The sequence below is a fragment of the Muscardinus avellanarius genome (genome assembly GCF_963383645.1).
Source record: "Muscardinus avellanarius genome assembly, chromosome: 6".
In the NCBI taxonomy this organism is placed as follows: domain Eukaryota; kingdom Metazoa; phylum Chordata; class Mammalia; order Rodentia; family Gliridae; genus Muscardinus; species Muscardinus avellanarius.
This window is the reverse complement of record NC_137791.1, coordinates 133,747,509-133,871,092: the sequence shown is the minus strand read 5'-3', so window position 1 is coordinate 133,871,092 and position 123,584 is coordinate 133,747,509. Positions and strand designations below refer to the sequence as shown.

General features: G+C 48.6%; 1 protein-coding gene across 1 annotated transcript; it reads right to left on the bottom strand.

The window, feature by feature from the left end:
- Positions 1 to 2,350: 2,350 nt before the first annotated feature.
- Positions 2,351 to 112,088, bottom strand: SLC2A9 (solute carrier family 2 member 9; the record flags this gene model as incomplete). The annotated part of the gene is made up of 13 exons (XM_080697274.1): positions 2,351 to 2,605; positions 17,352 to 17,479; positions 33,569 to 33,644; positions 35,092 to 35,193; positions 46,510 to 46,620; positions 50,148 to 50,335; positions 56,241 to 56,373; positions 73,655 to 73,800; positions 78,770 to 78,894; positions 89,741 to 89,901; positions 106,241 to 106,339; positions 111,211 to 111,292; positions 111,991 to 112,088. 13 exons carry the CDS (start codon positions 112,086 to 112,088, stop codon positions 2,351 to 2,353), a joined length of 1,704 nt encoding a protein of 567 aa, XP_080553400.1.
- Positions 112,089 to 123,584: the final 11,496 nt, after the last annotated feature.

The window sequence follows — 123,584 nt, the reverse complement described above, 5'->3', positions numbered from 1 at the left end:
TCCAAGAAGGACCGCTCCCTGCAGCGGATCCTAGACTCTGACAAGAGGCGCTGGGGCTGGGATGACGCATCTGATTTAATATCAAGTGGAGAAAAACAGAAGGTGAGAGAAAGATGACTGCAATTGTGTTTTTACATATTCCGGGATTGCAACTGGATTAATAATAGGCAGGAAATGGAGGGACTTGTAAGAAAATGAAAATGGTAGTGTTAGGGAGAAGGAAGCATAGGAGATGATGCGTGTTTTATTGTTTCATTTTTCAAAAATTTTCTTAATGTGGCTCTGCCATCTTTTCCAATGTAATAACACGTAAGAGTAATTCCTGGTCTGTTGTCGCGCTAGCCCTGTCTTATGGCCCATTTTATTGCCATTTTATTGCCTATTTGGGGAGATTCCACCCATCACCCCAACCATCCTTTTAGTGCATTCCTATATCACTGTGTCTCCTTCCCCCAGTACTGGGGGCACTCACGCATAGTCCTTTGATTTTCCATCTTTTCTGGTGAACATGAGCTTATGTAGGTGAGGGGAGTATGGTTTTTTTTTTTTTTTTTTGCTTATAGCTATCTCTTCAGTGCCTCGCTAGTGCCTGGTTATATTTATTGACTGGACACTGGAGCCTCCAAATGAACGGGAACACCCAGAAGTTAAGATTTCTATTTTGTACTTTATTTGGCTCTTTTTATTTTGTCTCAGATGCTTTTGGTCTCCACTTAGCACATTCTCTCTATCTTGACGAACACTATCCAAGATATCCAGCCAAAGTGAAGCTGGAGGGCGGGGTGTCTTGAGTTGGCGATCAAACAAAGGAAAAGCTGGAACGATATTCAGCAGGGAAGTCGAATCAGGACTCAGGCTTGGGCTAAGGCTGCCTTTATCAAGAATGGCCCCAGGAGGCACGCATTTGAAATCTCAGTCCTTGGGAGGCTGAGACAGGAGGATCTTAGGTTTGTGGCCAGCCTTAGCTACTTAGTGAGGCCCTCTGCAACTTAGTGAGACCCTGTTTCAAAATAAAGAATAAAAAATAGGGCTGGGGGCGTGTAGTTTGGAGGTAGAATGCCCACCCCTGGGTTCCATCCCTAGTACTGAAAAAAAATGGCCCTAGGAAACTGAGGAATCCAGACGCACTCCTCTCTAACCCCATTCCTTCCAGGACATTCAAGATTGGACACACTGACCCATGTATACTGTCACTTATTTGTCATTCATACTTTGCTTAGTTCCAGAGGCCAGCAGAAGGAAACAACCCCAACCACAAACCGTGAACACCGATGGTAGGTTGAGGGTTGCTTCAGCCCAAATGACCTGAGTATGTACGGGCTGCAAGAGCCCTTGAACATATCAGATCCAAATACCTTTCTTTTCCTTAAAGTGAGAACTTAGATTCCCTTAGTAGCAGTCAAGAAGCACCACCACGGAGCCTTTGTTTGAACGCACTCAGTGGTGGGGAGCTCACCACCTTTCAAGGAAGCGCATCACATCTTCAGATGAATCTCCTCTAGGCTCGCAAATCTGAGGCTCATGAGCCGATGCCCTCATTCCTGCACCTGAAGCAGACATCCTCAATCGATCACAGAGTTCTTCCCCATCGAGCCTAGGCTTTGTCTCAGCGTTGTCCTCAGTACTGAACTTTAGTCACACAAACAGTTCAGCTTGCGGTCCTGCCCCAGTTTCTGGGAAGCTCTTTCTTAAATCTGCTTCTCCAGGTCTTCTTGGCATCGATCTTCAGTATGTCCTCTGTAACAGTGTGACCTAATTCTTCTTTCCCAGGATACAGCTTGGGAAAGGCAGAATCTGCAAAGTGGTTGGTTGCTGTCAGGCTCTCATAAGTCTAAGATCTTCAAGATAGAGCCAAAGATTGGCCGCAGATTTGTAGGTAGTACAAAGAGTTTCCAATAAATTTTGAAATTCTGCATCCAGCGACAAAGCCAAGGGTCATTGAGACTCCAAGATCAAAGCAGATGGCTAAAGTTTCTAGTGGGAGATCTGGGGCTGGGACCTGGGTCTGAGATTTCCTGTCCATCAGATCCTGTATCAGACCAGACTGTTTTCCTTTGAGGAAAGCATTTCCATATGATTCTCCAATTTCATTTGGAAACCAGCTTAAGTCAGGAAGAAGGCAGGCTATCGATCTGTGTTAAAGAAGGTTGGGTCTGCCACACACAGGGTGGTTCTTTCCGATTTTCAAAAGAGTTTGGGAGAATGGGCTGTGACTAATGGTTGTGATGCTAGATTAGCACAGTCTTACTTAAAAATTCTGAATAAGATAGAACTTGCCTATTTTCAGTCAGTTTTAAGCCTTTCAAACATGGGGAAATGCTTGGTTTTCTGAAATGGAGAGAGCACCCACTCAGACTGTGCTGTTTTTGATACAAAAGTCCGATGCAGAGGTGGAGTCCGGCCCAGGCCCCCCATTCGCCTTCTCATCTGCTGCTGCAGGGTCGCCCTTCTGCTCCGGCGGGCTCGCTTTGCCCCTCTTGGCAAATGCCTGGCTGATTTCTGCATGGGTTCTGTTTTTGGTCTCAGGCAGGACAAAATACAAGTAGGTAGCACCCGCAGTACAAACTGCCGCAAAGACCAGAAAACAGTAAGTGTCCAGACTTTTCTGTGGAAAGACAGAGACAAAAAAAAAAAAAAAAAGAGTCAAATAAACAATCGTAAACTAACCATCTCTGAAAAGATTTTCTTTTCCACAGCTCCCTGTTCATATGTCAATATTCCTGGATCAAACACCACTTGTGTAAAACTGGCTCTGTAAGGGAAGGGAGAAACTGCTTGATGTGTTCTCAGATAAAGCAAGAATACCTCAGCTTTATGCTCAGGTAAAGAAAAGGAAATGTCAGTTTTAATTTTTTTTTTTTTTGTTTTTGCAAATTAGGCATTATAAAGCAATTGCCATAAAAGCAAATTGTAACACTTCCTGAACAACCCCTTATGTTTATATTTACCATTAACAACTTTTCTCCCCTGTTTCTGCTATCCAGAGGGCCAAGCAACGTCACAGGGGAAGAGTAATGGCCCAGGTCATAAGAAAAATCTAGACCATCATTTAGGTCAAGAAAACACCGTTTTTCCCAACATGCCAAAATCCAATTCATTGATTGATAGAGTTTTGCACAAATAAGAGAGGCTAAAAACAAGAGAACTGTTGGATGTGGCCACTGGCTTGTGTGTCCTGGTTAGAACCTTGAGCTTCATGTTCTTGGTCTCCTCCGTAGCTCTTGTACCTTGTTCAGAGACTGGCTTACAAGAGATACTCAATACATGCTTACTGAAGAAAAGGCTTTCCGATTCCACTTGTCAGGGAAGTAACTCTTTTATGCAACAAATATCTATTAATCCGGAGTGTTTTAGTAGACATTCTGGCCTCTGGGATCCAAACCCCATGCCATGCAAGACTTGGAGAAAGAAGAATTTTACTTGCTCACAGTTCTGGAGATTTTAGCCCATGTTATGCCAGCTTCCAAGCAGGCACCAGAGCTGTGGGTTCTAAGGGCAGCATGTCAGAGAACAGAAAGAGAGGTTGTGTCAGATCATGGCAATGGTAGAGAGAGAAGAGGAAATCTGCTGAAACAGCTGGTCATAGAAAACCGTCCCCAGCCAGGTCCCCAGGACTTCCCCTAGCAACCAAGTCCCACCACCAAGCATGGCTGTCTTGTCTATTACATGAGGCCTGGAAAATATTTTATTTATTTTGGTACTGGAGATTGAACCCAGGAGCGTTCTGCCTATTAGCTACACCCCCAGCCCTTTTTAGGTTTTCTTTTGAAACAGGGTCTTATTGAGTTTCTGAGGGTTTCACTAAGTTTCTGAGGCTGGTCTCAAACTTGTGATTTTTCAAATTCAGTCTCTCAAGTACTGGGATTACAGGTGTGTGTCCACACACCTGGCTCTGGGGGACATTTTATATTTAAACCATAACCTAGAGTAAAGGTGACACTCTTTGAATGATGTTTCACAAGAAATACTATCTGGATTTTGGTCAATTCCACTTAATTTTTTGATCTGAAAAACATTTATTTTTGGAGCACAGCACAGCATTTAGGAGACTGATCTCTAGAATATACTCCAGACCCTTCAGACAAAGAACTTGAGTCTTCCTGTCAGTTCTGTAGTTGTAACATAAGAATAATAGTGGTACCTCCAGGGCTGTTGCAAGGAGTAAGTGAAACATTTTCTTTAAAGTGCTGCATGTAGTACATGTTGCACACTCTGGAGTACTTAGCTCTGAGAGCATGCGCCTCCCACTCATTCACAAAGAGCCTGTGAATCATGTATCATGTGGAGGTGTAGGGAGAACTTGGAGCTCTGCTGTTAGCTGGGTGGGATCCACACGCTTGCTTTATTACATGTGGTGACAAAGCTTAATGGTGTCCCATCTAAGACAGAATTTTAATCCACTGAGATTCAGTTCCCTTATTTGTTGCTGAGGCTAACCTTGAACCTGCGATCCTCCTGTTTTAGCCTCCCAAGTGCTTGGATTACAGTCGGGCTCCACCATGCTTGGAAGTTCCCTTATTTGCAACATGGTAATGTATACCCTCATACTGTTTTGGAGATGAAATGACACACATCCAGTTTCTCACTCCATCTTGAGCTGAATGGTCATGGTCATCTGACTTGTCGAGTCCTCAACCTGTTTCTCCTCTGGTCTCCCAGCTCTGTGATGATGCTTCTGTTCGTAGATGGTTTAGATCAATCAAAGCACCTACGGGCCAGTGAGAACCTCCCTACCTCTCCCATAGGCATCGAGCCATCACAAAGTCACGTTGACTCTGCCTGGAAATGGATTCCTAGTCTGAGCACTTGTCACTACTCCCATGGCTACCACTGGGTGCAAATTGCCACCTGTCCTGTTGCAATGGCTTCTCAACTACTTTCCGTCCTTCTCACCTTGACCACTATGACTATTCTCAAGAGAAAAGTCAGAGGGGTCATGTTGGGCAGAGGATAGAACTTATCACTCTCTGCTCAAAACCCACCCTGATGTCCTCAGTCACTCCGAGGGAAGGCAGTGTTCTCACCACGGCCTCTGTGGCAGCCTAGCATGTGCCACTCTTCTTCTCAGATCTCCTTCTCCTCAATTTTTATTTATTTAGTTTTTTGCAGTATTGGGGATGGAACCCAGGGGCATTGTACCTCTAAGCCATACCTCCAGCCCTATTATTTATTTATTTATTTATATTTTTATTTATTTTTGTGGTACTGGGGATGGAATCCCCAACCCATTTTACATTTTATTTGAAAGCAGGGTCTCACTAAGTTGCTGAGAGCCTCACTAGTAGCTGAGGTTGTCCGTGAACCGCCATCCTCAGCCTCCCAAGTACTGGGATTACAAGTGTGTTCCACCACGCTCAGCACTCTCCTCACTTTCTCTGCCTGTTTCAGTGCGCATGCTCACTGTTGTCATCCCAAAGCCTTGACCACACAACTTAGAGGAAGGAATGCTTAATTTCTCACACTTCTGGAAATTTCAAGAGTTCAGTCCATGTTAGGTTGGCACCTATAGAGCTCAGGGCATGGCGATGAGAGGCAGGAAGAGGGAGAGAGCAAGGGCTCTTTCTCATATCATGGAGGCCGGAAGCAAAGGAGAGCAAGCAAGGGAAGGAGGGGCCATTTATAATCCCCAAGGCCATGCCCCTAGGAACCCTCCTTAGCAGTGAAGCCCTGCCTCCAACATGGCTAATTTCTTTTCTGAGGCCTTACATGGCTCCAGCTAAATGGCCCTGATGACTTTCCTCTAATATTATGCCTCACGATCTTTGCACATACTGTTTCCTCTTCCCCCTTCCCTCTTTCTCTTTGGAACTCCTTCTCCTATCTCCCTCTCCTTCATCAGATGCACAGCCACATTTTGGAGCTCAGTAGTGACACAAGGTTGGTGATTTCCACATTGCATTGCTCAGATAGCCGAGGCTGGCATCCTCACAGAGTCCCTTTGCACGTTGGCTGCGGATGTTCACAGAAACGCTGTCAGCAGAGCAAGAAAACTGGAAACAACTCAGATGCTTGTGGACGTGGGATGGGTAAATAAATCAGGATGCATCCCTATAAAGGAGCACTCTCAGGCAGCGAGAACCACACAGCAGCATGGAGTCACTCAACAACATATGCCGAGTGAAGAAACAAGGCTCAGAAACACCATTAATAGATGTTAATAAAAAAGCAAGGCACAGAAACACCACTAATATATGTTAATAAAAATGGCACAGAAAAATATCTTCAGGATGATGCTCTTTGTGTAGGTATAAAAACTAGGCAAAACAAACCAAACACTGTCAAGGTACGTCATGTTAGGAAAGTCAAATCACAAAGAAAACCACAAAGATTAGCACAAGATTCTTGCTGGTGGCGACCCTGGAATTGGGGAGAAGCAGATTGGTCATTTGAGGGTGTCAGCTGGCTGAGGAGGTGTACTGATTTCTTTCCTAACATTTTTATATACATTGTCCTCCATAATTACAAGAACCAAGGTTTCCTATTTTCTATAGAGTCCTTTTCATACTTTGTGTATATAATGCATTTCATAATTATACTGACAGAAGTTACCCCTTTAATATAGGACCCACATGTGAATAAGTATCAAATACAATTTTACCACGAAAAAAGGCCATGTCCCTAAAGAAACAGGATGGACCTTCCCCTTTCTTCTCATTTCTATTTGCTAGAACACAAGGTAACAGAGATCCACCCTGGTGCAGAGGGAAGGAGTCCCAGTGCTCATGATCTCACAGAGCAGGGAGCTGTGTTAGCTCAGATATTAAATGGGAGAGAAATGAAGTTCTGGGCTACTGTACCACTCCTGCCTCAGCCTTCTTCTGTGACCTCTCTGGTGGTTTCAGGTGAATTCTCCGCCCAATCCCTGCTTCCCGGCCAGGGACCACTTCTCCTTCCTTGTGGCTCTGTCCTGGGTTCTTGTTGGACCACATTTCCTCCATCGGTCATCTTCTCTCTAGCTTCTCTAGAGATGGCCTCTTAACTCCAGGGAGGAGGGCTTCTTACTTCATAGCAGGTTGTACATCTTTTCTTTGAGTATATCTAGGATTGGGGATGCTCAGGCTTACAAAAGGACATAAATAGGTGGCTTAAACATCAGACTCTTATTTTCTCAAAGTCTGGAGGCTGGAAGTTCAGGAGTGAGGTGCTGGCCCTCCAGTTCCCCGGTGAGAGCTCTGTTCTTGGTTGTGGTTACAGGGCAGCAAGAAGATGACCGAGTTCTGGTCATCCATCTTTTTCTTACAATGGAACCAATCCCATCATGGGCCCCACCTTCGGAGTCCATGTAAGCCTAATCGGTCTTCCGAACGCCCGTCTCCAAACACCATCCTGTTGGGGGTTAGGGTTTCATGCTGTGAATCTGGGGGACTGGAAACATTCAGCATATAGCAACAGGGAGGCAGGCAGGTGTGCTCAGCTACCCTTCAGGGATACTTCAGAGCTGAGCCTTGAGGGATGAAATTGCAGGGTCTGTGACTGTTTGGGGACTCCATCAGAGATAGGTAGGAACTGTAGACAAGAGATGGGTTTGCAGACCTAGGCCAGCAAGCCTGGCTTGGACTGCAAACCCTATGGAGTGAAGGCCCATCTCTCCTGCTCTCCACTGGACCTTCAGCCTTGGATGGTACCTGGTTCAAGGTAAACATTTTCTTAATAAGAGTGTTGAGCTGGGCTTGGTGGTGCGCGCTTGTAATCCCAGCATTTGGGAGATTGAGACTGGAGGATTGCAGTTCGCAGACAGCCTCAGCTACTTAGTGAGGCCCTTTGCAACTCAATGAGACCCTGTTTCAAAATAAAGAATAAAAAATAGGGCTGGGTCGTAACTCAGAGTTAGAATGCCCCTGGGTTCCATCCCCAGTAGGGCAAAAAAAAAAAAAAAAAACCAAACAAACAACAACAACAAAAAAAAAACACCCAAAAAACAAAAATCAACAACAACAACAACAACAAAAAAAACTGTGCTGTGTGACGGGGCAAATGAATGAACTCAGAGGACTCTTACGGAGACGTATGAAGGAATGAAAAGGCCTAAGTTTGATCATCACGATATAACAAAAATGTAACTCTTCTGTTTAGTTGCACCGACACCCACAGAGCTGGAGCTGAAATTCGGTGCATCCGTAGTGACTCACACCAAGCTCTTGGGTGAGTCACCTGCTGTCATTTAAGAATTGATGGGGAGCCAAGTAAGTGCCTTTCGTTCTGGCAGCTGGGAGCTCCAGTCCTGCAGTGAGCTTTCAAAGGTCCTGCTTTATGGGCAGGTAGACCTGAAGCATTAGGCTGCTCCTGAGGCCAGCAGGAAGGGAGTAAGGATCTTAAGGCAGCTTTCATCTACTGTACACCACGGTTCTCCAGCTACTTTGAAAGATCTAAGAGCTGCCCAGAAGCCTTTGAGGTAGACATAGCCCCGAGGCTGCCTGCATGGAGGAAGTCACATTTAGCAATCTCGCCTACACGTCACCTCCCAGCCTCTCTCTCCTGGCAAGCCTGCACCTCCCCCACCTCCTCCCTCTTCTTACCTGCCCAGGGGACCTGGGAATCACTTTGCACTCCTTTCTTCCTCTCTGCTGTCTGGCCTGCTAACTCCTGATGACTTTGCTCTAAAATATTTAAAAGAGCTCAAAAGACTCTATACTAGCAAAACAAACAACCCAATCAAGAAATGGGCAACTGAATTGAATAGACACTTCACAAAAGAAGAGACACAAATGGCCAATAGATACATGAAAAGATGTTTAACATCATTAGCCATCAGGGAGATGCAAATCAAAACTATGCTGAGATTCCATCTAACCCCAATCAGAGTGGCAAGTATAAAGAACTCAGATAACAACAAATGATGGTGAGGGTGTGGGGAAAGAGGAACTCTTTTATTTTACACTGTTCAGCCGCTATGGGGATCAGTGTGGAGATTCCTTAGAAAACTGGGAATGAATCCACCTTATGATCCAACTATACCACTCCTGGGCATCTTTCCAAAGGGGTTGAAATCAGAGAGCTACAGTAACATATGCATATCCATGTTCATAGCAGCACAATTTGCAATAGCCAAAATATGGAACCAGCCTAGGTCTCCATCAACAGATGAATGGTTTGCAAAATTATGGGAAATAAGCACAATGGAATTCTACTCAGCAATAAAGTAGAACAAAATCATGTCATTCACAAGAAAATGGAAAGACCTGGAGAACATGATGTTAAGTGAGATCAGCCAAGCACAGAAAGAGAAGGGACATATGTTTTTTCTAATATGCTCGAGCTAGGGAGTATTAGGGATACCAGAGGGACTCCAGACAATGGAGGGGAAACCTCAGCAAAGCCAGAAAGGAAGGGTAGGGGAGGAAGAAGGCTGAGGTTGATTAATGAAGGAGCTACATCTGAATTTGTGTAAAAAATATAAATACAGCATGGTTAACCTGGACACTCATTGCATCTTCGCAGTCTTGCCCTTCTTCAGCCTTGGCTACACAGATACCCTCCTCCCTTGAACCTCCTCCTCTGTTTTCTACTTGATTTTTTTGTGTGTAGTACTGGGGTTCCTGGAAGCCCTTCTACCTCGGGGCTACACTCCCAGACCTATTTTATACTTTTTAAAATTTCGAAACAGTGTCTCTTAAGCCAGCGCGGCTGACTTCAAACCTGCACGATCCTCCTGTCTCTGCCTCCCAAGCATGGGGATTACAAGTGTGTGCCACCACGCCCAGCCTACTTAATTTTAAAAAAATGTTTGCTTTTCACATTTGGGTCTTGACATTTTATCCATTTATACCCTTCCCCCCTTTTAAGCTTAGAAGTCTTTCCTTGCACAAAATATCTGATCTATAAAATGCTCTCTCTGGAGGCAACCCCTCCCCCCACCAGAAAGCCCCGGAGGTCCGGGGCACATTGCCCCGACTCCGGGCAGGTGAGTGGCCCAGCGGGGCTCCCCTAGTTGACCCCCCGACCCGGAAGGCCCCTGAGGTCCGGGCCGCATGGACCTGGACCTGACCCCGGGCGGGTGGGCAGGTGCGGGCGAGGCACCCTTAGGAGACCCCCCTCCCACCCGGAAAGAAAAAAAAATTTTCATCGCTAACAAGTGCCTGATCCCACATCCTCCCCAAATATACATACTCTCTTCTCTTATTTTTTAAAAAAAAGGGAAACGAAAAAAGAAAAATATTGGAGAGGGGTTAAGATGGCCCTGGTAGCAGCTAGAATATTGGAGATGCAGACAAAACATATCCATCTGAACTGGAACTTTTGGAAAAATTCCCCGTGAAGGAGGACTGCTGCTTCTCTACATCGTTAAGAATCCTGGACATCACCTGTAAGAAGAGAGGCTAAAGGAGACCTAGGAGGAAGGCGGTAGCAGCAGCAGTGGCCAAGATGTGGGCCTTGGTGGTGGAGACTTGGATTTGGGAGAGGCAGACATCTGATCCAACCCACCCTGATCCTCTGAAGAAATTACTCCAAAGGTCGAATGCTACTGTCGCGCATGCTTAGGAACACTGGACATTATGCGTTATGGGAAAAGAGCTTGGGAAAGATTTGAAATGGTGGAGGCAGTTGCACTGGCAGCAGCAAGTACTCAGGGGAGGCAGAGCTCTGACATAATACACCTGGAACTTTTGAAGAAATTACCTCAGAGGCAGAATACTACCACCACACACCTCGGGAATGAGGGACAACCTGCTGGGTGAAAAGAGTGCTCGGATTGGAGCCTGCTGAGGGGTGAGGCTGGTGCCGAAGCCAGCGAGGCCGGGATCAGAGCCTGCTGTGAGGCAAGGCCACTACTAAGGCCTCCAAGGCCAGGATCGGAGCCTGCCAAGGGGTTAGGCCAGTCCCGGGGTCAGTGAGGCCAGGATCAGAGCCTGCTATGAAGCAAGGCCGGTGCTGGGGCCTCTGAGGTCAGGATCCGAGCCTGCAGAGGGTTTGGGCTGGTGCCAGGGCCAGCGAGGCTGGGATCGGAGCCTGCTGTGAGGCAAGGCTGGTGCTGGGGCCTCCTAGGCCTGGATTGGAGTCTGCCAAGGGGTTAGGCCAGTGCTGGGGCCAACAAGGCCGGGATTGGAGCCTGCCATGAGGCAAAGCCGGTGCTGGGGCCTTCAAGGCTGGAATCGGACTCTGCTGAGGGGTTAGGCCGGTGCCAGGATCAGCGAGACCGGGATCAGAGCCAGCCATGAGGCAAGGCCGGTGTCGGGGCCTCTGAGGTTGGGATTGGAGCCAGCTGATGCATTAGGCCAGTGTTGGAGCCAGCGAGGCTGGGATCGGAGCCTGCCATGAGGCAAGGCCAGTGCTGAGGCCTCCAAGCCTGGGATCGGAGCCTGCCGAGGGGTTAGGCCAGTGCTGGGGCCATTGAGGCTGGGATCGGAGCCTGCTGCAAGGCAAGGTCGGTGCTGAGGCCTCCGAGGCCTGGATAGGAGCCTGCTGAGGGGTTAGGCCGGTGCCAGGACCAGCGAGGCCAGGACCGGAGCCTGCCTAGAGGTATGGCCAGTGCTGGGGCCTCTGGAGCCTGTTGAAAGGTGAGGTCAGTGCAGGGGCCAACGAAGCCGGGATCGGAGCCTGCCATGAGGCAAGGCCACTACTGAGGCCTCCGAGGCAGGGATTGGTGCCAGCCAAGGGGTTAGTCTGGTGCCAGGGCCAGCAAGGTTGGGATCAGAACCTGCTGTGAGGCAAGACCGGTGCTGGGACCTATGAGGCCGGGATCAGTCTCTGTCGAGGGGTAAGGCCGGTGCTGGGGCCAGCGAGGCTGGGATCGGAAACTGCTGTGAGTCAAGGACGGAGCTGGGACTTGCGAGACCAGGATAGGAGCCTACCAAGGGGTTAGGCTGGTGCCAGGGTCAGCGAGACTGGGATCGGAGCCTGTTGTGAGGCTCGGCTGGTGCTGGGGCCTCTGAGGTGAGGAGAGGAACCAGCTGAGGGGTTAGTTTGGTGCAGAGGCCAGTGAGGCCAGGATCGGGGACTCCCATGAGGCAAGGCTGGTGCTGGAGCCAGCGAGGTTGGGATCAGAGTTCTCTGGGTGGCCAGGCCACTACTGGGGCCGTCAAGAGTGGGATCAGAACTTGCAATGCGGCATGCACAGAGAGATAGCACAGAAAATAAAATCCAGATGCTTCCCCTAATTAGCAAGAACTAGGAGGAAAGGGGTAACAGGAGGAGGTCGAGTAGTAGAAAGGGTCCTATTAAGAAGCAATTAAGGTGACCAATCAGAGGGGAGGGGATGGGGAAGGATGGAATCTCTTTAAAACTCATGAGGTACTTAAACAACTATATCAAAGATAATCAACAATTAAGCATGGGATCTAGGGAGGGGGAGGGAATGGGATGGGGATTGGATGAGGGCTAATTAGATGATGTGTGCTTGTATATCCTCTCAAGTCTTGTATTCTAAAGTGATGTGTGATTACAAAAATAATAATAAATAATTGCCCCCCCCACACACAAATAAAATGCTATCTCTGGACAGAAAGGAGGAGGGGACTCAATCCTCCTCAAGACTGTATGACCTTGGGCTTTGGACCTGGTGAGCCTGAGTCACAGCCACACATCCTCAGGGAACAAACCCATCCCCCAGCACCTCTGCTAATGGGGGTGACTGAGAAAGGGCTGAAAGGGCTGAAAGGGCCAGGCCAGGCCAGCAGAGGATGGAGGCTCTGCCCATCCAGTGGCTTTCTCAGAGAGTCCTCTTAGAAAGAAAATCCTCTTCCCAACTATGCAAATGGCCTCCCTTAAGTTGTGTATGCCTTTCTGGGACCAGTTTGGAGGGTTCTGTGCCATGAGCACAGTTTAGGAGAAACCCCTGCTGGTGGGCTGATGCCAGATTGTGTTTGCAGGGACAAGGTAGAGGAACACCAAGGGTCTCACCTTGTGTCCTGATTGCAGGGTGCTTGTGTCCAACTTCCTGTTCACCCAGCCAGGTCTTGTGTCTCAGCCCAGGTGCTGCCTCCTGCAAGCTCCCCCTTCCCACCCAGCCAGTGCCCTCCGCTCCTGACCCAGCCCTCCATGTTCCTTTCCTTAAACCAGGCCTTGTCTCCATTTTTCTTATAAGAACGAAAGACAAAAATAATATGATAATTTTAAAAAAGCATTTGACAAAATCCAACATCCATTTATGATGAAAACACTACAGAGAATTGGAATAGAAGGAACATACCTCAACATCATAAAGGCAATCTACAATAGGCCCAGAGCCAACATCATATTAAATGGGGAAAAACTTTGAGAATTTCCTCTAAAAACAGGAACAAGACAAGGATATCCACTATCACCACTTCTCTTCAATATAGTACTTGAGACTCTAGCCAGAGCAATAAGGCAAGAAAAGGAAATCAAAGGAGTACAAATAGGAAAGGAAGAACTCAAACTTTCACTGTTTGCAGATGATATGATACTATACTTAGAAGACCCAACAAATGCAACCAAAAGACTTATAGAACTGACCAACAAATTCAGCAAAGTGTCTGGATACAAAATCAATCTTAAAAAAATCGGAAGCTTTTCTATATACCAACCATTTATTCTATAAGAGACAGACTCTGCCAGTCACCAGGTCTTCCTACTCACCCCCCAAATCACTTAAACTATAGGGTCTGCTTTGTGTTATGGGCCATGGAAGGCTCTGGAATCTTCCCACTTGGTTGGTAAAGGTGGTTGAGAGTTCAACGTTGACAGAGGGGTGATGAAATCAATTTTCTCCACCTGAGCCCTGGCTCTGCTGGCTTTGAATTGAACTTGAAAAAAGCCATTTAAAGATTGAGGCTGGGACTTCCGGGAAGATGGCGACCGAGAAAAGCGGGGCTTAAGAGCCCCGCTAACAACAAATATCCATTACCACAAAATCAGCGCCTTTCAAAGCCAGAAAACAACATCACCAGAGAAACAAAAAAAATCACCAGGCTCCAGAGAGAAAGCGGACTGAGAACAGAGCCACAGAGGAGATCCTCACGCCTGAGGATGCGGCAGACGCGGCAGCAGCACCATACTGCCGGCGGCACTGGCGAATTCACGGGACAGCCACAGCAAGCCGAGGGGAGCTGCTGCGGAACAGCCAGGCGGGATTTCTTGGTGCAGAGGACATCTAAAGCTCCCAGTGTCTGAGCTCAGCACACGCTGCAGGGATTCAGAGTGGAAATCAAAACCAAGAAAAAAAAAAAAAAAAAAACGCCAGCCCAACAGCCGAGGGCGTAGCAGCGGTGCCATATTGCCACCGGTGGCAGCAGCACCGAATTCACTACAGCTACATCTGCGTACTCAAGAACAGTGAGTCAAATTGCGGGCCACAGCGGAGAAATCCCAGTACTGTACACACTGGGACTTGACCCAGTGGGAGAGGGGCGGTGGCAGTGATATCACACCATGGGAGAACGTGCAACCTGGCACCCCACACAGTCTAAAGCAGCCTCTATTGACTCTCTGGGTCAGAGACTCTGTGATACAACCCAGTAAAGGAGTAGTGGGGTCTGAGATACTACTGACTCGAGATCCAGAACACCCTAAGTGAAGTCATAGTGACCCAAGGGAAGAACCCAGAGAAGGCACAAACTTCCGAAATCATGGGAAAGAGGAATAACAATGGAGCAATGAATGCTCACAACCCCACAACATCAGAACCCGATAAAACAGAAAATCAGAGATTTCTAGAAGATCAAATCAGGAAAATAACTGTAGAAATAATAGAGGTGCTTCAAAAAGAACTCATAGAGAGCCAAAAAGAGATAAAGGATGCAATTAATGAAGTAAAGGCCTCAATTCAAAGCACAAACAACCGATTAGAACACATGGAGAACAGAATCTCGCTCTTAGAAGATGATCATTCCAAAAATGAATGCATAGTTTCTAATCTAGGAAAAAATATCCGACAGCAGGAATCTGATATTGAAGAAATATGGGCCCATTTTAAGAGAGCTAACCTAAGAATAATTGGAATAGAGGAGGGAAAAGAAAGTGAAACCAAAGGGATCAACAATCTCTTCAAGGAAGTAATAGCAGAAAATTTTCCAGACATAGAGCAAGAGGTCGATACACAGGTCCAGGAAACTTGTAGAACTCCCTTTAGACAGGATCGGAGAAGAGGATCCCCACGCCACATAATTGTCAAAATGACCAATGTGGAAGCCAAGCAGAGAATCTTAAAGGCAACAAAAGCAAAGGGCCAAGTGACATTCAGAGGCAAACCAATTAGAATCACTCCAGACTTCCCAAACCAAGTCATGAGAGCCAGAAGGGCTTGGAGTAACATATTCCCAATTCTGAAAGAAAACAACTTCCAGCCAAAAATTTCCTACCCAGCAAAACTTTCTATCAAATTAGATGGAGAAATAAGAAGCTTCCATGACAAACAGAAACTGAAGGAATTTATGTCTTCAAAACCAGCGCTAGAGAAAATACTCAAAGAGATTAACTACAAAGAAGAAATAGGTAACACACATCAGAACTAGAGAAACAAGATTTTCCATCCAACAGACAACTAAGATTGGTTATCTGTGGAGATTCATTATTTATGTTAGTCTTTTACCTATCTCTAAAGGGTATTGTTTGCCTTTATTGTTGTTAATTTTTAGGATTTCTAGTTGGAACATTAATATACCTTCAGATATAGCATTTGGAAATATTTTATCCCATTCTATTAGTAACTGTTAACTCTGTTTACATTGTCTTTGGATATACAATATGTTTTTTATTTTTTAGGGAGTTTGTATACTCTTCTGTTGCCTGTGCCATGGAAATCATAACCAAGAAATCACTGCCAATTTCAATGTTGTGAGGTTTTATGACCCAGATTTTCTCCTAAAAGTTTATAGTCTTAAGATTTATATTTAGGTCTTTTATCTATTTTGAGTTAATATTTGTATATGGGATTAGGTAAGGGTCCAATTTTATTCTTTTCCATGTAATTGTTATTTTTCAACAATATTTAGTTAATAGATTATTATTTCTACCACCAAATGTTCGTGGAAACCTTGTCAAAAATAACTTGACAATATAGGGAAGAATTTAGGTCTAGGCTTTTATTTAACTCCAATGGTGTATATATCTGCCTTTAGAATAGTACTACACTGTTTCAATTATTGTAGCTTTATATGGTTTGAAATCAGAAAATATATATCTTCTAGCTTTGTTCTTTTTCAAGATCGTTGTGGGTACCTAGAGCCCATATTCCATATTAGGATAGATTTTTTTTCCTGAAAAATAAATATATAAATATATGATAGTTTCACCTAAAAAATAGAAAAATAGATTCTCTGGTAAGAAAGAAAGCAAAAAGAAATATTGAAATGTTATCTTTAAGTCATCAAAAGCTTGGTATCAGACAAATGAAACTGTTATGTGAGATTATTATTTTTTATTTGGATAAATTGCTATAATACTAGATGTCAACTACTAAGCCAAGCATAGGAGGGGGGAATAGGGAGAGAACGGGGTGGGGATCGGGTGGGGGCTGACTGGGCAATGTGTGCATGTATGTCTACAAAAGTATGTATCCCACTATGATGTATGGATACAGTGCACCAATTAAAAATAAATATGAAAAAAAAATAAAGATTGAGGCTGATGGAAAAGACAGCTTGATCTGTTCTGTAGGCAGCAGAGGAGGGTGTGGGAGGAAGGGGGGGATGAGCGCTGGCCCTTTGCTGGCCTTGTGCCCTGTGGGGGGCCTTCCTTAGTTTGCATTGCTGATCTCCATCCAGGACTACATTCTTTCTGGGCTGCCTTACTCCTTTGTTTCCTGCACAACCTGACCCCCTCCTAGAGGCCCTCATGGACCACCCATCTTAGACAGCACATCTGTCTCATCACTTGCTGTTCACCATGGGACCTGGAACATGGGCTTTGCTCTCATTGCCCGAAACAGAGCTGGGCATACATCAGGAGCTCAATAGATGCATGTCACACTAATACGTGAGTGAACAAGTAGATTCTTTATCTACTCAACAGAACTTGCGTCTCATTTCTGAGTCTATGGGCATTTTCCTGCCAAGCACTATCTCCCGGGATAATGACGCCATTCGCTGTGTTTGGGGTGGTAATGATGCCATTACGGATGGCTGAGCAGCAGTGTGTATTACAATTATCTTAGGTAATTTGTATAACATGGCGATGAACATGTTGTAAAAATGGTGAGTTGCAGGTCTGAGGTTCGACCCAAGTTTGCTTGCTCACCCCAGCAATGGGTAGCTCACTTCTTCCAGCCCATACACAGTACTTGGGGTCAACTGTAGAGAAGGACAGGAGATGGGAATTTTAGTGAAGCGGTTTCTTCCTGCCTTAGGATAATAGGGTGAGAGGGAGTGGGCCCCCTCCATTCTGTGAGTCTCCCCCCATGGGGGCGGCAGAGTCAAAGGCCATCCCTTGGGCCAGAGGCTCCTCGTCAGCAGTACCTGAATGAACGGGAAGAGGAGCCCCACGGTGAAGTTGGAGAGCCAGTTGACGGTGCCCGCGACAGTGAACGCTGCCGGCCGCTGCGTCTGCTGGAACAACTCGCCGGTCAAGATGAACGGGATGCCACCTGCCACGGGAAGCAGGGGCAGGAATTAGTCACCTGAGCAGTCGCCACCAATGTCTCCCACAAAAGGCAGGCTGAGGACGGTATGTGTGCCGGGGACCCCTCTCCAGGCGAGACCAGCCTGCCTGTGCCAGGATGGGTTTAGGAATGGGCGCCGGAGTTAGGTCACCCTCATCCTTAAGCTCTAAGGTATACGGCCAGTTTCCTGCCCTGGCCCACTGTCTCTCTCAGTATCCTCTGAGTCAAGCCGTGATTCATTACAAATTGAGTATATAAGGCCACTGACATTTACTGGATTCAGATCCTCTTCTTAATGATGGGTTGTGTCCAATAAAACCCAGAGTTGAATGTAGTATAAGTTGAATGTAGTATAAGTCAAAAATGCATTCGATACACCTGAGTCTCCGAGCACCACAGGTTAGTCCCCTAAATGTGCTCAGAACACTGCATTAGCCTACGGTCCAGCTTCAGAAGAGAGTCTGGCACTACAGAACCTCAGCCTGGGAAAAGATCAAGATTCAGAGCAGAGTTTCTGCCATGTGCACATTATTTCTGTACATTTAAAGTCAAGCTGTGGTAAGTCAGGGACTGCCTGTTCATCGTGTTAGGAATATTTCCAGTTGAACCCTCAGCAGAACTGAGTCTTCTCTGTTAGCAGATATTGGCTGCCCCACTCATCCCTGCAGGAGAAAATGAAGCCCAGAGATGTCACTTGACTCGCCCAAGAGTGCCCAGCTCCCAAGTAGCAGTCAGAATCAGGCTGGGGACTCTGGCCTCTGAGTCTCTGGGCGTCCCTGCTCTGGGGAGGCCCCTGCATATCTTGTTCATCTTCTCCTTGGTGGGATGTGCAGTGGCTCCTGTTCCCGAGTGACCCTGCAGCTCAGTGTTACTAGTAACAACGTCATTGACACGGGGGTAGGATGATTCCTTATTCTTTTTTTTTTTCCTCAGTACTGGGGATAGAACCCAGGGGCATTCAACCTCCAAGCTATCTCCCTGCCCCAAGTCCTATTTTTAATTCTTTATTTTGAAACAGGGTCTCACTAAGTTGCAGAGAGCCTCACTAAGTACCTGAGGCTGGCCATGAACCTACGATCCTCCTGTCTCAACCTCCCAAGTACTGGGATCACAAGTGTGCGCCACCACGCCCGGCCATGATAATTCCTTATTCTGAGAGACCGTCCTGTGTGGTTGCAGGTTTATCACCCTCCTCATCACCACGACACCCAACCACCTGCTCACATTTCTACCTACACTGCTGGCTGAGGACCTCTGGGGTCTGCCCCTTTCCAGCCCACATCTCCTGCTCAGTGACCCAGGGCCTGGGGCTCAGCAGGACCATTGGGGTCCCCTTTGCAGCCCTGATGTCCAGCTGGACCCAGCACCATGGCATTCTTTAGACAACACAGGATGGGTGTTGGAAAGAGGACCCCAGAGAGACCGTTACCAAACTCGGCAATCCCCAGGCTGCACTGGTCCCTTCTGCCCACACACAGCACTTCCTTCCCGACAATGAGAGTGTTAGAGGGTGTTGGGGCCACCGTGTGCATGGGTGTTATCCTATCAAATGCATCCAGCAGAGTGGCGAGGAGCGCACTGCAAACATAAGCTGTGGGTCTCAGCTGTAGATTCTCTACTGATGGGCCGCTCCAACCACGCCTCTGCCTCCGTGGGACTCCCCTTGTCCGCAGGAGACAAGTGACTTGTTTATTAAAGGAAAGCGGGTGAATGTGTGAAGAGTACATGAATGATGATATTCAAAGCACAAGCCGCACTCTGGAGGGACAGGGCGACGGGGTCGACCTTGGCCGTGGCCAGCGGAGGGCTCTCCAGAAGGTAGCAGTGACAGTGGACATGTGGCGCCTGAATTCAGGGACATTCCTGACATCCTGTGGGTGAAAGGGTTGGCTCAAGGTCTAGGACAGGGATCAATCTGCCTGGTCATCTGAGTAGACAGGACCCGGATGACTTGGCACGGTGGGCGGGGCCTAAGAAGCAGCTTCCTGCAGACCAAGGAGAGGGCTTCGCTGTTGAAGAGAACCATTGAGGGCTTCCATGCCCGGAGGAGGGGCCCATTGCCTTTTAGAAGGCTCACTGCTCTTTGGAGAAAGGATGGAGGGGCACAGGGGATGCAGGGGCTTGGGGAGCAGTCTAGGGACCTGGGGAAGAGGTGATGGTAGCATCAGGGACTGAAGATTTATCTAATCTTCAGCTCATGGAGTGCTCTGTGTGAACACTGTACTTAACCATAGGTGCTTGGCAAACTGGTCCACCCAGACACCCAGGCTCGCGGAGCCACAGAACCAGAAGCAACTCATGCCTGTCCCTGTCAAGGGATTTCTCTGTTAGCGCTGCACCCTGCTGCCGGCAAGGACTGGACTCCAGCAGGTCACATGGACCCGTCTCCAAGCCGCAAGCCCCCCGACAGGGACCTTCTCTTTTTACCTGGCATCTTTGGCAGACTACAGATGCACCATCGATACGTACATTCTTGAATTAAATGCTCACAGTTTGAGAGCATGGGGTATGCCTTTGCAGCACAGGAAATGGATTCTCTCTATCTTAAAGATATGTACCAAAATGCTTGAGAAGCCGGGTAAGGTGTTGCAAACCCCTGTCATCCCAGTACTTGGGAGGCGGAGACAGGAGGATCGCAAGTTCAAAGCCAGCCTCAGTCATTTATGGAGACTCTGGGCAACTTAGCGAGATACGGTTTCAAAAGAAAAATTAAGAAAAGGACTGGGGGTGTAACTTGGAAGTAGAATGCCCTGAGTTCAATCCCTACTACCATAAAAAAATAGAAGGTGCGAGAATGGTGGTTGCACATTGGAACGTGAAGAGGCCAGCCCCGGGGCTGCAGGGGGCGGAGCATCTCGTCAGGAGGTGTCTGGTCGCATCTGCAGTTGTTCCTGTAGCTGACACAGCCGGGGTCCCCGCAGCTGGCCCAGGGCCTCAGGCCACAGCTCTTCTGGACTGTGAACAGGCCGGGGAGCTGGAGTCCACCTCCCTTGGCTTCCCTGGTGGGTTATAGGGATCTGGCTGAGACGGGGTGGTGGACAGCAGAGTGGAGTCCGGTGGATCCTGGGTACCCAGGGGCCTGGACTTGGTAGATGGCCCACTGGAAGGTCTCAGCGGGAGAGAGGCCCCGTCGGATCAGTGACTTGGAAAGCTGTCTCTGCTGCAGGGTGGCACACACGCCAGGGGAGGGAGTGTGGAGGCCCACAGGGGCTATGGCTGGCAGAGGGGGGCGGCTAAGAACCCCAGGAAGAGAAGAAAACTGACACCTCTCATGTCCCGACCACCTCTGTGATAGTAGCTTGCATTTGCATACGATCAGTCACCCGACAAGAGTGATTCTCCCTCCTGACTACCAAGTATACACCTTGACAGAGACTTCACCCCACTGGGGTTCCTTTCATCTGAATTCTTCAATCAGTTCTTCTTTTAGTTTTTGTTTGTTTCTTTGTTTTTTTGGTAGCACTGGGGGTCAAACTCAGCATCATTTAAACTCTGAGCTATACCCCCTAGCCCTTCTTATTTTGAAACAGGGTCTTGCTAACTTGCTGAGGTTTTCACTAAGTGGCTGAGGATGGCCTCAAACCTGCGGTCCTCCTCTTGCTGCCTCCCAAGTACTGAGATGACGGGCGTGCATCACCGCACCCAGGACTTGCCAGGAAGAGAATGTTTCTAAAGAGTCTCAGAAGTGACAGGCCACGTGAAGCCAAACCAGCCCTGCTAATTTTAACGAAACAGGAGGCACTGCCACATCAGAACAGTATACACCGCTAATTAGCAAGTAAGAAAACGCAACTAAAGTCCAACAAAACAAACCCAGGGTTAACCACGCTCAGGACATGTGGCAAGCTTGGTGAGGTGCTTCAATAAACACGCGGTCAGGTCTTCTTCCAAGAGGCCGGCAGCTTGGCTGCACATACTCTTAGGCACACTTTGACCTCTTCCTCTTCGGATGAGCCAAGGAAGGGAGGCTCTGAAATGAGCACTAGGCACGGAGGTGACTGGACGTGGAAGGATGTTTGCATGAAAGCTGCGGTTATAAAACAGCTGGATTCAGGTCAAAGACCCTGGGATCGGGGCTTGGAACCTGCGTTAACTCATGCCTGAAATCTGGGGCCCTCACATCCTCAGCCTGGGACTTATTTTTCCAGCAAGAGAATGAATGAGTTTCTTATCCACTCAGTGACGGGCTGCAGGGCTGGACCTTGGCAAGTAGCTCTGCCCAGTCCCTGGAGTTCATCTCCCACCGGGACCCGGGAGGCCGCAGCAGATACATTTGATGCTCTGTGACCCCTCACCTCCCAGGATGCCGGGCCCCACATCCACCTCCTGCTGGCATCCCCAGCTGAGGCTCCCTCTGGGTTTCCACTGGCCAGCAGGTGGAACTCGAGAGCCCCTTGTCCCAAACTGGACTGCAGAGGGCTGGATGTCCAGACGCCTCAGCTTCCCAGGGTGCCGGGGTGCCACCATCAAATTCACTCAAACACTCTCCCTGCCTTGTACCCCTCCCTAGTGTCCCCGGGATCATCCCCCCCAAAACTGTGGCCACTCAAGTCCTTTTCTTAGGGTCTCTCCTGAGAACCCCCTAACTTTCCAGAGCCCGGCCCCACTGGAGACTGAGGCCCTCGGGAACTTGCCCTTCCCGAGCGCCTGCTGATTTATAATCTGGACAGCTCTGGCAGCCAGGGTGTCCAATGTGTTCTGGCTTTGAAACAGAGGTCTCATCTCAGCAGCCTCTGCAGCCTCAGCCAGCCGGGGCACTGGCCACCCTAGAGTTTCTCGGTTCTTTCCTGATTCCTGCAGAGGGCTTGCTTACTGCGTGTATGAGAGAAGGAAAGCTGGCGTAGCTCAGATCGCTCCTGAGACACAAATCCAGTCGACTCCAGGAGGGAGGAGCCACCTGGAGGGAGAGCAGGAGTTCGGATGTGAGGTCCATCCAGGGCTCTGTTTAGTGGAGCCAAGGAGGTTTCGCAGGTGGGACCCACCTCGGGGTGAGAGTCTGTTTACAGGGACTAGGTTTTGCTGGTGGGGTCTGAGGAGGCCACTCCACGTGGAAGGGAGTTCCATTAGTGCTGCCTCTGGCTCGGAGAATCCCCGCCCCATCCACACCAAGCTCCATGTGGTCTCCTGCCTTCTCTTTCCCAGAAGGAAGGCCGGCTTCTCCAGAGCTCGTCCCCAGCAGCAGTGGCCTCCTGTGGGTGGCCCAGGGTGGCAGAGGGCAGGAGCGCAGCTGCTCACGGTCGGCCTTGCTCGACTAAGGGCGGCTCCTCTGGTCAATGGCTCTAAGCTCAGGGAGCCAAGCTGCAGCTCATGCACTGCCTCGCCATTGCCATAATTTCTTCAGTGCTTTTCATGAGTGGGAACTTTATTAGGCTTTTTACAGGGACTTCCTTCCTTCCATCCACCCATTCTTCCTTCCTTCTATCCATCCATCCATCCATCCATCCATCCATCCATCCATCCATCTTTCCTTCCTTCCTTCTTTCCTTTCACTCTTTTCACTCTTTCTTTCTCTCTCTCTCTCTCTCTCTCTCTCTCTCTCTCTCTCTCTCTCTCTCCCCCCCCCTTTGGTTTGGTTTTTGTTTTATATTTTTATTTTTTGGTACTGGGGACTAAACCCAGGGGCATTCCACTTCCAAACTACAACTCAGCATTTATTTATTTACTTACTTGCTTATTTATTTGTTTATTTTATTGCTGCACTGTAGTCATACACCTTCATTGAGTACAAGATGGTAGAGGCACCCATGCACACATCACTCATTTAGCCCTTCCGCAATTCCCACCCCATTCCTTCCTCCTCTGTCCTTCTCATTACTTTTTATTTTGAAACAGGATCTTTCTAGGTTGCTGAGAGTTTTGCTAAGCTTGTCTTCCAACCTGTGATCCTCCCCCTTTTCTCATTCTCCCAAGTACTGGGAGTGCAGGCATTACTATAATACCCGCTTAGAGATGTTTTTTTAAAATGCATTTTTTAAAAACTTAGACCCTGCAAGTCCTGCATCTCACCCATGTGACCCTGGCTCAGAGAGGTGAACAGACTTGCCCAAGGTCACATGGCTGTAAATGAGGGCCTGGCCCTCAAACCTGGGGCTAGAAGAGAACAAAGTCCATAATTTCTCTACAACCTCAAGTGGCCCATCTTTGAAGCATGAAATAGCAGAAATGCCATCTCATGGTCTCCTGTTTTTCTCTCTTCATACACTTAGAATACAAGGAATGCTGTATAGACAGAATAATGTGCCTCCCACAAAGCCCAGGACCAGTCCCCAGACCACAAGGGCATGTGATCTTACGTGCCCATCACGTAAGATGTGGCTAAGTTTGAGAGAGTCCTGATGATTGGTGTCTTACACTGAAGTCTGGGGAGGTGGGTACTAGCTGTTCTGCCTCTTCTAGCATCAACAAGAGGGGTGCCCCGCTGTCCAGCCACACCCCTCCCCACTTTCGGAGTCACACCCCCAAGGCATGAAACCAATTCACCCAAGATCTCACTGCAAGCACCCCCCAGAGCCAGCCCAGTTTTCTCCAGGCCTGTACTTATTTAAGGCAGCAGAGGATGACTGTGCAGATGTGTGTGTGTGTGTGTGTGTGTGTGTGTGTGTGTGCGTGCGTGTGCATGCATGTAGACCTGGGTACAGGCATTCGTACTCAACTGTGTGATGGCTCTTTTGCCCACGATTCAATGTAGTAGACAACATTCTTTGTGGAATTAGAACCTGGCCCAGGGACTGTACATTGACATGGCACCCAAGGTCTCATGTGTTAGTGCTACCTGAGATGGGAAAGATGCATCTTTAGATGTTGCACTTTGTGTAGTGTGAACTCTGAGCACCAGTGGCTCTGATTGCCCTAACTTGGCATTTGGGTAACCTTTAGACAGGATGGCCAGGGGACTATATGCTTGGCCTTTGAGTCTACCTGAATGGATGGCCTAACTCCAGCAAGCCACCCGAGGAATAATGCACAAGTTACATAACCTCTCACCAGCTGTGAAATGAAGATGGTAATAGAATCAACCTCCTGATACGTCCTCATGATTAAGTAGAATAATCCCCGGAAGGGCTCAAAATCACACCTATTACACTGCCACTGCTTCTGAAGTCTTATATCATGCTATATTAAAATGTTAATCATGATTGTGTCTGGCTGGTGAGTTAAGATGTTCATTTTTCTCTTACAGCAGAGTTATATTTTAAGATCTTCTGTTGTATATGTGTATTACAATTGCTGGTTCAATTTTGTCTTCAAAATAAGATGTTGAGGTTCTAACCTTCAGTACCCGTGAACTGTGGCTTTATTTAGACAAAGGGTCTTTGCAGGTAATCAAGTTAAGATGAGACTCTGGTGAATTAGGGCAGAACTTAAATTCAGTGACTGGTGTTGTTAAAAGCACAGAGAGTTCTGAAGGACAGAGAAGATGGACGCAGATGCAGGCACAAGATGGAGGTAGAGGTTGGAGCAGGGCTAACAGAAGCCTAGGAGCACCATAGAGCCTTCCCTGGAGGGAATAAGGCCCGGAGGACAACTTAACTGTGGACGTCTTGTGTCCAGAGCTGTGGGAAATTGATTTCAAGTCACCTGGTTCCTTATAATCTGTTACAACATCCCTAGGGAATGAATGCAGTGACCTATATAGGGGAATAAAAAAGACCTCAAGTTATAAACAGAGAAAGGAACCTTTAAAACTAAGGAGTGTAAAGAAATATTTAAGCAAAACTGATGTGGTATAGTTTGAATCTTGAGTACCCCCAAAGACCCAAGAGTTGAAGTCTCGGTCCCCTGTTGGTGGTGCTATTGGAGGTTGTGGGAACTTTAGGAGAATAAGTCTGGTAGGTCTTTGGTTTATTGGGAGTATGCTCTTGAAGGGGATTGTGGGACCCTGGCCCCTTCCTTTTCCTCTTTTTTCCTCCAGGCTTGTTGTATTAGTGGTTTTGTTCTGGTTGATGCTCCCACCATGATGCACTGCCTGGCCACAGGCAGTCAAGCAATGATGAACTGATACCTTTAAAGCTGTGCGCCAACACAGACCTTTTGGCTTTATAAGTTTTCTGTCTCTGGTATTTTGTTATAGTGATGAAAAACTGACCAACACAGGTGTCAAAATAACCTCAGCCCTGAGCTGGCTTTTCTTTTCTTGCCCTGCCTTCCTCCAGTCTAATTTTCCATTTCTCACCCTGCTCTGGATCCCTCGGGGCTGGTATTGTGGCCCCCAGTCCTCTGGTTGGTCCTGTGCTGGTCAATAGGGGCCACTGGCAGGAGGTGAGAAGACTGGAGGGGAGGAGGTTGGGTCTCTCTAGTGACTTTGTAGCAGTTCTGGTCCAAAACAGGCCCATCTCTAGTCATCCTCCTGCGGGGCAGCCCCTCGCATACCTCGGCCTCTTTCTCAGCTACAGGCACACCAGCCTCCTGTCCCCTGTGTCTGCCTGGTTTGGGGATGGGGCAGCTTCCCTCTGCAGTGTGTGTCCGGTGCCTCTGTCTCTCTTTTACTGCTTCTCCTAAGCCTGTCCCGGCTCTATCAACAGTCCGATCATGCACCTCTCTCTAGCTGCAGCTGACTGGGCAGCAGGACCATCTCCTCTGGACCCTGGACCAGTGTCAACCTTATATCGTCTGTTAGAGCTCACAGAGGTCATCTTACAAGGCCAGAGTGTGGAGGCCAGATGTCTATTCTAGACAAGGGGTGCTGATAATCTACACTACACACCAGGGTGAACCCTCAACTTCTGTGTGAAGCCATTTTTTGAGACATTGGTGTGTCTCAAGCCATGGCAGCTAATTTCATTTTACAGGCTTTTGTTTTTTGAGAAATGATGTCTATGTTCCAACTGGATGTTGGGCTGTGTCTCTAAATTTATAGCTCTAATTATTTTAATACACACATACCTATTTCTTCTGCTTAATAATTTCTGCTTAGGAAAGTTAGATATTAATGTACCTGTCCTCCTATCTTGCATATAATTCTCCAACTCTAGAGGGGAGAAGGAGTTCCCTGACTTGATCAGCAGCTGAACTCTGGGCTATTTAATGCAATTGGGTAGAGACCAAGGCTGTGGGTAGGGTTCTCTCCCTTCTTTATTCATTCGTTCATGCATTCACTCATTCTTTCAACAAGTGGAAACTTGTTGAAAGTCTCAGCACCGTGCAAAGACACTTCCTGTGGTTGGCTCATGATGTGGTAACCAGTGTCCCAGCCCGTAGAGCCCGGCCTCCTGCCCTGAGCCTCAGCCAGACACTGAAGGCTCACCACCTCCAACCAAACTCCCTCTGAGGGCGGTGAACAGCGTCTCGAGCCTGCGGGGCCGGGAGGCAGAGGCTGGGCGGATCCAGGCTGACCCACTGCAAGATCTCTGTCCAGCCTCGCAGATGTGGCAGGGGTAAAAGGAATCACATAAACAACATGTGTGCAAACAGCAGGCACTCTGTGCACACGGGTCCCCTCTCCTGACACTGTGTGGAACAGCAACTGCCCACCCAGGTCTGTCGCCCCGTGGGCTCCTTCCTTCGGGATAGGGGATGCTCCTGATACCTTCTCCTGAGGTGTGGTGGGTGTGTGTCTAGAATTAACATCCAGCATGTTTTCACCCCCTTTCACCTGCCTCTCCTCCTGCCTCCCCATCCCAGATGCTCCTCCTGGGACACTGGGTACTGCCTGCCTCTGAGGACCTCACCGTGCTCCCACTGTGTGGGGCCCAGAGCCGGGCTGGGATTCTCCGACCCACTGTGGGAGGGTTCCTGTTGGCCTTGGCCAGCAGCTGGCACATGGAGGGCTTCTGCTCACACTGTCCCTCCCCTGCAGCCACCTACGTCAAGGGCCTCCCATGTTGGGCCATATATGGGTTAAAATGGACATGGGACGGGGCCGGAATGTAGCTGAGTGGCAAAGCGCCTGCTTTGCAGGTGCGATGCTCTGGGTTCGATTTCTGGTTCCAAAAAGACAAAAAAAAAAAAAAAAAAAAAAAGAACTTCTTAAAAACAAATGAACACGGGGTTCTGCAGCTCGTCTTCCTTGGGGCAGGGGCACTGCTGCTCATCTAATCTCCAGCTCCTGAACCCAGGCCTGGCACTGTGATATAATGAAGATGTCAAGATGTCTGGCACTGTGATATAATGAAGATGTCAAGATGTCTGGCACTGTGATATAATGAAGATGTCAAGACATTTGACCTTTGTTCTCAGGAGCCCTTTCCCAACACACCTGGGATTACGCTAATGAGGTAACTTGGGTGGGGCAGGCCCTTAGAAAGAGCCTGGGAGCCGGGCATGGTGGCGCACGCTTGTAATCCCTGCGCTTGGGAGGCGGAGACAGGAGGATCGCGCAGGTTCGAAGCCAGCCTCGCTGGCATAAGAGACCCTGTTTCCAAATAAAAATATAAAATAGGTCTGGGAGTGTAGCCCGGAGGTAAAAGGGTTTTCAGGAACCCCAGTACCATAAAAAAAAAAAAGAAAAAACAAAGAAAGATCCTGGGAGTTTTTTTCCCTTCTTAGAGGGCTGGAAACTCCAGCTCCTCCTCCTGACCTCTAGAGAGGTCTTATTTAATGACCTCCGGTGACCAATGATCAGATCAACCTTACCTACAGGACGAAGCCTCTGTAGAAAGCCCTACGAGAGGCTCGGGGGCCTTCCAGGTTGGCAGGTCATCAAGGTGTGAGGAGGGGGACACACCTAGAGAGGGCAGGGCAGGTCACCCCCACCCCACAACTCTTCCATCTGACAGACTTCAGGGTTATCCTTTACATTAAAGCTGTAATCCTACACAGAGCACGTTCGTGTGTGTGTGTGTGTGTGTGTGTCTGTGTGTCTGTGTGTTACTGGGGATGGAACCCAGGTACATTCTACCTCCGAGCTACACCCCCAGCCCTATTTTTTATTCTTTATGTTGAACAGGGTCTCCCTGAGTTGCAAAGGGCCTCACTAAGTAGTAGCTGAGGCTGTCCTCGAACCACAATCCTCTTGTCTCAACCTCCCAAACCCTGAGAGCACAAGCATGCACCACCACGCCTGGCAGGAGCACAGTCTTAAGTTCCATGAATCATTCTAGGAAACTATCAAACCTCAAGGGGTCTTTGGAATGCTCACATTTGTGCCTGGCATGGTAGAAGTGTGGGTCACCCGGGGACCCCACTTTCGGCTGACATGGGGTAATCTTGCAGGACGGAGCTCTTTAGCACGCGGCTTCTGCACTCAGTCTGGGTAGATGGTATCAGAATTCAATGGAATTGCTGCATACCCAGTTAGTGTTGGAGTTGGAGAAGTGATGTGGAATCTGGTGTCAGAAAAATACACACGTCTCTCGCCAGCGGCATGACAGAGAGATGGGTGTGGTGGCACACAATTGTAATCCCAGTACTTGGGAGGCTGAGAAAGAAGCACGTTTGCAGCCAAGCTTCAGCTACTAAGCAAGGCCCTCCGCAACTGAGACCCCGTTTCAGAATAAAGAATAAAAAATAGGGCTGGGTGTGTAGCTCAGCAGAAGAATGTCCCTGGGTTCAATCTCCAGAACCACACACACACACACACACACACACACACACACACACACACAAAGAAGTATGACAGAGAAGACCACACGCCACACGGCCGGACTCAGTGTGTGTGTGTAAAATGCACAGCCACGTGTGGGGGTGGGGTGGCCAGTGTCAGGCTCGGTGTTCAGCACCCAGGACACAGATGCTAAAGCTGCCCAGCACCTGGGCTCGTCCTTCTGCAATTTTTGTTTTGCTTATTTTGTTTTCTTTGCCTAGCAGTCTATATTCGAAAGAGAAGCCTCATCTAATGACGCAGATATTAACTGCTAGAGTCAATTGCTCCAGGGAAAAAGAATAGGAAAAGCCGTGGCCATCAGTCCTCTTGGTCAGTCATCTTTCTGTAGACTTATAGAACCCAGAACATCTGCTGAGCTTCTCCTAACATCAGAGTGAAGAACAGCGGAGCTGCTGTTTCAGGCCGGGCTTGGGTGAAGCGAGGCCCCTGGCCTGTCCCCCCCGCCAGGAGGCTCCATCCTCTGGGGTGCAAAGATTCTGATTGGCTATCACACCTGGCGACCACCCTTCCTTCAGTTTGCATGTGTCTTTCCCGCCTAGACAGAATCACAAACTCCCCTCCGACATCTTTACTAGGGCACAGACACATAGTCAGGCCTTAGTGAGAGTTTTTAAGCTGAAAAGGCCGTGCCTTCAAGGATCTCCTCTCTGACACAGCGCTCCCTCCTTCCCTGGGCCTCTTCTGTGACAACTCTCTGCTGCTGCCTGGGGCTAAGCACACATGTAAGCTCTGAGGTAAGAAGCTGCCTTTCTTGGTTGGCTTCTTTCTATCACCTAATTTCAACTCCCTGTCAAATCTTTAAACGGGTCTGCTCATCTGAGCTCATCTGGGATACAGCCGCAGGCAAACTCCCGGCTGTCTCCCGGGAGGCCCAGGCTTCTCACTGAATCCTGGAGACCAGCTTCAGGAGAAACCCTGGCTGCATCCTCAGGCCTCTCTGAGCCCTGTTCTCAGCAAGGCTCCCCTGGGGATTTGCTCCTCCCTGTTCCCTTGGGAGGGCAGGGATGACCTCAGGGTCCAAGTGGCAGGGTGGTTCCCGGGGTCTTGAGCTGCTGTGCTGTGGATGTGAGTTTAGCGATACCCACAAATCCTGGTCAACCTGTGGCTAAGGTGGTGGCTAGCAGGGGAGGCCTGGCTGCTGTGTGAGCCCAGGAAAGCTGAAAGCAAAGGAGAGGAGGTGGCTAATCTGTGACGGTGCTGCAGGAGCCTCCTGGGGAGAGAATCTCTGAGGCACTGGCGGGGATCCCAGCCTTGAAATCCCTGGAGACGGAGCAGCCCGCGCACGATGACAAGAGAGCCATGTTTGCAAACACCGGGAGGGGAACTCATTGCCACAGAATTGGGAGGGCTCGGGAACCAAAGAGAAGGCGAAGCTCTGTGTCCTGGGCAGCGATGCCCTCTGGGTGGGCGTGCGGAGGCGGCAAACCTGGCTTATTTGTGTAAAAGGGTGAGGAGAGAGGCCAACCTTTGTTTTGAGACATAGTGCTGACATTTATCATTCTTGGGAATGCAGTTGTGATGGCAACAGAACCCAAGAAGCACTGAAGTCAGGCCACCAAGCACCGAATTCTCTTGTCACGGGGCGGTGTCCCGGGACCCTTTGCAGGGGTCCCTGCCTGGCTACCTCAACGGAACTCTTCCAGGAAGCCTGGCTGGTGTCTTGGCCACTGGCTGTCAGTCTGACTGCAATTTCGCACTCCCAGACAGCAACAGGGTTCAGAATGAAACTGAAAAGCTTCATGCGACAGCCCAGGCCTGGGGGTCTGCCCTAGGGCATATCTGACGCTTCTTCTAAGCCTCACTGTGCTCTGGGCAGCGGCTCTTGCCTGCATCACCCAGGGGTCCCGACTCAGCTGGCATCCGTGAGGCCTGGCCGAGGACACCATGCTACTTACTCCCAAGTCCTTGAACTAGGCTGCAAAATCATGCGTGTTAGAAAATACTGGGCCTGAGGCCTCACCCCAGAGATTACGACTCGGTAACCTTGGAGGTAGCCGGGGATCCTTTTCAAAGGTGTCCCAGGCCTGGCAACGTTGCCCCGATGTTGACCCTATACTACTTCTTTTGCTGTTCTGGCAGTTTTACTGGTGGCTTCTGCTGTCTGGAAACCAAGCCCTTTTTTTTTCTACCTCATAAGCTCTTTCCCTCTCTTCTTCCAAGTATCAAACCTGAGGGACTATAGTATGGATTGCAATTTTTTTTTCAAAAGATAGCTAATCTTCTGCAAAAGATAGGTAGTCTATTAAGCTTTTCCAGACATTTGGTCTCCGACATACACTTTTTTTTTTTCCTTTAAAGTATAAAAGCCATTCATTGTGCAGAGGCAAAATGGGCCAGGGGACAGATCTGACCTGTGGAGTATAAAGTTATCTGTGTGGTAGTGAGTTTCCTATCAGCAGAAGCCATCAAGCCATGGCTGGAGGAGTTTATAACAGGAAAACCACGGCTGGGCCAAGCTTCTAATGAATGACGGGACTAGAAAACCTTTGTGGCCTTTTCCAGACCTGAGAGACCTAAACTCCCGTTTACTCCGGCTCCCTGGAATGCTCTCTCACTTGCTGTGTGAACTCTGGGGTCCCCTCCAGCTCCGACATGGCGCCTGTTCACAGTGAAGCTCTGCAGGTGTTGACACAGCCGTCATATCCACACCAGGCATTACAATTTGAGAATCTGATTTAAGAGACAAAGACCGAGCGAGGCTGCTTCAGACTGGAGCAGGGTCAGCAGGAACTCTGGCGTTTAAAATCTCCAAGTTCGAGCCGGGCGTGGTGGCGCACACTTGTCATCCCAGCATTTGGGAGGCTGAGACAGGAGGATCGCAGTTCGCGGACAGCCTCAGCTACTTAGTGAGGCCCTCCGCAACTCAGTGAGACCCTGTTTTGAGATGAAAAATAGGGCTGGGTGTGTAGCTCGGAGGTAGAATGGTAGAATGCCTCTGAATTCCATCCTCAGTACCGCAAGAAAACCCCAAAAACAAAAAATCTCCATGTTCACCTTCAGCCAAGGAGACCCCTCGCGGCTAGACTCAAATGGCAACAGTATATCTTTCCATGCACAAGCAGGACCCAAGTAGGAGGAAGAGGACCCCGCTCACCCCCACGTAGAAGCAGACCTTCCTCCTCCTACTCAGAATTCTCTGGATAGCCCTTTCTCCTCTAAATAGTTTTTAACCTTGCAAGTCAAATCAAAATGGGCCTAATTCTCAATTATTACCAAACAGCTAATGAGCTTCAGCCAGATTCATGTCTAGGAGTTAAGATCATAGATCCTAAGGCAAGAGCACAAAGATTCAAACCTAGCTTTACCCTTAGCTGTGCACCTTAGGGAAAGTAATTAGTCGGAACTTGGGGTTTTTTTTTTTTTTTTCATCCATAAAATGGAAAGGGAGGCCAGGCTATTCTGACCCATGCTCACAGGGGCCCCTGGTGGGGTGGCGGTCAGGGGCTGGGCCTGGAGCCCGTGCCCCTTCACCTAATCGCCCTCCAAGTCGCCCCCCATCTCTGTCTTCTCAGGACCGCCATGAGCCTCGATGCGACTTGGACATAGAACGTTCCCTGGAAAAGCAGGTGCTGGTGATGCAAAAATGTTCAGAGGTGAAGTCACTGAACCGCGAGGGTTTTAACCCCATCGGTGCACAAGTCCATGGTAGATTCATACTTTGAATGCTTTATTCAGAGGTAACTTAGCAGGTAGGCGTGGGTGGAGAAGGTAGGTCACTGAGGTGTGGCTTTGGGGACCACATGTGTCCCTTCTGTCGCTGAGTGTCTGGTCTCCATGATGTGAGGGCAGTGTCCCTTCCTGCACCCTGCTGCCGCCGCCATCTATGCCTCTGACCTGAGCCTCAATACTCTTTCCTCCTCTACGTTGTTGTTGTCAGGTGTTTTGGTTACAGCCTTAAATGAGTTACACATACCAAGTCCTTAGCAGAATAGCGCATGCACTGGGGGTTAGGATGTCTTGGACATCAGTACTCCATCGTCCACACTAACCCACAACTTCTCTGTGGCGCTGTCTGTTCTTGGTGATCTTCGATTCATCAGAGACCAGTGCTCACAGCTCTCACAACATATTGTACATTATCACCCCTCCCATCTCTGCTGAGCACGTTACCTCCTGCCACCAGCTGGTGGAGCGAAGGCAGCCCACATCATTTATTATGACTACTACTACTACTATTATTATTATTATTATTATTATTATTATTATTATTTTGGTACTGGAGATTGAACTCAGAGGAGTTCTAACTCTGAGCCACACCCTCAGCCCTACTTAATTTTAAGTTTGAAACAGATTCTCACTAGGTTGCTGAGTTTTGCTACATTGTGGAGGCTGTCCTTGAACCTATGATCCTCCTGTTTCAGCTTCCCAAGCACGAAAATTATAAGGGAGTGCCACCATGGCCAGCTGCCCACAGGAACAAAGGGCAGGCTTTGCTTCTCTCTGGGCCCTGGGCTCCCCATGGTACAAGGAAAGCCCCCCAGTTGGTGGGGCCATGAGCCCTGGTCTGAGCACAAGGAAGAAGGGCGCCTTACCTGGCCCGCTGCAGAAGGAAGCAATGATGGCCAGGATGCACAGGGTGCTCAGGTAGGGGATCCAGGGGGCGTGGTCCTGTGGGGAACAGAGATGTGGCTGGTGAGTAAGGACCCGGGAGGAGGGGCCTTAGCTCCTCCTCAGTGCATCAGCGTGACCCTGGACGGGGCACTTTGCACCTGAGTCCCAGTGCCAAGGTTCATGTCAACCATGGAGAAATTGATGACTTCCCCGTAGGTTCACCTGCTGATTTCACAGATGCAGAAAGGCAAGGAGCTGATGTCTGTACAGAGATCAGTCTTCCTGTGGCATCAGGTAGGGGTAAATAAATGACTCACTTGTGCAGACTGAGTGCTTTATCTGAAGCAGGCAATTGGAGAAGTTTTTAAGGGCATTATCACACTCAGAAAAAAATCTCTCTTAGTTATCACTCTTATTATGGGAAGCACCGTATTTATACCTCCACATCCCACAAAGTATGGGGGAAGTGAATTCGTGTTGTGGAGTCTGTCTGGTGGGCAGGGGTCCCCGTGCCCCCAGCACCTCGTCTCTGACAGCCAAGCTATTGTGCACCACGCTAGCTACCACTGTCTCCTTCTAGAATTGCCTGGAACACTAGGACACTTGGCAGAGGATCAGTATGCAGGACTTTGAATATTTAGATTCAGTCTTGGCAACTGTCAGGATTGACCCATTGCTGCACCCTCGGTGTCGAGATGGGGTTGAGATGCCTACTATGTGCTCAAGTAGCTTGGCTTGTCCTGTGCAGTCCAGGGGCAATAGGAAAAAAGATAATGGATGGGGGTTGGAACCCCAGGTCCTGGGGTCTGACCTCAGCTCTGCTGTCATCTTGCTGTGTGGCTTTGGGCAGATTATTCACTTATATTTGTGTCTTAGAGTCCTTTCCTCCATAAGAGGAGAAAATACTGAATTGTAAGGGTGCAGAATCTGGCCATCCTTCGGCTCAAACAAACATCTGTTGGGCAGTTGTTCCATGGGCTTGAAGTGCCTTTTCTCATTTCCCTCTCACAGCATCCCAGGATACAAAAACAGCTGTCCTGTGATAGAGACGGGCCCCTGACACAGGTCTGGTACATGGCTCGCCATCATCTCACAGTGAGTAAGTGGAGAAGCCGGAGGAGGGCAGGGCTCTGCTCCAGGAAACACAGGGACAATCGGGAGGCACCAGATTGCAGTGTCGGACGCCTGTGCGGAAGGGACCTCTTGGGGGGCATCTCGTGCAATCTTCTCTACTCCGCAGATGGGTAAACTGAGGTGCAGAGAGGTGAAAAAGCTTGCCCAAGATAATCAGCAGCAGTGAAAGGACCAGAAATCGGGTCTCTGGTCTCTGAGTCCTAGGACCCATCACCAAAGCCAGCCAGCAGCTTTGGAGCTGGGATGCCCAGCGGAGAGCTGTCGCGTAGAGTTGTCTGTGGTCAGGATGCACCCCAACAGCCCCGAAGCGATGCAGCCAGAGCCAGCCCGTGCCAGCTTCCCTCAAGGTGTGGCAGGGGCACCCTCTCACCTGCAGCGTCAGTGTGACGGTGAGGGTCCCAAAGAAGACGGCCATCAGCCCGAAGCCACCGATGAGAAGGGGTCTCCGTCCCAGGCGCTCGATGACCAAGCCCTAGTCCAGGGCAAGGGAAAGGGGGGCATTATTATTCCTCTGCTAGCAGCAAGAGGAGGAGCCCTGACTCTGGAAACCAGCACTAGAGGCTTGGCTCCAGACTGGATTTAGCCCTGAGAGCCCCAACCTCAGTCCAAGGAGCAAGGGTCTCTATGAGAAAGAAGAAAGGGGGCGAGAGAGTAGCCATTCCCAAGAACCTGCCATGAGCATTCCTGTTCTCCCCTCCTTCTCGCCCTCCTCAGGGCGGAGCCCTCTGCTAGCAAGTCTGGAAGAAGGGCTCCTCCTGTGGAGCCAGCCTGCCGCGGAGGCAGTCCTCCACATCTTTAGGGTGTAAGTTTCTCAGTGGCAGACACCCAAGCCTGGGCACAGAGCAGGAGCGGGTGGAGAATGTTCTGCCTGTGTCCGGGGTGTGCAATTCGCAAGACTCATGTTATGCAGCCCCTGGGGCCACAACCTCCCACCCAGCTTCCCTCCTTGCAGAGAGGTCAGTGACCCCATCCAGGGGACCTCCGGGGACCTCTCAGCTGAGTGAAAGCATAGCCCTCAAATGAGCTCCTTCAATGCCAATGACCGAGCCAGCCATGGAGGCACATGCCTGTAACCCCAGGCTTGGGAGGCTGAGGCAGGAGGATCACAGGTTTGAGGCCAGCCTCAGCAACCTAGAGCGAGCCTCAGTAACTTTGTGAGACCTTGTTTCAAAGTGTAAAAAAAATAAAGAATAAAAAAATAGGGCTAAGGTGTAGCTCAGAGGTAGAATGCCCAGGGCTCAAGCCCCGGTACCAATAAGTACTTGCACTTGTGCACAGCCCCCCCACCACCCCAGCCAATGTCCTTGGTAAGTAGTGATTGGAGCCAAGTGTCAGAGGGGAGATTGGGATTTGGATTCTGGTTTTGTCACCTTCCAGGAGTGTGGATGTGTTACTTTACTACCCAAAGACCCTTTACTGTAGCGGGAGGAACAAAACAACCCCCACGAGGTGTCCAGAGCATTATCTGGTCAAAGATTCATGGCCAAAGATCTTCCCTGCCAGTGCTAGTTATGCTAATGAGAAAACTGAAGTAATCTACAAGTTCAGCAACAAGCAGATTGGTAGAAATAAATACTGGAGCCATCTAGATGACAGGATGTAGGAACTAACATACTTCAAACGAATTTTTAGATAACTTGGGGAAATGATCCGGTTATAATTTTAAATAAGAACAGGTCATAAGACTACATGTATTTATATATGTGGTTATATAAACTAAAATTATGTCAACCTAATATACCCTGAAAAATATATTTATTTATTTATTTATTTTTTGGTGGTACTGGGGTTTCTGGAAGCCCTTCTACCTCCGGGCTACACTCCCAGACCTCTTTTTACATTTTTATTTGGAAACAGGGTCTCCTAAGCCAGCGCACGCGGCTGGCTTCGAACCTGTGCGATCCTCCTGTCTCTGCCTCCCAAGCGCGGGGATTACAAGCATGCCCACCACGCCCGGCCTTGAAAAAATATATAGGAAAATAGTTTTTAATGGCTAACTCTGGTTGGGGGAATATATGATTATTATTGTACTTATTTATTTTTTCAGCTTTCCAAGTTGAGCTTTTTTACTTAAAAATATTAAAACATAGCGTTAGCGTATGGGGATGCAAACCCTCTCTCCAAGTCATAAGCCTTTGTTTTTCCTTATCATTATTGATTTTTAACGTCTATACTGGCTACAATCTAAGGATGTCATAGAGGTGGTCTGGAGAGGGGGAGGGGAAGAGGGAGGATAATTGAAGGAATTACTTCCATGGACATTGGATACATAAGTGAGACTACCAACATCAATCTCAGTGCCCTGTATGGGGAAGGAGGGGAGTGGGAAGGGAGCCGGGAGAACCCTCTCCAAGTGCTGCGTGCGTGTATGTTACTATCACTATGATTTACATTATGTGATGAGACTATAATTCACTAATAAAAGCATATAAAAATAAAATAAATTTAAGGCCGCTCATGACTGCAAAATGTGGGAAATCTGCCTCGTGAGCATCTTAGACGAGCTGGATCCCCAGGACCCAGTCCTGAAATGACTACAGAAATGACCAGATGGGTGTCACATCCTGGAGACATCTCACACCATATCAATCTGCGTTACATTGTTACACGCATACCGACACATGTTACATCACTACAGTGGTATATAGAGTCACAGTTACCCTGAGATCAAAGCCTTACACTGTTACTGAGATTAATGCATCTCATGGTTACACCGAGAATAGCGTGTATTCTACTGTCACATGGAGATAAGCACACGTTACAATATTACACTGAGCTTAGGTTGTGTTCTGCCGAGACCAGCATGTGTTACACCGCTACCCTGAAATTCCTAGATACTGGTTACTGATTTCAAAGTTTTGAGGATTTCCTTTAACAGAGTCCTAGGCTGGGCCGGGGGTTAATCAGTGATGGAGCCCTTGCCCCACGTGCTGGAGAAGCAAAAGTTCCATCAAGTGAGTTTCCTATTAATCACAGCGTTTGAGTCTTGTGCCCAACCCAGCTGAGAACCATTATTTTACACCAAGATGTCCACGTTCGGGGCTTTGCTGGCTTTCTGTTCCATTCCACTAAAGTCTCTGGGTGAACCAGTAATGCGAACTAAGCTCAAGTCGGAATGTTCTCTTCTCAGCTGTGGAAGCGGTTTCTAAAGACGGTCCAGTAGAGCCTGAGGAAACCTCTTTGGACGAGAAAGAAGGGACGGACCAGCCCTTCTGGGAGACAGCAGCGGCTCCTCCCTGCCCTGCTTCGGGCCCCATGAAAGCTCAGCCTGTCGCCAGGGGGCATTTTCGCTCAACACTGAAGTCCTCAGTGCGGACGTTAACTGAAGACAGCAGCCGCTGCTGAAGGCCACTGGTGTCAGTTGGGGACCAGCCGCCAGCTCCGAATGCTTCCAAGAAGCCCCGCTGGGGACTCTCGGGTCACTGTCCCTCCCCACAGCCGGGACCTCTGCTGGCATAAATGATGCAACTATTTTTTTTTTCTGGGTAAAATTTTAACAGTTAAATTTATCGAGGTATTGGTTTTTTTTCAGGAAAACATCCTTGTTTTTCTCTCAGTTTGATTTTTTGACAATTTTTATACCCGATGGCCACAACTACAATTAAGAAGATGGCCATTGTAAGGTGGGAGGGTGCAGAGGGTCTGTTGAGAGTCACAGCTACAGCTCTGTGGTTCTCACAAGCACCGCTGGGCCAAGATAAACACAGGGCGGTCGGACCCAGTCTAAGGGACAGTAATCAAAAGCAAGAAAACAGTCACGAGGGGGAATATTCCAACCGGACCATGAAGGTCAGCCTGTACCACCTGTGAGCAGCCGAGTCTGACTATCCCAAACCAGGCACTATCCCCGCCCTTATTCCCTGGATCCAAAAAGTTTTCACTTCCCCCAAGTGAAAGGTCTCCCGGACAACTCAGAGGCTTAACTTTGCCTGCAATAATTTTTCCCTAATTGGATTGGCCCTGGGGCCTCCGCCCATCACTCCAGAAAATTCTCTTGTGTTCCTTCTCTCCGCCTCAGTCAACCACTGATCTTTGCAGCAATAGGATTAGATTTACTATTTCAAGAGTTTTTCAAAGTTGGGCATGGTGGCACACACTTGTAATCTCAGTGTTTAGGAGGCTGAGACAGGAGGATCGCAGTTCACGGACAGCCTCAGCTACTTAGTGAAGCCCTTTGCAACTCACTGAGACCCTGTTTCAAAATAAAGAATAAAAAATAGAGCCGGGGGCGGGTGTGTGGCTCAGAGGTAGAATGCTCCTGGGTTCCATCCCCAATACTGCAAAAAAAAAAAAAAAAAAACAAAACAAAACAAAACTTCCTGCTGCTCATGATAATGCTTTGGGAGTTTCATCCTGGCTTGATGCATGTCAACACTTGCTTTTTATCTATTGCCTGGAATACCTGATTCTCCAGCTACCAGCTGGTGGGCACCTGGTGGTGTCCAGTTTGGAGTTCTGACTAGTAAAGCGACTCAGTAGCCAAAGCTCTCTGCAGACGTGGGCTTTGGTCTTGCTTGGGTGAACACAGCTGAGTGAAGTAGGCGGGTCAGAGGGGTAAAAGCTTTCTGAGAAACTACCAAAGTGCTCTCCACAGGTCGCGCCACTCCAATTCCCCGCCAGCAGCATAGAGGAGTTTAGTTGCTTTATGTCCTTTGCAACAGTGAATATATCAGCCATTTCAGTTTTGGTCATCCTTAGGGTGTGTAATGATACCCAGATTTTGGTTTGCATTTCAGCTTCCTTGATGACTGAAGATGCCGAGCGTCTTTTCCTGCATGTTTTTTTGACCTTTCGAAGTCTTCTTTGTCCAGATATTTTGCTCATTTTCCAGTAGATGGTTGGTCTTATTGTTGAGTTCTAAGAGCTCTTTATATAGTCTGTATTTGAGCGCCCTGGCATTTTTGTGTGTCCTATACACTGTCCCAGTCGGTGTCTTGTCATTTCCTTAACAATTCCTTTTAAGTAGTCACCGTTTAGCTGGGCATTGGTGGCACAGGCCTCTAATCCCAGTCCTTGGGAGGCTGAGATAGGAGGATTGCAGGTTTGAGGCCGGCCTTGGCAATTTAGGTCCTCAGCAACTTAGTGAGACTTTGTTTCAAAATAAAGCTGAGCTGGAGTCATAGCTCAGAGGTAGAATGTTCCTGGATTCCATCCTCAGTAACACAAAACACATAAATAATTACAATTTAAAGTTTTTTTAAAAAATAAAATCTAGTCTTTTAGTTTTGTATTTTACCTAAGTAATCCAAGTATCTATCAGTTTTTGCAAAACCTCCGCTTATGCCCCCTTCCAGATGTTTAATAGTTTCAGTGTCTATGTTTGGATACAGAGTCCACGGTGAGTTGCTTTGGCCTCTCTTGTCTTTTGGACTCCACTCCATTAATCCCCGTGGCCTTCTTTACCCAGTTCTGTGCTGCTGTGGTTACCATGTCGTGGACATTGCTTGACTACTCATATGTACCAGGTCTGCTGCCAGATATTTTGTATAGATGAATAATGTTGTCCTTATCTCCACAGGGTAGGTGGTAATGTCACTCCCTCTTACATCCAGCGCTAGAGGCTCAGAGAGGTTTAGCGGCCTGGCTGCGGTCGCACCGTGGAGAGTCACGCCAGGCCGGCTAGTCTGGCTCCGCGTCCTGCTCCTAACACCCGTGCTGTCCGAGTTCTCCCCACAGACAAGGGCACACACGTGCTTCTAAAGAGCTTCCTTCCCTCAGTAAGGCTGCGAGCAGCCCACGGCCACTGAGAGCGGAGGCAGCCAGGCCCTGGCACTGTCACAGAGGACAGAGGCCTCGGCCCTGGGGAGTGTTATGGATTGAACGGCATTCTCCCCAACAAGAGAGGACTGGGAGCCTGGCCCTCAGCACCCAGAGATGTCACCTGATGTAGACCAGGGTCTCCTCAGAGTCAGTCAGGCTGTAACGTCCCTGGGGCGGCCCGAATCCACCTGCACTGGAGTCCTCAGAAGGTAATGTTTGGACGTAGAGACCGACAGGCAGGCGGGGAGACTGGTGTGTGGAGAGAGTGGCCGAGCAGCCCCAGGGCGGGCTGGCCGCGCCAGGAACAGGGAAAGCCTGGGGTGGACCCCCCCCCAGTTCTCGGGAGGAATTAGCTCTGCACAATCTTGGGTTTCTAGTGTCCAGAACCGTGAGAGGATGAGTTCCGTTTTAGCCACCGAGTTAGTGGCACTTGGTTGTAGCAGCTTGAGGACCGGAGAGGGGCGATGCCGTGTGCTGGAGCGCAGGGCTCGAAGAAAGAAGGATGGAGACAGAAGGAGCCTCTCGTTTCCCTTAGTTCCAGTGCCTTTCAGTCCAGGCTTCCACAAATCTGACCCAACGCATCTTTATATTTTCTTACATATATTACTTTATTTGCTGTTTATACACCCATTGCTGTTCACTTTGATATATATATATATATATATATATATATATATATATATATATATATATATATATATTGCTGAGGCTGGCCTTGAACCTGCGATCCTCCTCTCTCAGCCTCTCAAGTATAAACCTGCACCACCGTGCCTAGCTGTATTCTATTTTTATATCCACATATAAACTGCAGGAGGTGCTCAGTGCTGGGGAGAGGTGCCTGGCTTTCTCAGGGACTGTATCATCCCTCGTGAGTTCATGAGGACGAGACTTGGACCTCAGAGGACGCTCTGCCATCAATCCAGTCCCCGCCTGCCTTGACTCGGCGCTGGCGGGCATGGGGGCCGCGTGGTGCGCAGAGCCCCAGAGGCCTGCGGAGTGGGCGTTCAGCGGGTGGGGTTCCCCCTCCTTCTGCAGGTCTGATCGGTGTGCATCCACAGCATGATTCCCTCCCGTGGCTCTGAGCCTCACTCCACTAAGCAAGTGTGTTTTGAATGCTTGTTAGAGGCTAGAGCCTGGTAGGACAGCCTAAGATGGAGGATTGCAGAGACATGATGTGACAGCTGCTGGTCTGGTTTCTTTAAGCCTAAGTGTCCTGCTTACACATGTGCACACATGCGTATACGCGGACATGTTTTTTCTTTTTTCTTTTTTCATTTACATTGCAAAACAACTCTGTGAGGTTTTCCCCAAATAGCACTGGCCGGTGTGGCGAGGACAGCTGGAATCTGAAGACATTGACATGCTGGGGTGTGGTGAGGCCCAGGCTAAGGCCCGCACCTAGACAGCCCAGGAGCCGCCCTCGATCCTGACACTTTGGGGATGAAATCCATCCCCAAAGCAACAATCGGTGACTCTCCAGGCGGAAATTGGGCTGTGGCCGAAGCTTTGACCAGCAAAGGGTGGGGGGAGGGACGGCACAGCGGGATCGTTGCTGGTCTGGGCAGCTAAGGGACTCAAGGGCCAAGATCCTGCTTCATGCTCAAGGACAAGGTTTCTGCTTTAAACATGTAACCAAAGCCCTCTCTGGAAAGAAGCCCGGACCTCGCAAAGCCACGCTATCTGCAAGTAAATGGAGCTTTAAAATCCATGCTAGGAGGACGGTGTCAGAAAGGGTCTTCTTTTCAGGACAGGCTCTCTAAATTTAAATTTAAAAATGATCCATTGAGCTGGGTGTGGGGCACACGCTGGTAATCCCAGTACTTGGGAGGCTGAGACAGGAAGATCACAGGTTTGAGGCCAGCCTCAGCAACTTAGTGAGATTTTCAGCAACTTAGCAAGACCTTGTTTAAAAAAAAAAAAATAGGGCTGGGGATGTAGCTCAGAGATAGAATGCCCTTGGGTTCAATGTCCAGAAGAAAAAAGAAAAAAGAAAAGTAGCTCATTGAAATATATACTTTCCTTGGAAATTTCAGCTTAAAAGATGAGTGTGTAAAAGAGATACCTGGGTACCAATTTGGACCAAAGGTGTTAGAAATTTAGACGGGTACCTTCAAACTGATTGGCATCCGGGGTGTGGGGGAGGTCCATGACTCCCAAGTATAGTAGACGGAAACGATCTTGAGATATCGCAACTGACTACAAACTCAGACACAGATGGGGCGCATAGCAGGGAAGCCGCAGCCGACCAGGCCTTTACAGGCTAGTTCTTAAATCCTGGGGACATTTTTTCTCTTGGGTCATTTTGGAACGCGTGAGGCCGGCTGGCTCCCCCAGGCTCCCTTTCTTGGGTAACCTGCTCTGTTCCTGTGCTGGAGGCGGCAGCTCCTGCCAGGTGACCTAGCCACCAGACACGACACGGTCCCCTGATCCCGAGCTGCTCGGCCTCCACGCTGGGCTGGCCCTTCCTCTGGCTGCTCCCTGCTGCAAATGCTCTTCCAGCCTTGAGCCAGAGCCAGGCACGGGGGCCTCTTAGCCCCGTCCCTGTTCTACTGTCTCTGGCCTTCTGAAACACTGCCGTGCCCCCCCCCCCAATAGTGCTCCCCGATTCCACGTCATGGCGGGACCTTTACTTTGTTCACGGATGATCCCGCCCTCCCAGACTCATGCCTGGCCACAGCAGGTCCACGGGTGCATCTGGAGCGTGGAGGGAATGAACACTCTGATCGCAGCCTCGTCTTCTGGGCTCCGAGAAGCGGCAGGGATGGGCAGTATTTCCCATTTGGTTCATTTCGGAAATATTAAACATCAGTAGTAATACCGGTCCTGTGCCGGGGCTGCTGAAGGAAGCGTCGCAAGCCCACTGGCTTACACGGTACAAACGTGCCGTCTCGCAGCTCTGGAGGTCAGGGCCTCTCCTTCCCCCTGGCATTTCTTGTCTGGTCGCAACACAGACAAGAAATGGCTGTGCCCACGTCTCCTCCTTTGTGTGTGTGTGTGGTACTGGGGATGGAATCCAGGGAAATTTTACCTCCAAGCTAAAGTCCAGCCCTATTTTTTATTCTTTGTTTTGAAACAGGGTCTCACTGAGTTGCAAAGGGCCTCACTAAGTAGCTGAGGCTGTCCGTGAACCATGATTCTCCTGTATCTCCTGCCTCTTGAATGCTGGGATGTCAAGCATGAGCCATCACATCTGGCGACATCTCCTCCTTGTGTAAGGATGGCCGTATTGGATTAAAGGCCCAACCTACTGCAGTACAACCTCCTCTTACCTTAACTATTAGCGTCCGCAGTGAATCTGCTTCCAAATCAAGTCATGTTCTGAGTCTGTGGGCCTTCAACACAACCCGGGTTTTATGGGGACACAATTCAACCTGTAACCACGATTGCCATTTACAGGGAATCTGCTTAGCTGCTATTATTTAGTGAGTATCTACCCAGGCTCAGCTCTGTGAATTGCTGCCTACTTCTCCCAGTCACGTCTGCTAAGATCTAGATCTGCTATTATCCCCACTTTCCTGAAGAGAAAAATGGAGACCAGAGAGGTTAAGCAGCTGGCCAGTGGCTGCCCAGCTAGAGGGTCAGGCCCAGGAGGACACGGAGCACAAGCACTCCGCTGTTCCCGCCTTCTCCTGTAACACACACTGGATCTGATGTCCTGACCCCGGGGGTGAACATGGGAGGCTTTGATTTTTAAAATGTGGAGCTGGCTGAGAAATGGGGCGGGGGGGATAGTATGCAGCAGAACCCAGCAGGACTGGTTTTTAACTTTAACCCTGGAACACAGTCCAGTCCTGACACTTAAAAAAACTTCCTAGCAGGCGTGGTGTGGTGGCACAGGCTTGAAATCCCAGCATTTGGGAGGCTGAGACCAGAGCATCGCGGTTCGTGGACAGCTTCAGCTACTTAGAGGGGCCCTTGGCAACTCAGTGAGACCCGGTTTCAAAAATAAAAAAGAAGCTCATCGTGGTGGTGCACACTTGTAATCCCAGCATTTGGGAGGCTGAGACAGGAGCATCACGGTTTGCAGACAGCCTCAGCTACTTAGTGAGGCTCTCCATAACTTAGTGAGACCCTGTTTCAAAATAAAGAATAAAAAAAAATAGGGCAGGGGGCGTAGCTTGGAGGTAGAGTTCCCCTGGGTTCAATCCCCAGACATGCAAAAAGAAAGAAAGAAAGAAAGAAAGAACGAAAGAAAGATAAAAAATAAAAAAAAGATTAAAAGATAGGGCTCAGGCTGTTGTTTGGAGGTAGAATGTCCCTGGGTTCCATCCCCAGTACCGCAAACAAACAAACAAACAAACAAACAAACAAAACAAATGAATAAACAAAACTTCCTTCCTTCAGTAAAGATAATGTATAATGAATTCTGCCCCCTGATTTGCCACTCAAGGTACAGGCTCCAGTTCCACGGGGCCCCCCAGTGCAGAGTTGGCTGCTCAGCCTGTCTCGGGCCAACTGACCCTCGGGGAAGCCACGCACCAGAGAAGAGCGGCTCCACCACGATCCACTGTGTAAACCAGGGTTCTTCAAGATGGCCTTATTTATAGCTGCGGACTGCTCACACGAAATCGACTGGGAGTAAGACCAACACACGTTTTTCCTCTTCTCCATCCCATGAGGCCTCAGAGCCGGTTTAATAAACTATCAAACTCTCAGGAAGAAGAATGAAAAAGAAAAGGATGGGGCAGGGGAGTCTTTTTTGACGGGCAATTACCTCCGCGGGTTGGAGACAACAGGAAATATATGTTCGGAAACAAGGTTATAGGAAGAAGTGAGGGTTTGCTGAGCATTGACCCTCAGGAAGGAGGGAGGGGCCTTTGAATCCTGTTTCCATGACAACTGCAAGGTGCTGTACTCAGTTCCTACGGCTGCTGTAACCGAGCACCACAAACGCAGAGGTCAGAAGTCCAAAGCAGGTCTCAATACAAAGGTTCCAGCAGTGGCTGGGCTGGCTCCTACGGGACCCCTCCCTCCTCCTTTTTTTATTCGGCTTGGCTCCTGACCTCGTCCTCATCTTAAAGACCACCTCTGCGACATCACATCTCTGTCTTTGACCCTCCCGCCTCTCTCTTTTATCTAAAAAGACCCTGCGCTGACACCGAGCCACCTGTGTGCCACGAATCTAAGACGTGGGAATCAGACCACACGCTGCTGGCGAGGGAGCTGATACGCAGACATTCAAGAGGGAAATGGGCCACGTGGTGTCACACAGCCGAGGGCTGCCAGACCCCGATGTAGAGTCAGTGGGGCCGATTCTGGACAAGCTTCCTGGACTCAGGAGCCCCGAACCATGTTTGTTGTGTATATTCATGGTAAGGAAGAGTGATAAGCCCCAGGTCCCTCTTTTCTTTCTTTCTTTCTTTCTTTCTTTCTTTCTTTCTTCCTTCCTTCCTTCCTTCCTTCCTTTCTTTCTTTCTTTCTTTCTTTCTTTCTTTCTTTCTTTCTTTCTTTATTGTGGTACTGAGGATAGACCCCCAGAGGCATCCTACCTTCAGGTTATACCCCCCAAACCAATTATATGTCTTATTTGGAAACACAGCCTCACTAGGTTGCTGAGAGCCTCGCTAAGTTGCCGAGGCTGGCTTTGAACCAGCGATCCTCCTGTCTCAGCCTCCCAAGTACTGAGATTACAAGCGTGCACCACCATGCCTGGGTCCAGGTCTCTCTTTTCTTGAACTTTCTTGCTTGTTGCTAAAGCACACCCACCACTTTGACGCCCTTCTTTGCCTGCTTTGGGAACCCCAGTGATGGAGGCAGGGAGATGACAGTCCTGTGAACATTCTGGAAGTCAGGGCAAGAGACTCGAGACCCAAGGGACCCTCTGCTCTGAAATCCCAGGGAGGACACCCTGTCATGGGGTGTGCAGACAGTCCCTGCAGACAGGTGAGAGGTCAAAGAGAACTGTATGCTGCCCTTCTGAAATCCAGACTCCTGCCCCTTTTTTTAGGGCACACCCCATTTGTCACCTGGGGTCCCCGCAGCCGTCTAACCCCTGCCGCGAGCTCAGAGCGACCCTCGCGTGACTTACAGAGAAGATGGCAGCCAGGGTCTCGATGCCGCCAGTGCTCAGGGTGATGTAGGGAATCTTCTCCGGAGGGATCCCAGCCTTTCTGAAGATGCTGTTGGTGTAGAACCAAATCTGTAAGCCAGGAAGAGGAGAAGGCAGAAGGCAGGGCAGTCAGTGAGAAGCCTCCATCTCATTCCTAAGTTAGAGTCAGGCAGAAGCTTGTCACGGGGCTCCCCGCTAAATCCAAAGGCAGGCAGGAGCTGCGCGATGTGGCCCCACAGTTTCTGCCCTTCTGCCTGCATCCCTTTCTCCATCGCTAACATAAAGCCCACATTCTTGGGAATGACATGGGCCCAGGTAAAAGACTGGGCTTCCAGGTATCCTGTGCAGGTAGGTGTGGCCATTGGGGAGAAGTGCATCATGGGAAGGGAAATGGCAGGCTGCCAGGAAGTAAGGCCAGACCTTCTCCACCCAGGCAAGGGCTTCCTGCTTTGTGACAATCCCTGAAAGTCACCCAGACTAATACCACCCTCCTTCCCATCACTCAGCTGCAACCCTGGGGTAGAGGCAGAGGATGGGGCTGAGGTTCAGCCTCGCTGGGTGGGACCAGTTCCAGCCCTAGCACAGCTGGATGCTGTGCACCCCTGTCTCCCTCCTTTACCTCTGTACCCCTCCTGGCCCTGTCCAGGGCTCGCTGCCCCATTGGACGAGTTTCCGGGTGAAAGCAGCCTAAACTCAAAGGCCCTCGCTGTGAGGTGTCAGCATTTGGATGGATGGAGGAGGCTGTGAGCGGGTTTAGGCCCCAGGAGATGCTAGCAGAGATGGGCACTTAGACCTAGGTCTCCACCTCCCTGGCCTGGCTGGGGAGCCAGCATTCAGTAAGAAAGGCTTCCTTCCCTACCTCCACCCCACAGATTTAATTGTGAACTCAGAAAGATGCAAAGTAAGGCCACCACTGTTGAGAGGGGCCGGGTGTGGTGGTGCATGCCTATAATACCAGTATTTTGGAGAATGAGACAGGAGGATCCCAGGTTTGAGGCCAGCCTCAGCAATTTAGTGAGACCTTTGGCAACTTAGTGAGACCCTGGCTCAAAATAAAAAAATAAAATAAAATAAATTAAGGCTGGAGGTGTAGCTTGGATGTAGAAAATTCCTGGGTTTTATACCTAGTGTTATACACACACACACACACACACACACACACACACACACACAAGCGCGACAGAAAATGCTAGCTTTTAAAAGCTTTCCTGAGTCTGAGAGTACTGGATCACCCAGTCTTGCTCCTCATCTGATAGATAATAATATAACTCACTGACCAGCCCGTCTGGCCTCCTTTGGACTCTGATAGCTGAGTGATTGAGTCTCGGAGGGTCCCTCTCACCCAGGGTAGCACATCTGGGAATGAGCTGAGAGGAGGGAGCCCAGCAGGAGCCAGGCAAGCAGGTGGTCTTAGAGCCACTCTTTCAACAAGACAATAGCTAAAATTAGCAAGTGCCACCTATGTGGCTGGCCTTATGCTGAGCCAGAAATACATCCTTTTGTCTGTATTCACGGCCTCTTCACAGCCAGGGAAACTGAGGCACATAACAGTTACAGCAGTTTGTCCAAGGTCTCAAAACTTGGAAATTCAATGCTGCAAGTCACAGAGGCACTGGCCCTGGGGTGAGTCAGCTCTGGACCACAACTGTCAGCCAGCCAGGAAGACGGTCTCTCTTCTCCCACTCACCAGGACCCAGCAACTCGTTCCAGTGAGCTGGTCTCAGTAATTAGGCCAAAAGAACGTTTTTATTCTTCTAGTTTGAGTTAGGAAGTGATTTTGCCATTGATGCTGAGGTTGTCTTTTGGGCAAAATGCGATCAACATATCTAAGGTTTTCCTGAGCACCCAGCGCACACATCCCAGGTCCCTCTGGCTTCCACAGCCTGCCGGCATCCAGGGTCACGGACTCCAGCTCACTTAGTACAGACGCAAGAGCACTTGGAAGGCCCTTGACAGCATTGCAGCCCTCCCTCCTTCCCCCTCCCTCCTTCCCCCTCCCTCATGCCTGGCCAGCCTCATGCCTGAGCTCAGGGGATAGCAGCGGCTTCCCACAGGATCTCCTCCACACACCCTTGCCAAGCAGTTGACATCCCACTTGCATCCCTCCACAGACGGGAGCTCAGCACCCTGAGACATCCCACCCGGATGCGGCAGTAACAGTAATGACCTAGGGTCTGCCTCCCTGTTTCTTGGGTTCAGGAATCATGGAGAGAAAAGAGATGGTCAAAAGTGTGTCAGGGAGTCAGGACTTGACGGACAGACCTCCTCGGCTCAGGCCCTGAGAAACTGTATCGAAGGTCTTGGGATTTTCTCTGGCTGAAGTCACGAGTTGAAGCTAGCCCAGACAGGACTTACATTAATTAATCAGCTAATTAATTAATAAATGTTGGTACTGGAGATTGAACCTTTATTATATTATATTATATTATACCTTTAAACTACAGCCCAGCCCTGTTTTATTTGGAAACAGGAATTTGCTACGTCGCTGAGGCTGGCCTCAAACCTGTGATCTTCCTGACTCTGCCTCGCAAGTACAGGGTTTACAGGTCTGCGCCACGGGACCGACTTACTCTTACTTAATCATCTTGGTGCCGCCCACCTATCACTTCCCAAGTCTCTCCCTATCACGGAGGAATCTGATTTTGACGTATTTCTGGTGGTAAATACTCAGAAGTGTGCCAGTATTGGGAAGAGGCATCAAAATGTATTAAGGTGCTGGTATTGGAAAATTGCTTTGATAATTTCCAAAGTGTAAAATATAGTCCGAGCCTGGGTGCTGCGCAGGCACTCAGGCAGGGAGGGGGCTGTGGCGATTACAATGCAGAGGTCCTCTCTGGCTTTGCCCTTCATTCTAATCATTAACCTATAGTAAGAGCCTTAGAGTCAACTGAAGCCTTTAGCCCTAAAATTACAATAGAGGCAACCGGAACCTCTGTTTCCCTCCTCTCCTCTGGGATTCAGCCTGGGCACAGAAAAGGTAAACTTTGTGTGTGGCTTCAAAGCAGCCTAGTTGATGAGCAACCAATACTGCCCAATACAATAGAGCCGAGGGCCAGGTGGATTCTTGACCCTTGCACTTAGTAAGTGCGCTGTCTGGAGACAAAGAGGCACCACCTGGCTAAGGAATAAGTAACTAGCCCATTGCCCTGGTAACGCTGATGAGAAAAATACCAATACAAAATCTATTTAAGGGTTGGGGTCCCCAAAAGGGGCCAGAGTTCCATTTTCGGGCTCTCCAGCATGCGGGTCAGCACGCTGCTTTTTCCTTGTCTATTTCCTACTAATTTTGTAATGAAGATTTGTTAAAGCTGCACTGAGCGGCCTGTTAGTTTTAATTTTTCTATTCAACCAACCTTAGTTGAATAAGAAAAAGAACCCCCACCATTCAAACCGTAACAAGAAGGACGGCGATGCGTCTTAAGGGCTAACTCTAGCTAAAGAACCGAGCCCTTCGTGTGGGCTGTCGCCCCATTGTGTTTTCCCATTCTGCAGATGAGGAAACCCAGAGACAGGCCCCACGGTTGCCTAGCGACATGTTTGTGGCTGGGATGTGAACCCAGCCAATCCCTCCCTTGGCCCCTCCACTTGAGCAGGACGCTGGCCGAGCCCACACTCACCGCGTTGAGGCCGCAGAGCTGGTAGCAGGCCATGGTGACCACCACGGTGGTGACCTGCCAGCGGACGCAGGGATCCCTCAGCAGCTCCAGGACGGACAGCAGGCGGAGGTTCCTCTGCAGGCGGCTCTCAGCCAGCACCTCCTCCACCTCTCGGGACACATCTGCTTTGCCTAGGAATGTCTGGAAGGCTGCAGACAGAGACAGGCGCCGACTCTCAGGGAGGACCGGAACCTGGCCCTGAAGGGATGGGCCCCACCACCCGGTCACGCACCCACGCAAGAGTCCGGAGCCCTTGTTTAAAAATGGGAAATCAGCAGGGCATGGTGGCGCACCCTTGTAATCCCCGCGCTTGGGAGGCAGAGACAGGAGGATCGCGCAGGTTCAAAGCCAGCTGTGCGCGCTGGCTTAGGAGACCCTGTTTCCAAATAAAAATGTAAAAATAGGTCTTGGAGTGTAGCCCGGAGGTAGAAGGGCTTCCAGGAACCCCAGTACCACTAAATAAATAAATAAATAAATAAATATTAAAAAAATAAAAAAAGAAAAATCAGGCTGGGCATGGTGGCATACACTTGTAATCTCAGCATTTGGGAGGCTGAGGCAGGAGGATCATTGTTCGAGGACAGTCTCAGCTACTACCGAAATGGGGGTTTCTTGAGAGGAAACCCGGCATTTCCTCGAGATGAAACGGAGTTCCCTCTTGAAAGAACTTGACGTTTCCTTACCGGTTTCTTGTCTATGAGCGACGAATGACACCCGCAGACCTCAGGAAGGGGAGTAAAAGGTTTATTGGAAGCAGCAGGGAATGGGGGGAGGGTGGCTGAACACCCCCAAAGGGGCTGGAACTCTGGGTCCAGCAGCTGCCTTCCGGACAATACTTGAGAGTAGCCCAAGCCAAATTGCCTTCAGGTGCAGGCTGCTTTCTTCCAGAGTCCACGCGATCTGCCAGAAGGGAATAGGGAAAAGTGGCCGAACACCCTAAAGGGGCTGTCGGAACTCCGGGATCCAGTAGCTGCCTTCACGTGCCCTCAGATACACTCTGCCTTCTCTCAGGGCCAACACGAACTGTGAGAGAGAGAACAGCTCCCCAAAAGGGGAGGGGGTCCCAAGAGGGAAAGCCCCAATTTGCTGATCCCCAAGGGCCATTGCCCACCGCTTGCAAGTCCGCTTTTGGTTAGGGTGACTTTGGGAATTCTGGGAAGCAGCTCTCAGGATTTGCATAGGGTATTTGCAAGTCCTTTGAATAGTCTCCTTTCAGGAATGTCAGACTTGCTGGGTAGATTTGTTGATTAGTAAACAGATGGCTTTGTGAAGCTCTGGCCTTCTTATCTCTGAGCCTTTGGAATTTCAGGTATTTGTCACCCTTCAGGAAACTCAGGAAATTAGCTTTTTTCTACCGAGGCCTTTTCCCTATCTGCCTATTTCCTTTCTATCTCCTCACTACTTAGGGAGACCCTTTGTAACTCAGTGAGAACCTGTTTCAAAATAAAGAATAAAATATAGGGCTGGGGATGTAGCTCAAAGGTAGAATATCCCTGGGTTCAATCCTCAGTACCACAAAAAAAAAAAAAAAGAAAAGAAAAGAAAAGAAAAAGAAATTAAGAAAGAAAAGAAAAGAAAGAAAACACAGAGGCCCAAGAAAGCCAATGTTTTGCCTGAGGTCACCCAGCTGGCTGAGAGAGGACCCAGTCTCCTGACTGCCACCGAGGCAAAGCAGAGGACATCCAGGGCTCAAACCCAGGTCTGTCAGAGCCAGGTGTGTTCCTGTCTCCCCGGGGCTGTTGTAACGATCCTACAGCATCACACACGTCGAACCCCGGCTCAGGGTTTCCCACACTGGAAGTGCGCTCTGGGGGACATACACTGAGCACCTCCTGTTTGCCTGAGCTTGTGTGTCCTTATTGGAAGTGCTGGGGGGGGGGGTCCCTGCTTGGCCAGGATGCTCCAGAGTCCACTCTACTGTGGGAAGGAGGATCAAGCCCAGTGACCTTCAAGGAATACAGATGCTTCGAGTGGAAGTATTCTCAAAGGGTTCAACATCCCAGGGTTCAAACGCACTCTGTGATTTATGCCATTTCTGGTTTGAACGCCACAGATTTTTCAGCCTCAGAGAAACTACCGTATTTGCCAAGATCAAAATTGTGTAAACATCCGTAGAGGAGTGTCTGCAGGTGGGCTGCCTGACCAACCCCCGAGGTCATGATTATCAGATCCTGGGGAGGCCTTGGGAGCACAGATTAAATACTCAGTGCCCCCACTCTTCCTCCTGTGGGGAGAGGTGGCTATCCCCGCAGCTCTTGGGGATGGTGCATTTCACGTACCAGCGGGCGGCCTCCCTAATGACACTGGTCCACACCACAGGGCCAGAGAGATTGCTCTTCTTAAGCAGGGGGCAAGGAGGGGCTGCTGAACTCGCTCCAGATTCTCTGAGGAGCAAGCTCGGAAGGATCTGGAGAGTTCTTCCCAGCATGGTACTGAAAATTGCTTCGAGGAGTCTCTCCATAGGCTATGACCGAATGCTTTCCCCAGCACCCATTAAAGGTAAACAAGAAATGTAGCTGAATAGGGTCAGAGTTCTGCATCACACACCAAACCATGGTATTTCTACTGTTTCTTCAAAGTTCAAAATGCAGCATTCCAGTGGTAAAATAATTCCAGAGTTTGGAGGCAGGACAAAGTTTCTCTCTCCTGACATATAGATTTCTCATTTTAAAGCAAGAAGATCTTTATAGCCTCATCTCCTCCCCCTTTTCACCTCAACTGCAGGAAGCTCTGGGCCAAATTCAAGGATCAGATCTTCACAGAATTTCCTGGAATAACAGTCTTTCTTTTTCCTCTTAACAGTTCTGATTTTCTTTTCAAATCTTCAATGAATGCTCCTGTTGCACATATCTTTATAAAAATATGAGGATCCTGTGACGGGACAAGGAAGAGCACTAGGAGTACCTGGCGTGACTGGTACAGCAGACGTGGGGCTGAAGCACTTGGGGCCCCTTCAGGAAAGAGCTTGCTATACAGCTGGCAGGTGTGGCTACCAGCCGCTGCCTATGGGCTTCATGAGAACCCATGGCAACTCTGAAGCCGAGGCTATGCCGTGGTTAGCGAGCCAGGTGATGTGCAAGGGCCCAACTGTTCTGCCCTGCAAGGGCCTCATGTTCTACAAAAGGGCTGTCCCAGAGCTCCCCAGGGCTTGCACAGATTGCAGGGTGGCCTGGTGGCTCCCCTGCCCAGACCGTCTCTGTCCTTCCTGATTTCTCCATCTCCCATGAAACTTCTGTAGTCCTACAACATCGTCAGACTGCAACAGCTAATTGTTTTTGTTTTTTTCCTGCGGGTTTGGGAATGGAATCCAGGGGCATTCAACCTCTGAGCTACATCTCTGCCCTGTATATTTTATTCTTTATTTTGAAACAGGATCTCACTGAGTTGCAAAGGGCTTTGCTAAGTAGCTGAGGCTGTCCACGAACCGCGATCCTCCTGTCTCAGCCTCGCAAATGCTGGGATTACAAGTGTGCGCCATCACACCCAGCTTAACAAGGAATGATTTTATGCAATAACTTTGAGAATATTGGGAAGGAATGTTTTAACTTATTTAAAACTAAATTGAAGTGATATTCTGGCCTTCAGTGACTCTCTTCATATTACGATGTATGGGCTTCCTATTGCTGCTATAACAAATAATCATGAAGTCAGTGTCTTAAAACAACACGTGTTTGTTACCATACAGTTGTGGGAGGCTGAAGTCTGAAGTGGGGTCACTGAGCTAAAATCCAGGGGTTAGCAGGGCTAAAGTTTGGAGGTGGGTGTGGGGCTCGATCTCCTTTTTCCAGAAGCAATGGAGATCCTAGTTAAAAACCCAAACTCGGAGCTCATAGCTAGTAAATCAGAAGGATTTGAACTCAAGGGTGGTTTTTCTCCATCTCTGGCATGCTCAGAAAGACAGCAGGAAATGAAGTCACTGTACCATACAGCCTGTGGGTGGGTAAACCACACCGAGGTCAGGCTTCAGGTGCTGGTCAGAGGGTGGAGGCTGTAGACCGAAGACGGGGCAGCCAAGAAAGAGCCCAGAAGATGTGATTCCAGAGCACAGCTGGGCTTGTGGCAGGACAGCTATCCCTCCAGCAGAAACACAATCCTTCCTGCCCGAGAGGACGCCCCTCAACCCGGCTACACGGGGCGAATGCTTGGTAATGCTTTAATTAGCACAGTCAGACGCGAAGCGCTTGGAAATGCCAGCCAGCGAGAAGGGCAGAAGGAGACAGGGGAGGAGTTCAGCTGTGAACGTGGCATACGACATGTGCACTTTGCAAACGAGCAAAGATGCTGGTCTCAGGTTGAAATGCAATGTCGAAATTTACCTTTCTGCCAATAAAAGTACTAATTTTACTCTAGGTATTCAGCAGGCAATGGCTATCTAGCATGCTGGGCATTCTGCCAGGGGAAGACGAGCATGAGCTGGCACTCTGCCCCCCAGGAGTGGGGTGGGCCTGTTAGGATGGATGGACATGCCCGTGATGCTGCCTCTCTGCTGAGAATGACTCTGTGCTAAGCACTTCGGCTCTATGAACTCATCAGTCCCCACAACGGCCATAGAAAATGGGTCACAGTACACGCGTGTATATGTATTGAAATTTCACACTGGACCCCATAACTCTGCATATAAGTAATTGTTAGCTTTTCATTTTCTACTTGCTAGTTCAGAAAACATTTAGGCTGTTTGAATTTTAAGGGATATTGAATGAAATAAAAATTCCCATTTTTTTTCCCAGGCATGGGCATTAGTGAAATTTAGATTATAGGACAAAAGGTAAGAAAAAACCCCAAACTATATAGAGTTCTGAGTAAAAATGAGAGCAGGTAATACTCTGAGCCTTATATACATCATCAAGTTCAGTCCTCCCAATAGCACATGAGCAAGGTTTATGTCATGAAATTTATTTATTTATTTTTTAAAGAAGAGTCCTGAGACTCAGAAAGGTTCCAATAGTTGCCCAGGGTCAGCTGGGAGAGCTGGGATGTGCTGGCAGCACTGGCTACTCCAGGCCCTCACGCCTAAACACGGCACCATCAGCTGGGTCTTGTTTAAAAAAAACTCTTTAAAGAATGAGAACTTGATTGCTTTATTCTACATTGGCAGTTTCCAGGCAAATCTACTTTGCCCTGCAGAGTCCTGATTCACATTTGTGCTTCTTTAATCTCACTCAAGGATTACAGGGAGGCTACCTGAGATCACTTCCCAGTCCCATCATGAACCTCGCTTTTCTCTGCTGCAAAATGGGTGCACTCCCTCCTCTCTCATGGGGTTGCTGGGACTGTCCCAGGGGGCTAGTAGTCAGGAGCACTCAGCTCCGAGCTTGGTGTGATGTGGCGCTTGCCCTGAGCCACATCCTTGCATAGAAATGTTAGCACAGGAGGAGTCAGTAAAGAAAAAAGGGAAGGGGAACTGTCACATACCCAAGCAACTAGAGAATCTGAGCTCACTTCATCCTGAATTTGGGCTCAACCACAGAGGTGGCAATGGGGAGTGGGAAGAAGTGAGGGTACCTGAGTCTTATCCTGTCTGGGCTGTGGTGATTCCTGTGTGTCCGAGTCTTGCCCCTCTGCTCCCCTGGGTCTAGTCAGCTTTTCCATGGCTGTGACTAAATTACCTGACAAATGCAACTTAGAGGAGGAAAGGTTTATGTGATTTCAGAGGTCAGTCTGTAGTCACTGACTCCAAGGCAGAAACCACAATGGCAGGGTGCATGGAAGGGAAAAGTTGTGCAGTCATAGTGGGTAGAAAAAGAAAGAAGAGAGAAAGAGACATGGACATATATCGCCTCCAAGGTCCAGACCCCAATGACACCCCCATGAACCTTGATACAGTGGGGAAGTGCTCTCAACACATGAGCCTTTGGGGGTACATTCCAAACCCAGGCCATAACATCCCCATAGCAGGGCCTTTGGGAGAAGAAGTGGGAAGGCGTCCTGTAGCGCCCAGCACAGTGCTCCCAGAGAGGCTCATGGCTACGCTCCTTCCCACGCCATCCGCCCAGGTCTCAGCACGGGCCTGCCCCATGCACAGAAGGAGTGGTGAGACAAGGGGAAGGATCCTACCCTTCACGGCTCCCGTCTCATCGTGCTTCTCGAAGAGCAGGTAGTGGGGGCTCTCGGGGAAAAAGGGCAGGCTCAGCAGCTGGACGAGGGCAGGGACCATGATCACTCCAAACAGGTACGGCCAGGTGCTCTCCTGCGGGGAGAAGAATATGCTGCTGAAGGAGGCGGGCTCTGGTCACCATCCTGGGACTGGGCCACGGGGCCACACAGCTCTGAGTGCAGAGGGCTTCTCTTCTGTCAATATTCTCACTGCTTTGACCCAGACACCTGACACACGCAGCTTAGAGGAGGAAGAAGTCTACTTGCTTAGTCCAGTTCTGGAGATTTCAGTCTATGTTATGCCGGCTTCCAAGCCAGAGCCAGGGTTGCAGGTCCTCAGGGCATCATTAAGGGGAGCAGAGAACAAAAAGGTCAGAGAGACGCCCTGCAGCTGGCAGGCTCAGGACACATACACTGTCCGCAGACACACCCAGGCATGTCTCTCTAGCAGCCAAGCCCCACCTCCAATATGGCCGCTTTGTCTACCACAAGGTCAGGACATTCTACAGACAACCCATAACAGCCTCTCTGCCCAGAATATTCCCATGAACAGAGACCAGTGATTGCAGCCAGGCCAACCTATGGCTGTGGAGCACTGCACTAGGGTTGGCAGATGTGTTCTAATCACGAACACAGTGCATCTCCTCCAAGGACAGCGGTCGAGACCAGCAACTCACCACCGCTCCTGACCAGTAGCCTGCAGCCTGGCCCGGCCACCTAGGGAGCGGTCGAGGGCAACATCTGAGCAGGCTGCTGGGACTTGAGTTCTGCCTCTCTCCACGCACTGCGGCCATGGACCAGTGGTCTAACCGCCCACACCTCAGTGATCATGGTGCCTAATCGCAGGTTGCTGGGAGGCTCATGGGTTAATAGATGTATGAAGTGGTTGGCATAGGACGACACACACTACATGTGATCAGGAGGACCCAGTGGTGTTTGCTGCTGAGCACATTTCCATAGTATCTCTTTACATCCCATAATCTGTCCACTGTTCAGAAAAATTAGCTATAGCAGGAACAGGGTAAGTAGCTCATTGAGGCCACAGTCTGGTCTGACTGAACACCAAGGCTTGCATCCCAGAGCCTCAGTTCTGATTCTCAAAAAAGAGCCTGAGATGCTCTTTGGTGACCAGGAAGAAGCCCAAAGGCCACAAGACCAGGGTGCGGCCAGGCGAGTGGAGTCTGTCCTTCTTCCATCTGTCCAGGCTGAAAAATCCTTGGTGGCCCTACACGGTTCTCCTGGGCACTTGGTCCCAGCTTCAGCTGAGGACTCAGCATTTCACATTGTAGGAAGGGCAGGGAACGGGTGGCTTGTAATAGCTGCTCAATAAATGCCCATTGGAAAACTGGATGAGTGTAGGAAGGGGATTCCTGACAGGTTGGTCATTTTCATGAAGATCTTTTTCTGTTTATGGACTGCACTCTCTGCTTGTCTTTTGGGGAAGTGTTCAGAAAAGAAAACATATTTTTCAAAACCACAGATTACTCATCTAGCATAGGGCAGAAGGTGCCACTGACAATCAGTTTCAGAGGTCTTGGTTTCAGTTAGAGCCAATGCAATGGGAAAGCACAGGAGGTTCTCACAGTTAACCTTGGATCAAGGTCTTTGCACCTGCTAAAATCCCTGTGGTAAGGTGAGTGGGTCTTATGGTAACTATTATCTTGCTCTTTAATCTGCAAGGTTGCCTTTTTTAGAGCAGGTCATACTTCTCTTGAGCTACAGACAACTCCAGTCCTTTCCTTAAATACTATCCTCTTGACTATGATGAGACAGCAAAAAGTTCTGAGTAGAGTTGTAATTATTGATCTTACCCCAGGTCGAGTTCTATAAATAATATTCCTCTAAGAAGTATTATAATTTTCAGTCTATAAATGAGACATCTGAGATTTACAAAGGTCAGGTAACTCATGCAACGTTAGGAGAGCAACAGGGAGCAGCCGAGTGAGAGCTCCTCTGACCCCTGCCTGGGGCATTTCCTGGTCATTACGCCTTACATCCTGTCTTCTCAAAGCTGTCTCACTTCGACTGCCAGCGGCTGCGAGCTGAATAAGGAATTTATACACAGAGTATATTAGGCTAAACCAGTCTGGTCCCTCTAAAAAAAAACTCCATACAGAACTCATCAGCAATCAGGCTAGCTCAGCCCAAGCTCATGCTATTACCAGCATCCTGGGACCATGGTAAGAAGGCAAGGCGTAGGACCAAGTGCCCGCCTTCATGTGGGAGACATCTGCATTGCCTTATTGTACTAGTTGGCTTTATGTTGCTGTGACCAAAACACCCAACAAGAGCAAGGTAGAGGGGGAAGGTTCATTTGGGCTCACGTTTCAGAGGCTCAGTCCATAGTCGGCCAGCTCCAAGGCAGAAACACCATGGAGGCAAAGCATGATGGCAGCCAGAAGCAGAGAGAGCAAGAGGAGGAGACCAGGGCCAGATGTGCCCTCAGGGCCACCCCTGGTCACCCACCTCCTCCAGCCATGCTCCACTTGCCTACAGTTACCACCTAGTAAATCCACGTAAAGATGGCAAATGCCTGTCATTTTGGAAAGTGTTCAAAACAGCTGTTTTTAAAAACCACAGATTACTCGTCGAGCATAGGGAATAAGGTGTCACTGCACGTCAATCTCAGAGGGGTCTTGGTGCCAGTTAGAGCCTGGTGCAACAGGGAAAGCACAGGAGGTCCTTGCTTTGTGGTCTTAATAATTCAATTATTAGTTAATCAACTTATTAACCCATTAATTGGTTTATTCATGGCCGAGGTTGGAGCTCTGGTTCAGTTATTTCACCTCTGAACCTGGTCGCATTGACAACACAGAAGCTGTTCTGACGCTCCATATTTAAAGCCCAACACTTGAGAAGGGTGCTTTGTTATACATTTGAATGCTCTCCACTCCTGTCAAAAAAGTACTCATGGACAGGTGTCCACAGAGCCCCTTTCACTTTGCCATGCCCCAGCCACCTCCCCAGAAGGACCTCCTGGCCACAGCTTCACAGAGCCCTGAGGTAGAGCACGCGGGGGGCCATAGTCACAGCATCTTGCCGACTGGACATGAAGGGTCAGCCATTTACCATATCCACACCTGGCCCCACATCCCATCATCCAGCTGCCAGCATCACAGCAAATGTGCTGTTCTAAGCTCATTATCACTGACACATGTTCATGGCCCGATTCTATATCTACAACAGGAGCAGGAGTCACAGAACATGGGTTATCTTCCTATTTACCTGTGTGAGAAGCGAGGATGAAGGGACTGTCCCAAGGGTGTAACGCCCACTGCAGAGAGTGGCTGCCAGTACTACATGTCAGGGAAACTCCCACCTACCAACCCACCAGGGTTGGCTTTAGAAATTCCAATTCCTCCCTCATTCCTACCAGTTTTCCTGCTTTCCACAGGGTTTGCATTTCCTCTGCTTATTTCTCAATCAGTCTTATGGGAACATAAGGTCAGAATCCATCCATCCCACTTGACAGATAAAGAAACTGAGGCTGGAGAGGTGAGAGAGGCCAGATGAAAGCCCTGCAGCCAAGGTGTTCATGAAATCAAGTTTATGTCACCCCTATTTCAGAAAGAGAAGGAAAGAGAAATCCATGTTTTTATTTAAATTTTGATTGGTGCACTGCAATCATGCATCTTAATGGAGTACAAGATGGTAGAGGCGCACATGTACACATCACTCACTTAGCCCTTCCCCAGTCCATCCTGTCTTTAAAGGTTATCAACCTGTGCTCCCTTAGCCAACCTGTGGTCTAGGACACCACTAAGGTTATGCAAATTTTCTGAGTCCCTCGTACCCAGCGACTCAATGCCATCTTCACAGTACTCCTGCCTTGTCCCCACTTAAGGGTTGAGGGAACAGAGGCACCATTCCCAACCCCATGACCCCCGTGTAAATGGCAGTAGTGGGACTGAGCCCAGGCAGAGTGGTCACCAGCTCTGTGCTCCTAACCTCTGTGCTGTGCCCAGGGCCAAACAGGTCACTGCTTAAGTGCACTTTGCTAAGATGCCTGATTTCTCTTATCTGTATTTATAGAAATCTTTCTTTCTTTTCCAGGGAATTAGCTAACCACCATTTTTTCCTGTTACTCTCCCTGGAGTTGAAAGCCATGATTAATGCCTGTGCCAGCCTCTGCTCTCCAGCTGAATCTTCCTGACTCCTGAGTTGTATTGTTCAGACCCATGCCCACGATATTTGTCTCCTCCTCTGCCACGCCCTTCATCACCCTCACTGTGGATCATCCATAGTCAGAGCAGCCCCCTCCAGACAGAACTCACGAAAGGAAGACAGAGGTGGTGTGCTGTCAGGCTTCTCCTCAGCGACCTTGATTCTGGGATATGTGAGGAGACGAGGCTTGGGTCTCAATGGCCAGGGCTGGACCTGCTTCCCCGAGAGCTCAGCCCAAGGTCACAGAAAAGACAGTGATTTTGAAGTTAGACCCAAGTTCAAGCTATTATCTTCCTCTTACTAGCTATGGGGCTTTGAACAAATTGTCTGTTCTTTCTCAAATTGTGGTTTTCTTGACTAGAAAATATGAACAGCAAATAACACATTTTGCAGGGTTGCTGGGAGGATAATAGGGGTGGTTTTCCAGCATGGGCCTGGTAGAGGGTTGGGAGCCTATAAATGGCAGTTCTTTTCCCTCTTGCTGTGGTTCTGAGCCAACCAAAATGGCCCATTCTAGAGCAAAAGTGGCTCCCAGGTTGGATCGGCTGCTCCTGAGCCCAGAACCTGTGGTATCTAGGTTGAATGTATAGAACTTGCATCTCAGGCTTGGGCAGCGAGCCTAGGAGCTGGAATATGGGCATACCCCCTCTCAAGTACCTTCCCCTCCTCCTTGTAGGCTCTCTCCCCCAGTCTCAGAGCTCTGCGGCATAGGGTGGTCCTCCAACCTGAGAGGCCTGCCTCCATTTCCTGGGTATGTTTCTCAGATTTACACCAACACTCACTGCATCTGGCAGTGCCAGAATAAGCACCTCCATTTCCCTGAGAGTTCACCTGGAACTATGCTGCCGCCACCCACCCACCTGTCCTGCCTCTGATTCTTGCAAGCCTGCACCCCTATCTGGACAGCCCGCCGAGGAGGTCAGTGTCGCTTGGGAAAGTACCCGGCTACCCATCAGCCCGTTCTGGCTACCATCGCCCACATCCTGTGAAGACTGTGGGTGGTCTGTCCTGCATACTCTCTGCTCCTGCCCTCTCTCTGCCATGCCCTCCTGGAGATCCCCTGGTGAACAAGCATGGCACCTTCCCTTCCCAGGGACCATCTCACCTCCCCTTTGCCTCTGAGCACCCTCAACTCTGGAGACACCCCTCACTCCCTCCTAATTGCTTAGTTCATTCATGTCGTGACTCATTCAATCCACAAACATCACCAGAAAGGACCGGCAAGGTCTGAGGACAGTAATGGCCCAGCAAGACAGTAGGCATGCAGCCCGGCATGGGCCCTGTGTTTCTGGCCTTCCTGCTGTGGATGTGCCTCATTTCTGTGGAGCTATAGTTCAATACAGCCCAGCCTGGAGGATGCTTGGCTGGATTCTGACAAGCATGGGTAGCCCTGGGTATAATTATCTTTGTATGTATTAAAGGTCAGGAGGGAACTGTGGAACATTGGTCTCTCCCAGAGGTTGCTGGGAAAACAAACCTTTTTACCTTTTAAGTTTATTATCTAAGGTATTTTGTTATAGTAACAGAAAAACGAACCTGTGATTCAAAAGACAATTGTGATTAAATGGGTCAGTGAGTGTAAAGTGCTTAGAATGTTCCTGGTTGGCACAGAGTAAGTGTCATGCATTAAAATGATAATATAATAACTATTAGTATCAACTACTAGTACTCACTCATGGTGAGTCTTTGGCTAGATCATTCCTCTCTGACCTCATTTTCTAGGAGAAAATGAGAATCTTGGGCTGGATGGCTCTTTTGTTCTTTTTAGATAGACCAAGCTGTGAATACATGTTTTAAGTAATACAGTGGCAGGGTTTGGGAAGTCCTAGATTTCCCAATAGTGTTATTGCTGCTGTTGTTAGGATTTTTAAATGACTGGTGATGAGAGGTAGAGTTTAAGTAGTGGCCCCATATCCTGAAGTTTAGCTCTTCAAGTGGAAAACAATCTTTTTTTCAAGCAAAGCATGGGTTTAAACATGTATATTTCCTAAAACAAGCAGAAGTTTTAAGACTGTGTACATTCCCAGAAAAACATATCCATCATTCCCTTGGTAGTCAACAAAAGTCTCTCTTTGAGAAAAAGGAGAGGAGAGCCAGGGAACTCAGACCATCTCCCACCCTTACCCTTATCGGCCAAGCCCAACTCTTATCTATTAGCATCACTCTTTGATAATGAGTATTCAATTGTCTAAGTACCATTTATGAAAAAGATTTCCTTAGCACCTAGTTGAAAATCTACTGACCATATATGTTTGGCTGTTTTTCTAGGCTCTCTTCCATTGATCTAGTTTCTACCTTTTTTGCTGTAATATCCTGTACCTATTACTGAAGTTTTTTAGTAAGTCTTACACGAGGTGATTAAAGACGTCAAATTTTGTCCTTCCTTTTCAAAATTGCTTTGGCTAGTCTAGGACCTCAAATCTCCATATAAATTTTAGAATCAGCTTTATTTTTATTTTTTAAAAGCCTGTTGGATTTTGATTGGAATTGTATTGGAATCACCAATAAATCTGATGAAAATCAACCTTTTAACGATATTAAGTCCTCTACTCCATGAACATGGTATGCCTCTCTATCTCTTTAGGTCTTTTTAAATATCTCTCAGTAGTGTTTTGTGCATCTAAGTGTGGAAGCTTGTACATATTTTGATAAGTTTACCTCTAAGTATTTCACATTTGAATGCTATTGCACATGATTTTTTCTCAATTTCAAATTATTTGTTGCATATAGAAATACAATTGATATTTACCTATTGACTTTGTATCTTGTGACCTGAATAAACTTACTTGTTAGTTCCAGTAATTTAAAAAATTAAATATTTAGGATTTACTATATATTTATCTGCAAATAAATAGTGTTAATTCCTTAGTTTAAAATGGCATGCTTTTTATTTGTATTTCATGCTATGCAGCACTTGATGGGACCTCCAATATAATGCCAAATGGTAGTGATGAGAGAAACATTTTACTTCATTCCAGATCTTGATGAAAAGCATCCAGTGTTCCACAGTTAAGTGTGACATTACTGTAGCGCTTTTATTTTTTCACAGATGCCTTTATCAGATTAAACCCTTTTCTGCTTTTTTGTTCCTTTCTGTGCTTCATTTTGGAAAGTTGCTCATGTGATTTCTCCAAATGTGCCAAACTTTTCTCCTGTGATGTAAAATACATTCTTAATCCAATTCTGTGTGCTTTTCATATTGGGTATTGCTGTTTTCATCTCTGGACGTTGACTTGGGTCATTGTTTACATCCTCCACTCTTATCACGATGTTTATATTTTCCTCTTTCATTACATATAAAGTATATCTATAGTATTGTCATAGCCTAAAAATTCTATCATCTCTGATATTTCTGGTTATGTGTCTATTGGTTGATTATCCTCCCAACCATGGGCTCTATTTTCTTGTTTCTTTGCATGCTTGGTAACTTCTTTATTGAATGTCAGTCACTGTGCATTTTACAGAATTGTTTATGGCATTTTGTTGTATTCCTTTAGATAGTATTAAGCCTTGCTCTTGAACACAGTAAGTTTCTTAAAATCTGATTGTTTTTAAAAAAGTTTTACAGCCTGGTTAGGGGGGATCCTGTGCACCTTATTCCAGACTAATATATCTCCATTATGAGGACTCTATCCAATGCCTACATAAGAGGAAGGCTTTTTAGCCAGTTGAAATATGAACAATGTATAGATGACTTTGAATTCCTAATATTGTTTAGGTTGCCTTTTATTCTGATAATATCTCTTCTGCTTCAGGTTTTTTTCTCTGATGCACACACATCATTATTCAATAAGACTTGACTAGAACTCTGTTGATATGCAAAATTCGTCTTCTCCTTCCTTACTTCCTCCTCCTCCTCCTCCTCCTCCTCCTCCTCCTCCTCCTCCTCCTCCTCCTCCTCCTTCTTCTTCTTCTTCTTCTTCTTCTTCTTCTTCTTCTTCTTCTTCTTCTTCTTCTTCTTCTCTCTCTCTCTCTCTCTCCCCTTCTCTCCCCTTCCTCCTCACCAATATTTTTTCTATAAGTTTTTCTGGGACAAATGTAAGGTTACATCACTTGATTTTCCTGTCTTTCCCTGACAGTGGCCCAATGATTAAAAATGTCACATATTTTGCTAATACCCAAATGGTTTAGGTTGGATGTGTTAACTGAGGATAGAATCAGAAGTCTCTAAACCACTTTTATATCTGTGTCTAGTCCCTGTGTATTCCTCTGATCCCACCCATACTTCTTCTTTCAGTTCACGCCAGTTCCTCCGGCCACCCATGGCCCTCAGACATGCCACAGAATCCCCGCTATTGCTGCCTCTTTGACCCAGAATCCGCTTGCCCATTTTTGCAGCTTGTTCCTTCTGATTACTCAGATCTATTTTTCAAAGCGACCCTTCAGGAAAGCCTCCCTGACCATCTGGTGTAGTTTGTTCCCTAGGCATCCCCTGCTTCTCCTCCTTCACTTGAGTCGCTGAGTGGGACTTTAAGAGCATACTGAGATGCCCTTTCAGCTCTGGAACTGAACTGCCATCGGAGCAGATGGCACTGGGTCTCCATGTCCAGGTCACCGCCATTCCCTTTTAATGTCTTTGTGGTAGTGATGGCTGCTTTTGTGTCTAATTTTGTAGGAATAGGTCAGGGAGGACAGGTTTGGTGTGACTGTACTTCCCACTGCCAGCATTATCATCTCTTTCTCCTCCTCTTCCTCCTCCTATAAAAACTCAGGCTACTGGAACAACTCTTAGTCAGAACTTACCCTCCAGAATGTATGCTTAACAAGAGTTAAATAGGAAATATGAGAGAATTTACCTTAAATGATAAGAAAGCATGGGAATCCTGTGTTTTCTACTTCTAAGAAACAAATTATTCCTTCTGAAGGAAAGATGATTATCATTTTTTAACTCCGAAATTTATTCTTCTGTAGTTTAGAGTCTTAAGTCATTGAAGACCTCTCAAGGAAAGAATAGGTCTGACTGAAAAGTCTAGGTGTTGTTTTTGGGGAGAGAGTAAGAGAGTGCACGAGTAAGTGAGTCTCCAGGAGCCAGAAGCAAGACAGAGTGTGGTTTCCTTCAGCAGCTTAGCAGGCACCTCAACTTGCTCAGAGCTCACTGGGTACAGCAGGATCTCAGACAAAAGATGGCTGCATGGCCACCTGCAGAGATGGATAGTGAGAAACCACAGCCTCAGAGAACCCTAAGAGCCCTTGAGCTTGGCTGGAGGACAGCATCACCCACAGAGGTACCTGCTTCCATAGGGATGTGCTGGACTGAGTAGGAGTCAATGAAATCCACTCAGCAGATTCCTAGGGATAAACAGATGTCCCAGTACATCCCTGGACAGGAGTCACTGAACACCCTTTCACACAGACATCCCACCCCAGGTAGAGATGGGGACTGTGTGATACACGTCAGCATCTAAAACACTTTTATATCTGTATCTGGTCCCTGACTGTTTCTCTGACCTCCCCCTAACCTCATGCTTCTTCCCAGTTCACTCCAGTACCAGCTGGGGAACATCAGGGATTGGGAAACAGGAGTTCAGGAGTGTCCGTCTGTGGTGCAGTGAACAGGGCTGGGCATGGTGGCTGGAGGGCTGAGGGTGGAGCCCACCTTGGGTCACCTCCCTCCCAGCCCCCACTCGAGGCCACCTTCTCAAAGGGTAGCTAACTAGCCATTCCCCCCAAGGTAGTTTTACAGATAGGACAGCAAAGTTCAGGCAAGCTTCACAGACTTTCTTTAAAATTCCAGATGACAGGACTTCAAGAACTATTAAATTTATCTTTATTTCCCTCCTGTCTTCCTTGCTTGTAGACAGCGACACCAGCTGAGCTGTCCAAGGGATGGAAGCATGCCCTGCCCCGGGCACACAGGGTGCACAGATTAGCTATCACATCAGAGGCTCAAGCAGACAGGAGCCTGGAGCTGTCAGTGGCCCAGCCTCCTGTGACCCACAGCGAGCTGGAGGTCAGGGCAAGTCCCTCACCCAGGTCACAGCGCTCTGAGCACCTGCTGACCTCAGTCTTGACTTGAAGGCAGGCAAGCATGGGTGCCAGGGGCACTTGGAACCCAAGAAGCATTAGGAAATTCGTGAGTTGAGTCTGTAATTCCAAGGTCAAGAGAAATTTGTGCATTTCCTCCTCATTGAGGGGCAGTTCAAGGCTGCAGACCCTGCAGCTGTATCGATAGCAGTATAAAGATGAGACCTGGGTCCCTGGGAAAGACCCAACAGGGGAACTACCACTTGTTGAGGATGCAGACTTGGGGAGACTGAGGTAGGAACCGCTGATTCTAGGGCATGACAGGAGAGAGGCACTTCAGGAAGGCCCCTCTCATGGGGCCCTGAAGACTGAGCATAGTCAGAGGAGGGAGGGAACGGAGGTCAAGAGGGAGGAATGGCGAGGGCAGGTGTTCACTGGGAGGGACCCTGCACAGTGCAGTCTAGGAATGGGACCAGGGGCTAGGGAGAGCTTTGTCCACCTCCCACACAGGTAAGAATCACCCCCTAAGAGAATGAAGTCTAAAAGAATGAGAGCCTAAGAGAATGAAGATTCTGCAGAAACACCCCCAAAGTTTCAGCTTCAGGATGGAGGAATGAGGCCAGGTCTTGGTTAACAAGCACCCGTGATCCCAATGTGCTGACTTGGCTTAGCTGTTCTGTGAATGGAGAGCAGGTGGGGTTTGGGTCTCAGGGGCCTGGCTTATTGCCCTCCTTGGAAGTCTAGACCTCACCAGAAGGTTTCTAGGGAGCTAGCAATGAACATAAATGGATGGAGAATATTTGCTAGGTTTTTATTTTTGCAAAACAGTTCCTGAGTGTTTATTAGGGTTGAAGTTAAACACACCACACGGGGTAAACAGAACTTAGTGAGGCTCTCAGCAACATAGTGAGATTCTGTTTCCAAATAAAGTATAAAATAGGTCTGGGAGTGTAGCCCGGAGGTAGAAAGCCCCTGGGTTCCACCCCAGTAACACACACACACACACACACACACACACACACACACACACACAGAAATCCCAATCTTGCTAATAAGCAAGAAATGCAAAATAATATCATAACAAGATAGTATTTTTGTCTATAAAATACCAAAGAATCATTTAAAAGTTTATGGATGATCAGGCAGAGGGAGGGCTCCTGCCCTTGTGCACTGCTGGTGGAGTATAGACTGAGGCAGTTTCTCTAGGGAACAATTTGGCAATATGTATAAAAGTTGTCAATAAGCTTATGTTCTTGAGGTAGGAAAGAAATAAAAGAAATATGTAGAGAGGAGATATAAGGGGAGAAGAGGGAAAATGTCATTTTAATAGGGAAGCCTGGAGCAAAACCCCCAGTGCCCTTACTCCTCAACCAAGCCTGTTGGCCCCAAGATACTGAGAAACTTACAAGTACCTCCTGACCCTGAGCACTTTTGACTGTACTCAAAGAAGCATCTATTGGTCAGACACAGAGGCCACACAAAAGATCTGGAAAGGGGGAGGGACGCCGTCCTGGAAATTTCCTTACAAAATACGTTGAACTATGACTTAGTTCATAGGAACCATGGACAGTTTAGGAATAGCTGAGCAGGACATAACTCTGTTGGTTAGAGGATTAAGGTCACACAAAAGAGGTGCCTATTGAGAAAATAGAGAAGGCCCGTCAGGACCCTGCAGATGACCAAATCCCCTCTATCTTCTTGTGACTACTGATGTCGTCTTTGCCTACCTCCTCCTGTCCACAAAGTCTTCTATAAAAAAAGAGCTGGGAACCCCTACACATGCCTTTCTCACTCTGGAGATGGCCTGCAGTTTCTTTGAATGTGCGTTTCCTGCTTTCCTAAATAAACCTCTCTCTGAATGGCGTGTGCTGTGTGCTGGGTTTCTTTTCCATCGTGTGAGCCAGGGACCCCGCTGGCCTGAGCTGCAGTCCCCTCTCTCCACAACTGGGAATTCCTCCAGACCCTTCACAGAATCAGCCCTTCTGCCATGATACTTTGACTTGTTTCCATTTCTGGGACACTAAACTACATAAAGAGTTAAAATTTGAATAATGGTTTATGTAAAAGATTGTTTCAAGTTTGCAAATTGTAGTGATTCAGAAATAAACACTGGAAACAAGCCAAATATCCAGCAAGTAAAAAACAATGAAACAAATTATAGTAATTCTTACAAGATTTTATAATTATTAAAATGACTACGGCAAATAGCTATAATGACTTGTCCACATCATAATGAAAATAGACAGCATATAAAATGTTATAAATGAAATGAATCAAATTGTATGCTAGGGTATTTGTATATGTGTTTATGAAATTTACATCTATAAATAATGGAAAAATTAAAACCATTAAGATAGTTATCCAGAAGTGATGAGATACAGAAATTTTAAAGTTTTCATTTCCTAAATTCTTCTATATCTTGTGCTATGGGTATAGATGCATCTTAGTTGTAAAAACCGAGCTGGTAGGTGAACAGAAAGAATTAGCAACTTTATGAAGACACTTGTTTCAACAATACCCATGTTAGTGAAAACTTGAAACAGCAAACGCAATCAATATTGGATAGCAGTCAGTGTACCTTGGTGAAAAAATATTATGCTGACACTGAAAATTTATTTATACTCTTAAAATATGTATTTACAGTTAGACATAGTGATACACTACTGTAATCCCAGTACTTGGGAGGCTGAGACAAGAGGGTTACAGGTTTGTAGCCAGCCTGGGCAATTTAGTGAGACCCTTGATAACTTAGTGAGATGGTGTTTCAAAATAAAATATAGGGCTGGGGGGTATAGCTCAGAGGTAAAATGCCGCTGGGTTCAATCCCTATTAACACTCACACACACACACATACACACACACACACACACACACACACACAAATGTATTTACAAAGATTCATTAGAAATATGGAAAATTGATTTTAATATGATGCTAAATTATTTTTTAAAGCAAAACACAAAAGCAAGCATGGTATTATCTCAGGTGCAACACACACACACACACACACACACACACACACACGTAGAAAGAAATGGACCAAAACATTAAAAGTAGCTGCCTCTCCTAACATGGCAGCTGTTTAGATGGATTTACTTCCTTTTTATGATTTCTAAATATCCTGAAGTGTGCACAAAGTCTTCTATTCTGGAACAAAATGGACACAGTTGTGTGTGAAGTCCACACTAGAGAACAGTGACACTGGAGCCTGCCTCAATTCCTCGGCCCCACGCCTCGCGGAAGCGACGGTCCTGGGCATGTTGGCGTGCTCATTTACGGCCCTAAGGTGTTCCCGGTTCTGTCTTTCCTACTTCTGCCCATGATTTCCACATAAGTTTCTTTCTTCTTGATCTTTGCAAGAGAGATAACTGATGAATATGCTTTTCGAACATCCTGTAGAAGCCTGAAATGTCACTTAAACTTAGCACCGCCACGTCCTAGGATGCGCCTGAGTTAGCCCGCAGGGCTAGCCTCAGTTGGTTCCTCTGTTCATCGCCTTCCATGCCGTCTGGCGGCCTGTTCTGAACACCACCCTCTCACTCCTGCCAGCTACTGCGTCTCAAAGCGACTGCCTTCCCTGAAGCACCGCTTTTCTCTCTCTCAGTGTTTTGTTTTTTTCCCAAGGCTTAGTTGTCTTTCTTTTTGAAGGTAAATGACACCCATGATTAAAATAGAGAAAGTGAAATTCTGACACTGAGAGAAATAACTGTGGATCTCACTTGGCTGGGACACTGTAAACCCCCCCAAGAGATGAAGGAGAAGTTCCCCTTTGATATCTTTTTCTGGACCACAAGCCCACCAACCACCTTCTGAAAGCACGAATTAAATATCTATATCAAATATTTACAGGGTGACACACATTTCCTCCTAGCCAGAAGCAAGACTATCTGAAAACTCCACGCTGATGGGAAGAGACAGCTGATAGGGACCAGGGCACACCTTTCAGTGGGAGGCTTCTCGGCTGGCTCAAGGCCAGGAGGGGGCATGGGCAGCTTTGCCCTTTGCCCAGCATCAAGCTGCTGAGCCCTGGGGTTCCGGGGAGAGTCCCCAGTCTGGGAATCCAGGTGCCTTAGTTGTGTTGTTGTTGTTGTTGTTGTTGTTTTGGTGGTACTGGGGTTCCTGGAAGCCCTTCTACCTCCGGGCTATGTTCCCAGACCTATTTTATACTTTTTTACTTGGAAACAGGGTCTCTTAAGCCAGTGTGGCTGGCTTCGAACCTGTGCGATCCTCCTGTTTCCGCCTCCCAAGCGCAGGGATTACAAGCGTGCCCGCCATGCCCGGCGTCAGGTGCCTTAGTTGCTCATCAGCTGTGCCATCAACAAGACTTGGCTGCTCATGTCAGTGAGCTTGTCTCATCCCCACAAAGCTGCTCCTCCTGTCCCAGGGCTCCCTGCTTTAGCATCTGCCCAGTGGATGGGCCAGATCCCCAGGAGTTACCCTGCCTCCTCCTCCCAGGACACCACAGCCCACCACCCACTGCCTCGCTCTGCCTCATCCGCCTCTCCCTGTTCGCACTCTGTTGCTCTTATCCAACTCCTGGACGCTTGTGGCTGGCCCAGTTCAATCCCATATACCCTGACTGAGACCTTCTTCTTGCTGCAGCCTGATTGTCTTGTTAAACATGCTTATCTTCCTCGTTTGAAAACGAAGCCCCTGGAATTGTTTGTGTGTGTGTGTGTGTGTGTGTGTGTGTGTGTGTGTGTCCTGGGGATTGAATCCGTGGATATTTTACCTCTGAGCTATACTCTCAGTCCTCTATTTTGAAACAGGTTTTGACTAAGTTCCTGAGGGTCTGGCTAAGTTGACGAGGTAGGCCTCAAAACCTGCAATCCTCCTGTTTCAGCTGCCTAAGTACTGTGATACAGATCAGATATGTGCCACCACACCTGGCACAAGCCACTGGGATTCGGATAGGATTAAGTCGAGTCTGTCTATTGCTTTGGGTAGCATGGATATTTTAACAATATTCATTCTTTTAATCCATGAACATGAGATACCTTTTCATATATGCATTAAACAAATCTAAAATTCACATGGCACCACAAAAGATCCTGAGTAGCCAAATCTATTCTAAGGGAAAAAAATTGGGGATATCACACTTTCTGACTTAAAATTATGCTATGAAGTCATAGTAATCAAAACAGCATGGTACTGGCATAAAAACATACACACAACAATGAGAAACCAGAAATAAACCCAAACATATGGTCAATTAATTTTCAACACGTCCCCAAAAGGGTACAAAAAAGAAAGGACAGTCTTTTTAGCAGATGGTGGTGGGAAAACTGGATTTGCATATGCAAAAAATAAAATATGATCCCTACATCATACACAGAAATAAACTCAAAATAGAGAAAACACTTAAGTGTAAAACTTAAAATCTCAAAATTTCTAGAAAAAAAACCCCACACAGTTGAAAAGCTCCCTGACATTGTCATTGGCACTGGTTTCTTGGACGTCACACTCAAAGCTCAGACTACGAAAGCAAAAATAAATCAACAGGACTCCATCAAACTAGGATTCTGCACAGCAAAGGAAACAATCAACAAAATGAAAAGGTGACCTATGGTTAATCCCAAAATATATAAAAAGCTCACATAACTCAATAGTAAAATAATAAATAACTCAATTAAAAATGGCAAAAGAATCTGGCTAGGCATTTGCCCAAAGAAGACATAAAAATAGCCCACGAGTTTCTGGAGAGATATTCAACGTCATTGAGCATCATGAGAATGCAAATCAAAACCACAGCGAGCTCTTTACGTCTACTAGGATGGTATTATTGAAATGCTACGTGCATGTATGTATCTGTCACTCTGTGCCTCACTATGATGTTTAATTAAAATGCATCAATAAATAAAAAAGACAAGAAGAAAGCGCTGGAGAGCAGGGAACCTCTGTGCACTGTTGGGGGGAAGGTAGATGAGTGTAGCCGCTGGGGAAAATGGGATGGAGGTTGCTAATGGCGTTGAAGATAGAAATGCCCCAATACCAGGCAGCCACTTTCCTGGGAGAACCTAAAGGCGAAGAATCGCCACCTCATAAAGATGTCAGCACTCCACGGTCTGCACGGCATTGCTCAACTGGCCGAGACGCAGAGGCAGCACAGGTACCTGATGGGACTTTATCAGCTATGAGAGGCAGCCTGGTCATGCCCCTTCTCTCATCCTCATCCAATGGTCAGGCAGCAAGTCCTTGGGATTCTGCTTCCTCCACAGTCTAGAGCCACACACTCCTTCCTGCTCATGGCCACAGTCTCAAGTGGGCCCACCCTAACCTACCGGGTCTCATTCTCCCTTATTCACTCTTTCTCCTCTAGTCCATGCCACCCCAACCATACCTCTGAGTGCCCTCCTAACACTGGTCTGGCCACATCATTCCCCTGCTCTAGTACCATCTGGGGCTCCCTATTCCCTCAAATTGAACAAGTGCCTCATCTCTCCTCCACCTCATGCATGCTCCCTCCTCAGCCCCCAAGTCCACCAAGTTCTTTGCAGTGGGCTCTGTCGCATCCTGGGGCCTTTTGCTATTCCCTTTCTCTAGGGCGTCTACTTTACCGATCTCTACCATCCACTGCCTAACTCAGCTCCCCCTGGAGGGTGCATTTGCAGCCACCTCCTTAGTCGCTGCCTCCCTTCAACCAGGGTGGGAATTCCTTTGTCAAGAAACCATGGCAAGTAAACTGCTGAGCTGGGACTCTAATCCAGGCCTATTTCCAAAGCAGAAAGCCAAAGAAGAAAGTGTGAAGTTACAGAAGAGGGAGAGGGAGAGGGAGAGAGAGAAGGGGAAGAGGAGGAGGAAGAAGACAGAGGAGGAGAAGGAAGAGATGGAGGAGGAGGAAGAGAAGAAGAAGAAGAACAACAACAAGAAACTGAAGGGTGAGTTATAGTTAACTAACATGCATCTTGGAAAGATGCCCGTTGCAAAATGATGTGAATGGCATGATTCTATGGTAGGAAACAATCTAAAACAATACATGTTTATGTAGGTTTTCAAAGCACAGGACAAAGCCTAAACAACTGCATCTTGAGCTGCTGACCATAGTCATGGGGTGGCTGGGTTTGAACATTCTGTAAGATTTGAATTGGTCGTGTATTATTTGTCCTCAAAAAAATGAAAGGGATTCACAAGTTTCCTTCAATAAGTAAAGGCTTGGACACTCAGCAGTCGCAATGCACAGGGATGAGCAGTGGCCACCAGGGCTCACCCCAGAGTGGTAACAGGGACGCTTGACCACATTCGCTCACCTTCCCCAGCAGCTCAGGCAGGCCCAGCAGCTGCCCTGTGAACACACCAATGCAGATGAAGATGGCCGTCGCCTGCCCCAGAGAGCCGCGGATCTCCTTGGGCGAGATCTCGTTGAGGTACATGGGGAGCGCACTGAGGGCGATGCCTGAGGAAGAAGCATGCAGCGTGAGTGCGATTCTCCAGGGCACAGGACCTCAGTCCCAGCCCTTGCTTGGCTCTGTTCTTTCCAACAGAAAATGCTGGAGACATGGCCTCTTCCCAGCACACTGCACAAATTGTGAGGCTGTCACAGGCACTTAATCATTTACCCTGTAAAGGATGGCTGGGAGGTGCAATGCAAGGAAAGGGGTACAGCCAACGGTGTCAGTGGAGGTGGTGGTGGTGATGATGGTGGTGATGGTGATGGTGGTGGTGATGGTGGTGGTAGTGGTGGTGGTGATGATGATGATGGTGATGGTAATGATGATGATGGTAGTGGTGGTGATGCTGCTAATGTGATGGTGGTAGTGGTGGTGATGATGGTGATGATAATGATGATGATGGTGATGATAATGATGATGATGGTGATGATAATGATGATGATGGTGGTGGTGGTGGTGGTGATGATGGTGATGGTGATGGTGATGGTGGTAGTGGTGGTGATGATGGTGATGATGATGATGGTGATGGTAGTAGTGGTGGTGATGATGGTGATGATAATGATGATGATGGTGGTGGTGGTGGTGGTGATGATGGTGATGATGATGATGGTGATGGTAGTAGTGCTGGTGATGATGGTGGTGATGGTAGTAGTGGTGGTGGTGATGGTGATGGTGATAATGATAGTGATAATGGTGATGGTGGTAGTGGTGATGGTAATGCTAATGGTGATTGTGTTGGCAATGTAATGGTGATGGTGGTGGTGGTGGTGGTGATGGCAGGAAGATGGTGATGGGGGTAGTAGCAGGGTGACGGTAGTGATGACTGTCATGATGATATTGCTAGCAGTGGTGGTAATGGTGGTAGTATTGGTGATGGTGGAGATTATGGTATTGATAGTGGTAACATTGGTGATGATTGTGGAGATGACAGTGGTGGTGGTGGTGGTGGTGGTGGTAGTGGTGATGGCAGGAAGATGATGGTGGTAGCAGGGTGATGGTAGTGATGACTGTCATGATGATATTGGTAGCAGTAGTGGTGATAGTGGTGGTATTGGTGATTGTGGAGATTGTGGTATTGATAGTGGTAATGTTGGTGATGATGGTGGAGATGACAGAGTGGTGGTGATGGTAATGGTGGTGGTGGCAGTGGTGGTGTTGATGATGGTGGAACTTGTGGTACTGATAGTAGCGGTTATGGTAGTGGTGGTGGAGAAGACATAGTAGTAGTGGTGGTGGCCATGGTGATGGTAATCACGATGGCTGTGGTGATGGTGGTGATGATAGAGGTGACGATGGTGGAAGTGGTGGTGGTAATAATGATTGCAATCAACATGCATAGTGCTTACCAAACACAAGAGTCCTATTTATCTCTTTATATGTACTAATAAACCTTTCTCAAGTAAATATACTATTATCTCCATTGTAAGGATGAGGAAATTGAGGCACAGGGAGGTGGAGTGACCTGCCTAAGTCACCAAGTGGCATTCCGAGATGTCCACAGAGGTGATTTTGCCCAAGAGAGCCCAGCCGCCCCCACCTAGAGCCTGAGTGAGTGTTGCCCCTACGTAAGTTCTGGCCTGTTATGGCAGACATTGGTAGACTTAGCACAGGCCACTTACACATCACCTCATGATCTGTGGGTTAAATGTACATGGCAGGGGATTATGAAACATATTTCAGGCCAAAGTAATCATTATAAAATGGGTTTTACAAAATACTGCACACACTTGTTAGCAAAGTACCATGAGGCCTCAGAGCTCAAGGCCGACTCTTCCCCCTCCCTGCCCTCTCAGCTCAGTGTCTGACTCTGCACTGATGTAACTGTCCCCCAAAGATGCACCGCAGCCAATCTCCATGACCTGTGGGTGCGACCTTGTCTGGAAACTGAGTCTTTGCAGGTGTAACCAAGTTAAGATGAGGCCATCCTGGACTCAGGGGCTCTAAATCTAACCCCTGGCATTCTTCTAAGAAGGCTATGTAAAGACACAGATGCAGAAGGTGGAAGCTACATGAAGATGCAGAGACCAGGATGGTACGGCACGGCCAGGGGACTCCGAGGATGGCCGGCAGTGCCGAAGTTGGGGAGGGAGCCAACCCCACTGACGCCTGGGTCTTGGACCTCTGGCCTCCAGGCCACAGTAGCATACATTCCGTTGCTTCAAACAACTGTGTTTATGGTAATTTGTTCCAGCAGCCACAGGAACTAGAGGCCTCCCCTGTCCAATGGGCAAATCAGCACCTCCCGCTGCCTTCTCCAGGTCTTCATCTGCCTCCAATACACAGTTCAGCACTATTTCAAAGTAGAGTCATCCTCTCTTGTATGTGATGCATGTTTCAAGACCCCAGGAGATGCCCCAAGTTGAACTAAACCCATCTAGACCATACCATGCTTTTTTTCTATATCTATATATCTATATCTATCTCTCTCTCTCTCTCTGTATATATATATATCTGTATATATATCTATATATATATATCTCCAGTGATAAAGTATAACTGATAAATTAGACACAATATGAGATTAACAATGATCACTAATAAAATAGAGGTGGGCGTGGTGGCTTATGTTTATAATCCCAGTACATGGGAGGCTGAGACAGGAGGATCACAGGATCCGGGCCTGTCTCAGCAACTTAGCGAGACTCTCAACAGGAAGATCGCAGTAGCCTCAAATATTTAGTGAAGACCTCTGGAACTGAAACCCTGTTTTAAAATAAAGTATAAAAAATAAGGCTGGGAGTGTATCTTGTAGATGGAATGCCCCTGGGTTCAATCTCTAGGACCACAAAAAAACAAACAAAAACAAATGACTAATAGTCAAATAGAAAACTATAACAATATATTGTAATAAAAGTTACTAAGACTTCTAAGTTGCTGGGTGTGCTGGTGCATACTTGTAATTTCAGTCGATGGGAGGCTGAGACAGGAAGATCACAGGATCCAGGCCTGTCTCAGCAATTTAGCAAGACTCTCAACAATTTGATGATCTCTTGTTTTACCATAAAAAAAAAAAAAAAATCAAAGGACTAGGGATCTATCTTGGCGGCACAATGCCCCTGGGTTCAATCCCTAAAAATAAAATATATAAAAAATAAACTTCTGGGCTACTTTTGAAACTTCGCATGTAACATGCTCGAATAACTGAAACCACAGAGCCCCTAATGCAGAGAGGACCTGGGCACTAGCGAACTCTCTCTGCAGCGGGTGTGGACTCGTGCCCCTGGGAGCTGGGGCAGGAGCAGGGCAGCACCATCTCCCAGAGGCATAACCCCCTGCCCCCATGCTCCTGTTTTGCCTTTGCAATCTACGTAAACTTTGCGTCCTATGCTACACTCCATTTTTGTTTCAGTGGAAAAAATAATGTGTTTATTTTGTTGTCTCCAAGCCTTCTGGGGAAATTTTTATTTTTCGCTTTCAGCCTTATTACAGCTCTTCCAAGTCAGTATTATTATCTCTCTTTACAAGCAGGGAAACCCAAGGCTCAGAGCCATTAAGTTACTTATTAAAAGCCAGAACTTGGCGAGCGGCAGAGTTGGATCCAAACCCAGGGATTTCCCTTCCTCCAGCTTGCAATCTCTCCACAAATACCTGAAAATAATACTTTGCGGAATTGCATGCTTGGAAGGACAGTGGTTCATTTGTTCTGATGGTAGATTTGGGGTCTCCAAATGTGGTCACCTTTTTGCCCCTCCCCAGCCACCATCTTTCCTGGCCTCAGCCCCTCTTCCCTGGAGGCCTGGTTCCCTGATTCCAGTCCTGGCCTTGTCTTGCACTGGAACATGAAGCAGTCATACCTCACTCTCTTCCCCTTCCCCTGGCTTCTTCTTACACTGGGCACAAATCCCCCCAGTCCTCTATGATCAGCCCCGGCTATGGGCTCCCCAAACACTATCCCAACTCAGACACATCGCCCTCTCTTCCCTGCTGGGAACCGATTTATTCATTCAGTTCTCCCACTTGGTCCTTCTGATGTCTCAGATATTCCCTCCCTGGGCAGTCTTCCCCTAATGGCCTTTCTAAAGTAGCCCCCGCCACCCCCGCCCTGGGTTGTTTTCTTCCTGGGACTTCCAATTATGTGTCCGCCCACCCCCTGTAACGTATGCTCGTATGTATGCTCGGGGGCCGATCCTTCTTAAGCATCCTGTCCCAGAAGGCAGTGCACCAGGCATGGCAGATGCTCTGTAAGCGCTTGCTGAATACATGAAAGACTGAGTGAGTCAGAGGCCCGCCCAGGCAACACCACCTTCCCCAAAGCTCCCTGGAAACCAGAGAGAGTGTTGAAAGATGAATGACAAAGGGGACTAAGGATGCTCTGGCTTGCTGGAGCTCATCAGGTGTCTGGGGCTGACTTGGGCCCATCCAGCCACTTTTTTCTGCTCAATTAGGATGCTGGGTCTTTGTGCATGGGACAGATTGCCCCACTTATGCAGAGTTCTGTTGTTGTTGTTATTGGGGATTGAACCCAGGTGCATTCTACCTCTATACCCTCGTCCTTTTAATTTTTTGTTATTTATTTATTTATTTTGGTGGTCCTGTGGTTCTTGGAAACCCTTCTACCTCCGGGCTACACTCCCAGACCTATTTTATAGTTTTACTTGGAAACAGGGTCTCTTAAGCCAGCGAGGCTGGCTTCAAACCTGCACGATCCTCCTGTCTCCGCCTCCCAAGTGTGGGGATTACAAGTGTGTGCCACCACGGCGGGCTATTTTTTGTTTTGAAACAGGTTTTGCTAGGTTGCTAAAAGTTTTGCTAAGTTGCCGAGGCTGGTCTTGAACCTGTAATCCTCCTGTATTAGCATCACAAGTACCAAGATTATGGGTGTGTGCCACCATGCCCAGCTTATGCAAGGTTTTGCCTCCTGTCAACTCAGTGCCAGGAGGCAGACCCTGTTGGTGACAGCCCTGAAGACTTCTGACACTCCTGGACAATCCCTGGGAAGGTGCTGCTGCCCCTCCAGCCACAGGGAAGTCTCACCTCCATCCACGCCCATGAGGAAGCGTCCCACGATGAGCATTTCGAAGACTCCTGCCTGGAGAGAGCAGCCCATCAGCAGTGCAGCCGCAATGGCGAACCCATTGTTGACCAGTAGTGTGTGCTTCCTGGAAGGAAAGGAAGTGAAGGTTCAGTGAGGATGCCCACTGAAGGGCACGCCACCAGCCTGGTCAAGCCCGCAGCAGAGACCAGTCCTTCGGTGGGGCCACAGGTTAGAGGCACCGTGTGAAGAGCACCTGCCCCACTGCCACCTCCGGCTGCCTGATCTTTCTTCCTTCTGGGTTCCCCACGGGGTCGACCATGTCACTTCCAAAGGCACCATTGGCCCTGACAGCTATAAATTCCCCATTGTAGCATATTATCTCCTCAATTCTAAGTCTTTCATTTAATATTTCTAAAGACAAGGTGAATCTTATTACCATCCATGAGTCAGGTAGGAAAGCAGAAGCTGCTCTAGTTATTTTAATGGAGAGAATGTAACAGAGGGAATTGGTTAATTGGGTTTTATACCACTGAGATATCAGGAGTGAGGATGCTCTGCCCATGTGGTGCTGATAACTTGGGAGCTTGGGAGGGAAGCCCTAAAGAGCCGGCTTCAAGCTCAGGGGTGGGTACTGCCCATTGGCATGGTTTTCTCGGAGGGAACTGTGAGTATAGTTCTGAAGTGGGCAAGAGCTGGAGGCTGTAATCAACTGCCAAGGTCATTGCTGGGACCGCTAGGAACCTTAGGCCATCAAACTTAGCAAGTCCCTTCTTTCTCTAGGGCCCTTATTGGCAAAGGACAAATGGAGGTGCTGGGAGAGGGTGCATACGTCCCTCCCCTAGCATACAGAGTGGAGCACAAAAACACAAGGGTGGAGCTGAGAGCCAGCTGTCCCTTAGCCAGCATGGTGTCCTAAAACTAGAACCATTATAACAACATAGTGCAATAAAATGGCCAGCACCACTATTCTTGTACTTTGGAGCGATTATTACGTGAAATAAGGGTGACATGAAAGAAAGCACTGTGACACCACTGCAGTCGATCTGATCATAGTGATTCCTAAGAAGTAACGGGTGTGTAGCATATACAATGTGGATATACTGGACAAAGGCATGGTTCATGTGTCTCTTGGGACAGAAAAGGGCAGCAGGCCATTTTTATCATGATATTCAGCACAGTGTGAGATTTAAAATGTAACAACTATTTCTTTCTGGGGTTTTCTATGTCATGTTTTCAGGCTGCAGCTGACTGCAGGTAACTGAAGCCGTGGAAAGTGGAAAGGCAGGTAAGGGAGACCACTGTTGTTCCCATTTGGCCTCTGGTCCCTTCCCCCTTTCCTACCCTGCTCTGTTTAAAGGGATCTATGGCTCTGTTGCCTCCAGCTGCCTGGCAGGATGACCAGCAAAAGGGCCCCCATGAGGAGGAAGGAGGAGAAAATGGCTTCTCTTCCTCTCTCGCTCTCTCTCTCCCACTGCAGGTGGCATTCTGGGGCACCAGCCTTCTCCCTGTGGTTCCAGAAACCTGTGCCCTCTCGCTGGTGGACCTGACCTTTGGACCTCGGTGGGCTTGACCTCTAAACCCCAGTAATGAGGCCTTTCCCATATAACTCATCTCGGGGATAGGAGGAACTGGGCTATCAATAACAAAGTTGTTTCTTATGAGCAGCCCAAATAATCTCCCTGGGTCTTCTATCTCTGAGAAGATCCCCGTTGTACCCTGTGAGACCTCACAAGGCAAGTCCCTGTTGGTGCAGAATCCAGCGTAAGATACGTTTGTGATAAGATTGCCCTGAGAGGGTTCTTGGATGCTGAAAACATCGTGTGCTCTTTATTCTGCAGACAGTGAGTTGGGGGGAAAGGCTTGATAGAAAAATCCTAACTCCTACTTCCCAACACCCTCTCCACTGCACTACTGCAGGGACACTGGACATTTGATACTCAGTAATATGGATAATAATGATTAAAGTGACATTAGCCTTTGTGAGCGGCTCCTGAGCCTGCTTGTCAGACTCACCAGAGGCACCTGCAGATACAGTCAGCTAGGCAATTTCATCACGGTGTGAACATCATCGAGTGTGTTTAACGTAAATGGGGTGACGACAGGGCCACCCGGCAAGAGCTTCTCTTGGGCTCACCATAGCGTGAGTGCCGCGTCCTTGACTGAAACATCATTGAGTGGTGCCAGCGGCTCAGGGCTGTCACACAGAGTGGCCCATGTGATTTCTGATACCTGCAGAGTTCAACATCATGCACGAGGAAGCTCAGGGCCGATGCCCCTCGGTCCTGCTACCCTGATCTATTTTCTTTGCAGCCCCCCCCCACCATTACAAACTATTCCATGCACTTATGTGTGTTCACATTTGCTAACCACTTTCTCCTCCTAGGATGTAAGCTTCATGACAGCAGAGACTTTTCTCTTGTCACTGTAGACCAGCAACTGGATCCATCTCTGGCGCACGCAGGGGCCATGTGTATTCTTGTTCTGATAGGTGCTGGGAGGCAGGCCATGGACCCGGACTTCCTGGGCATGGCCTAGTTCTGGTCTTTCCTGAGTCTGGCGTGAAGATGGACAAGACAAATGAACCCACCTCCAACAGCGTCACTTCTTGGCCAGCCCTGCTGCATACTCATTCAATGACTTACATGCTCTTAGTCTTGCTTTGCTATCTGTCTGTAAAATGTATAATAATGCCTATCTCCTAAGGCTTTCATGAAAATTATCTAATGATTTATGTAAAACTCTTAGGATGGAACCTGGCTATCTAAAGTGGCTGCTTCCAAGCTGGGACTCTTCTAGAGCCTCAAGAAATTAAAAAATAAACAGAAATAATAGCTAAGAAACCCTGAGTGCTTATCTTATGGATTATATAAAGTTACCATGTGTGAGGTGAATATATAAAAATAATAAAATAAAGTTACCATGTGATAAGATCAACTTGTCATTTTACATATAAGGAAATGGATCAGGAAGTTCCTTAAGGCAAGGCCGCACACTATTCAATGAAAGATCTAGCCTCCCAGTAACCATGATACAGAGCTACCTGCAAGGGAGGCTGCCATATTCACTTACAGTCATTCATTCTTTCAACAATAATTCATGAATTCAACTAACATTCAACACACGTTCGAGCATGGACTAGAGGCTGAACACCATTCTAGCTTCTGGAATATAGCAATGAACAAAACTCCCTGCTCTTACGCCAAATGGTGACAGAGACAAGTGAAGCAGAGGAGGAGGAGGGAGAGGAGGAGGGAAGGAGAGAGAAGGAGAAGAAAAGAAGGAGGATGAAGGGGAGAGGGAAGAGGAGGAGGAAGATGAGGAGGGAAAAGGAGAAAAAGAGGAGGAAGAAGAGAAGGAGGAGAAAGAGGAGGGAGGAGGAGAAGAAGAAAAGGAGAAGGAGGAAGAGTAGGAGGGAGAGGGAGAGGGAGGAGAAGGAGGAGGAGGAGGAGGAGGAGGAAGAGGAGGAAGAGGAGAAGGAGATGATCCTTGTGGATATTTGGAGCAGCACCTCAGGGAGAGAGCCAAGTGTGGCCCATCCCAGATCCATCATCAAGGCCAGCATGGCTGGAGGCAGTCTTGGACCAGTAGTAGAAGCTGGACAGAGGGAGAGAAGTGGCCAAGTTACTCCTGTAGGGTGTTCTGTGTCACCCTGAGGACAGGGTTTCCATCTTGGGGCAGCAGACAGCCCCTGGATGATTCCAAGGAGAGGAATGACAGGGCTTGACATATATTTAGCTAGCCGGCTCAGTCTTTGTGTTGGTCATGGCCTGAGGGGCAGGTGCAGAGACAGGAGTCCTACCTGAGGGGCTGGTACAAGAGCTCAGGCAGATGCAGCTGCTTTGGGCCAGGGAGGAAACAACAGAGGTGGTGAGGAGAGGTGGGACCCTGGCACATTTTAGGAGAGAATTGCCAGGATTTAGCGATGGATTGTCCACAGGTGGAGAGAAAGAGAGAAGCCAACAATGTCTCCCAAGGCTTTGATCCAAGCTCTCACGCTAGCCATGATAGTGTCTTTTGTGCTCTGTAGAGAATGTTCAAATCACATTAAATTCTGACTCGAAAAATTTGCAAATAGGACTGCACACCCTCTAAGCAAGTCCATCATAATATATTCCTTCCCCAAATATCCCCCAGTCCCACGGCTTCCTGGTGAAGATGAAAATCTTATTTCCAAATGACTCACTGGGGTTCAGAGATGGATGCTCTAATCACGATGTTTCTATTTTTTGCCCAAGGATGAACCAAGCAACAGAAACAAAGGAGATCAAATCTGAGAACTCCAGTGGCCCTCTGGAACTCCACCCAGGACACCGCATTTGTTCATTTGAATTTCTCTGGTAATGTAGGATCTTTTTTGTAGAACTCAGAAGGAAGAGTAATAGGGTGACGGAGAGGCTGGAGTCCAGATAGGAGGCACACAGGTTCAAAACCAGCCTCGGCAACTTAGTGAGGCCCTGTTAAAATAAAGAATAAAAAATAGGGCTGAGGGTGTAGCTCAAAGGTAGAATGCCCCTGGGTTCAATCCCTAGTACCTCAAAATAAATAAATAAATAAATTAATTAATTAATATGAAATAAAATAGGAAGTTGGGTGTGGTGATGCATGCTTGTAATCCTAGCATTTAGGAGGCTGAGACAGGAGGATCACGGTTCATGGACAACCTCAGCTACTTAGTGAGGCCCTCTGAAACTCAATGAGACCCTGTTTCAAAAATAAAAAAAAATAGGGCTGGGGTGTAGCTCAGTGGTTTGTCCTGGGTTTTATCCCCAGTACCATGAAAAGAAAGAAAGAAAGAAAGAAAGAAAGAAAGAAAGAAAGAAAGAGAAGGAGGGAGGGAGGAAGAAAATAGGGCTGGGGGTGTGGTTTATAGCTCAGAGGTTGAATGCCCCTAGATTACCAATCCCACAAAACTCATCAACCAACCAATATAAAAATAAAACAAAGTACTTCATCTAGTGCACAGGAGTGTAATTCTTAGGACTGGTGAAGCTCAGCTCTGTAAGCATTTGGGGCTGGAGAGGTTTTGCTGTCGGGACTCTTCTGGGCATTGCAGGACGCCCCCCAGCATCGCTGGCCTCTCCTAGATGCAGCAGCACCCAGTTGTGACAAGAGGTCTCCAGGCAGTGTCAGATGTCCCGATGGCGTACACTGCCCCCTGGCTGAGCACACGGGAAGGCATGCACTTCCCTCAGACCCGCGATTCCTGCCTGGAACTTTTTTTTTTTTTTTCTTTTTTGCTTAGGTTGGCCAGGGGTTTATCAATCCTATTAATCTTTTCAAAGAATCAGCTTTTTGTTTTGTTTTTTCTTTGAATTGTTTTTTTGTTCCCTATTTCATTTATTTCTGCTCTGATTTTAATAATTTCCTGCCTTCTGCTGGCTTTGAAATTAGACTGTTGCAGTCTTTCTAGGTCCTTGAGTTGTGTCATTAGGTTGTTTACTTGGCGATTCTCTGTCTTTCTTATGCAGGCACTCAATGCTATAAACTTTCCTCTTAATACTGCCTTCAAAGTGCCCCATAGATTTTGGTAAGTTGTTTTTCTATTTTCATTTATTTCAAGAAGTTTCTTTACTTCTCCCCTAATTTTCGACCTTACCCATTCAGTATTCAATAGTGTATCACTCAATCTTCATGTATCTAAATAGTTTCTTTTGAGTTTCCTGTTGTTAATTTCTACTTTCATTCCATTATGGTCTGAAAAGATGCAAGGAATTATATTACATCTTTTGAATTTGCTGGTGCTTGCTTTGTGGCCCAGGATGTGATCTATTCTGAGGGAGGTTCCATCCTGGGGAGATAACCCAGGACTCAGACCCTGCCTGGAACTTTCAGGAAACTCTAAGAAGAGGTTTCACAGTGCAGGGCCACCTGGGTGGCCCAAGGAGATGCCTGGGAATGGAGCCAGGCTGAGAGGCAGAGGAAAGAGACAGATTTGATTGTTTTATGATATCACGCGAGCCTTGGATTCAGCCAAGTCACCTTTCGTTTGTGGGAGCTAGTCAATTCCCTTGTAGGCCAGCTTGGTTCGGGTTCCTGTCACAGGCAATCAGGAGCCTCCTGAGTGACATGAGGTGCTCTATACAGTGTTTTCATTCACCAGCCATCAGGACTCCCTTAGGTGGGCTTGCTTATCTGCACTTGGCAGATAAGATAAGATAAAGATAATTAAGAATCCTGCCAGCCCCCTGTTCCTTATCTCTACTCCCCATTCAGGCACTTCCCAGAATCCTAATGACATCTATAATAACTTGCTGAGGGCCTGCTGCTCTGCCCAGACATCAGCCCTGGGCCCTTGCACCTGCTGCATGTCTCCCCTGCTGAGGAAGGCCAAGTGTGGAGCTGGTGCCATCTGGTCCTGGTAGATACTCCGGCTCTGTTGTTGCACAGGGGGATGTGCTTATACAGCTTGTGTAAGAATCTGAGCCAGGATCTGCATTTAAAGCCCAACTTAGTTCTCTTATGGTTTTCACCTCTTTCCTCTGCTGCTCCAAAGGGAAGAACTATCACCAACAGTCTGTGCGAGGAGGACAATGTTTGCACCATTCAAAGGACACAGTCACAGTCTCTGCTGGGTGGTGGCCTGTCTCAGGAAGAGCTAGGAACGATGCTGTGAGCGAGAAGTTGGGAGGAGGCTCCACATAGTCGCAGGGAGGAGCACTTTATGCTCTCATCCCATTTCTTCTTGGCAGCCCTCTGACGTGGCTACATCAGTGAAATGCTTGGAGCCCGGAGACTTCAAGTGACTCCCACACAGCCCATGAGCCGTGGCCTGCAGCTGAGCCTGCAGCCAGTGTCCTTGCCCCAAACAGAGTCCCTGTCTTGTCTCCCGAGGGAAGGAGCATTCTGTCACTACAGGAAGCCAGATGGACCCAAAGACAAGCCCAGGATTCCACCAGAGTGCTTGATGATCCAGAATTCCCCAGGCAGAGGTCCCAGGAGGCAAGGAATCTCACTCCAGAGACTCTTCCCAGCTATTTGAATTTCCCTGTTCTCATCTTTCTCTGGATCACAGAGGAATTCAACATAAGCTAGACAGAAATCTCCCAATCGCTGTAGCTATAGGAGCAGGCAGCTCCGAGGCCCCTGGTTCCACCCAACTTCTCTCCACACATTTGAGCATCTTCCACGGCCCATCCAGGCAGCCAGAGCAGCTCCTCCAGCCCAGCTTCCTCCTCCTCCCTGACCGTCTCCACAGGCGAGGAATGATGGGACATCGAGGAGGAGTTTAAAACACAGTGTGGTGGTGCACAACTGCAACCCCAGCTACTCAGGAGTCTGAGGCAGGAGGATCTCAAGTTTCTGGTCAGTCGGGACAACTTAGTGAGACCCTGTCTCAAAAATAAAGAAAAAAATAAAAGGGCTGAAAATGTAGCTCAGTGGTTGGAGCACTTGCCTATTATGTGTGAAGCCCTGGGTTCAGTCCCTAGTGCCAGGATGGGGGTGAAATGCTATGTGGAGGACAGAAAGAAAGAGAAGGGGCCGGGCGAGGTGGCGCACACTTGTAATCCCCGCACTTGGGAGGCGGAGACAGGAGGATCGCGCTGGTTCGGAGCCAGCCTCGCTGACTTAAGAGTTCCTGTTTCCAAATTAAAAAAATATAAAATAGGTCTGGGAGTGTAGCATAGAGGTAGAAGGGCTTCCAGGAACTCCAGTACCACCAAAAGTAAATAAATAAACAAAATAAAGAAAGAGAAGGGAAGAAGGAAAGGGAAGGGAGAGAGGGAAGGAGGGAAGAACAGGAGAGAGGAAGATAAAGAAAGAAAGAAAAAAGAAAGAAAAAGACAGAGAAAGGAGGGAGGGAGGAAGAAAATGGAAGGAAGGACGGGAGGGAGGGAGGGGGAGGGTAGCATTATACAATAGGAAGCGCATTGGCCTGTGGTCAAACCTGGGTCTGCGTTTCAATCCCCCTCACTCTTGACAACAGGGACAACTTGCTCCACCTCCCGGGTTCCAGAATCACCATTTCCAAAGCAGGAGCTTTAGGACGGAGGATCTACGGGACGTTGCACACTGCTCCGGGGCAGGTCAGTAAACGTAGCGTTCTTTTCCAATATTGGCTCCTTGTCCTCTCCTATGAGTCATTATTTAAGCTGAGCCCATATCAGTTCAACCTTTGTTCCCGTAATGATGAGGAGAAGCCGGCAGCTGCTCAGGGCGCTGTAACCCTCTGATCTGAGTCTGGCCGGGCTGATGTGAGGATTCTTCCGTGGCTTAGAGGCTTAGGATGTTTTATAAGACATTTTCTCCTCTGCTTTCCTGTCGCTTTTCTGTCGCCATGCTGTCGGGGTAGTAAGCCTACTTTCAATGGCCATTTTACATGTGAGAAAATAATTCTGACCGAGAGGAAAGAGGGCAGAGCCTGAGTGAGTCACACGGCCGATGCGTGGGGAGCGTGGGCCTTGCGGAGCCGTGGTATTGGGACTCCGATTCCGGCGTTCCTTCCCTATGCCACCTGCTTGGAGTGACAACAGAGGCCAAGTTCCACGGCCAGGTATGGGCAGGTGGGCGTGACAGTCCCCAGAGCCTGGGGCAGGGGAGTGACTCCATCTAGCTAGTGGGGGACAGGCAGGAGGACTGTGGCTAGGGCTGGCTCAGTGCAGAGGCTTAGTGCCCGCACCTCGGGCCCCTGGCCAGCTTGGTGCCAGCAGTCACTGAGCTGTTGTATGACAGTCTGGATTTTGCAGGACCATTGCCAGCGGGCCCGATTAAGAACCGCGTGGCCCAGGGAAAGATCACAGAGCTGGGGTGATCGCATGTAGGGTTTCAGCAAGAGCTCCACCACCTGTAGGCCTGCTGAACTTGCACAAATGACCCTGACCTTTCTGACCCCCCACTCCCCACCCACAGACCCCCACAAATTCAATAAGAGAAGGCATGTGTGTTTGGAACTTGGGGGGATTTCAGAAAATGGCTTTTCTCGCTGTATTAGGGGATAAGTGTGCTTCCCCGGCTCTAAGCCTCCATTAGTTACTGATCTGAACGTGGCCCCAGGATAAGGTGGGGACAGGGAGAATGGCAGCCCTCCCCTGCCTCCCTGGCACCGCCACCTTCATGAGCACCACATGGATGTTTTCCAGTTGGCTTCCTGTCCCCGCCTTCCCTGAAATCTCACTCTTCTGATTGGCTCCTTGCTGGGGTGTGAGGCAGAGTAGAAAGAACAGGTAGGACCCTTCTTAGCGGTGTCTCCATCCCCCGGGTCTGGGGTCTGATGAATCTCCTCTCCAATTCATGCCAAATCTATATGAGACCTGTGGAGCACCTCCTATGTAAGGATGCCACAGTGATGATCAGAGCGGTGGTAAAGAGCCAGGCATGGTATGCGCACCTGTACTCCCAGAACTTGGGATGCTGAGGCAGGAGGACCACAGGTTCGAGGACAGCCTCAGCAAGTAGCAAGACTCTCAGTAATCTATCAAGACCCTGTTTCCAAACAAAAACTCAAAAGGACTGGGGGTGAAATTATTTATTTATTTATTTATTTATTTATTTATTTATTTATTTTTGCAAGTCTGGGGATGGAACCCAGGGGCATTCTACCTCCAAGCTATACCCCCTGCCCTATTTTTTATTCTTTAGTTTGAAACAGGGTCTCACTAAGTTGGCGGAGGGCCTCACTAAATAGCTGAGGCTGTCCGCGATCCGTGATCCTTCAGTCTCAGCCTCCCAAATGCTGGGATTACAAGCGTGCGCCACCACGCCTGGCTGGAGGTATAATTTGAAAGTAGAATGTTCCTGGGTTCAATCCCCAGTACACGAAAAAAGTAATGGTAAATAGCAGTAGCTTCTATTTGTTGGGCTACCAATGACATTCTTTTCCATTCATTTTCTCCAGCACTTGGACCATCCCCTCTAGTTAAGAATCATCATCTCTATTTTACAGATGACGAAACCAAGATTCAAATAAATTAAATGACTTGGCCAAGGCCACCCCGCTGGTAAACGGAAGACACAGGGCTCAGGTTTAGCTATAAATATTTAAGAGCCTCTGCTCCTTCCACACACAACTCAGTGGCCCCCAGGAAGCTGTTGATAGTAACAGGGCTACAGAAAAACCATCAAGGGAATTTATTGTTAAGCCGATCTGCTGTATAAGGAATAATACTCGCGAACAGAGCTGATTGGAGAGTGGGAGATCTCGACACAGAGATCATTTGCTTCTTTGTTTGTTTGGGTTTTGTGCCAGAGATTAAACACAAGAACATTCTACCTCTGAGCTATAACCGCAGCCCTTTTAATTAATTATTTTATTTTATTTTATTTTATTTTGAAACAGGGTCTGACTAGGTTGCTGAGTCTCTTGCTAAGTTGCTGAGGCTGGCCTTGAACCTGTAATCCTCCTCTGTCAGGTTCTAAAGTAATGGCATTCCAGGCATGGGCCACCATACCCAGCTCACAGGGAGTTCTTGACACTCACTGCAGCCTTGTTTATCCATGAACTGAAATAGCCAGAATGTTTATCAATTAGAGAGTGATTAGGTAGTGATCAGCTACATAAGGGAAGACAAGCCAAGCAGATGAATTTCTTAAGAAGCAGATCTGCATGAGCTTATGCGGACGACCTCCAAAGCTCTGTGCTGTGCCCTCTCATCCTCTCCATATCCAGATCCTCGCCTCTCTCCCTCCCATAGCCTGGGAGCTGGCCCTCCTGGTGATTTCCTCGTTTTTTGTTTTGTTTTTTTGTTTTTTGCTTCCAGTAGGGTTTGGCCAAGGGGAGGCACCTGCTGCGGATTGCAGGGTGGGAGGAGCGAGGTCAGGGTGCTTCCTCCACAACTTCAGCTTCTGCTCATTAATCCTATCGTCTCTGGCTCCACTTTTCCCTGGGCTCTGGTCCCATTTCCTTCCCCTTGCCCCTTACAATCTCTCCACTGAACTGTCCCATGGAACTGTTTCCTGCTGGGTCCTTACTATGGTGCCAATGCATTATGATCACTATGGAGGGAAGCCCCAGCCAGAGACAGCCCGCTACTGACCTCCCAAGAACCTTTCCGATCATCTTCACCATGAATGTCCCCACCAGTCCACCGATGGCGAATATGGACACGGTCACAGACCAGAGCAGAGTCAGAGTATCCGGGTCTATTGGACGTCCGTGCCTTCTTTCCCATGTCTCATTGTAAAAGGCCTTGATATACTGGAAATAAACACCAAGCATGTTACTTCTTTTGTTCCCTCCTGCTGCTTAAAGCGAGCCAGTATGCAAAACAAAACAGCTTCTATAGCGCACTTTCTTCCTGTTCGACACTTTGCTAAATTCTGTTTGAGCCTTATCTCATTAGACTTTTCTAACAAAAACAGGAAATAGTTCCTATTTTTACATTTTGCAGGGAGGGAAACTGAGGTTTAGGGAGACAAAGTGACTCATGCAGTTAAGTGTTAAACCTGGGAGTCAAACTCAGTCAAAGCCAAGCCTGTGATAACCATTGTACCTGGGCTTCTCCAACTGTAACGTACAGTGGAATCACTTTATTAGTGCATTAAAAGTGCACACACACACCTGACAGAGAGGTACCTGGGAGTAGGCAAAAATGCAAAACATGAAAACCAATAACCATAAAAGAAAATGCTCCTTTGGATTTGTACCAAAATTAAAAGCATCCTGTTCTACAAAAGACACCATAAAAAAATAAAGACAAGCCATACACTGAGTTAACATATTTGCAGTACATACGACTACAAGGGAAATGTATTCACAATACATAAAGAACCCCAACGTGTCAATAAGAACAAATAAATAATGCAAATAGGTACAAAGACTTGAACAGAAGAAAATCCAATTGACCCCTGAGGTAGAGTCAGGATGCTCGACGTCATTTGCCAACAGGAAACTGCAAATTAAAACCACAATGGATGCATCTTCACACTTTATGGTCACCAGTGTCATTGGGTCTGCCTACAACAGGAGCTGGGTGATTCTGATGTGCAAATTCTGAATTAGTGTGAAGACTGAAATAATCACACTAATTCCCAAAAGGAGTTCAGTCTCTGAGATATTCATAGTTGCCTCTTGCTACCCAATATGGATCCACAAACTTGAGCGGATCCAGGATATGACACTGAAGGAAGACTTTAGATTCCGGTCCCACCGATCTGTGCTCAAATCCCAGTGCAATGATTTGCTAATGATTCCGCAGAATTTTAGTATCTCCATCAGAAAAGTGGGAAAGGTAACAGTGACCTCTCAAGGGCTGTTTTGAGGGTCAAAAGAAAAGTTGGAGTAGTGTTGATTTAATGGGGCTCACACAATCCCCAGCAAGCTAGAGAGTAAAAGTCTGGGGATACCAAGCAGGGAGTATTCGAGTGGTAGCAGTTTAATTTGTGCAGCCATCTTGGAAAACATTTAAGTTGAAGACACTCTTAGCCTCCCACCCAGTAGATCCACTTCTAGAAAACTTGAAAAACCTTCCCACAAGCCCTAGGATATATGTACCCAAATATCCATGGCAACACTGCACATAATAACTTCCATTGAGAAACAACCGAGATGCCCACTGACAGTAGAATGGAAAAACAAATTGTGGGTTAGCCATACTATGAAACACTACACTTTGAACATTACATTGTGATATGTAAACACACGTAGTGAAGTCCCATGAAAACACTATTGCTCAAATGTACGGAATCATACATCATATATCATTCCATATGTAAAATCCAAACATAGAAAAAATTGAAAGTTTGCTAGTGGACTTACAAACAGATGGGCAAAACTGCCAAGAAAGGCAAAGAAATAATTGTTTCAAATGTCAGGGCACTAGTTATCTTGGGGGAAAGTGTAAGCATTGATTGGAGAGGGCTACTTGGCAGGACCTTCTATTCTTAACCTGGAAGATTCACTTCAACTTATAATCATTCCTTAAATCCTGTGTGTATATATGTGTGGGTAAGTGTGAGCACACATGTGCCTGATGTATCTGCTATATATTTGTATTTATATAATCTTTTATGGATAATACATGTGGCCACTTTAAAGCTTTAAATGAATGGTTTCCACCAACTATTCCAGGCAGAAGGAAGAACGTCATATCTAAGACAGCCTGATGGGAAATAGCTTGGGGTATACACAGATTGAAAAGTGGCTGGTGAGAGACTTCCGGGAAGATGGCGGTGGAGAAAAGCGGGGTTACGAGCCCCGCTAACAACCAATCTCTATTACTACAAAATCAGCGCCTTTCATAGTCAGAAAACACCATCAGCAGAGAAACAAAAAATGTAACTACATGGGACAGAGAAAAAGAGGGCTGGAAAAACGAGACACCAGAAAGAAACCAGACCGCAGTGCTGCGGCCAGAGCCGCGGCGCGGAGTGGCGGGCGCCATCTTTCCTTGCGGCACCAGGCCCCAGAGAGGAGGGGGACTCAGAAGGGAGCTCAGAGCCAGAGAGGAGATACGCCGGCCTCACGGCTGAGGATGCGGCAGCAGTACCTTACTGCCGGCAGCAGCGGCGAGTTCACCGGACGGCACCAGACCAACGCATTCAACAGCCCACCAGGCTCCAGAAGGGAGTGGCGGACAGCGAGCCAAGGTGAGCCGCTGTGGAACAGCCGGGCGGGATTCGGCAGATTTTTCGGCGCAGGGAGCATCTAAAGCTCCCAGTGGCTGGGCTCAGCACACCCTGCAGGGACTCAGAGCAGAGCTCTAAACCAGAGAAGAAATATGCCAGCCTCACGGCTGAAGGTGTGGCAGCGGCGCCATATTGCCACCGGCAGCAACAGCAGCGAATTCACCGAGTCCACTACAGCTCCATCGGCGCACTCATCAAGAGTAAGTCAAATTGCGGCCCCTAGAGGAGAAATCCCAGTACTGCACTCCCAGGGACTTGACCCAGTGGGGGAATGGTGGTGGCAGAGATATAACACCATAGGAGAACGCCCAACCTGGCACCCCCCCCCCCATGGTCTAAAGCAGCCTCATTTGACTCCCTGGGTCTGAGACTCTGCGATACAACCCAGTAAAGGAGTAGTGGTGACTGAGATCCAGAGCACCTTAAGTGAAGTCTTAATGACCCAAGGAAAGAACCCAGAAAAGGCACAAACTTCCAAAATCATGGGAAAGAGGAATAACAATGGAGCAATGAATGCCCACAACCCCACAACATCAGAACCCGATAAAACAGAAATTCAGAGATTTCTAGAAGATCAAATCAAAAAAATAACCGTAGAAATAATAGAGCTGTTTCGAAAAGAATTCAGAGAGAGCCAAAAAGAGATAAAGGATGTAATTAATGAAGTAAAGTCCTCAATTCAAAGTACAAACAACCGATTAGACCACATGGAGAACAGAATCTCGCTCCTAGAAGATGATCACTCCAAAAATGAATGCATAGTTTCTAATTTAGAAAAAAAAAATCCGACAGCAGGAATCTGACATTGAAGAAATATGGGCCCATTTTAAGAGAGCTAACTTAAGAATAATTGGAATAGAGGAGGGAAAAGAAGGTGAAACCAAAGGGATCAACAATCTCTTCAAGGAAGTAATAGCAGAAAATTTTCCAAACATAGAGCAAGAGGTCGATACACAGGTCCAGGAAACTTATAGAACTCCTGTTAGAGAGGATCAGAGAAGAGGATCCCCACGCCACATAATTGTAAAAATGACCACTGTGGAAGCCAAGCAGAGAATCTTAAAGGCAACAAAAACAAAGGGCCAAGTGACATTCAGAGGCAAACCAATTAGAATCACTCCAGACTTCCCAAACCAAGTCATGAGAGCCAGAAGAGCTTGGAGTAACATATTCCAAACTCTGAAAGAAAACAACTTCCAGCCAAAAATTTCCTACCCAGCAAAACTTTCTATCAAATTAGATGGGGAAATAAGAAGCTTCCATGACAAACAGAAACTGAAGGAATTTATGTCTTCAAAACCAGCGCTAGAGAAAATACTCAAAGAGATTAACTACAAAGAAGAATTAGGTAATACACACCAGAACCAGAGAAAGAAGATTTTTTATCCAACAGACAACTAAGATTGGTTATCTGTGGAGATTCATTATTTATGTTAGTCTTTTACCTATCTCTAAATTGTATTGTTTGCCTTTATTGTTGTTAATTTTTAGGATGTCTAGTGGAATATTAATATACCTTCAGATATAGCATTTGGAAATATTTTATCCAATTCTATTAGTAACTTTTAACTCTGTTTACATTGTCTTTGGATATACAATATTTTTTTTAATTTTTAGGGAGTTTGTTTACCCTTCTGTTGCCTGCACCATTGAAATCATATCCAAGAAATTACTGCCAATTTCAATGTTGTGAGGTTTTATTACCCAGACTTTCTTCTAAAAGTTTATAGTCTTAAGATTTATATTTAGGTCTTTTATCTATTTTGAGTTAATATTTGTATATGGTGTTAGGTAAGGGTCCAATTTTATTCTTTTTCATGTAATTATTATTTTTCAACAGTATTTAGTCAAAAGATTATTATTTCCTCCACCAAATATTTGTGGAAACCTTGTCAAAAATAACTTGACAATATATGGAAGAATTTATCTCTAGGCTTTTATTTAACTCCAATGGTTTATCTATCTGCCTTTATAACAGTACTACACTGTTTCAATTATTGTAGCTTTATATGGTTTGAAATCAGAAAATATACATCTTCTAGCTTTGTTCTTTTTTGAGATCGTTTTGGGTATCTAGAGTCCATATTCCACATTAGGATAGATATTTTTTCTGAAAAATAAATAAATAAATGTATGATAGTTTCACCTAAAAAATATATTCTCTGGTAAGAAAGAAAGCAAAAAGAAATATTGAAATGTTATCTTTAAGTCATCAAAAGCTTGGTATCAGACAAATGAGACTATTCTGTAAGATTATCATTGTTAATTTTGGATAAATTGCTGTAATACTAGATGTCAACCACTAAGCCAAGCATGGGAAGGAGGGATGGGGAAGGAACGGGGTGGGAATCGGGTAGGGGCTAATTGGGCGATGTGTGCATGTATGTCTACAAAATTTTTTTTATCCCATTATGATGTATGAATACAGTGCACCAATAAAAAAAGAGAAAAGAATAAAAAAGAAAAGTGGGGGTGGTGGAATGAGACCCAAAGGGGAGAGAGACTGGGTGAGGTTGGAAGGACAGTCATGGCGGCCTTAGAGATCATGGTCATGAGTGCTGTTTTTAATTGGTTTCTACTCTAGGTAGAGTGAGGAACCTGGAGGAGTTTAGCAAGGAGAGGACATGGTGTTTGCATTCTCAGATCTTTCTGACTGCAGAGTGGTAAGTAGATTGGAGCGGAGATAGAAAGGAAATCGATCACCCTATTGTGGGCACTGATGGGGACACAGGGATCATGGTGGCCTGGACTTCATGGCTGAGATGAAGAGAAGTGGATGGATTTGAGACATATTTTGGGAGTAGAACGGGTAGGACTTACTGGGGACTGGTTCCAGGTTTCGGGAGGCAAAAGAGGAACCTAGACCCCTGGTTTCAGATGGACGCTAAGGGTCTGGAGACAGGAGATAAGGGGAGGAGGAACAGCACCCTCTCCCTATGAGGTATTTCCTTTCTTCTCACTTTCTCTTTCCTTCTGGCTCTACAACGACCTTGCTCATAGCATGGAGAAAGGCCACAATATGTTATCCACAGTGAGAGCTTTCCCTACTGATGATGACATCACCATGCCTGAATGCACAAGACACTTGATCTGCCATCAACCACTGGCTCACTTGACAAACTGAGTCCTGGGCTCTGAGATGGATACAGAGACAAGCTGAACATGGCCCATGACCTCAAAGAGATTTAGTTGTACACTGCATCAATTCTAGCAGTTCCAGCAGTCACTGCATGATTTAATGATGCCCTTGGCTGCAAGTAACAGAGACCCCTCAAAATGGCTAAGCAGGGAGGACGTTTGGATGAATGAAAATCCACAGGAGTGGCGAGCCCCGGGGACTGTGGTGTGGTGCGTGTCCAAGAAGACAGGTGCTTCTTGTTGCTTGACTCTATTTTCCATACTTTATCCTCATCCCAAGACTGCATCTTCTCACAAGTGTAGGATGGCTCCCAGGAGCAATTTTGGCCCAATCACTGGGATTATACGCATGTGGCACCGCACCTGCTCTCGCAGTGTAGAAAACGCAGATGTGATGGTGCCTATGCATCTGACGCAGGTCGAGAGACTCTGCTAGAGGAGGAATCACGGGATCGTGGTGGTGGCTGCTGAGTCTGCACCAGACACCTGGATAGTGCGTCTTATTTAACCCCACGGCCTTCCAGAGATCCTGAGTTGAGAGACACCCACAGATGTGGAACGTGATAAAGCGTTGGAGTCCGCTGGACCCCACTGTGCCTGGACTCCCTCGCTCATCCTGGCCACACTGAAGTTCCTTGCATCCAGATGCAGCCTTGTGACACTTGCCCAGGGAGGACGCAGCAGTGATATGAGTCATTTACAATGCCCTCTCAGGACTTGGGAGGCCGCAACAGGAGGATCGCAGGTTTAAGGCCATCCTCGGCAATTTAGTGAGACCCTTGGCAACTTGGCGAGATCTTATTTTAAAATGAAAACCAAACAAAATAAGAAAGGGACTGGGGATATAGTTCAGGGGCAGAATACCCCTGGGTTCAATCTCCAGTACTAAAAAAAAAAAAAGAAAAGAAAAAAAAAAAAGTCTGTAGACCTTTCTCAGGCTCACACCCATTCCCCCAAGGGCCCAGCAGAGGGCGCCAAATTCCATCCCTGAATGGCTTTGTGGAACAAGGCCTCCCTGCTCACCTGCTGTGGGTCCTAACAGGGGAAAAGAACCTGTCTCCATCGTGGGGAGCTGCCGAGGCTCAGGCTTTTAGGTTGAGCTGAACACAATCAACTGGACACCAAAGCCAAGCCCTGACTATTACCCTGTGGCTTGAGGCTTCAGTAAAGGGAAGAAGCCAGGAGGTAGCACATGCCTGTAATCCAGCCACTAAGGGGGTGGAGGCAGGAGGAGCCCAAGTTCTAGGTCAGCCTAGGCAACTTAGACCCTATCTCAAAATACAATACAATACAATACAATACAATACAATAGGGCTGGAGATGTAGCTCAGTGGTAGAGTACTTGTCTAGCATGTGCAAGGCCCCAGTTCCATCCCCAGCACCACGAAGGAAAAAACAGGAAGAAGAAAGAAAGATTTAGACTGAATTGTAGAGGGTGGACAGGCTGAGAGAGATGAGCTATTACTTAGAGCTTTCCTTTTACATTTTGGGAGAATTTGTCAGATTCCATCAGAAGAAAGCCTTGTGGAATAAGAGTTTCCACACCACTGTGATAACTGGCCTCTAAGCCCACTCTGAGCCTTCTCCTTCCTGGATTCTATGTTTTACATTCCTAATGGGCTTCCATCCAAGAGGCCCATTCCTACGTCTTATTGACTTTACATGTCTGGTCTCTCATTAAGAGCAGCTCGGGTTTCCCACCTGTCTTCTAGATCTCTGCCTTCAAAGAGCTCAAGATCTAGTGGAGACCACAGCCGAGTAAGCTTACAGTGAGCCTCGCTGTCCTGTGCTGATGGCGGGAAGCTGAGAACGCCAAGGGAATCCAGCCGTGGGACCCAGATCTAGTGCATAAGAAGGGCTCAGGGTGTAGGCTCAGGTTGGAGGATGGCAGGTACAGGGTACAGATGCTACAGAGCACAGCGGGACGCAAGGCCGTCCGTCGTAAATGGGGTGGAGGCTGAGGGTGGTACGGCCTGGGGAAGAAGTTGGAGAATGTATTCATCAGCATCCTTGTAGCTATAATCTAAAGACTGACCATGGAATTTATTTAGAAGTGTGATGTTCAGTCTCCACATGTTTATGTGGTTTCTCTGGGTCTTCTTATAATTGGTTTCTAGTTTCATTCCATTATGGTCTGAAAAGACACAGGAAAGTCTGTCACATTTTTAAAAATTTGCTAGTGCTCACTTTGTGGCCCAGGATCTATTTTGGAGAAGGTTCTGTGAGCAGCTGAGAAAAATGTGAACTCTGCTGTAGTTGGGCGAAATATTCTGTATGTGTCTAACAGGTCCATTTGATTAATGGTGTTCTTTAGGTCTGAGGCATCTTTACTGATCTTTTGTCTAGAAGTTTGGTCTAATGGTGTGAGAGGGGTGTTGACCATGAAATTTAGAGGAAAGAAGATTTACTGTCTTACAGTTTCGAGTTCAGTCCAGGTGAGGCTGGGACTGCAGATCTCAGGACATGGCGGCGGGAGGTGGAGGGAGAGCACGTGAGCTGTGCTCTTTACAGCACAGACGCCAGAAGCAAGAGCAAGCAGGGGGAAGAGAAACTCTACATAATCTCCAAGGCCACACCCCACGGACCAACTCCTCCATCCACGGACCAACTCCTCCATCCACACCCTACCAGCCTACCGGGTACCACCCAGTAAACCCACTACGATGGCCTCATCCACTGCAGGGATTATAAGCCTCGTGACTCCACTCTATCAACTCTGAATATTAATAAATGAGCTCTTTTGGGAACATCTTATATCACCAGGCGGGGGCTAACTGTGCCCGGCTTTATCTGCATTTCATCCCATACACTGGGGAGCGGCTGGACAGTGCCGGCCAATGTGGACTCCACAGGTGTCCTGTGTGGTGTAGAGCGCATGTGTAGGTAGCGTGAAGCTGTAAAAGTTCAGAGCAGGCGAGGCCAGGCCAGCCAGGAGCCTGTGGTACTTGATCGTATATAGATGTTGAGACTAATAAAATATTTTATGAATTCATCATATGAGGAGTATTTATATATAATGACCAGTACTAAGTACAGCCAAAACCACAAAAGAACTGAGTCAGAGGCCCCGTGGTTGAGGAAAAGAGACTGAACAGAGTCTTGGGTTCAAGGCCAGCTCATACCACCGGGTCCTCTGTGACTGCGCAGTGTTCTTGGGGAGCCCGGCTGTACGTCATGCTTGCCTCCAGCCACTCTCTCACTGCTGGCTGCCTGAGCAAGTTACCTAACCTCTCTGCACCTGGGCCCATCGCCTGTGAAGTCACAGCCCTCCTGAAGGGACTATTGTGAGAATTTACGTGAGAATGAATAGAAAGTCCAGCTGTGGCCCACGGGTGCACACAGTAATAGAAGTCATAAATGGGGATTGGGGGCCGGTGATGGTGGTATCAATATTGCTTTTTCTGTATTTGGAAAATAAAGAAATAGGGACCCAGATGCCTTTACTTCTCAGGTCCAAGATTCTCTGAGTAATTTATCTCCAAACCCAAGACCCCAAGGGCCAAGTTTCTAGCAACAAGTTGAACTCTGTGATTGTCATTCTCCAACTGAAGAAAATTGTCAGACAGTAGGAAGCAAATTGGCCCGGTTTAGGATATTAACGTGACTCACAGATTCACAAAGAGCCTGCCATATACTCATCTAAAATTATCCTCAGGGGTGCCAATAAAAATGCACATAAACAGGACAGCTGATGGTGGGGCCAGAGCACGCACAGGTGCATGGAGCGTGAGTCAGCGCAGCAGCGAACACACAACACACCGGCACGCGGAGAAGCCCACACAGATGTATCCCAGCAGAGCCTCCAATGAAAGTGGCCCCATCTTGACCAGAAATCCCCAAGTCTTGCTCAGTATACCCTCCCCCCACCTTCCGAATGTCCCCACTGTCTTGCCCAAGGCTCGTCCAATAAGCCCCTTGCTGCTGGGTGTGGTGGTGCACGCTTGTGGTGCACACTTGTAATCCCAGCATTTGGGAGACTGAGACCAAAGGATTGGTGTCTGTGGATGGCTTTAGCTACTTAGCGAGGCCCTTCGCAACTCAGTGAGACCTTGTTTCAAAAACAAAAAGACTAAAAAATAGGGCTTGGCATGTAGCACAGAAGTACAATGCCCCTGGGTTCCATCCCCAGTACCACAAAAATAAATAAAAAATAACAAACCTCTTGCTTATCACACACCTCTGCTTACTGGAAAGTCTCAGTGTCCGGCTTAATAGCCACCCTTACCCCCACCCCGGCAATAGTCAACCATCGCTCCATCTCCCTCTAGAATCTCAACTTCAAAACCTCCTTGGTGCCGGATGTGGTGGCGCATGCTTGTAATCCCAGTGTTTGGGAGGCTGAGACAGGAGGATTGCACAGGTTCAAAGCCAGCCTCAGCTACTGAGTGAGGCTCTCAGCAACTGAGACCCTGTTTCCCAGTAAAATATAATATAGGTCTGGGAGTATAGCTCGGAGTTAGAAGGCCCCTGGGTTCCATTCCCAGTAACACACACACACAAACACATACACACACACACAAAAAAAAAAACCAAAAAAAAAAAAACCCTCCTTGGTCATTGCCAACTACCATCGCCCTCCCTGTAGAATCTCTCCTTAAACAACCTATATGAGCTTTTTTGTCTGTAAGCAGCCATGGGCTCCATCCTTTCCAGGAGAACCTCCTCTGAAGATTTTATCCCAATAAAGCCTGTTATGCCACTGAGCCATCTCCCATCTCCTTCCCACTGAAACTTTCACTTGCCCAAGTGCCTACTGTTTGACCAGCTTACAGGTGCCACCCACACCTGGCAGTGCCACCTCATGCCACCTGGCTCCCGCATTGAGGCCTCCAGTGGGCTCGTGTCTAGGGACCGGAGGGGGCGAGTGCGGGTCCCTGGGCCCAGTCTGTTGTGCCAACAGTCCAACTGCTGCTGTTGCCTGCCGTTTATGCCTGCCGTCCTGCTGGGAGCCTGGGTTTCTTTACAGTCAGAGTAGAAGGGGCCAATGTGACCAGCCCCCACAAGAACCCCTGGCCGCCGAGTCTCTGCTGAGTTTCCTGGGTAGACAAGGAAACTTGTCTTGTAGCTGCAGTGCGAGTTGTCACAGTCTGTCACCTAGGGATGAAGGGCGACCTTTGTGGCCCCTAGGAGAGAGCTCCTGGAAGCTGCGCCTGGTTTCCTCTGGACTTGGCCCCTCACGCCTCATCTCTCTGCTAACTTGGCCTTGTGTCCCTTCACTGTGACACATCGTAGCTGTGAGGATGACCCTACGCCTGTGCTCGGTCTCCTAAGTCCCCAGTGCATTGTCATCCTAGGGGTGCCCTGGGGCCCCTGACATGCGTCCCGTGTCCTCAGAGAGCGCCCAGTGCCTTCATAATGTGTCAGAGTGCAGGTGGGTGCCGATGTTCTCCTCTGCTTCCCCCAAGTTGGGGGCCAGGTGATGGGGTGAGAAAGAGGCCCCTGCTCTTCTAGACTCTTGAGAGTACTTAGCTCCCAGCACCGCTGTCACAGTGAAGACTGGGTACCACGGAGGATGATACATAAATTGCAAGCGGCAGCCACAGAAGGACTTCCAGAGCCTCCTGGGGTCCCCAGCCCACCTGGGCCTCTCTACAACGGCAGCCTGACCCTGGCATTTAACTATGGAAAGCAAGCTGGGTGTGGTGGCACATGCCCAGTACTTGGGAGGCTGAGACAGGAGGATCGCAAGTTCACGGCTAGCCTCTGAAACTTAGTGAGGCCCTAAGCAACTGAGACCCTGTTTCAAAATAAAGAATAAAAAAAAAAAAGAGCCAGGGGTGTAGCTCAGAGGTAGGGTTCAATCCCCAGCACCAAAAAATACTAGCTAAAGAAAACAAGAAGACAGGAAGTGTTCTGTCTGGCCCAGGCCCATACAGGGGACAGCGAGTTGAAGCAGGCCTCAGAGAACCTTCCCTGCGCCTTTCCACGCATTGGCCAGAATGAAAAGGTGGGTGTTTGCATTTCTAGTCCAATTGCCTGTGGGTGCTGAAAGTCAGCTCCTGGATCGGAGCGGCTGCCAACGAGCTCTGGACCCAACAAGCCCAGAGCGGAGGCTTGCGCTCCCACTCTGAAAGAGCTCATCTCTAGACCAGACTCAGATCCCGAGCTTACAGACAGGGAGGCAGTGAATGAGGCTAAGTCTTAGCATCATTTCAGTATACCGTAGGTGCCTAATAAAGTCCCCGTGTCTTCCCCCAGCATGTCGGAAGCAGGGTGTGTCTGGTTTCATTGTCTGGGTTTGCTGTTCACACCGGCAATCCATCTCTAACACACTCCCTCCAAGGATTTTTCTTTTTCTTTGAACCCAAGAGCGTTCTACTTCTGAGCTACACCCTCAGCCCTTTTTGCATTTTGTTTTGAGAGCAGGTCTTGCTAAGTGGCTAAGGCTGACCTCAAACTTGTAATCTCACGCCTCATCCTCCCAAGTCGCTGGGCTTCCAAGCCTGCACCCCCTCGTTGTGCTCACCTCCCACCGTGCTGGGCCCCCGCTGTCCCCAGCTCTGACTGCAGGAGCTGCCCCACCCACGAAGCAGGGCTTTCCTGAGCCCTGTGACTATTGTTACTTCCCCAGAGGAATTTAGTGAAATATGAAAACTCTGAATCAAAGATGTGGGTTGTCTGGCTCTGGGCCCTCCAGGGAATGGAGGCGGACGGGTTGGCATTCTTCACCTGGGACGCACAGACACCAACCCTGGCCTGCAAAGGCCCCGCCCTCCTGTCAGCCAGCAACTCTATTAGCTCTGATTCAAACCCAACGGTGACTCACAGCTCCCAATTTAAACACGGCAGCAGCCCTGCATGCTAGACAAGAACGAGGAGGTCTTTAGGAGGCCCAGGTTAGGCGGGGGCCCAGCCACACACCGCAGGTCACCATTTGCAGTTCTGGAGATGGAGGGGTTCCGATGACAGGGAAAGACACTGCCACTATTACTATCAAGATGCCAAAGAGTATATAAAACAGCATCCGTGGATGGCCTTGGGTAAAGAGCAGATTTTGATGAGGCATTAAAAGTGGACTCTGTGGGGAGCCCGGGTTTGGGCTGTTTGTGTTGAGACCCAAGCGGGCCCTTAGCCAACAGCTTTGGGCCAGCTCCTAGGTCTCGCCCTTATTGGTAAATGGGCTGGTTATCACAGTGTCTGCCCTGCATGGTTGGTAGTCAAATGAGAGGCAAACTTTACATCCTAGGAAGTGAGTCACACTGGTAGTTTTATTATTAAACCCCAGGAGCTGTTTCCTTTTCCTCATAGGAGCTGATTGCTTTAACTCCTAGATAAAATCTAGGCGTGGTGGTACACGCCTGTAATTCTAGTGCTTGAGAGCCCGAGAGGAGGACCACAGATTCAAGGCAACTTAGGGAGGCCCTCAGCAATTTAGACCCTTTTTCAAAATAAAAAGTAAAAAGTAAAGCTCGGAGAGTAGTTTGGAGGTAGAATGGCCCTGAGTTCAATCCCCGGTACCCCAAATAAATAACTATTGAGAGAGGGCGGGGCCCATGCAAGAGGAAAATAGACCAGCGCAATGAACACTGAGCCTCTGGACGCCGGATGCCCGGCCCATCGGCATGAGGCCAGCTGTGTCTGCAGGGACAAAACGCATCGCGCATTTTGCTGCGTCTCAGCCCTCTCCTCCGGGCTGCAGAGCCACCTTCCTGCCCCCGGCCCCGCCAGCACCACCTACACCATCACCCCATCCCAGCTTCCGCGAGTACAGCCCGGGCCGCTCAGAGGCGTCCACCGTGGGCACCTCTCTCAGAGCACCCGGGCCAGTACAGAGCGGGGGCAACGCGAGCCCAGGGCCCCAGAATTGCTCTGAGTTCTCCATCTGCATCTCCATTTGAATCTTTCCTTCTGCCAACTTCAAACACACACGGGCAACTGATTGGGCAGCTCTGCCCGTGTAGAGAGAGATTGATTTTCCTCTTTGCTGTCGTTTGCTTATCTGCCCTTTGGGAAGGATCAGGCAGAGAGAGACAGTGGAACAGACCATTCCTGTTTAGAAATTTGTGGGAAGTCCAACGGACAGTGCTATTGAAACGCTGGGCTGGAACGGTGGCACCAGCAGGGTGGGATTCCGAATCTTCTCAGAGAAGACAAAACATTGCCAACTCAGAAGGCGCTGGAAGAGCCGGGCGTGGTGGTGCACGCTTGTAATCCCAGCATCTGGGAGGCTGAGACAGGAGGATCACATTTCGTAGACAGCCTCAGCTACTACCTAGTGAGGCCCTTTGCAACTCAGTGAGACCCTGTTTCAAAAGAAAGGATAAAAAAATAGGGGTGTAGCTCGGAGGTAGAATGCCCCTGGGTTCCATCCCCAGAACTGCAAAAATAAACAAACAAAAAAAAGAGAAATGAAGCTGGGCGTGGTGGTGCACACTTATAATCCCAGCATTTGGGAGGCTGGGTGGAGGATCTTGGTTCGAGGACAGCCTTATCTACTTACTGAGGCCCTCAGCAACTTAGTGAGACCCTGTTTCAAAATAAAGAATAAAAAAATAGGGCAGAGGGTGTAGCTTGGAGGTCAAATGCCCCTGGGTTCCATCCCCAAACCCGCAAAAAAAAAAAAAAAAAAAAAGATAGAGATGAAATGGAGGTGACCTTGGTGGACTGAATTGCGCCCCTGTACCCCTCAACTCTTTTGCTGAAGCCTCAGCCCCTTTGTTCCTCCCCACCTCATGAACCTGCCATGGCTCCTCAGTACCCTTGGACTAAAAATCCTGCTTCTCAGCTTAAGATCTGACATCTACCCTGCTTTCCCACCACTTCATCCATCCCATCTGTCCTTTCTCTTGGGGACTGCCCTGTCACCTCTGTAACTGACCCCAACGTGTCAGGTGTCAGGGTTTGTGTGTGCTTTAGCCCCCAACCCACCCCCTAACGTCTGTGGAAGTCCTACCTGTCCTTCAGGGCTCAGCTCAAATGCCACCTCCTCCAGGCTGCCTCCCTGAATTCCCAGCACTGGACAGGTGATGGGCACATGATGAATGTTTGTTGAATGAGCAAATAATCGAATGAATAAACGGCCTCTCCCTCATGTTCCCGCAGCCACTGTTTGGCATTACATGTACTCGTTCAGGCTCATGCCTCACAGGTCTCTGTTCCAACAGCTCAGCAGCTCCCGGGTGCAAAGGCCTCCACCCGCCTGGCTGAACTCTCAGGATGAAGCCAGAGTCCAAATTCCCAGGACTCTTTCAGAGATAAATCAGGATGCTTCAGGTCGCCCTGACAGCAGGAAAATTCACTGAGGAAGTCAAGCACTGATTGCTCCAAGTGCCCGGAAAAGCCATCTCAGCCTTCTGGTTTGCAGACAGCTTTTAGCATCAGTACCAGATTTCCAAATGTCCTTAGATCTCCAGAACGTCAGACAGTTAACAGGATTTTTAAACAAACAGAACACCAGATCTGTTCCCGTGCAAGTGCAGCCAAGATCTCCGACACACCTCTGCAAAAATCCAGCGCTCCTGGGAGCCTTTTGAGACCCACACTGGCCCCGACTCCCCTGCATTCAGCACGCAGAGATGCTGAGCCCCAAACAAAGAAAAATCTCAATGGCTTCCTCAGCCACCCAGCCTGGCTCTGTCTGCCCCAGGCTTTCCCCAAGCACACCCTGCACTCAGCCACCCGAGCAACGTGCATTTCCCCAAATGTCCTCTGTTACCCAGGCCTCCCTGCCGCCCCTCCACCTCCAAGCCTGGCGTCGGAGGTCACGGGCTGGGGAGTGTTCCCGCACCTGTATCCCAGCACCACAACTTAACAGCTCAGGGAGGGGGAAGGAACCGGCACTCGCGAGCCAGCGGCACCGTGTGGAGGCCGGGGGAACTGCACCTGGAACTCAGGACTAAAACCCAAGCCTGGGCCGGCCTGGGTAGGTAGCAGCCAGAGTGATTATACATTCACGAAAGGAGCAAGTCAAGAAAGGGTGAGGGGAACATGATAACCACTACACTGTGAAAACTAGCGTGGTGGCGCACGCTTGTGATCCCCGCATTGGGAGGCTGAGGCAGGAGGATCCGGGTTCTTGGCCAACCTCAGCTACTTAGGCCCTTTGCAACTCAGTGAGACCCTGTATGAAATAAATAAAAAATGGGGGTTGGGGTGTAGCTCGGAGGTAGAATACCCCTGGATTTCATCCCTAGTACTGCAAAAATTAAAAAGAAAAAAGAAAAAAAGAAAAAAAAAGGTAAGAAAGAAAGGAAAGTGTGCAAAGCCAGGCGGGCGTGGTGGTGCATGCTTGGCTTGTAATCCCAGTATTTGGGAGGCTGAGACAGGATGCTCACGGGTTCAAGGACAGCCTCAGCAAATAGTGAGACTCTCATCAACCTAGTGAGACCCTGCCTCAAAATAAAAATAAAATAGGACGGTAGAATGCCTCTGGGCAAATTCCCAGTAAACACACACACACACACACACACACACACACACACACAAGCTTCTAAGCACACAGCCCCCACTCCTTCCCCAGCATTAGAGGCCTGGGATCCTGCCGGGGCCTCAGCAGCCCCTCTGGCCTTTACACATTCTCCTGAGAACTCACATTCTGGCCACAGGAACCAACCTCCAGCCCCACCCACCCAAAACACACTGCCACCATGGTTTGTTTCTGTATCTGCCCTCTCTCCCTAGTGGGCAGGGGCTGATCTCACTGTGCCCACCCACCCACCCTTAGTACCCAGCACAGGATACTAAGGGTATCCAACCAGCCCGCATGGAATGCCCGTGGCCGTAGCGCCGTGTAGCCACAGCGGCCTGCCGGCCAGAGCCACAAGGACACTCACCAGGGTGGGCGCATTCACCACCGAGAGGTTGTAGCCATAGAGGAATGAGGAGCCAAAGGCGCCCACGAGAGAGGCCACGATGAGAGAGCGGGACCAGCCCTGGAAGGGAGAGGAGAGCAAGTCAGGGTGGCCCATAGGGGTCTGGACCTGCTTCTTAGCTGGGAGGCCGTCCTGGAGAGAATTCTTGATGGGCGATGGAGAGGCAGGATGCGGGGCGGGGAGGGGGCAGCAGTCAGGGCTCCTGTCCAGGTCTCCCTGAGGCTTGCAGCGCCCCCACTGTCTTCCTGGCCAGGCTGCGTGTGCGCCCCTGGAGCCAGCCTGCCGGCTTCGCAGGTGCTCTGCAAGTGGCTACAGGATATTCTTCAGCTGAATTTGGCCAGTGCCTGACCCAGATGGAGCAAAATCAAAGCTGACTGAGCTGTCAGGTAGCAGCTGACGCCCATGGATTCAAGCTTCTATGCAGGGTTCCTCGAGTGCCTGGGTAAGGCCTACTGGGTCCTGTTCCACAAGGAAGAAAGGGGCGCAGACCTGGAGCCCTGGAGCAAACGCTGCCCCCATCCCCCATGGCTGGCTCCACCTGGTGTGTGTCCTGGGGCTGAGACTGCTGACAGCCACACTTGCATGCGCGCGCACACACACACACACACACACACACACACACACACACACACAGTCTCTGGCCTCAGGCATCAAGCAGGTCTGAGCATCTGGGAACAAGGACCTGGAGACAGATAGAGAGAGACAGGGCAGGGTGCTCATCTGCTTCCCTGAAGCGCTGACCTGCTTTCCATCCTTGGATGGCCACCACCAGGATAGGAGCGTGCGGCATAAGCATCCAGACCCCTTGGCAAAGCTGGCAGCCAGCATGAGCCGGGCAAGGGAGGCTCCATCCTAGGCCATCCAGAACACCCATGCGACCCAATGGAAGGGACCAGGTGCTCCGGAAGGCGCTTTCTTGGCCAGGATTGAACACACCTGTGCAGGTGCGCATGCGTTTTCCAAGTGCCAGACCCTGACAGTGTTCCAGGATGTTTTCAGCCGTGAGCAATGCAGGCGAGGCCCGGAGTTTCGGCAGGTGAATCACGCCTGCACTGCTTGGAAGGGACGCGGAGCCCCGATAGCGATTCCCTGCCCGCCCATGCTGTCCGCCTCCTCTAGCCAGCCCTCGCAGGTGACGGTGTGACCTCTCTGTGTCTCGCTCGGCTTGCCCACCTGTAAAATGGGCCTTAATAACAAACCCCCCTGCCTGCCTGCTGAGGTGGCTGTGGAGTCTCGGTGGGTTGCTGGGTGTCACTAGCGCTCAGAAAGGTGTTTTCTCTCTCTGTCTGCGCCCTCTCATTCAGCGGCAGTCACAGACACCCACCAAGGGCTCTTGCTTCATCCTGCTGAAGTCTCCACCCTCGTATCTGGGGCCCACGGCTGCCTGGCTTTTTACATTTATCTCTTTTATTCACCCTTGTCTGGTCCCCAGCTGGGCCACTCATGACTGTGTAACCTTTGTCTGGTCACAGGGCTGCTCTGACTCTTTTTCCTAATTTTTAAGATGGGGTGGATAATAGAACCCACTTCCTGGGGAGTTTTGCACAACTACAGCAGGTCAGGTCCTCAGATCTGAGCCTGGGGGCTGCATAGTGGTGGCGGGGGTCTCGCTCTTTGTGGAGAGGGGCCAACCTTCCTTCTCTTTGCTCTGGGCGCTGAACCTGCTGCTGAAGAGGTGCCCGGTAGATCATGATGGCAGACAGAGGGTCGAGGGCGGGCGTGTAGCCATGAGGACGGTGTTGCCCGGCGAAATGACGGAAATGACCGGGAGCTTGAGCTGATGAGATTCCCTGAGAGAACCAAGTCTCCACGGGAAGCACCTGTCTCTATCACCATACTCTCTGGGTCTCTGCTGTGCCAGGCCCTGGGAAGGGAAGGGGGGGTCACCCCTGAGCCAGAGCGAGGCCGTCCTCCCTGGGGACCTCATTTTCTGTGTACAGCCAGGATGCCAGGGGTGCTGTTGGGGACACAGTTTAGTATCTGGAGCACCACACCAAGGCCGCATGGGCAAGAGCACATGATTCCAACCGCTGTCTTGCCCCTCAACAGCCGCCCACAGCTGGCTCCGACACCTGCCAGCACACAGAGGCCCTTCCTGTTTACCTTCCTTCTCTTCCTCCTCCTCTTTCTCTCCCTCTGGGATCCCGGAGGCTCAGGGCGGCTGGTGTCCTGTGTCAGGGGATCAGAGTTCAGTTCCTTGGAATCCATGCCTGCTCTCCTTACAGGTCCCAGTCACCTGGCCGCTGGCTCAGGCGGGACCCCAGGCTCCTCCAGGCCATCTCCGTGAATGAGGAGGCAGAGTCCACAGGAAGGAGGGCCCGGAGTGCCCGAACAGGAAATGTGGCAATTTGGTCTTGCCTGAACAGGAAACGCATTTTCTTCCCTGCCCCTAAATCATGGCAACTGAACCGTCCCAGAAAAGTCCTCTCGGAAGTTACATCCAGCATGCATGCGGGTCTTTCTTTCTTTCTTTCTTTCTTTCTTTCTTTCTTTCTTTCTTTCTTTCTTTCTTTCTCTCTCTCTCTCTCTCTTTCTTTTCCTTCCTTCCTTCCTTTCTTTCTTTGCCATCTCTTTTGTTTTCTCTCTTAATAAGGCCAGCATTCCTGAGGCAAGGCATCAGCACAAACCCAGGGCACCTTTCTAATAATGGGGGGAGGGAGCCCTCTTTGACTCTGCCTCAGAAGACTGAGCAGGATTCCAGCACTGGAGGATTTTCTACGTTTTTCTTTTTTGGGTCTGGGGATGGAACCCAGGAGCATTCAACCTCCGAGGTACACCCCCTGCCCTATTTTTTATTCTTGTTTTTTGTGTGTGTGTGTGTGGTACTGGGGTTCCTGGAAGCCCTTCTACCTCCGGGCTACACTCCCAGACCTATTTTTACATTTTTATTTGGAAACAGGGTCTCCTAAGCCAGCGCGCGTGGCTGGCTTCGAACCTGCGTGATCCTCCTGTCTCTGCCTCTCAAGCGTGGGGATTACAAGCGTGCGCCACCACACCCGGCTTTTGTTCTTTATTTTGAAACAGGGTTTCACTGAGTTGCAGAGGGCCTCATGAAGTAGCTGAGGCTGTCTGAGAACCGCGATCCTCCAGTCTCAGCCTCCTGAATGCTGGAATTACAAGCATGCGCCACCACGCCTGGCTCGGATCTTCTCCTTTTTAACTGTGCATCCTCAGGCAAATCACTTTACCTCTCTGAGTTGCCGTTTTCCAGTGCAAAAAGGGATACTGATCTCATTGCATCCGTCCTACAGAGGGATTTGGAGGCTTAAGTAGAATATGGGCGCCCCTGAGCAGCGTAAGGGAATGACAGGGATTCTTCTGTGCACCGACGACTCCCTGCCATTCTCATGGGGCTAGATAGCCATCTTCTCACCACCTCCTCCTTGGCCCTCCTCCTCGGTGGTGCCCCCTTCTATGCACCTCCTGGTTTCCTTCTCTGCAATAGCAGGTCTCCCCAGATCGTGCTAAGACCCAAACTGGATCAAGAGGTCCTTCTCCCCAGTTAAATCTGTGCCTTGGATCTCATTCAGATTGAAAGGAGCAGGTAGTGAGACACACATGCGTCCGTGGCTGGGCTTAAAGTAAGAGGGAAAGCTCAGCGTGGTGGTGCCTGGGTACCTGGGAGGCTGAGACAGGAGGATCGCAGGTTCGGGGCCAGCCTTAGCAATCTAGTGAGATCCTCTGCAATCTAGCAAAACCTGTTTCAAAATAAAATATGACAAGACTAGAGGTGTAGCTCAGTGGGAGGGTTCTACTGGGTTCAATCCCCAGTATCATGTACACACAAGGGGAAAAAATATTTTCTAGTATTTATTGAGCTCCTGTGCATGCGGGTTCTCCTGGCCCTTTTTTCCGACTGCCCTTAACTTCGCTCATCCTTCAGTGGTCACCCTCCCCCTTCTCTGGGAAGACTCCCTTGACCTCCGGCCTCTCCGCTTTTGTGTCCTATGTACTGCCCTCTGGAGAGGAGGTCCTGAGGGCAGGGATACATGTATCTTACAGCCTGTATTTATATGATGAGGTGGTAATTCAAGTATCCTAGAATGCAGCTATGTTTGAAGATAGGGTCATTCAAGAGGCATTAAGTTAAAATAAGGTTATTAATACAATCTGATTGGTCTATATCAGAAGAGACTGGGCTACAGGCACACACAGAGGGATATCATCTGAGGCCATGGAGAGAAGACCCCATCTATAAGCCAAGGAGAAAGCCAGCCATTGGGAGGAACCCGCCCTGGTTTCAGCTTATCCTAGAAGCCAGCCTCAGAGCCCCTGAGCTTAGAGATGGTAAGCTCTTGTTATTGAAGCCACTCTCTGTGGGACATCATCACCCAGCGCCCTACACCTCTTGATCTTCCTAGGGCCTTGATATTCCTGTGGTATTTCATGTCCTGAAATCACCTGGTCCTCCCATCAGGGAAGGGTCCCAACGGATATGTCTGAAACTAAACTCAAACTGTCCCCTGGAAGATTAAGCCTGGAAAGTTGGCTTAAAGAAGGTGGAATTTCTTTAGCAGGCAAAGGTGGGGGTTACCCCAAATACCTAGAGAGTGGACCCTTGACTCATCTGATCTAAGCACCAAGGACAGATATCGTGTCCACTCAGAGTTCTTCCGCGTCCTTGGGTGACGGGAGGCAGGTGGCTTCCCCTTCCTGGACCTCCATTGTACACCTGAGTCAGTGCCACAGTGTCTGGCCTGTCAATTTCATGCTTCCCTGACGATGTGGTAAGTAGACCTGTGTTCATCTTCGTCCTGCCAAAGAGAGGCTTCTTACAAATGTGGACACATTTACTTCTAAGTTTGGGGATGAGGGATACAGGGGCCAATGTTAGAGACAGGCTCCACCTGGTGCTACCCACAGAGCCTCAGCAAGTGACATCAACCTCTGCGGGCCTCCGAGCCTGTAAAGTAGGACAGTATGGCTCTCACCATGGTACGGCGAGGTGAATCCAAGGAGACCGTGTAAAGGCCTGGCACAGAGAAGGCACTCTCTGACTGCTGGCTCTTGATGCTGGCTCAGAGAGAGAAAGAGAGCACCAGGAGTTCCAAGGAGAGAGAGAGAGAGAGAGAGAGAGAGAGAGAGAGAGAGAGAGAGAGAGGAAGAAGGAGAAGAAGAAGAAGAAGAAGAAGAAGAAGAAGAAGAAGAAGAAGAAGAAGGAGGAGGAGGAGGAGGAGGAGGAGGAGGAGGAGGAGGAGGAGGAGGAGGAAGAGGAGGAGGAGGAGGAGGAGGAAGAAGAGGAAGAGGAGGAAGAAGAAGAGGAAGAGGAAGAGGAGGAGGGAGGGGAGGGGAGGAGAGGAGAGAGTGGAGAGGAGAGGAGAGGAGAGGAGAGGAGAGGAGAGGAGAGGAGAGGAGAGGAGAGGAGAGGAGAGGAGAGGAGAGCTTTCTAGCTGCCAAGGACTTCCTGGAGGAAGAGGCAGGTGGAATGGAGTGTGAATTCAGTCTCTCCTTAAGGACACGGATGTAATTACTCATTGTCAGCATCGACATCCGCTCATTGAGAAATGGCCTTTGTCATGGAAACTCACCCTGACTCCAGAAAGCCACCAGCAGATCAGTACTATGGATGCCAGCATCCCCACAGGCTCCGGGGGCTGCTCTGCAGTTCACAGGGTCCCTCCCACATAGCCTTGCTCCCAGACCTCAGTGTCCACAGAAAAGGGTGGCCGGGGGCGAGGAGGGACAGCCCAAGGACAGTAGAATGCTCTCACAAGGAAGACACCAAGAAACCAGGACTGACCACTCTCTCTCTGGCCACTTCCTCTCTGTTTTCTTTGCTCTCCGCCGGCTCCTCTTCACCGAGCACCATGGTTTAGTTTTCAGATGTTGATGTAGTCGATGTTGCTCCTGAGAAAGGAGAAAAGGGGACAAAGACCTTAGACACTTGCTGTCCTAGGAGTGCGAGTCACAGGAAGTGGCCTGGAGATTCTGGGAAAAGCTTGCAGCCAGGAACACCAGGTGAGGACAGCGGACGAGACAGCGGCGCCCTCCCTGAGACTCCATCCCCAGGGACCTGCACATCTCCCTGCTCTTTCTTCTCTGCCTCAGTTTCTCTGTTGGTGAGATGTGCGGCTGGTCCCCATCTGTGTTAATGCCCACTTTCCTATGGCTTATGAGATCCAGGCTGCTTCCCTCAATATCCTTACTTAAGTCCCGCTGACTGAGGGGCATGTGTTGGAAATGCTAGACTGTCTGTCTCCAAGAAGTGAAAACGAAATCAGTGAGACTTGAGATTAAGCACCGATCTCACCGGTTAAGCCAGGAACAATCGCCAAAACTGTAATGCAGCCGGGCGTGGTGGCGCACGCTTGTAATCCCCGCGCTTGGGAGGCAGAGACAGGAGGATTGCGCAGGTTTGAAGCCAGCCACGCGTGCTGGCTTAGGAGACCCTGTTTCCAAATAAAAATGTAAAAATAGGTCTGGGAGTGTAGCCCGGAGGTAGAGGGGCTTCCAGGAACCCCAGTACCACCAAAAAAAAAAAAAAAACTGTAATGCAAATAAATCACCGGTGTCATGGATGGAATATTGCCCAGCTTTTTTTTTTTTTTTTTTTGACATTTGGAAATATGTTTCTAGGGCCACAAAAATAGTTATTCTGTTTGGCCCAATTACTTTATTTGTAAAAAATTTATCCCTAAACAGGAATAAAATTACAAAGATTGAAGTCTATGATGACTATTACAGTATTTTCCATGGTAGAAAAATGGTATTTACAATGGAAGAAATATCCAGCAGGGAAGTGTGGCTACATCATGGTACATTCACACGAGAGAAATGTGTGTAGTCCTTAAAAATAGCCCTTAAAATGTTGTGTGAGAACATTTGATGGTAGGTGGGACATGCTCAGAATAAATTCTTACTTGACAAGTGAAGGAAGATACCTAAATGAATATACACGACTCAGCATTAAAATAGGTGCACAGATAAATAGATTTGCATTGTGGAGCATGTTATGTGCTTAAACTATGTATTTTACTTAAATTTAAAATATGTTGCCCGGGCATGGTGGTGCACGCTTGTAATCCCAGCATTCGGGAGGCAGAGGCTGGAGGATCATGGTTTGTGGACGGCCTCGGCTACTTAGTGAGACCTTCTGCAACTTAGTGAGACCCTGTTTCAAATAAAGAATTAAAAAAATAGGGCAGGGGGTGTAGCTTGGAGGTCAAATGCCCCAGGGTTCCATCCCCAAACCCGCAAATATTAATAAATAAATAAATAAATAATATTATTTATTCAACAAATATTAAGCCCAGCCTCTAGTGTCTTAGGTTATGGGAATACTATCTTGAGCCCGTATGTCCTTTGCCCTTCCCTTGTGGAGTTGATATATTTATTTACTTATTTATTTATTTAGTGGTATTAGGGATTGAGCTCCAGGTGTTTGTTTGTTTGTTTGTTTGTTTGTTTTGTGGTACTAGGGATGGAAACCATAGGCACTCTACCTCTGGGCTACAGACCTATTTTATTTCTTATTTTGAAACAAGTTCTCACTAAATTGCAGAGGGCCTCACTAAGTAGCTGAGGCTGGCTGTGAACCTGCAATCCTCATGTCTCAGCCTCCCGAGTACTGGGATTACAAGCGTGCGCCACCACGCCTGGTGAACTCAGAATGTCCTACCTCTTAGCAATATCCCCAGCCCTATTTTATTTTGAAACAGAGTCTCTCTAAGTTACAGTGGGTATTACTAAATTTCTGAGGCTGTCCTTGAGCCTGCAATCTTCCTGTCCCAGCCTCCCAAGTACTGGAATTACAAGTGTGTGCTGCCACACCCAGCGTGAAAGATGCTATATTTAAAAACCCTGGGTAGCTGATGAATGGCAGCTGTCACTCATCGAGCTATGTAAGACGAGCTTGGGGGCTAGGAGGCAGGGGAGAGCTGTCTAGAGGCGTTGAGCTTGAGATGCTTGTGGGACATCTGTACAGTATTAATGTCACATGGAAAGCAGGAAATCAGAGTGGTGGCTTCGAAGTGGAGGCTGGAGACAAACGCAATGACAGTGAATGCCACGGGGCGGGGTGAGGTCACCCAGGGAGAGCGAAAAGAGAGAACATCGCTGGGGATCTCAGCCTGGAAAGAGAGACAGAGGAGGGTGGCGACGGAGGCGGAGCTGGGCAGAATGTGGTGTTTGGATGGTGAGACAGGAGCCTGAAGGAGGCCCGAGGGTTGGGAGAGGCATCAAAGAAACCCCAGCATGTGGCCGGTGGAGACTGTTGGACCCTGGTCCCCTGTCCCTTGCCTGGTCACAGCCACAGGCATGTGTGGCACATTGTCACCAACAGACGCACACACACGACTTCCTGGTATTTCTTCATACACCTGTGTGACCGCTCACCTGCACCAACCTGGATTTCTCAGCAAACCCTGTGCTGAGAGGGATGGGATAACGCTAGGCTGGGAAGAGGGGGAGACAGGTACATTCTTCCCCAAAGCACCCTGCATCTGGCTCGGGGGGATGTGGGCGGTGGGTTGTGCCTCTTTCTCATTCATGGCCAACTCTGATATCCTCCTACCTCCCCTCCAGCATGGACAATAAAGAGGATGTACTTGGGAGGCTGAGACGAGGATTGCTGGTTCGCGGGCAGCCTCGGCAACTTAGTGAGGCCCTCCGCAATCTAGTAAGACTCCCTGTTTCAAAATTAAAAACAAAAAATAGAGCTGGGGGTATAGGTCTGAGGTAGAATGCCTCTGGGTTCAATTCTCAGTACAATAAACAAACAAAAACAAACAAATAGAAGAGGTCTGCTGAGTCCATGTGACCCCACTGTCCAGGGGAGCTGCTCTCAGCATGGGCCTGAGACTGCTCGTTGCCTTAGAAACCACGACAGAGCAGGGGATGCCAGGAGGTCTCACCACAGGTAGGATGCCCGGCCACGCGCAGACGGTATGTGCCCCATGCAGTCTGGACTCTGGGACTCTGGGTTCACGCCCAACTCAGCTCTCCAGCTCATCAGGTGTGTGATGGGCGGGAGACAGGGGTTCCTTAACCTCTCTGCACTCCATTTCTTTGTTTCAAATGGGGACAATAGCAGGACTGACCTCGTGGGGCTGCCGTGAGGGTGGCATAAGTTCCCTGAGGGGTGCAAGAAGTTCAATGTCAAATGACCCTCACCAGCAGCCCGGCCAACAGCCTTGGTAGGATGCGGACGTGAGTTCCTCTTTGTTCAGGAGACAGATAATGTCTTAGAACTGGCGAAGGCAGCTCACCCACATGGGCCTGTTTGGTCTTTAGCTAGAGAACTCTAAACTCCCCCAAATCATTATCTAATGCTCGCATAGAATAACCAAGCAATCAATAACATTTGTAAGATACATAAGCACAAGCTCCTTGGGTGTTGAAGACTCCAAGAATGTCAGCTCGCGGTATCTCCAACCTATAGACACAACAGCAACTTGGCTGCTGTTCAAGATGCGTGATCTGCTTCTGCCCACCCATGTGGCCAGGCCAGGTCCTGAAGAGCAAGGTGCTGCTCTGCCCAGGGAACACCCCTGCCCAGCTCCCTGAGAGCCCACTTGCCACCTTAATAACCCACAGCCTTCTCCACCCAGCCTCCCCACAACCCAGCACTCACAGGGTTAATAAATTTAGCAGCACAGAGCAGGAGGGCTCTGATCCAGGCAGTCTGATTGGGCCCCATGTAGACTGTCCCTGGATTAAGTATTTATAAATATATAACCTCTGCTAGAAGCTAGCAACAAAGGTTCCAAGAGAAGTACCTTTTCCACAGGACCTGTTGCAGAGTTTGGATCTGAGCCAGAGAGCCTGAAGTACGATCCTCCTTGGTAGCCTGTGCCTGGCTTAAGGACGATGGCATGGATGTGTGCAAAAGGCCAGCACACAGCGAACGGGACGCGGACTTTCCCCCTCTTCTGGCTTCTGCCTGGAAGTGCCTGGAGTTGCTGCCTTGCTCCGTCACTATAGCCTGCAGTCATGCAGAGAGAAGCCACAGCTCTTGATGGAAAACCCACACCACAGCCTGGGCCCTGAGTCCACCGGCTGATTAACACTTGCTGTGACTTTCTTCTCAATTTGCAGGGTGGTGTGCTGACCTTAGCACAGGACTAAAGCTAATGCTAAAACAAGTAATTGAAAAAGAATGTGAAAAATAGGAAAGCATTAAGAAGGAGAGGAAGGAGAAGGAGGATAAGGAAGAGATGAAGGGAGGGAGAGAAGGAGAGAGGAAGGGAAAAAGGAATGAGGAGGAAGAAAAAGGGAGGAGTTAACAGTACCAGATCATTGGACATTGAAATGGTAATCATGGCCATAACTACTGATAATCAATTTCATTTTTATATTAACAGCTGACAGACACCACACTAAGTACTTCATGTACAAGTCTCAGTTAATCTTTACCAGAGCCATATAAAGCTGATTTTCAAAACCCTTGTATTGGTTTGGGTTTAGAATGTCCCCCTAGCCCTCACAAAAACATGGCAGCCACATTGGAGGCAGAGCTTGGTTGCCAGGGAGAGGTAGCCAAGGATGAAGGGAAGGAGAGAGGGAGAAAGGAAGGAAGTAGAGAGGGGGAGAGAGAGGATGGAAAAAAGAGAAGAAGGTAGGGAGGGGGGAAGGAAAGAATAAGGAAGAAAAAGAAGTGGGTAATAGTACTAGATCCACCTGTGCTATCTCTTGTTTCCAGATTCCTTGATATGAGAACAGAGCCCTTGCTCCCTCCCACTTTTTGCCTCCTGGCCCATGTCTTGAGTTTTGCAGAGCTGATCTGACATGGACTGAATCTCTGAAATCTCCAAAACTGTGAGCTAATAAATCTTCCTTGCTCTAGGTGGTGGTGGTCAGTTGTTTTGGGTCGCAGCCATGAGGATGTTGCCTGGAACATCCCTCCACGATCACATTCCTCATTCCAGCTGTTCTGTAAGCCTCATTTATTCCCGAAACCCTCTCAGGGTTGACCCAAGTCTCTCTGGACACCACTCACCTGAGTCCTGGAGCTTCTGTCACCCATTCCAGTCTAACAAGAAAACAAAATCTGCCTCACCCACATATCACATCCCAATATATTCAGATTTTACTAGAGATATCATGAAATAAAATGGCTTTAATAATTAGACAACATCAGCTGCCACTATAAATGCCCTTAATGCCCATTCTGATAAGTGACAAATGATTAACTGGCCAGCTATTGATGGCTAGGCCAACTCATTAAAAACATGCCCAGGTGTGTGCCGATGTATTCTGAACCCAGAGTCAGAAGGCAGAGGTGTCTTGGAAAAGCCTCTGTTGAGGGGAGACCCCACCTTGGATTCATCTCCCCAGGTAGCAGACTACTTTGGTTTAATGGAAAATGTGACCAATGGAGAAGCCACCTGCCTGGGCTGAGGAGAGGGCCAAGTGAAAACACCTCGAAGAGTCGCAAAGCAGAAACAAATGCAATGCATCGAGCCCTGAGCCCAAGTGACCCGCACCGGGGATTAGTAGTGTGGCCTGGCTCGGGTTGGAGGGAACTCAGCCACGGAGAACAACCTAGAGCCACCTGTGCAATGCCTGGCCCATGGCCACCATCTTTGTTATCTTCAGAACACCATACTGTCATTTCTCCCAGCTCAGAAGTCATGCACACATGCTACTCTCCTCGCTCTTCAGCACCCCAGGACACGTGGAGGGCTGGAGTGAGAGAGAGGCGTGGTGGAAGGAGGCGAGGGACACAGCGTGTTCCTGGGCAGCCTGGGAAGATCCCAGCCTGGACAAGGGCTGAAAAGCCACCTGTGATACACTCTGTGTGACAGACAAGGACACAAGGAGTGAAGGGTGGGGCTCTGGGTGGATCACGAGAGGAAGGGTACCCAGGAGTCCCAGCCATAAGGGAAAGAGGTACCATGCCCAGCTCAGCCATATACTCAGGCCCGTGGAAACAGAGATCTATCTCATGGGAACCAGGAAAGGCCTTTCGAGTTCCCTCCACATCAGTTAAGAGCAACTGGGCAACCTCTTTACAGCTAATCTTGGTGCCTTGGTGTAGACAAAGGAGTGGTTCAGAGCAGGAAGAAACCATTTGATCCTTTGGAGACGCCTGTAGCTGTCTGTAGCAGCCAGATATCTGTGGATATGTTTGTGGGCAAGCGCTGAGAATTAAAGCAAGGCCACTCACCATCTCGTTTCCAGTGTCTGCCATCTTTTGAGCACTGGAAGCTTGACACATCTGTGCCCAGGGAGAGCTCTACTGTGCCCAAGAAGACACAAGAACACCATGGCCATGGTTTACTTTCCCAGGACTTGCAAGTCTCCCCAAGTATCCAGCTGGCACTCACACCCCCTCTCCCCAAGCAGACAGGTCCCCTTGCTTGACAACTTTTTAACTGTAATGCATCATTCTCTGATTTTAGGATTATTCAGCCATTGATTCAGCAATATCTACACAGGCAGCCGACTGTCGTGGGTCCCTGGTACTTGACATCAGATGTCAGGTCCAAATCCCAGTCACAGCACCCTGGACACATCGCTCCTCTACAAAATGGAAGTAAGTAGCTGCTTGCCTTAAAGTCCACTCATGGGATCAGAGGAAATGCTGTCCTTGGAGCCGACTGCTTCACAGTGGGTGTCCAGTATATATTTACTCTTTCTATTATTGTTGGGAAGTCTCTTCTCATTAGTTTTATGTATTCATTTCTAAATGTTCATGGAGCTCCTACTATGTGCCCAGTATAGGAATCGATATTAAGAAGGATGCAAGGAAAAACAACACATTACTTCTGTCTGGAAAGTCACAATGTACTCAAAAGAATGAACCAATGAGAGAGACCTGCGTTTAGCAAGCGCCCAGTGTATGCCAGGCGCATGCTACGCATGGCCCTTTGTGTCCTAGGGTAGCACACTGGGGTTTTGTCTCCATTCCATGGCTGTGGATGCTAAAGGTTAAGAGGTTAGACCACTTGCCCAAAGCAATGTTTATGGCTGAGAGCTGAGGTTGAAAGCAAGACAGCCCACTACTCCCAGCCCCCAGCACCCATTCATGCTCTGTGTAAAAGCTCCTCATTAGGAGGGGACAAGCCCAGCAAAGGGAATCTCAGACCCTGGATGCCATAGATATACTGTCCTTTTTTTTTTTTTTTTTTTCTTTTTGGCATCCTGACAACAAATAGACTTCTCATCTTGGAGACCCCCCCCCCAACACTCATGGGTTTTCTAAAGGATTCCCCTCCAATAATGACTTCATTTCTCTTTAGCATCAGCAATTAATTTCTCCCCCTGTTGGATCCTTCTAGAGTATGGAGAAAAACTGTCTTAATACCACCTATTCAAAAAAAAAAAAAAAAGACTAAGGAGTATTGGCAAAAACATGGAAAAATTGGAACCCTCACGCATTGCTAGTGGTAATGTGAAATGGTTTAGCCACTGCGGAAAGTAATTTGGTGGTTCTTCAAGCAGTAAATCTAGAATAACCACATGACCCAGTCATTCTACTTTTAGAAATATACCCAAGAGGGTTGAAAATGGGTGTTCAAACAAAAGCTCACACACAAATGTTCATAGCAGCACTATTCACAAGAACCTCAAAGCGGAGACAGCCTGATGTATACTATTGAATGAAAGGATAAACAAAATCTGGTCTATCCATAAAATGAACTATTATCCAGCCATGAAAAAGAACACCACCCTGACATGTACTCTAGCGTGGATAAGGCTTGAAAACACATGCCAAGTGGCCAAGAAGTCTGTCGGTAAATGCCGTACCTGTCAGATTTCATTTATATGAAGTACCCATGATGGGCAAGTCCAGAGAAACAGTACATGGATGGTTGGCTGGGGTCGGGTGGAGTGGGGGATGGGTCCAACTAATTAAAGTACAACAGTCGCCCTTTGGGAGTGAAGGAGGTTAGCACCGAGGTAGACGTGGTTCTATGATGCTGTGAATGTACTAAATGCCTCTAAATGCATCGCTTTAACCTAATATATGCTGTGTGATTTCACTGCAAGCAAAAACAAACAAACTTTGCTGACACCACAGCCTCCTGTTCCTGCCCATTCTTCTGCTTCCTGTTACAACAACGTGATGCTTGAAGGATGCTCTGTCCCCACTGGCCGGCTCCCACGTCCCCTCAGCTCTGCTGCGGGATGTTTGATCCACAACACCATTGGAGTTGCTCTTGCTGAGGACGCCCAATATCCATGTTCTGCCAGAGTCAACAGCTTCGAGTTCTTATGACCTCCTCGCAGCTTTGATGACCACTCCTCATCCTTCTGGGCCCTTCTAGAAACTTATTTTCCCTGGTTTCCACCCACTAGAGTTTTCATCCAACCCCTTGCTTGCCAGCCCTCTAATGGTGGAGCATCCCAGGCTCTGAAGCCCCTCTTCCCTCTACCCACTCTCTCCCTGCTTGACCCCCAGATTCATGGTGTAAAATCCAATAACATGCTGTAGCATCCCATATCTATCCCCCTGCTACGATCTCTCCCTGGAGAGCCAAATTCATGTCTACCTGCCCAGTCACACCCTCCTTGGGCTAAGAAACTTCTCAAACACAGTAGGTCAAAATGAGCTTCCAGCAGGAGGCAGGTCCCCTCTTCTTCCATCCTCCCTGTCCTGGGCTCCCCTCCTCCCTGTCTCTCAGCTCAAAAAGCGAAGGTCCCTTTGGCCCTCTGTTATTTCTCCTACTGCCTGTTCGTATCACCAACACTCTTCAGTCCTGCTCTGCATTGTGTCTGGGGCACTTGATGTCCCCGCTCACCTAAACCACAGCACAGCCTCCTCCTGACTATCCTCTTAAATGATTCTCTGTCCAGTAGCTCTGAAGCCTCAGACCCACTCTGCCTACAGCCACCCGCCAAGGACTTCCTGATATCAGCCCAGACTCAGACAGTCCTCCTAGAGTAAGGCTTTGGCACCACCAGCCTGGGTTCACATTCTGTCCCTGCTGCCCATCAGCTGTAAGGCTTCAACAGGTCACCGCGGCCTCAGTGATGACACCCTGAGCCCTGAGCAAGCGGTGCCATTAACATAAACCAACACGTTTATCTCTCCATGTTGTCAGAATTTATTGAATAACACACTCACAAGCAACATCGCTTTCATGGGTTGCAGTTCACTGAGTAGATACAGGCCGTAGACTGGGTAATCGTGTGTGGTACTGGGGATCGAAACCTAGCAGCATTCTACCTCTTAGCTACAGCCTCGGCCCTATTTTTAATTTTTTATTTTGAAACAGGGTCTTGCTGTTTCCAACTGTTTCAACTAAAGTTGATGAGGTTGGCAGCCAACCTGCAATCCTCCTGCCTCAGCTTCCCAAGTACTGGATTATAAGTATGCACCACCATGCCTGGCTTCATGGGTTTGTTTTTATTACAATCTTAATTACAACACTCAAGTCATACATTTCACTTTATACAATGATGTGTGTATGTTATATATGATGTATAAAACATAGCTGTGACATAATTTATAATATAATATATAACATGCATATAACATATATTACATATATTACAGAAGGGGTTCAGGATGCTGACCTGAGAGAAAAGCAGAAAGCAGACATGGCTTCAGGTGTCCCTGCAAGGGGTTCAGAGCTATCAGAGCGCAGAGCTTATTACTAGACCAGGGCCCCAGTAAATGGCTGTTTCAGAGTGTCAGCGTGAAGTGGGCCTGTGCCACCATCATGAGCTAGAGAAGCCACTCTGAGCTGGAGCCTGGAGAGAGAGGAGCAGACATTCCTCCCTGTGGCAACTTTCCTGGCTGAGGCTTGTGACGAGTGACCACATGAGATGGTCAGTTTGCCGCTGCGTCCATTCTTGGGGGGGCTTCGCCTTTTCTGGGTCTCAGGTGATGGGTTGCTTCATTCGGTGGTCGGGTGTTTGCTGACCTCATGGACCCAGGTTTTGTAATAAGGGGTTGCTATGCCCACGCCTCCATGTTCTTCAGGTGTAATTCTCTTTTTCTTTCTCCTCCTCCTCCTCCTCCTCCTCCTCCTCCTCCTCCTCCTCCTCCTCCTCCTCCTCTTCTTCTTCTTCTTCTTCTTCTTCTTCTCCTTTTTCTCTTTCTCCTCCTCCTCCCCCTCCTCTTCCTCCCTTCCTCTTCCTCCCCTCCTCTTCCTCCCCCCCTCTTCCTCCCCCTCCTTCTCCCCTTCCTCCTCCTCCTCTTCTTCTTCTTCTCCTCCTCCTCCTCTCCTTCCTCCTCCTCCTCCTCCTCCTCCCCTTCTTCTTCTTCTTCTTCTTCTTCTTCTTCTTCTTCTTCTTCTTCTTCTTCTTCTTCTTCTTCTTCTTCTTCTTCTTCTCCTCACCCTCATCCTTCTCTTTCTTCTTCTTCTGTAATGGGGGTGGAACCCAGGGGCATTCTACCTCTGAGCTACACTCCAAGTCCTGTTTTTTATTCTTTATTTTGAAACAGGGTCTCACTGAGTTGCAGAGGGCCTCACTAAGTAGCTGAGGCTGTCCTCGAACCGCGATCCTCCTGTCTCAGCCTCCTGGATGCTGGGATTACAAGTGTGCATCTCCACGTCCAGCGGGTTTAACTCATACAGGGTCATTATTTATTAGCGTGATTAGTTTACTTATCAATTTGTGCCTTGTGGTTGTGCCATGAGGTGAAGTTGTTGACTTGTACAAACAAGGTGTGGAGTCATCTGCCTTGGCACTTGGGCTCAGAATGGAGTCACTTGTGGCAGACTGCTGCTTTACCCACGGGGTAGCTCAGGGCTAGGCACGGCCTGGAACTGGCTGTGCTGTGGACCATGGAGCAACTCTGTGCCGGGCGCAGCCCATTCTCCACTCCATGTCTGGTCCCTCTTTATTCTCCAGTCTCCCCCTCATTTGACTTTCCCTGGCCTTTCTGACATCTCCCTGTACCCACATATTCCCGTCCCACGGCCTTTGGACTTGCTGTTCCTCTGCCCAGAAAACCTGCCCAGGACCCCACAAAGCTGCTTCTCCTGGTCCTTTGGGTTTCACCTTAAACACCTCCTCAGAAACGCTTCCTCTCCTCCCTGAGAAACCACACGCAGCGCACCCCGAGGGCCTCCTCTCCTTCCCCATCCCTGCCCTTCCTCCTTCCTCTTCCTCCTCTTCCTTCTCTTTCTTCCTCAACACCTTTTATTTTTTTCAACCTACTTCATGTCTAAGGTGATCTTTGCGCAGGGCTTTCTTAGTTTTCTACAGAATTGAACTTCAAGGGAGCAGGGACCTCATCCCTTGTACACACTCCTGCCTCCCCAGTGCCCCGGACAGTGACCAGCACATCGTAGGCACTTAAAAATATTTGATGACTGGCCAGCTGGCTGACCCGAGAAGTCAAATGCCAACAGAGGCCTCTCCTGCCCTCGGGAGACTCGGACCCATTGTTCTGGCCCAGCATCGGACC